Here is a 144,179-nt window from a genome sequence, read left to right on the forward strand (position 1 = left end):
TTTCCACAAATCATTGTGAGCCAGTGACAGAGGCTTTGGTAAGGAGAAAATGCATATGATTATGTAGGATTATTTTGTAAGTTAATGGGTTTATAGATTTACGGAAGTACAAGGATTTCATTTTCCCAGTTTGTTTTTTTTTTGGTGGGGGGAATTCTTACCTATTACAAACTTATAAGAATAGTAGGGCTGGGAAGGTGGCTCAGTGGTAGAGCGCTTGCCTTGCATGCCTGAGGCCCTGGGTTCGATTCCTCAGCACCACATAAGAAAAAAGCCGGAAGTGGCACTGTGGCTCAAGTGGTACAGCGCTAGCCTTGAGCTGAAGAGCTGAGGGACAGCGTCCAGGCCCAGAGTTCAGGCCCCACGACCGGACCAAAAAAAAAAAAACAAAAGAATAGTATTGTCAGTTCTCAAATATCCTGTTGCTAAACTCACCAATTATTGTTGAAGACATTATCTGAATTTGCCAGGTGCTGATGGTCCATACCGGTCATTCTAGCTACTCAAGAGGCAGAGATCTAGGCATCATAATTGGAAAGTATTTGTTTGAACAGACAAATCTGAGAGCACCAGGCCCTGAATTTAAGTCCCAGTACTGGTGCATTGATGTACACAATAGCTTTACTAGGAACACAATTCACTCAGCAAATATGGGGTGGGGGAGAAAGCTATATCTACGGGGTTTCCCTTAGATTCAAGAGGAGCATCAATTATTGGATTTAACACTGTGCTGGAAACTTGGTAGTGTTCATGCTGCTTTCTAGCCTCAGTAAGAACTACAAAGCAGGAGGGAGAGGCAGGCTGCAGTATGGGGTATCACATCAGGTCTAAAGAGGAATGGTTCACATGGATCCTTAATTAAAGCAGCCTACACAAGGATGACTACCAAGGGTCTCTTCCGGGAAGTGGATAACTACTCTATGCAGAAGCTGTGTGCATGTCCAGAAAAAAAGAAGACATGATAATTAAATAATCACAATGGCTTTTAATGGGAGGGTTGTACCCATTACGAAGTGATTTGTGGGCTGGGAAGGTGGCTCAGTGGTAGAGTGCTTGCCTCACATGCCTGAGGCCCTGGATTTGATTCCTCAGCACCACATAAATAGAAAAAGCCAGCCAGGCACTGGTGGCTCACACCTGTAATCTTAGCTACTGAGGAGGCTGAGATAGAGGATCTCGGTTCAAAGCCAGCCCGGCCAGGAAAGTCCGTGAGACTCTTATCTCCAATAAACCACTAGAAAACTGGAAATGCCGCTGTGGCTCAAGCGGTAGAGTGCTCGCCTTGAGCTGAAGAGCTGAGGAACAGTGGCTAGGCCCAGAGTTCAAGACCCACGACTGACAAAGAAAAAAAAGGGGTTTGTCGCTTGCCCAACACTGCCCAGTGTGATCTGAAATTTCCAGTGGACCACAACTGGCTTTCAGCAGCTAGAACAGAATAATCCCTGGGTACCCAGAACATCCACCATGCCAGGAGAGAAATTCAAGCCCTGAAGGTAGCTTTGCCTCTACTCCTTGGACAGCAGCAAGCCCCAAGGAACATGGCCTGAAAAACTTTTCTTTTTTGTAGGATCAGAAGGGCAGCCGAATTTGGAGCCAAGCATCCCAAGCAAGGCGGATTTCCCCTGAGGTCAATGAGCCTTCAAGGCGCAGGAGTGATGGGCTCCCATCCCCCCACCTCCCAGCCCCCTCTCCCATGCCCAGGGCGGGGTCTGAGTTTCTTTAGAGGTCTCCAGCAGCGGTGTGACCTGCAGGGAGCCACTTAGCATCGCTTAAGTTTCATTTCCTGTCCTTCTACTTAGACCGAAGGGGGGAAGGCAAGGAAGCGCAGTATTCTCTTCTCATTGGAATGCTTGTAAGATCTCAGGGAAAAATGTGGGAAACTGTCTCCGCTAAGCCCCTGGCCCACAGAAAGCTCTTGTAAGTAGTGGTTGCCATTCCTAAGTGGTGGTTATTACCATTGTCATTATTGTTTTGGATACATTTTGTAATCACCACCGCTGGGCCCATCACAACCTCTGCCTATCTCCAGCAGGGTCCGACAGCTGCGGGAGGGGAACGCATTTCCCAAATCCCCTTCCAGGCTCCTTTCCTCTTCGGAGTCACTACTTCCAAGAAAGCTAGAAATCCCTTCTGGAAATCCTGTGTGTGTGTGTGTGTGTGTGTGTGTGTGTGTGTGTGTGTGTGTGTGTGTGTGTGTGTGTGTCTGTCTGTCTGTGTCTGTCTAACCCGATCCCCCCACTCCCGAGTCCAAGCTGGCAGCATCAAGGACTGGCGGCCCCAGCGCTCAGCCAAGCTCCCCATCACCTTCCCAGGCGGGCTTGGCGCTTGGGTGCCGTCCCTACCCTCCACTGCCCCCTGGAGGATGCGGTCGGGAGCGCCGGGCCCAGGGTGCCCTGGCGCTGGCGGCGGACCCGCCCTCGGCTGGCTCCCGCCCGCGCGCCGGTGCCACTCCCTCTCTCCTTGGCTGTCCCAGACACATCTTCCACTGGCGTCCACCGCGAGGGACATGGCGAGGCTCAGCTGGGGATACGGCGAGCACAACGGTGAGCGTCTTCCACGGCTCGGAGCGGGTCCCGGGGGTTGGTCGAGGGGACTGGGACCATGCCCAGTGCCCGGCGCCCGCAGACCGCGCGCAGCTGAGCTCACTCGGGCAAGACAACTTTTCGGTTCCTCTTTAAACTGAGCACCGCTCCCAGCGGCCCGGGCAGGAAGCGGCGGGCAGGCTCGGTCTCCTGCAGACCCGGGGAAAAGCCCCTCCGCGCGACGTTGGTAGTGGGAGGATCAATACTAGTTTATTGTTTTGGGGGGTGGGGTGGGAGGTTTCCCAGACCCCTGCACTCTTCCCTGTGTTCGTCCACCTTTACTTGGAAGGCGGAGAGCTTTAACAACAACTACTTATCAGAAGCTTGGAGATTAGAAGTCAGATGACATACTTTTCTAAAATGAGGACAAGTTCACTTTCCGTCCTTCAAGCTCGCTATTCACCAAGGAGACACACAATCTTGGGGGAAAAAAATCTTTGAAAGGAAAATTAAGAAATATGAACACCTGGCATAGTGACATCGATGATTTAATTGTCTCCTTGACAACCAAAACATTGAACACATTTTAATGGGTTACTGTAAGAGTCCCACAGCAGTTTGCCTATGAATGACTACTTTTGGCATCCGTGGTAAGGTTTTCTGTTCTTCCTGAGCAAGGAAAGGCACATTATGGGGTGCTTCTGCACATGTATCCTTGCAGAGATGTGAGGATTCGCAAAGGGATATTGAAAATATAACTGTGTTATAACTGTATTTATTGATGGGAGTGACAATAATAAGGCATGCACTTCTCTTTTGTGTATCTTAAGGTTTGACAAGAAAACACTTTTCTTATTTGTATATTAGGTTGAGCTGGTTGTTTAAAGATTATTCGATATAGTCGCAAAGGTGTATACACAGTTTAACTAAGGTATGGTACTGGGAGGGGTGGATGTCCATGGTATAACCCCATTAGAGCAATTAATAGTTTAACACAATGAATACCAGCTGAAACAGGTGTCCTTTGAGAGTGAGTGACATTTAAGGGGAGGGATCAGTTGAATGGAACAAATACAGTCATATTTAATGCACATATGTGAAATGGAACTATGAAATTTGAACAAATGGATGGGGTTGGGAAAGATGGAGGGTGAATCATGGAAGGGCTGATGCTGATCGAGATTTATTGAATTGAAACACTTTTCTACAATTATTTAAAAATAATTAAAATGAATTTTTTAAAGAACCAAATTTATCACAGAGCAACACCAAGAAAATGTTACAGTGGATGACTATCAAAATGGGGTCATGTTCATTTACTGTATAGAAAGTTAACTTACAGAAGCAGAAATGTTTCATTTCTAGTCATAGCTTGTTTTACGTATTACTGCATTAGTTTATGAATGGCAACAGGTGAAGTTTAGAAGTTTCATAATGAAAGATATAACTTAGGTGAGTTTCTTTTGGACTGAGCCATAGTATCATCTTATTTCTTGGCTAATTTATAGTTTATGTTTTGGAAAAACAAACCTCACAAACAGATTTCATTTCTTGTCCTCTGCCTGATGAAATCATTAGGAATCATTTTCATTATTGGGCTTTAATAATTTTTAGGTGCTAAGAGCATGTGAACTGTAATTAGGAAGAAGGGTATTTCAATCAAGGAAAACGTTTATACTATTTTATGTTAGAAAATATGGGCACCAATGAAGTTCATCTTTAAAAATACTTAAAAAATCATTTTAGAAGCCCGGTGCTAGTTGCTCACGCCTGTATTCCTAGCTACTCAAGAGGCTGAGATATGAGAATAGTGGTTCGAAGCCAACCTGGGCAAGAAAGTCCACAAGATTCTTCTCTCCAATTGAACATCAAAAAGGTGGAAGTGGTGTGTGGATCAAGTGGTATAGCTCTAGTCTTGAGTGCAAAAACTCACAGACAGTGCCTGAGTCCTGAGTTCAAGACGCGCGCACACGCTCACACACACACACACACACACACACACACACACACACATTTTAGAAAAGGCATTATTAAAGAGTCATTATGTGTTTTAGCTAGGAATTAAAGATCGTATCTGTCTTGTAGACTTTATGGTTTTCTGAGGACCACACATTGATGTAAAGTTGGCAAATTTCTGTGAGAAATATGTTGTATCCTGACTAGACAAGTTCCATAGTTTTTTTTTTTTTTTTTTAAATTTAGACTTTGGCAAAACTAGTCACCAGTCAGATTAGGGAAATTTGGGAAACTTAAAATTTCCCTGAATCTGCATGATAAAAGCTTTGATCAAATGGAATATCAACAAAGTCAACCCTGGAAGGGGTCCCAGGCTAACAAGCAATATTCAATTACTTCCACTAACCTTTGAGCACTTTATTGGTTTGGATTAGGCTATATGACATCATAGAAAACTACATATCGAGTTTTTAAAAGTTTTGAGAAACCACCCTATATCCATCTCGGCTTCAGAATGATGTTTCATTCCATGGATTTGAAGCTAGGTGTTCTGGAAACTTTACAACAGAGAGGCCAATATAAGAATCTGGAAAACGAGGCAATTATAGTGAACCAATTTATGTATAGTGAACCAATTACAGTGAATGAGTCAATTAAAAGCATTGGATATCTGATAACAAAGCAGTTTTATTTTTATTTTATTTCTGATTGGCTCTTCTAAAAACAGTTCTGGTTATAAAGAATTGAGAGGAGTAAAGGATAGGAATTAGGAGAGAAAGAAGACTCTTTGCTGACTGTGGCAAAGCCAAGAGCGTGTTGTGACACATGTATTGCATATTTGAAATCTGATTCTTATTAAGTTAACTCATACTTGATGGCAGTGAAACAGAAAGGTTTCTCACATTAAAAGAGGACAAGATTGTCAGGCTCTGGTGGCTTACACCCATAACCCTAAATATTCAGGAGGCTGAGATCTGAGGATCTTTGTGAAGCCTGCCCAAGCATGGAAATCGATGAGACTCTTATCTCCATTTAACCATGAAAAAGCTAGAAGTGGTGCTGTGGCTCAAGTGGAGAGGACTAACCTTGAGCAAAGAAGCTCAGGGACAGCTGCACTCAGGCTGTGAGTTCAAGCCCCAGGTCTGGTGAGAGAAAGGAGAGAGGTGAGAAGGGAGAGGGGAGAGGGGAGAGAGAGAGAAGGGAGAGAGAGAGAAAAGGAAGGAAGGAAGGAAGAAGGAAGGAAGGATGGAAGCAAGGGAGGGAGGGAGGAAACAAGAAGGAAAGGAAACAAGGAAGGAAGAGAAAAGTACTTAGGAAGGGCAAATGAAAGCGTTTAATGACTAAGGAAGTACAATACCTTTACTATAATATTTTCTAAGGACTTTTGGTAGCCAAATTTCTTTGAAGTCTAAACACCTTTAAATTGAGTGCGCAGTTAGGTATTCATGGTGTAACTTTTTGTATAGGGAATATATGTGAAAATAATAACATACATTCTCGCTTCTTCATTCCTCTTCTCTTTTTTCTCCTTTTAGAGATCGAAGTTGCTGATGAATGCAAAATATTGTATTTCCCTAAATCCCTTTCCAAATTTCATGATTTATGAAATATATGCTGTTGTTTAGTGATGTTGTGCAATGATCACCATGCTATGCTGTTTTAATTAGAACTTCATTTCTTTTTTTTAGAGCAAAACTGGTTAGTGAAGTAACTATGTGCCTCACTTACCTGGTGATAACTATGTAAATTGCAGCATAGTAGAGAGGAGAAAATAACAGCTTCTAACCTACAAAGTGACTCACTCTTGTAAAATGAACTGTTGATTTTGAGCCAGAACGTGAATAGAGTGGTCCAGAGAAATGAAAATGATAGACTGTTGGCATACTAGCTTAATTCAATTTACCTAAAAGGCTCTGGTTTGTGAATGTGATGAAGTTTTGACTTATTTTGCATGGAGGATCACAAGAGAAAGGTCTTTGTGTTGGAATTCAATTGGCATGTTGCAAAATAATTCCTGAAAGACCCTCTGAAAAAGTATGAGAGAAATAAATTGCAACCTGATCCTGCTGCAGAAAATTTACAATATTACATTTTTTTCTGACATGGAACAGCTATTTTGCTTGGATAAATCGGTGCAATGCACATAGGCTCTTCATTTTCCAATTGCACATTGTAGGGAATAGAGCTGTGTGACCCAGATGTGTGACACAAATGATACCCGTGAGCCTAAAGAAAAGGAAGGAGGAAGGGAGAACAGAGGGGGAAAACTAGAACGCTTTCTTTGGGCCTAAGATTTCTCAGCCTTTTTGACTCTCCCAACCCTGTAAACTCGTTGACCCCTGGAGCAGCAAAAGCACATTCTTGGATTGGAAACTGAATCTCTTTGTTTTCAATGATGAATTACACTGTTGTGTTTAGTTTGGTGGACTGGTACCTTTGGAAAGTACTTTATAAAATTGATATGCTCTTTTGTCTATGTGGATTATTTTAATTCTGAAAGTGACAACAAATCATAAATTAAAAAACACATAAGTAGTTTTGAAGATGCTAAGGTCCTGAGAATTAGGATGTTATTTTATTAGTTTGTATTTTCACACAGTGAATTACACTTAACTATTTCTTGAATAAAGGAACTCATTAACTTTTTCTCTGGGTCCTTTGCCTTGAAGGTCCTATTCATTGGAATAAATTTTTCCCCATTGCTGATGGTGATCAGCAATCTCCAATTGAGATTAAAACCAAAGAAGTGAAGTATGATTCCTCGCTTCGACCTCTGAGTATCAAGTATGACCCCACCTCAGCTAAAATCATCAGCAATAGTGGTCATTCCTTCAACGTTGACTTTGATGACACGGAGGACAAATCAGGTTGGAATGATTGATTTGTTAAGATTAGAAGTGAGCATTTGGATGTTTAGACTTTATTCTCTTACCTTTCATATGTAGCTGAAATTTGATGAATCAGAACGATATTTTTTCTCCTTGTGAGTTGAAATGGCCTGTCATATATCAAAACATCATATATATCAAGATAATGTTACTTTGAAGAATACAAAGGAGAGTTTGAAAAGGGTGTGTTGAGTGGTTTATTTAAATATCTTAGCTAATTATAACTTCATTTAGCATTTATCACTTGAAATTTTGTAATATTTTATAAGTAGTTCTTTTATGTATTATTTTATCTTTACTATTTATTATTATTATTAGTAGTATCTGTATCAGTGTGTTTTAATTTAACATATCAGTCTGTGAATACAATACATCTTGATTAATGAATAATTCTTAACCATTTTGGGTTTTTATTTATTTGAAAATTTATAATTCTGGTTACTACATGTTTTAAGAGAAAAAGTTTTTTAAATATAGTTTCTTAATTTTACGATTAATATGTATATACATAATAACCAAAACAATACAAAAATGTATAAAAATTTAAATATCTACCCATTTTGACTCCCCATGTACTCAAAGCTGCATTCTTCCATACTATTTAAGTATATAGCCATGCATATAGACATGCATATTATATTGCTTTACATTTTATTAAAATTTTTGAACTAGTGCTATATTTACTCTGAATTATTCCTCATTTGACAATATTTCATGGATATCTTTCTTGGTTAAAATGTATAGTACTAACACTTTTGCTTAAAAAGATGAATTTTTCTGCTTGACTCAGACATATACTAGATATTGTAAATAAGGGAAACCATGGGACCTACGTTTCTTTGGGCCTGGCTTACTTCACTTAATATAATTTTTTCCAAGTCTTTTCTTTTCCTAACAAATGGGGCAATGTCATTCTTTCTGATGGAGGCATAGAATTCCATTGTGTATATATACCACATTTTCTTGATCCATTCATCTACTGAGGGGCATCTGGGTTGGTTCCATATCTTAGCTATGGTAAATAATGCTGCAATAAACATACTTGTGCTGGTAGCTTTAGTATGGTCTTGTTTGTGATCATTTGGGTAAATGCCCAAAAGTGGGATTGCTGAGTCATAGGGGAACTCTATGTGGAGTCTTTTGAGAAACCTCCATACTGCTTTCCAAAGTGGTTGAACAAGTTTACACTCCCACCAACAATGCAGTAAGGTTCCCTTCTGTCCACATCCCCTCCAGCATCTGTTGTTATTAGAGTTCTTGATTATAGCCATTCTAACTGGGGTGAGGTGGTATCTCAATGTTGTTTTGATTTGCATGATGGCTAGGGAGGTTGAGCATTTCTTCATGTGTCTATTGGCCATCCTTCTTTCCTCTTCAGAGAAGTTTCTCTTTAAGTCTTTAGCCCACTTGTTCATTGGGCAGTTGTTTCTTTGAAGATTTGTTTTTGGGGGATTTAATTTTTTGAGTTCCAGGTATATTTTATTTTATTTTATTTTTTTGGGTCCGGTTGTGGGGCCTGAACTCTGGGCCTGGGTGCTGTCCCTTAGCTCTTCAGCTCAAGGCTAGCGCTCTACCACTTGAGTCACAACGCCACTTCCGGGTTTTTTCTTTTTGCTTATGTGGTGCTGAGGAATCGAACCCAGGGCTTCAGGCATGCAAGGCAAGCGCTCTACCATTGAGCCAACTTCCCAGCCCCTCCAGGTATATTTTAGATATGAGACCTTTGTCCGTTGTATGGCTAATGAAGATCTTCTCCCAATCTGTGGGCTTTTTATTGATCTTGCTAGCTATGTTCTTTGCCATGCAGAAGCTCTACAATTTCATGCAATCCCATTTGCCCAACCTTTCTTTGATTTGTTGTGTTTCTGGGGCTCTATTAAGAAAATTTTGGCCTGTGCCAAGGAGACCTAGGGATTCTTGGGCATAATTTATCATTTTGTGTTTTTATTTTTCTTTTTGTCAGTCGTGGGGCCTGAACTCTGGGGCTGGACACTGACCCTCAGCTCTTCAGCTCAAGGCTAGCGCTCTACCACTTGAGCTACAGTACCACTTCCAGCATTTTCTGCTTATGTGGTGCTGAGGAATCGAACCCAGGGCCTCATGCATGCAAGGCAAGCTCTCTACCACTGAGCCACCTTCCCAGCCCCTGGGCTATAATTTATATACTGTCCTTATAACGACTAGGCAACAGAGAGTAGATGTTTTTTTGTTTGTTTATTTTTGGTCAATTATGGGGCTCGAACTTGGGGCCTGGGAGCTGTCTCAGAGCTCTTTTTGCTTAAGACTAGCGCTCTACCACTTTGAGCCACCGCTCCACTTCCAGTTTTCTGGTGGTGAATTGGAGGTAAGAGTCTCATGGACTTTTCTTCCCTGGGCTTCAGACTGCCATCCTCAGAGCTTAGTCTCCTGAGAAGCTAGGATAACAGGCATGAGCCACCAGCACCTGGTGAAGAGTAGATACTTTTTTTTTTTTTTGGATCGGCCGTGGGGCTTGAACTCTGGGCCTGGGTGCTGTCCCTTAGCTCTTCAGCTTAAGGTCTTCCTTCCTTCCTTCCTTCCTTCCTTCCTTCCTTCCTTCCTTCCTTCCTTCCTTCCTTCCTTCCTTCCTTCCTTCCTTCCTTCCTTCCTCCCTCTCTCTCTCTTCCCTCCCTCCTTTCTCATATCCCTCTCTCTTCCCTTCCTCCCTTCTCCTCTTTTTCTCTTTTCTTCAGTAATAAGAATTGAACTCTATCTCCCTTGAAAGCTCTACTATTTTGAGGTACACTCCCAGTCTTTTTGATTTTAGTTTGTATTTCAGGTAGAGTTTGGTTAACTTGCCTCTCCTGGACTCAGACTGGTTCCCTCCACTTCCTGACTAGTTGAGAGTACAAGCCAGTCATTCCTAGCCCTTGTCTTTTCTGTATGTTGGCATTCTCAATAAAAAAAAAAAAAATCTTAGTCTATTTTGATCTGTGATAATTCAGTCACTGTCTCTCTGCTTCTCTCCTTCTTTCCCTTCCTATCTCTTCCTCTCTCCTTCCCTCCTTCCTTCCTTTCCTCTTTCTCTCCCTCCCATACTCCCTCAACCTTGGGGGTAATCAATGAGATAATTTCCTTGTGTTTTTGGATTTGTCATACTTTCATGATCAGTGGTATGAATTCTCTTCCTTACATGGAGACCTCAGTCCTATCTAAAGCATAATGAAAATTTGAGGATTGGTTGAGAACATTCATAAAGTACTTTGTACTCATTTGAGGCAGAAACTATATAAATGTAGATCATGATTCTTATTTTTTTGTAAGGATAAAACAAAAGAGACTGGTTCATGATGATTTACAGATTAAAAAGATTAAACTACAGTAGTTAAAACTAATTGTTACTGATATTTCCTTTTTTGTAAACTAATTTAAAAAAATCCCTGTAGGTTTTCTGTACCAGACCATATTAATTTTAACAGAACATTGACCATTTCATAAAGAAGCCATTTTGGCCATCATTAACTCTGAATCTTACTGGTCAACCAGTAACATGCCTGAATCTTCCCTCATAGTCCTTGGGGGATTGTCAGAGTGGACAGATGTCCATCCATGGCTGACCTCAGAATTCTAATAGTCCTGTAAATGGGACACAGGTGGATATGAAATTCTTGAGGAAGGATTCCTATTGGCTATGGTAACTAGGCATCTGATGAAGGGACCGATAATGGGATGAAGAAAGACAAGGCTGTTCTTGCTCCAGCTACTTGTCTTTCTGGACTCATGATCTCCCTTTTCTGCAAACCTCACTTGACTGGTCCTGCCACCCCTGCTTTGGCTCCTTTGGCATTCTATGCTTGCCCTATCCCAGAAATTTCATATGCTGCAGCAACTGCTAGGTTGGCCTCTGTCTTTCCACTGAGCAATTCCCATGAGCAATCACTATGTATGGATTTTTATGATACTTCATTGGTTTCTCAATTTCTGTAGAAATCTTTTATGAGTGTGTTATTTGGAGTAGATTAAGATATATGTAAGTGAAAGAAATGGACTACATAGGCAAATTGTGGCTTTGGAGAAATGATTGCTTATTTTTAAACATACAATAAGGATAATAGTATATTACTTATCCAGAACATAGAGCAGGGTATTTAGTTTTATATTTGAAAGTACATTATCGGGGACTGGGGTATAACACAGGTTCTAGAGTTCCATCTCCAGCACTGGAAAAATGAAACACACACACACACACACACACACACACACACACACACACACATATCATTTTCATTAAAAATAACTATGATTGCCTGGAGCGGTGGCATACACCTCTATTCTCAGTACTTAAGAAGCTGAGGTAGGAGGATGCCTATTTTAATTCTAGCCAGGCATCATAGCAAAACCCTGTCTCAAAAGATATGGTTACGCCGGGCGCTGGTGGCTCACGCCTGTAATCCTAGCTACTCAGGAGGCTGAGATCTGAGGATCGCGGTTCAAAGCCAGCCCAAGCAGGAAAGACCGTGAGACTCCTATCTCCAATAAACCACCAGAAAACTGGAAGTGGCGCTGTTGCTCAAGAGGTAGAGCGCTCGCCTTGAGCTGAAGAGCTGAGGGACAGCACTCAGGCCCAGAGTTCAAGCCCCACGACCGACAAAAGAAAAAAAAAAAGATGTAGTTACTTTTATTGATTTTTATATCACAGTGTAGCTACTTCCTGTAGATAGTTCCATGGTCAGTGTTAAATAACATCAGGTTTTAGACTCACTCTTTGCTTCCCTGTGGTTCTTTGGGAAAGCACAGTATAGACAGAATTTTCTTCTCTACAATAAGGCATTTACTAACCATAATCCCAGGCTGGAGATTATATTTAAAAATACTCAGATGTGAAGTCAAAAGATGTAACATAAAGAAATTTCTGCAGAGCTGTGCAAATCTGACTTTAAACTTCAGGTTCAGGGCAGCCTTTCCAAAGATCAACCATTATCATTGAGTATTTCTCTAACAGTGTGTATTTTTTTTTTGTATCACTTTCTTTCTCTAGAGCCAGCTTGCTTGAATCTTCTCCCAAGTCAATTCCACAGTGATTACCCAAGCTCTGTAATCCACTTTTTTATCTCTGAAGGAATGACTTTATCTTGTGGCTCAGGTTTTATTATTCAATAGCCAAGAAGAAAGGACAATTGAGCCATTGATTTCTTTTCCTTTGGAATGATCAGTCCTTCATCAATACAGGTTATGCAATTTGTACAGGCTAGGAGTGTCACTTAGGAAATGTTTCTCTCTAAGTTAATTTATTTCAAGTAATGTCGAAACTGTTCCGAGGTAAATCAAATCTTTTTATTATCTATTCAACAAGTATTCATTGTTCATATCCTCTGATAGTACTTGGGCCAGGTGATAGGGAGAGCGGAAACCTAAAGTCTCATGAACCCTGACAGTAAAACTTCCTTTTTTTGTAACAAAACAAAACAACATGATAACAAAAGAGCAAATCCCAAGTTTGCTATAAGTGGCTCTGTTTTATTTTTTTTCGGAATGTTTGGAAAAATTATCACTTTAATATATTGTAAGAACATCTGGATCAAAATGCTCCTTATTACAGGGTGGATCATTTCTGAAAAATATTGAGAAATATAAATATGGTACCTAGATGTACCTAGAAGTTTAGTGATTCTTGTGGTATGTTCACTACTCAATGCTTCCTTTCCTCCTCCATACTTTAAGCATGCCTGGTAATGATTTATTCAAATATTGCTTCAGAATAAATTCTCTCTTTCTTTTCACTCCCTCCCTTCCTCCCTCCCTCCCTTCCATCTTTCTTTTCCCTCCATCCATCTCTCCCTCTCTCCCTTCTCTCCCTCCTTTCTTTCTTCCTTCCTTCCTTCCATCTTTCTTTTCCCTCCATCCCTCTCTCCCTCTCTCCCTTCCCTCGTTCATTCTTTCCTTTCTTTCATTCTTTGCTGGTACTAAAGTTTGAATTTAGAGTCTTACTGTTGCTTGGCTTGCTTGCTCAAATGGTATCCTATCAGTTTTTTGTTGTTTATTTTGAAGATGGTGTCTCACAGACTTTTCAATCTCGGATGGCTTTGAACCATGATCGTCCAGGTCTCAGCTGTCCCAGTTGCTAGGTTACAGGCTTGAACCACCTATACCTGGCTTTGTTGCTTGTATGGACAAGTTTCCACTATAGTCCAGGTTGGCCATGTTCTCAAAATCCTCCTGCTTCAGCTTTCTGAGTGCTGGGACTGCTGGGATTACAGGCTTGACTCACTAAATTCTACTTAGGACTATATTTTTTGTTAAAAAATAACAAAAAGCATTTCTATCTATTTACACTAGGATTCTAATTTCATCCTTTTGGAAAATGATATCTGTTGAGGGGAAAATACTAAATTGTATCTTGCCAAAGTGTCAGAGACATGACAGATTCTTAACAAAGAGTTAATTTTGTCCTAAGTTTTACATTTCCCAAGAATATAGAATTTCAGTATAAAAGATGCCAGTTTTCAGACATAACAATAATAAGATGCAAGTAACACAGGATGTATCAACTGTGCTGCATGCTTTGCATTCAGTTATAATTCTCTTCTCATGAAGAGAATTCTCTTCTCATGAGAGAAGTCCCATCACTGTCTCCTCTGTCTAGAAGTAGAAGCTAATGCTTGAAAGGTAAAGCCTGTCCAAGACCACACAGGTAGTGACAGAAGATGAGCTTCTGTTTTCCATTGCAGAAGACTATGCCAAACCGGAGAGCTGTATTGTTCTACCAAGCTCAAGCGGGACTTCTTTGTATAATAGATTGTTCAGAGACTTAGCTTGCCTTCATTTTAATAGGACAATTATTATTTTATTTTTGGTGGTACTGGTCGATTTGAACTTAAGGCCTTTGCTTGTTAGACAAGCTCTTTACCATATAAACCATGTCTTCGTTTAGATCAGGTCTCATATTCCCCACCCTCCCAGAGTTGGATCACTAGTTTCAGATAGTGATCATCTTTTTCTAAATCTCCCTGATAGCTGGGATTGCAGGCATATACCGTTCCACTCAGCCTTTTTGATTTCAGAAATTCTAATATCTTCCACTTTCTGTGGCTGTTGTGATTTCCCAGGTATTCCATAAATAACTATATTATATACTATCTACATTTAAAAAATGTTTTTTTTTCCTCCCTGTATATCTAAAGTTGTGTCCCTGTCAGCAAACCAAGTGACACATTTACAAAAATCTCCTTGGAGGGCAAGGATATGTTGGGTCATTCTGGGAGAGGTGAATTGTGATAGGATCTACAGATAGTGTTTTTCTCACTAACTATTTAAATGTATTGATATTTAGTTCTGCGTGGGGGTCCTCTCACTGGAAACTATAGGTTACGACAGTTCCATCTTCACTGGGGGTCCAATGATGATCATGGCTCGGAGCATGTGGTGGACGGCATGAGGTATGCTGCAGAGGTAAGTCATCAGATTGACAGTCCTGAAGTAGTGGGATTGAAACAACCCAGAGATGACTATCTGGACCTCTCTAGACCCTGAGCCAGTTAGGTGTGTATGTATATAAGATTGCTGCATTCATTCAGCTTCAAAAGAGGCCCTTCTAGGATTTAAACCAACTTTGAGAGCTAAGTAAGGGTGTGTGTTCTCCTTTTAGAAATGAACAAATTGGAGACTTGGAGAGATTAATTTTTTTATGCAGCTGGGAAATGTTGTGATTTTTTTTTTTTTTTTTTGGTTAGTCATGGGGCCTGAACTCTGGGCCTGGACGCTGTCCCTCATCTCTTCAGCTCAAGGCTAGCACTCTACCATAGCACCACTTCCAGTTTTTTCTGCTTATGTGGAGCTGAGGAATCAAACCCAGGGCCTCATGCATGCAAGGTCAGCACTCTACCACTGAGCCACTTTCCCAGCCCTAAACCAGGTATTCTTAATGGTAAATTAGTAATACCTGCTGTTATCTCTTGAAAGACCAATGCGAAGGGAAGGAAAGAAAACTTTTGTCTTTGGTTCAACTGTTTACATATTTGATCCAGACACAAATATATGCAAATATGTACAGCCTACATCAAGTATGGCAAAGTTCTACTTAGGAAAAAATATAAAGGCATACACTTTCCTAAACTTTATGTTATCTCTACATTTGCAGGTACAAGATAGAACTTTGGTTAATTATTCAGGTCATTGGGAAATGACATCAAATGACATTAAAAAATAAAATGTTCATTTATTTATTTTTCACTGGAAAGTTACTTTTTTATTCTAATTGTATTCATTAATATTACTCTAATTTTTAATCCTCTGGTGAAAAGAGGAAGCATAATATACTCTAACTTTTAATATGATTAAAACATTTAACACCCAGATTTAGCATGAGATGAAAGCGAATATTTGCACGACTCAATCAAAATTACTCCAGGAAAAACTGACTTGGTTTCTGTGTTATATAAGTCACAGCAGAGCTCCTGGACAAATACATTACAAAATCTTCTTCATTTTCTGTTGGCTACTGAGCTGTGGCAGCCTAAATGTTCAGGAAAATCCAGAAAACAGAACTTCCTTCTAGCTTCATTCCTTTAACACTCAATCTGCTATTTGAGCTGTATCCAAATGTTCATTTTGCCAACTAGATTGCTTTTGTGTGAAGCCAAATGCTTCAGGTTATGAGGCCTGCTTTGTCTTCAGGTAGAAGAATAATGTGTACATGTGAAGTGTTTATTCTATGTTGGTAGAAGATACTTAAAAAGCAGAATTATAGTATCTTATGTGGTGTCTCAGTTTAGATCCTCTACTGGGCGATTTACATGTTTGCTTTCTAAAGCTTTGCCTTCCCGATTTAAAAGTTGTTCTAAATCTTAAAAGAATCTCAGAGATTAAAAGCTGGCTGCTTTAGGTCACTCGTTTCTAGGTTTCCATAGAAACCCAGAGCATGTGAGTCCAGGGAGGAGTGGGCTGCAAAAAACAATTAACTCTTGTTCTGAACAAAGCTAAGTTGGAGAAACCTGTTACTCATTCTAGTATCATGCCGAGTACATTGTAGATACAAACCTGGAGTTTAATGAAGAGACCAGGGATAGAGATGGTGGCAAGTGGACATCACTTACATTTGAGTTTCAGGTTTATAAAAAAGAAGTATCTGTACGAACTCTGGAAGTGATTCCAAGATGTTTAGATTTTACTTAAGTTCATGGCTGTTGAGTTATTTCTTCTGATAAAATAGACCAAAAAAAGCTATTTAGAGGTGCATACCGAGTTTTATTTAGGACCTAATACGATGGCTTTTGCTACTGGAGAGAGAGCTAATGAAAATTTATTCCTAAAGTTACATATTCATATAAACTAATAGCTTGCTCTATATCTGGAACTTTATCTGAATATAGTTCATCTTTTCTGGGGACATTAGATTTTGAATGTGCCCAAGGTGGTGGTATTGGGAGTTGGTGGGACCTTTATTACATGGCTCCTTGGGGGAGGTCTTTAGATCACTGATGGTGTCACCTTACAGGGAGAGTGGGGCAATAGCTCTTCCTTTTGCTCTTTATTGTTTCCTGGCATTAAGGTGTGCGGTTTAGCTACACCCAGTAATCCAACCATGGCATTGCCTCACCAATGCCCCCAAACAAGTGACCAATGACCATGGTCCTTCAAAACTGTGCCAAGACAAATATTTTCTCTAACTTGATTCCTTCGGGTCAGATGGAAAGTTGACACACCATATACTGTAAACACATTAAATATGTAGATAATTGGGAAATAATTTCTACATTTATGGCAGGGTGTTTTCAACTTAGTGTCTCTTGGTATTTTACATGTAAGCAACTGAAAAATGCTGACATTGGATAGTGTAATTTTGAAATTGTTTTCCTAGATGGAAAATCATATTTCCATTTCTTTTGCAGTGACTACAACACCTTGTCATTCAGCTCAAATCACTGCTGCTGTTATTGTTAGCCAGGAAACTCAAGATTGCTACTCTGTGTTTTAATTTAAATACAGGTGTTAATAAAAAAGTAGTATCAAGTTCTTTGGGGAAGACAGGGCTATCACTCAAGCAAATTATGTGGGAGATAGGACTGAGTTATTCTTTAAAAACAACAATAACAACAACAAAAACATTAATTCCTTGTTGTTGTTTCCCATCTTATTTCAAGTTGTTTTTCATTTAGCAGAAGGGTGGTTGTGTATAGAAGAAATATACTTCTATTTTCTAACAGTGATGGTTGTGGCCCTTTGATGTGGTTTCTCGCTAAGTGAGTGAGTTGTTTTGATTGGCCTGGAGCCCTTGGACTTGACTGGAGCCCTCTACATCCTCTATCTGCTGTGAGCCACATCAAGTTTGTTTCATCATCCAGTGTTTATAGTTTCCTTCCTCCCCCAACTATCCCACAGCTACAGGGAACAGGATGACAAGACAGGAATCCACCTTTGTATTTTCTGTCTGATTATCTAGCCATCTCCTTGCTTGTGTGTGAATAGTGTACTATCGCACACCTGTATAACTGACTCTTTATGACAGTCGTTATCTCTTCAGAAATCCCTTCAATGTTAGTTGCTTGTAAGATTTGGAGTTATATATGAAAGAGGGAATAAAAATAGGTAAGCAAAAGACACCACATTTCTTTATAATAATCAAGCAGGAAATAGGGACATGAAGGCTACACGAATGTCAGAAGGAGTCCTGAATGTTCCCTTTCTGTAGGCCATGACTTTTATCAGACACCTGGACAGTATGACCTGCTCTTCAGAGTTTATGACCCTAACTAAATCTTTCTGGGTGTGGCATGTTGACCTTTGACTTCTCAGTTTGTGCTTCTCTTAACCAGGACTGAAAAATGTAGTTTTCTACATTTCTACTGTGTAGAAAACTACACAGTCTCTCATATTTTTGTGTATGTTTTGGATACTGCAGTGCTTTACAGAATAGGAAATTCAAGTTTCCTTGGGGCCACTTGCCTGAGAGCAGAGTTGTGAAGTAAATATGTTCTCTGGAGTTCTTTGTCACTTGAAATCCTCTTCTCACCTACCTGCCCACCCTTTTCACCTTCAGTTCCTAGACCCACAGCTTCATTTCCCAGAAAAGAAAATGAAGATATTTATATATGGTTGGTTATAAATGCATAAAAAGTAAGTAAGCCAGGAATTGGTGGCTCACACCTGTAATCCTAGCTACTCAGCAGGCTGAGATCTGAGGATTATTGTTAGAAGCCAGCCTAGGCAGGAAAGTTCATGAGACTTTTGCCTCCAATGAACTACCAAAAGAACAGAACACAAGCTTTGAGCCAAAAGCTCAGGGACAGAGCCTAGGCCCTGAGTTCAGGCCCAGGAGTGGCACGCACACACATAAAAAGCAAGTTGCTGGATATGTCAGTTAGCTTGATATAATTTTTTTACATTCTATAATTACATAAAAACATTACATTATTTGTAATCTAATAACAAGAAGGTGTGTATACTTCTGAAATACTTTCTCATAAGGGAAGTTTTGTCTTTTGAAGCCATTAAGTATGAAAACTGAGCCAAGTATGGTGGCATACACCCATTCCCCATACTTAAGAGGCTGCAGTAGGAGGACCATGAATTTGAGAACAATATGGGTTGCACAGTGAGTCTCAGGCCAGCCTGAGCCAAATAATGAGCTCCTATATCAACAAACAAACATGTAATAAACATCTGACTAGACACTTTCGAGATCATTTCATTGTACTTAACAACAGGATGGTCCCTAAAGACTGATGGTGTAGGAAATTGACATCTCTAGCCTTGCAGCCCAGCTTCCTCCAAGCGCTCAAGTGAGCAGTGGGATCTGATCTAGGACTGCTCTGTTGAAATTTCCTCAAAGGCCCAAAAGTACCCCCAAATCAGTCTTTGAGTAGGACTTGGCTGGGGCTGCAACTGGGAAGAATGAACAAGGTATTGTAGTCTTTTAAATAAAATACTATAGGTCATTGACCATGATCCTTCCGGTTTGACCTTTAGTTTTGAATAAAACAGGATGGAGCCAAAGATTTTCATGAAGAATACATTATACATATGAGTGGACAGCATCAAATATCAGTAGCCATGTTGTATTTGCATTTATGTTTTCTTTTTTTGTGTATGTTTTTTATTGTAAAAATACTGTACAAAGGGGTTTCAGTTACATGAGCAAGGTAATGAGCACATTTCCTACTGAGCATTGTTGCCTCCTCCTTTGTTTTCCCACTACCATCCCTTCCCTCCCACCTCCACAACTACCCCCTGCATTATGTTTTCTAGGAGGTTGAAACAAACATTTGAATGGTATTACGTCCCTCTTTTTCAGCTTCATGTTGTCCACTGGAATTCAGACAAATACCCCAGCTTTGTAGAGGCAGCCCATGCGCCAGATGGACTAGCTGTCCTGGGAGTGTTTTTAAAGGTAAGAATCCACTGAGCTCTTGTTAAATGATCAGCTATATTGAACAAAGAGTTTCAGTCATGTAGTACCTATTGTTTGAGTATTTTTTTAATAATAAACTAGCTCTAGGTTTAGTATTTTCCTTTGAAGTGTTAAAAAGTTACATATTAACTTAGTACATAGTCTGATGATTCTTCTAGGCTCTCCATTGATAATTTTTACGTGAATTTTGACAGCAATATCCATAACCAGTTTAGCAGCAGAAAGAAATCAACTGCCATCCTGAGAAGAAAACAGCCTAGCACTTTTTTTTTTTTTTTGGTCAGTCATTTGGCTTGAACTCTGGGCCTAGGCGCTGTCCTGAGCTCTTAAGCTTAAGGCAAGCATTCTACCACTTGAGCCACAGCACCGCTTCCAGTTTCCTGGTGGTTAATTGGAGACAGGGTATCATGGACTTTCTTGTCCAGGCTGGCTTTGAACCGTGATCCTCAGATCTCAGCTTCCTGGGTAGCTAGAATTACATTTGTGAGCCACTGGTGCCTGGCTCCTATGCACCTTTTGATTCCTGATAAATATTCAGTTATACAGAGCAGCAAAGGGTTTAAGCTCAAGATTATTTTTTAATTTTTTGATTGTTGTTTTGTGCCCATGCTGGGGTTTGAACTCAGGGTCTTAGCAGTGTCCCCTAGCTTTTTTGCTTATGGCTGGCACTACCAGTTGAGCCATAGCTCCACCTCTGGCTTTTTTTTTTTTTTTTGGGTCCGGTCGTGGGGCCTGAACTCTGGACCTGGGCACTGTCCCTCAGCTCTTCAGTTCAAGGCTAGCGCTCTACCACTTGAGCCACAGAGCCACTTCCAGCTTTTTTCTTATGTGGTGCTGAGGAATTGAACCCAGGGCCTCGAGCATGCAAGGTAAGTGCTCTACCACTGAGCCACCTTCCCAGCCCTCCACTTCTGGCTTTTTTGCTACTTAAGTGGAGATAAGACTCTCAAGGACTTTCCTTCCAAGGCTAGTTTTGAACAGTGATCCTCAGATCTCAGCCTTCTAAGTATCTTGGGTTATAGGCATGAGCCACTAGTACCTGGCTCATTACTGTTGAAGCACTTGTTTGAACACAATGGCATGTTGTCTCTTACCATGCTGACCAATTCTTTTAAAACACCATTGGTTCAGATCTCTGGTGTTAAATTCCTTGTGGGTCAAGCAAGCTCTTGAATTCCTGAAATCAACATCAGGAAAATCCAGAGGCAAGAGAAATGGCTGATGTAACTGTCAGGTGCTCCGTAGTGCCACTAACAAGGCCAGTAGTTAGCTGCTCAGAACTGGCCATCTAGGAACTAGCCAGAACAAGAGGTGGGGCTGAGGATTCACAGTGGTGTCCAATGCAGTATCAAAGAGAAGAAATGCCAGGCACTGCTCTTCCAGGTGATGCCATTCATTGAGACATGGCTATAACTTGAGAAATAAAGAGTGTCATATTTCTTTTTGTCTAATGTTCACAAGTGCACAGAGAAGTTGTCATCACTCTGGGGACAGGTTGGGCCTCTCAGCTCCCACTGCTACCACATTCTTGTAGGGTGTGGCATTGTCTTGCTATGCTCCATTCTCTGTGTGTGGTGTTGTAACTCACAGACCTGAGGCTGGGGGAGGGATTTAAGGTGGAGGCTGGGTAGGCCATGGGTAAGTTGGCCACCACCTCTGTGTAGTGGCAGCTTGATCAAGTGACTACAGGTTAGTCCTTATGCGTTTAAAACCAATAGTAGATTCACAACACTCATGATGCTGGTGAGTCCATGGAATATGGACTTTCTGTTTGTGATATTTTCGCTCAATTTGGGATCTTAAATAATTTCAGGCTGCAAGTGGAAGATGTTTTGGTCTAGTATTTACAACCACCATAGTCAGTTGTATCTTGGGTCTGAATGTTGTGTGTAGCTTCATAGTGAAGGAATTCTGTTAGAATGTCCTTAGCAAGGTTTGTCTCAGGTAAAACATTCAGAAGACAAAAACAAATGGGAAGCTGTCATTACCAGTTTCAAAACCAAATTGAAAGTTGAGTACAGGAATCCTGTCCTGTCAACTTGTTCTTATTAACTCTGGCATGATCACTCTCTCAGGTAGAAAAGAAGCTTTGTCCTAGATCAACAAGTGTTTGTTTTGTGCTGGCTTAGATTTTTTTTAAGACAACAATGACAAAATAGTGAGTGAAATGGAATGACACAGACTGGATTTGCTACCATAACCATTTCTTTTGAAATTTCATGTTTTTAGACTGGTGAACACAACCCTCAGCTTCAAAAGGTTACTGACATTTTGGATTCTATTAAAGAAAAGGTAAAATGAGCTCCTATTTGCTGATGACTAATATCTTCCTTTCCTCCTAAAGTCTTTGGTCCTTGTATAAAGACTTACAGTGTGGGTATAGCAAGTACTTCTTGCTTTGATGAATGTAGGCAGCATATTTCAACAAAAGAGAAGTAACTTACCTTTTGAAAATTATGAAGGATCTGATAATATCTTGATAATTACTAATAAATGTATTCATGTAGAATTACTTTCTGCTTTATAGGTTTTTTTTTTTTTTTTTGGTCATGAGGCCTGAACTCTGTGTCTGGACACTGTCCCTCAGCTTTTCAGCTCAAGGCTAGCACTCTACTACTTGAGCCACAGTGCCACTTCCAGCTTTTTCTGCTTCTGTGGTGCTGAGGATTCAAACCCAGGGCCTCATGCATGCAAGGCCAGCACTCTACCACTGAGCCACCCCACAGAGAGTTTGAGATGACAGACACTGTACCCTGAACTGGCCTTGAATGGTGATCCCCCTGTTCTTAGCTTACCAAGTAGTTAGCCACTCACACCCAGCTCAGATAATTGTTTTTAAGATACTAAAGAAAAATATTAAATAGTATCATAGTATCTCATTGGAAGAATTTTTGTCCGTGTAAGATTTTATTGCAATCTGTGGAATTCACTTTGTTTTTCCAGGGTAAGCAAACTCGATTCACAAATTTTGACCCATTATCTCTACTTCCATCCTCCTGGGACTACTGGACATATCCTGGTTCTCTGACAGTTCCACCTCTTCTTGAAAGCGTCACATGGATTGTTTTAAAACAACCAATAAACATCAGCTCTCAACAGGTATGTACCTCTCCCAGTACTTCCATCCCTACTCCCTACTAGTTATTTTGGAAATGAAATCTAGCAAACCTTTTTGCCTGGCTAGTCTTACACTGGGATCCTGCAGGCCTCAGTTTCTTTACTAGTTAGGATTATAGGTGTGAGCCACCAGTCCCCAGATCATTATTCTATTTTCATATATGCTATCTATGAATAAATGACTCTGACCATAGTCATCCTCCTTCATCCTTTCTGTTCACCCTCCCCACTTTTGATAAGACGAATCCCCCACAGAGCCGGCTTTACTTTCCTGTCATTTTTCTTTTCTAGTGTGCATTAAAATGTCTACTCTGAATTGTTCTTTCCCTCTCAAGTGCTTGCCACCTCCATAGTCATCAGGTCCTCCAGAGTTGTCCCCTTACCAGAGTTCTAGTTGGGTATTTGCAGCTTCCTACAGGATATGACAGTTTCTGCAACCAAAGACACAACTGACCTGTGGGAAAAAATAGAATCAAATAAAATTCTGACTCCTTTACTAAAAGATAGATAGATAGATAGATATATAGATAGATAGATAGATAGAAAGATAATTAGCACTATAAGGAATCAGCAGGAGTATTGTCTATTTTTATTTTATTTTATTTCATTTATTTATGTCTATTGTTATTTTTGCTGGTAATAAAGTACTCTTTCTTGACCCAGACTTGTCCAGTTGCCTAGCTGCTAATTGTCTACCCACTCCTCTCACAAAAGTATGGGATCACCTTTCCCTAGATCATTTCAGGCAGCATTTGCCTTTGGGGTGAACAAATCCAATTTCGGTTGGGTGTTTCTTCTCATTGACCTTGTCTTTAGAATTACAGACAAATAATACCTTGATGCATAGTCATTAAAACATTTTCTTTAATGAACTTGACTGATAGTAAGACACATAATTTTTTCCCCATCATATTGTGAGAAAAATGACCGGCTACTTATTCAGTGGCCTTAGTAATGGAGTTTATTTCTGATAAATGTTTATTTTTATACTCTTTCATTAAGTTTCAATAGCTTAATAATGTGTTAATTATATCATCAAAGTGGTAATGGTTAGAAGATCCTGTTTCCTTCAAATTTCAGGGGTGTCTTTATTCATTAAGTCCACTTAGGAAATAAAGTTGAGTTGTTGGTTCTAGTTTTCTTTAATCCACCAGTGATTTGGAGGAAAGTATATAAAAATCTATGACTTAATTAATTTAAAAGAATAAAATTGGCTGGGCACCAGTGGCTTATGCCTATAATCTTAGCTATTCAGGCAGCTGAGATTTGAGGATGCTGGTTTGAAGCCAGCCCAGGCATGAAAGCTTGTGAGGCTCTTACTAGCAATTAACACCTCCCCCCCCAAAAAAAGCCAGAAGTGGAGCTGAAGTGGTAAAGCTTTAGCTTTGAGAACAAAGGGACAGCAGCACCTAAGTTCACCTGAGTTCAAGCCCCATGACCAGCACACACATGCATGAAAATAGAATAAAGTTACTCTTATTAAAATAATTTCCTGCAAGTTAGGGAATTACTACTCTTAGCTGTGGACTCACTATTGTATTTTACTTGAGCTTCATTGAATTAATATTATTAATGTGATTTCTTAAAATGCAAGATGCGTATGTAAAAGAATAACTTCATTTTGGAGCTGAAGTGTACTTGGTAACTCACTTGGAAGCATTAACTTAAATGGACGCATCAGGAACCCTTTTAGACATATTAAGAAGGTTATTTGATAATAAATCAAGTCACTAAATTATTATTACAGTAAATGGCTTTAATAGTTAAATAATGAAACAAAAGCATTCTAAGAAATCCATTCCATGAGGAACATTTTATAACTTGCCTAATCAGAACTCCTCAGGATTAAGATCATCAAAAGCAAGGTAAATCTGAGAAAAATCACAATAAAAATGCTTATAGAAGGGCTAGGTTTAGAAGTACACTCCTGGGATCTCTGCTACTTGGGAGGAAGAGCCAAGAGGACTGTACCAGAGATTAGACCTAGTCTTCATCTGAAAAACAAACTAAAAACATGGCTTAAGAGGTGGAGTCTTGCCTAGCAAGTGTGATTTCAGTTCCCAGTCCTGCCTCTCCCTCCACCAAAGAAAAGGGCCTTTTAAACAGATGTAACTACTAAGTATAATGCTGTTTCCTGTGTGGAGCTCTGTAATTAAAAAACACATTAGGCAAAAACACAGTATATCCAAATAAAGGAAGGACTTCAGGAAATGACAGAATATTAATATTGTTTCTTTAATTATGGAAAATATAGAGTATGAATGTATGATGTGAATAATAGCAGAGACTGAGTTTGGGCCATTTAGAAAGTATTTGAGTATCATTGCAGTAATTCATCAATATGAAAATTGATCCACAATGAAGTCCAGATTGGTAAAATTATTCCATGGTATAGATCTTTCATATAAATTAAAATGAAAATAACTCATATCATTGATTCAAAGACTTACTTTCCCCAAGACATTTTTTCAACCCTGTTTTGGCAGCTCCTTGATTTTCTAAAGTCACTGAGAAATACTGTCTACTCATTTTTCAGTTCTATCATATGATGTTCCCTGAAGTTGAGGCTGGATTTTCATAGGGTTTTCTGTCACTGGTCCTTGACAAGTTACTGTTTGACCTAAAGGGAAAGTCAGATAGTTTTATTTTCTTTCCCTTGATTCACATTCACTCTTTTCTCCCTCAGAATCACTCAGGGAGGGCTCAAAAATCTTATTGCGCACATAAAACTATTTTTCTGATGCATTTAATAATAGATCTAATGATAGATCGGTCAATTTGGAAGGTTGACTTCACTTGCCAGATCTCTTTGGGTCATCTAAACGGATTTACTTAGTAAGCAAAATACTTAGTTTTGACTTCATTATATTAAAAAACATGCCCTTTCTTTATGCATTTGTTATGGTAACATACTATACAACTTTAAGTATGTGGTGGCTAATTGTGTTACTGCCTACAACCCAGCAAAATTACTATAGCCAAAGTATAGAATAGCTCTCCTGGCCACAGTGTTTCCTGTGCACTTTTTCATTTCACTCCTTGCCCTCATAGGCCTGAGAAACCACTGACACACTGCCATTAGAATTTTGTCTTTTATAGTGTTTTAATTAAATGAATCATACAGTTAATAGGTTTTTGCTTTTGACTTCTTTCACGTAGCATTAATGTTTCTAAATGACCCACTTAATTCATTTTCCTACTGACTTAGAGTCTAGGTTGTGGATAAACACGTTAGGAAATCTATTCAACAGTGATGGTTATTTGGGTGGTTTAGAGTTTGGGGCTATTATGAGTAGTAGTGATTCATACTTGGATATTAGGAATAATTCACATACACAGCTGTGTGGACATACTTGTGTCTTAGACTGATATCTAGGACTGGGATTACCAGGTCATACATGTTTAATTTTACAAGGAATTGCCATATTGCTTTCTAAAGTGGCTTACATTTCATTTTTAAGATTTCCAGTGGCTTCATATCCTGTTTAGCCCTTGCTATTGTCACTTTTTCTAGTTTAACAGTGTGCATTTGTCTGATAACTAGAGTTGCTGTACATTTCTTCATAATGCATATTGACTCTGTATGTGTGTATGTATATATATAATTGTTTGCAAAGTATCTGTTCATATATTTACCCATCTTAAAATTGTGTTATTTGTCTTCTCAATGTTGACTTTCAGTACTCTTTTGTAGGCTGGATAATAATTTTCTTAAAAATTCATTCAGTAAAAGTTGCCTTTCATTGTACAGTTTGCTATTATTTTTGTTACTGTGTCTTTTGAAGAAAAAAATTCTTAGGTTTTTAAAAATTAACCCACTAGGATTAAACCCAGGGCTAGTAGAGGTTAGGCAAATAGTGCTCTACCACTTAAGCTATATATACTCTTAATCTTGTACACATTTTGTTGGTCATATTTCTGTCTCTGTGATCAAATTCCTGTTTGTCTTAGAATCTCATCATGATAGAAAGGGTGTTGTGGAACAGAACTAGTTGCCTTGCAGAGGTTGGGATATAGACAGTGTGAAAGAAGGATTTGGGGGCAAAATAGAGACTCAAGTGCCTACCTTCCAGGCCCTATTCTCTTCAACTAGCTCTCACCTCCTCAGCTGTATCACTTCCCCAATAGTTCATCAAATTATGAACCCATCAATCCATTGATTAGGTCAATCCATTGATAAGGCCAGAGCCCCAATGATCTGATCAGTTCCCTAAAGCCCCACCTATGAATATTGTAGCATTGAAGGCCAGGCCTTTAACCTATGAACCTTTGGGATTTAGAGACTATGGATTTTGTTACTTTTGTCTAATAAGTATAGTTCTTTTTGTTTTAGTGGGTGATTTTCCTGAGTGGGCTAGAAGCAAAAATTCTGTCGTGTGTTATAGTTGTGGCCTCATTCGGCTGGTCTTGTTGCTGTCTGTTCTCTGCCTGTGTGATCACTGGGTCCGTCAGAGATGTGGATAGAGTCTGAGGAGCCTCTCTTTAGCTCTTTTCCTGCAGCAGACGGGTGCCCTTGGCAGCCTTGTGTCACGTTGCATACCACGGTACTCACTGCCAGACTAAACTCTGGAGAAGGAAGAAAACACTTGCTTTTTACTTTAATTTTTATTACTATTATAAAGGTGATGTTCAGAAGGGTTACAAGAATTCATTTCTAAAGCTTTCATTTTTCTTTGGTCAAGCAAGCATGAACTTCTCACCTGGGTTCTGATTCTGCTTACTTCCAGTACCTGAAAGAGGTTCTTGTTTCATATAATTGTTGTTGCTTGTTTGTGTAGTTGTTTTCTACAGAGAGACTGTCTGCAGGATCTCAGAACAACATACCTGGGAGCAAACTGAATGCCCTTTTTAATAGTAAAATGTGTGTTGTAATTCACATTAAATGATCTAAGGATATTTTTCTTTGCCTCTGTTGTTAGAATTTACTCCCTTCAATATTAATTTTGATTTTTATAAAAGTCCACATCATTACTTTGAAATTAAAATTCTAAATTGTAGATTATGTATCCTATTGTATATGAGTCTAATAGTAGCATTGTTTACTATGTGTTTACTACTAATAATTTGCAAGTGCAAGAGAAATACCATAAAAATGTAGCCCAATCCAAAGAGTTTGAAGTAAAGGAGATTAAAAAAAAAAAAAGCATGAAAAGTAACACTGTAGACTGTGTTTGGTGCCATAGGAGAAACAGGTAGGGTGGTGGGACTGCAGATGATTAGAGACTAATTTTCAACGGAGAAATCTAGAAAGATTTTATGAAAGATTTGCACTGGAGTTTAAAGGTGAAAAGGATTGGGGATGTAGCTCTGTGGTAGAGTGCTTGCCTAGTGTACATAAGCTATGGCTTCAGTCCGTAGGGAGAGGTAAGTGGTTAAAAGGGAGCAATTGTTTGCATATAGCTAAGTAAAGGTGAGGATTTCAAGAAGAAATAGCATAAATAAGGATGAGAAAGGAAGAACTGAAATGATTTTGGCAGCACTGTACCTGTGAATCTCAAATTTTAGTGTGTCCCAGATCCACTTAAGAGAAATGTATCAAAATGTGGAATGTTGGGCCTCATTAGAAAAACTCATTCAGATGTCTGGAGTGAGATCCAGTAATTTAGATTTTAAGAATCGTCCCAGTTTTTCCATTCAGATGCTCTGAGATTACCTTTCACCAAACAGGCTCACTGTGGGATTTCGTGTGAAAATGACAGGAAGATGTAGGAAGGTGAATAGGAGCAGGGTTGTGTCCATGATGACAAGTTTGTTTAGGTAGCCTATTAAGAGATATATTTTGAAATGCTTACACTGCAATGACATGGTGTTCAGACTGTGTTTCAAAGTAATCTGGTCTGGGCAGGGTAAAAGGTGAGGACAGAATGGGTGGGAGGAACTATGGATAGCAGATCTGGGCGTGTGCTGATATTGGAGCTGGGTGCAGCCTTCATACTGGCTTATTATACAGCTTTTTCAAATTTGGGTGTGTTGGAATGTTTCCATAATAACAAGTGAATAAAAGGAGAATAGAGTAAAATGGAACAAAAGAAAAGTAGGAATGTAATATGCATCTGTAGTTAGTTCATGGTATATTTGTGGAACAACTTATTTATTGAAGCTTCCCAGCTATCCCTCATCTGTAAAGTGGGAAAATAGCATATGACTGGTAGGATTCTTCGGAGAATTAAATAATATAATATATATCATTTAGCACAATGCCTGAGCCCCTGTGTTGTGGAAGAGAGCTTATATTTATCATTCCTCAACTTGGGTAGGCAATGGAGTGCTGCTAAAGATGGCTGAGCACAAGTATGACATAAGACTGTTTGCAGAAACTTTTGAGAAGAATATTTCCTTTTAAATTAAAAAAAAATTTTTTTTGTCAGTCATGGGGCTTGAACTCAGGTCCAGGGTATTGTCCTTGAGCTCTTTCTTTTTTTTTGGGGGGGGGTTCAGTCGTGGGGCCTGAACTCTGGGCCTAGGTACTGTCCCTCAGCTCTTCAGCTCAAGGCTACCGCTCTACCACTTGAGCCACAGCACCACTTCCGGCTTTTTCTTTTTGCTTATGTGGTGCTGAGGAAAGGAACCCAGGGCCTCAGGCATGCAATGCAATTGCTCTACCACTGAGCCACCTTCCCAGTCCCTACTTGAGCTCTTTCATTCAGAGCTAGCACTCTACCACTTTGAGTCACAGCACCACTTCCAGTTTTCTCGTGGTTATTGGAGATCAGAGTCTGTCTCATGGACTTTCCTTCCCAGGCTGGCTTTGAACGGAGATGATCGGATCTCAGCCTCCTGAGTAGCTAAGATTACAGGTGTACATGTGCCATCAGTGCCCTGCTTTACTTTTTTATTGTTATCATAAAGGTAATGTCCACAAGGGTTACAGTTACATGGGTCAGGTAATGAGTACCTTTCTTTTTGGCCCTTCCAGCCCTCCCACAAGTTATATAGTTCATTTTCCATATAATGTCTAGTGAGTACCACTGCTGCATTTGGTTCACCTTTTGTCCCTCCATTTCTGTGCCTCCCCTTATACTCCCAAAGACACATAACTGAACATACAGAAGAAAAAGGAAAGAACACAAAAACAGCAAAAAAGAGAACCTCTTGTTTACATTTCCTGGAGTTCATTTTGACAAATATTATTTTGTATGATCAGGTGCACACAGCATTGTGCCTTTCTGTTCCTCTCCTAAGGAACCTCTCATTTTTAGTGGAGTTGCCACACAAGGAAGTTAGCATTTCAGTATTCAAGCCAAGGAAAGCAGCCCTGCGGGTCACACCTTCCTCCTCCTGGAAGCTCCCAGGAATTTGAAGATGCTGAGTCAGCTATGATGACAGAGGGGTAGTTTTCTGCCAGAAGGAGCCAGTGTCTTCAGGAAGGGTAAGATGGGTCAGAGTCAGCCAATCCAGGACAAGGAACCAAAAGAAAGAAATCTGAACCTTGGTCAAATTTCAGAGCTGGTATAAATAGGGCTTACCTAGCTGAGTCAATTGATGGGGAAGGTCATAGAGAAGGGAAGGTTTGATCGGACAGATTTAGGGAATCTTACCCCAAACAAGCAAGGTGTTCAAAGAAAGAACCCACGTCAGATCCAGTTCTAAACAGATGAGGTAGAGATGGGGAGCCACGCTCAACTTTCAGAAGAACTGACTGGTATGTATTGTGTGTATTGGAAACCAATCTCTGATTTGTAGGATGACCACATCCTAAACGTTGTTCCCTCTGTGTAACTTTGATCTTCAAAGCAAGAAAGCTTTGATACTGAATTTTGGAGCCCTAGAAAGTTGCATACCGAAGGGAATTTAACAGGCATTTAACCCTGTAAGGTGTATAAACCATAACTGAGGAAAGATGACACTGCCCTGTTTTGGTTTCTGGTAGGAGAATGGTTCTACGAGTTTCTACGCAATCCATTAGCATGGAGGTGACTTTCTTTGCTGAAATGAACGCTGCTCTTTTCTTTGACAGCTGGCCAAATTCCGAAGCCTTCAGTGCAGCAGGGAGGGTGAAGCAGCCGCCTTTCTGTTGAGCAATCACCGTCCACCACAGCCCCTGAAGGGCCGCAGAGTGAGAGCCTCTTTCCATTGACTGTGGGTGCCAGCGGGTTGCTGCAGAAATGGCTGTGGAAAGGCAGCAAACAAAACACAACACAAAAAGCCCTATTAACTCTTCTTTCCTAGGTTTGTAATGATGGATGCCACTTTACTCTTTGCATCACAAGGCAAATCAGATGTCTTTTAAGTAAACCAAACTAGTTCATCTGTCCCAGATTTGCCCCCATGGACATGCAGGTGTTCAACAGTATTTGAAGTTTATTAAAACAATACATCTGCCTCAGCCTTCATCAACATGTAGCTGAATTTAGGAGCCCCAGGGTGGACTAAAATCTCTACCTGGACAGACTCACTCCACCTCACCTCTCCACAATGTTTGCTGCAAAGCTTAACTTCATTTCCAGAATGATTTGATATAATTTCCAGATTGGGATAACTTTTGCTAAAGAACTGGTTTCTTTTTCATGTTGTGAGACTTGTTCAAATTTATCAGAAGTAGGCATTTCCTTTTAAAGTGGATTTCTTCTACAATTATACTGCTTATTGTCATGAGATAATTTGGATGCGATTCAGAATAGGAGAGTTATCGCGATGTGGAGTAGAGTTGCTTTGTGTATTAACAACTTGTACCATACATCACATTCACTTGGTAGTGTTGATGATGAGCTGTCTAATAATGTACTGGATAATACCAAATTATTGCATTAACTAACAGACTACACATTACGGACTAAACAAAGCTGCTCATGATTGTGATGAATGATGGCCTTCTTTTGCCCTGTGTTTTGACAACAAATCAGGGAGCAATCCTGTATGGGTCAACTTTTCATCCATTGGTGAAAATAAAAAAAATTACTTGAGTCTCCTATAAATACACTCTTGTACATAAACCCTTTGTCCTAACTGATTGAACGGCTTAGCTGCCTGTCATCTCAGGAGACAGAGATCTGGAGGATCATCGTTGGAGGCAACCCTGGCAAAAAGTTATTAAAAGCCCCCATCCTAAGAAATAAGCGGGGAGTCATGGTTCCAGTCACACAAGAGCCTATAGGTAGGAGCATTTTAGTCTGAGGCAGGCCCTGGGTAAATGCGTAAGACTGTACCTGAAAAATAACAAAAGTGGAAAAAAGAGTTGGGACCATAGCCTGCAAGTGAATGAAAGGACATGCGTTCAAAACCCCACTACTACCTAAATACTCACCCCTTATCACGGCAGATTTCATATTTCTTCAACACATCTTCCGTGATCTCTTAAGAGAGATTTTTTTTTTGGGTCCGGTCTTGGGGCCTGAACTCTGGGCCTGGGCGCTGTCCCTCAGCTCTTCAGCTCAAGGCTAGCGCTCTACCACTTGAGCCACAGCGCTACTTCCGGCTTTTTTCTTTTTGCTTATGTGGTGCTGAGGAATCGAACCCAGGGCCTCATGCATGCAAGGCAAGCGCTCTACCACTGAGCCACCTTCCCAGCTCCAGAATACTTTTTCTTAAAGGAATATGTATGAAACCTAATTTGAATCTAATGATTTGGTGGAAATCTAACAAATAATAAAATATATTATCTCTTTAAATTTTTTTTCGTAAAGGAAAATGTATGAAACATAATTTTTATAACCACATTTCTAATGGTCTGAAAATATTGGTGAATGGAGAGATATTTCTTTAGTGTTAAGACAATGTTTGGAAGCATCATCATCAAGAAAAGACATCTGTGTGGGAGGGATGAGCTCCAATCTCTCCAAAGAACACTTCCAGCTCCTGCTGCAGAGGTTGAGTATACTCTGTGCCTTAGGACTAACAAAGTCTACCTGGACCTGAGTTCCCTAATGATTGTGTATTCAGAGGTGAAGGGTCTTTAGAAAGGATCTTTGTATACTCTTCTATTTTTTTTTAAATTAGAGTTGTAAGTACTAGATGTAGATATGTTTGTTTCCCACAATGTATACTGGGTTTATGTTTGTAACAAACTTTTTATTATTATCTAAATTGTATTCAACCACAATAAGCAAATGAGGAAAGCTTTCAGTTATATTAGGGCTGTTTTTATGCAATCCTGGTATTAGACCATATCTTCACACTTTTTGTGTTGGGAGTATTACTGGAGTTTGAACCCAGAGCCTCATGTTTACTTGGCTTCCTTGCTGGTAATCTTACTACTTGTTTCATAACTTCAGCCATGTTTTTTGCTAGTTGTTTTGGAGACAGAGTCTCATGGACTTTCTGCCCAGGCTGGCCTTGAGTCATGATCCTTCAAATCTCAGCCTCTTGAATAGTTAGAATTATAGGAGTAAGCCCCTGATGCCTAGTTTTTCACTGTTTATTTATTTGACATCAGTTAGTTGTACTAGGATATTTTATTATAACAAATTCATTTTCGTATCTTATGTTTCTTAGTCATTTTCTTTTTGTTCTGCTTTACTCTATCTTAAAAACAAAATATCTGGGTGCTAGTGGCACAAACTTGTAATCCTAGATACTCAAGAGGCTGAGATCTGAGGAATCCTGATTCAAAGTCAGCCTAGGCAGGAAAGTCTGTGAGATTCTTTTTTTTTTTTTGTCGGTCGTGGGGCTTGAACTCTGGGCCTGGGCTCTGTCCCTCAGCTCTTCAGCTCAAGGCGAGTGCTCTACCACTTGAGCTACAGCGCCACTTCCGGTTTTCTGGTGGTATATTGGAGATAGGAGTCTCATGGTCTCTCCTGCCCGGGCTGGCTTTGAACCGCGATCCTCAGATCTCAGCCTCCTGAGTAGCTAGGATTACAGGCGTGAGCCACCAGCGCCTGGCTCTGTGAGATTCTTATCTACAATTAACCACCAAAAATACCAGAAGTGGAGCTGTGCTAGAGTGTTAACACTGAGCAAAAAAGCCTAGGGACAGCACCCAGGCTCTGAGTTCAAGTCCCTAGTCACTAGCACACACAATAATAGTAATAATCTTAAACTCACAGAAACATTGTAAACACAGCACATTCAGTTCCCTTCTGGATTATTGTAAAGCAGGTTGCAATCTTGATTCCTTAACACCACATCCATTCTAGTATCTGCCTGTTTCCTACAGGGAGGACAACACCTTGTCCTTTATGACCATATTAAAACTAAAGTGACCCTGAGGTGAATATTACACTGCTAGTATCCACCGAGCCTTTAAAGAATGATTTGTCCACTTAGTTACCATGTTTCACTGGGAATTGTTCTTCAGGCTTTTCTTAGGTTTTATGCTTCTGATAGCTTCAAAATTCTAGGTGAGTTGTTTCCTAGAATCACCCTCACCTAATCTTGTAATTAGATTTGTTATGCTTTGCTGGCAGGGGTGTGGCCAAATAGTGGCCGGGACCCTTCAAGATATGTCTTTGGGAAGCCAAGTTAGATTTGTTTTATAAATAATTTGTCCCTGTATGTTACTCTGGCTATCCTTGAACTTACTACCTAGCAGGCTGGTCTTGAACTGACGATCCTCCTAGAGCTGAGATTACCAGTGTTTATCACCCAGCTTCTTCATTTTAAAGTGATTTTGATCTTAAGAAATTAGCAAATCTTTGTGTGTAGGTGGGTTCTTTTAAGACTATTTAAATATCTTATTCTTTATGCAATCCAATTTAACATTTATTTTCCAGCATGGATTTAGAAATTTCTAACTTTACCTAATCTTAACTATATAATCTATTGTTAGAATAGTTACTTATTCCGATGCTTATTTCTTTTTCCTGATGTGGCTAACAGAAGTACTTCACACTGGCCTGTATGTTTTTTACACATGTCTTTACTCCTTTCTCACTTATATGATGATTCTAATTTTTTTTCCTTCCCCTTCCCTAGACTTAGCAATATTGTTTTAAGCAACCTAGCTTCTTTCAACAACAAGCCACCAGGCTCTGATCCTTAGTATGATGGTACATGCCTGGAATCCTAGCTATGTAAGAAGCAGAGACAAGAAGACCAAAGTTCCAGGCCAGCCCAGGCAGGGAGCACCAGATTCTATTTGTAAAACAAAAAGCAAAAGACCTGAGACATGGTCATGGTAGAGCATTTGCAAACTCTGTATCATGACTTCAATTCTCACACACATACACACATTTGTCTTCTTGGAGAAGAAATGTAACCATGAGGAACCTACTACCTTGTCATAGGCTTTGAAATTTTTTCTCAATGGAAAATCTAATGTTTCTTTGCTTCCCCATTCCCATAAGAGCACATCACTTAGTAGAATAAAGTGGGTCCAAGAAACCTCCTTGTATCAATGAGTTTGTTTTCAGTAGTGTCCCCTGAATGAAGAGTTAGTCAGTTTATCTTAGCTGTGCTTCTGGATGGAGAGTTGCATAAACTTTGTGAGTCTGTACCTTAGTGAGCTCTTAAAATGAGATCAGATAAAGCCAGCCATTAATTCATTTTGAAATGCATGACCTGTGCAAATAACTACTTTCATGTGGGTAGTTGGAGTCATCTGTTATCAACTGGTATTGGAAGGAGTTGGAGGTAAAGATTGCCTCTCAGGGTCCCAAACAAAAACACTTGTCATAAATGCTCTTGTCATAAAAAAACAATGACACACTATCAGGTACCTCAGGAAGGTAAGAACTACTCAGTATTTTAAACAAAGTAGGTAAATTCTTGGAATTGATTATAAATGTGATGGGAAATGCTGAGAAAATAAGAAGATAGGGAATCAACAAACAAGATTAGTAAGAACATGGAGCTTTCCATCTTCTCTAGGAAGTGTTTCTGGGGCCCGGGAGCCATGGCCACATCACTGAAGTTGAAAACAGGCCTGGAAAGAAAGATCTGGTTGTTAGATACCAACATGAAACCATGTAGGATTATCCCCTTTGTTAAACGGAATTGATTAACAGAAAAGTCCAGGAATGAATCTGAGGGCAAATGGGCTTAAGACCAGCTAAGGCTGAGAACTTCAGTTATGCAGGCAATGAGACTGGCCTGGAAGCTTCTAGATCCAGAAGGTCATTATACTCTTCTACTCTAGAAATTTAACCATTGTATATTGGACATTGTGTATGTTGAACATTGCATTAGGTATGGAAATGGGAAAATGATTGTTATTATTCCTGCCCTTAGATAGCTCCAACCTTCCAAGGGAATTATAAAAATAACAGTATAAAACATGAAAATGTCTTAGTTATCTATAGAATTATAAAAACAAGCTAGAGAAAATAACTTAGGAGAAATTAACAAAGGCAGGAAGATATTCACATGTGACATATTTGGAAATTGGATTCTTTTGTTTCCTATAGGGTTTTGCGTTTGGTGCTAGTAGTAAGAAGATACGTTGGGGATATCTTCTTTGGGAATGATAGAAACTCCATTTGAAAATAGCTAAAGCAAAACAAAAGTATTAATTCAAACAACTGAAAAATTCAGAGATAAAGCTGGTTTTTATCATGCTGAAGTCTGGCTAAGATCAGGCTTAAGTTTTTCTTCTTGACTGCCTGCACCTCCAGTGGAGCGCACTACTTTTTGTGTTGGCAGGATGGATATGCAAAATCACCTTATGTAAGCAATACTAGACCCAAAAGGTGGTCCATCAAGCAAAAAAAGAGTCTGTCTTGAATTATCACTGTCTTACACCAAGTCACTTGCATGTAAATTAGCAATGCTAGCAATCCATTATTCCTCAATGAAATAGCAAGGGCTCATAAATTACCTACAATTTCAAGCAGTTTGTTCTTTAAAGGAATTTTATTTTATTTTATTTTATTTTTTTGGGGTCCGGTTGTGGGGCCTGAACTCTGGGCCTGGGCGCTGTCCTTCAGCTCTTCAGCTCAAAGCTAGCACTCTACCACTTGAGCCACAGCGCCACTTCCGGCTTTTTTCTTTTTTCTTATGTGGTGCTTTTTTCTTTTTTCTTTTTTCTTATCGAACCCAGGGCCTTGAGCATGCAAGGCAAGTGCTCTACCCCTGAGCTACCTTCCCAGCCCCTTTAAAGGAATTTTAGATTAAAATGTCTAAAATCATTCCAAAATAAATGGGAGTGGAGTTTTGAAGATTGGATTGTGACAAAATGAGCACACCCTCTCCCTAGGATGCTATGCAAACAGGTGTCTACCTTCCTAAGGTATGGCATTGGTCAACCAATCTCTCCTCTGGGAAAAACCTTCTACTGCCACCATCTGGACAGCCAGAAAAATGTTCATGGCCTGTGAGAGGGACAGCAGTTCTGAAGGATCATTTGACTTCCTGGGAGCCCTCAGACACTTTGGGGCAGGGGGAATCTCAGTGTGGTTGACACCAGTTTATTTTCCGCTTTTCTTCTTTTGATACTTGCTCTTCTGGGTAAAAGTAATGATGGCTATAACTGCCGGTTTCCTAGCCAACAATCAAGATTGTATCAGGAAACAACACTACATTACTACTACATTTTGTTTACATCACTTCTGGGCAGTCAGTTTCGAGATATCACTTGGTCTTGAGAATCTCCTTATTCTGGGTTTGGGATTTAGCTTGTTCTGAAAAAAAAAAACATGAATTTCATAAAACCTAAGCTTTTTTTTTTAATGTTCAGTGTAACAGAATGGGAACATTTTGCTTCAAGAAGACATTTCCACTATGTATGAAAGCATGATGGTTATTATCTTTAGTGAAAACCCTTATGGAATTGAATGGATATTTAAATTTGGCTAATTGGCAAATATTTTCTTGGACTTGAACACAGTGAGACCGTAACTTCAAGAAATCCAGAACGAAGTGAGATCGTCACTTCAAGAAAACAGCTAACAGTGTGTCATGTTCATAAACAAAACAAGCAATATTTTCTAAATGTCCAGTACACGAAGCTGTAAAATATATACAAACTAATGATTCCAAGTTCAGGATAAATTGATATATTTCAATGAAACAGGTCATACTTTTTTTTCTTATGATTCATTGATATGAAACTCACTTTCATGAAAACTACCATGTGTTAACCAGTTTTTAAGCCGTCTGACAAAATTCCTGAGAAAGCAAGTTAAAAGGAAAGCAGATTTATTTGGCTTATGCCTTCAGAGGTTTTGCTCTATGGTCAGCTGGCTCCACTGCTTTGTGGTCTGTGCAGAAACAGCATGATAGACAAACACGGCAGAACCTGTTCACCTCATGCAGGAACCACAGAGACACAAGAAGGAACTGAGGACCAGTTAGATCCTTCAAAATCACAATCAAGGAACTGAGGACCAGTTAGATCCTTCAAAATCACATTCCCCAGTGGTCTACTTCCTCTAACTAAGCCCCACCTTCTAACAATCCATCTAGATATGAATTCATTGATGCTCAGCCCATTGATGAAATTAGTGCCCTTGTGATCCAGTGTTGACCTCTCTATCCTGCTTTCAGTGCACCAATTTGTTGGGGGGAAGAGTTATCATATCCAAACTGTAACAACTGTCTGTTGCATCTTGATACAGTACTAATGAACACCCAGAATATCTGAGAAGGAAATTCATTTACTCCTCTGTGCTTCTAGCAAAGTATCAGTGTGAGGATGGATTTCTTTCAAACTCTCCTAACAAATTAACCAATTACCACACACCGAATATAGAAGCAGCTACAAGAATACAAGCAGCTTTTGTGTAGCCAGACATTTAGGGAGGGATAAATGAAAACTGTAAATGTCAATTTTCTGTTTTTACATTTTTGGATTGATAAAATAATGCTATTCTCACAAAAATGTATTATTTATGTAAATTTATCATGATTTATTATTACATTTAATTAATAAGCACATTAATTAAAAAGTACCTTGAAATTTCTCTGTTTTAATTCTAAAGCAAGTGGCAATTGATAAAAAGTCATAAACAAAAGCTCTCTGGAACCCTTCCAAGGGTGTATAGAGTCCTCAGAAAAAGAGGTCTATGAGCTACTCCCATAGACCAGTCAGTCCACAACTCAATGTTCTATGTTGTTCTTCTCAGAACTTTACTCCTCTAAAGCTTGTGGTTAGCTCTAACAAACCACCTGGGGTATGCGGTAATAAAACCATTACAGATAGGTATGTTCTCTAGGTGTGGAAAGATAAATTGTATTCATATAGTCTCACACTATTAACACTCTATTCTAGCCACTTCTAGGCTTATTCTTTCTTTAAGGAATTTTTTTTGGTGTTACTAAGGTTTGAACTCAGGACATTAGCTGGGCCTGAGCTTTACCACTTGAGTCATGCCTCAGACACTGCTTTTTGTTTGTTTGTTTGCTTGTTTGTTTTTCAAATTATTTTGGAGATGTAGTCTCACAGATTTTTCTGCCCAGACTGGCTTCTGATGATTATCCTCTGGATTTCAGCTTCCTGGATAGTGAGATTAGAGGTCACGAGTGTCTGGATAGTTCACTCTTTCTTTATGGTCCTTCCTCAGTTTTGCTGTTTCCTGTTTTATTTTCAACTCTATGGACAACCAATTAGCAGTATTTCCTATTGAAGTGATGAAAAGACAATACACTGACCTATGTGTTTAGGTGTCAATTCTCTATGCTGAGATTAATTCCTTGAATTCACATCTAGACTACTTGTTGTATTTATAGTCATTTGAAGTCCTATCCTTGAAATTCACCAAGTTCTGCCAAGAGCAATTTCCCACCTATGTTTGCTCCTCATAATTTTCCCCTCTTGTTCTAACCATTTTATTTTTTTTTAAACCTCTCCCCAGGAAAGAATTTTGGTGACTATAGCTCCCAACATAAGCTCCAAAGTATGAATTGTTCCAAGAGAAGTAAAATACTTGGCTTTGTAGCTCATAATTTCTTAACTCTGGGTCATGTTTGGACAACCTGTATCAGCATGCACTTTTCATTTTCATTTTCTAGCCTGTGATGGATCAGCCTTTTTTCCTAGTGGGCATGTTCTACCTTTGGACATGTTAGCACATCTACTAAAGCTAGGCTTTCCAGTTTTTTTATTTTGTTTTTGTTTTTGTTTTTAAGATACAGGCTAGTGTGAAAAATAGTATGACTAAACTCTTTCACCCCAAATCAATAATCTACATTTTTTGTTACACATATCCATGAGAAACGCAAAGCTATTAACTTTTTAAATAATTAGTTCAACACAGTTAGGAATTAGATGCCCAAGCTTTCTCAAACTTTTTAAAATCAGACCTTTTTTTCCTTCAAAGCCATCCTGTGAAGTTTTAATCTCTCTTAACTAGTAGATGCTGTCTTATGATAGTTTTGCAATTTATCTAGTTAACACATCCTACTTGATTCCTATGGAGTCTTTAGAAAGTAAAATGGTTTATGACAGATTTTGTGATAACTGGTTTCCAAATAAACAATGGGTTTGGAGTTCAAAATAATTTATAAATAAATAGATCTATGTCTATAAAAAAGTTAGAGGTCAGCATACAAGATGATGCTAAGTGAAATGAACCCCAAGATAGAGACACAAGAGGTTTTATCTTTGTTGCTGTTGTTTTAATGTACTATGTGATTTTTTTTTGTTTCTTTTGTATGTTCTTCCCCCATGGTATAACCCCTGCTTTCACTGTATTTGATTTTGGTGCCCTACATCTTGTATATACATTTTCTAATTTGGAGAGGGGAAGGGAAATAACAAAATGCTGAAACAAGGATACAGGTTGACCCATTGTGACAACGAGATGCATAAGACACTATGTTGAAAATGAACTTTACAACTTCGGGGTGAGGGGGGTTGGGAGGAGGGAGGGAGGAGTTGGGGAGGTGGAGAGGGAAGGGATGATAGGGGAAAAACAAAGGAGGGGGTAACAATTCTCAATAGGAAATGCACTCATTACCTTACTTATGTAACTGTAACCCCTTTGTACAGTATCTTTATAATAAAAATATATTTAAAAAGTTATGGGTCAGATTGCTTATAAAACAATATTCTCAATCCTAAATATATAGCCCTCACATTAATTTTTTCACAATGCATCATGGAAGAGAAATTTATTTTCTCAAAATATGTAAAAGTGTTTTCCCATTCATATGAGTTCCCTTTTCTATTTAGGAAAATATAAAGCACTCCAAGTTTTTAGGGACAGTTACATATAAGCTCAGTCAAAATGGGATCAGAGGTACATATAACTCTACAAGATCAGAACAGCCCTAGGGCAAAGGGGAAAGGCTCCATTTTGTGCCTAATGGAGGCATTCAGAATAGTATCAATTATTTAATTATTTGATTGTTTTTATTTGAGGATTGAACTCAAAGCCTCATGCTTGCAACAAAAGTGCTCTACCACTTGAGCCACACCTCCATGCCTTCAGTTTGTCTTTCAGATAGGGTCTGTGCTTTTCCTTGGCTTTCCAATTTGAAGGCAGTGCTGCCATGTAAAGAGAGTTTTTTTTTTAATCTGTTCCTATTGTTATGTATTCATACAGAGTAACTCTTAGAGCTATTTGGCTCACACTTAGAACTTGATTAGCATATATTTGCATATTGCGCATCTTCAGTGTATGACTCATTCCTACTTCCCTTCCTGTCCTCTTACTTTTTTTTTGTCTTTAAATTGTAATGGACTTTATGATGCTAATTTCACACATACATATAATATACTTCAATCCTATTCACCCTCCATTACCATCTCCTTGCCCTCATTTTCCTTCCACTATTTGCCCTCCCAATCTCTCTATTATACTACACACACACACACACACACACACACACACACACACACACACACACATCCTATTACCCCTCCCCCCCCCACTTGTGTAGGTCTAGATTCCACACTGAGCAAAAAATGTAATATTTGTCTTTCTGAATCTGGCTTGTTTTGCTTAACACAATAATCTCCAATTCCAATTATTTCCCTGAAAACAACTGATCTTCCTCTTCCTTTTCTTCTCCTTCATCTTCTTTCTTCTTCTTCTTTTTTCTCTTCCTCCTCCCCCTCCCCTCCTCTTCCTCCTCCTCCTCCTTGTCGGTAGTGGGGCTTGAACTCTGGGCCTGGGTGCTGTTCTTCAGCTCTTCAGCTCAAGGCTAGCGCTCTACCACTTGAGCCACTGCACCCACTTCCGGCCTCATGCATGTGAGGCAAGCACTCTACTACTGAGTGGCCTTCCCAGCCCCTGTTCTTTAAGGCTCTTTATGTGTACATGTACCGTATTTTCTTTAGCTATGTGTTGGTGGGACTGATTCCATTGTGTGGCTATTGTAAACTATACTTCGATCAACACGGCTTTGCAGGTGTCTCTGTTGAAGGATAGATGGAGTTTATACTGTCTTACCTTATTCTCAAACTGTGGTGCCAGATTTTAGTATGGTTCCCAAAGACTCATTTACTTATGGAATGAGTAAAACAGATAATGATTCCGATGCCGTGGCTTACAGCTGTAATCCTAAGTATTCAGATCTGAGGACCTACTGAGATCTGAGTATCACAGTTCAAAGTCAGCCTGAGCAGCCAAGTGTGTGAGAATCGTTCTCCAATTAACCAGCAAAACACCAGAAGTAGATGTGTGGCTCAAGGAGTTGAAACTAGCCTTGAGTGAAAAAGCTGAAGGGCAGATCCCAGGGCATGAGTTCAAATCCTATAACTGGAAACAACCCACCACTCCCCAAACCCAGAAACAAATGAATAAACAAACAAAAAAAAAAAAAGAAAAGAAAAAGAAAACTGGTTGTAATTCAAGCAAACGAGAGAGCACAGGTAAAGGTTTCGGTTTCATATTTCATGTTTTATTTTGATGAGAATTTTCTGTGGGGAAGTGACTTCTGACACAGACATTAGGGACAGTTTCCCCCCACAGAGGAGTCAGACTCATCACATTCTGTGACTAAAAAACATTTTGCAGGTATAAAAACATTTGGAGAAAACAAAAATCTTTGAGAACCATGAAAGTCCTGCTGCCCTGGTCCCAAGAGCTCTCACATTCTCTGTACTTAACAAGTGTCTTTTTCTCCTGACACAGAGACCCTGTTGTAGAGGGTTCCTTCACTTTCCTGTTACTCAGACATCCTCAGTGCCAGCCTTGAAACTAGTTCTAGCCACTGTCCATTTATTTGCTACACAGAGGATAGATATGCTTTCCATTGGAAATTAGAGCTTGGACAAACACAAGATTACTCCGCTTTCTTCCTCAAACAATGAAAGTTCTTCTGTGCTTCGAGGCTATTTAGAAGCATGCTTTCAAGGAAGTTTGCTCATTCATCACAAGAGCTGGAAATCTGAGCCCTTCCTATTCTGTGAGTTGAAGTCTTTTCTACCAATGGTAAAGAAAAGAAGTAGCAGAAGGCTCCATTTGTTTTCTTTATTTGAAGGATACCCTTTATTACTATTTGGACTCAAACTGCTTGTCCTTAATGAGATTATCTTTGTTAAAAACTAGTGAGACTGAGCTGGGCACTGATGGTTTCAAGTGAGATCTGAGGATTGTAGTTCAAAGCCAGCCTGGGCAGGATAATCTGTGAGGCTCTCATCTTCAATTAACTACTTGAAAACTGGTAGTGGTGCAGTGGTTCAAAGTGGTAGAGTGCTAGCCTTGACCACAAGAGCTCAGAGACAGCACTCAGCCCCTGAGTTCAAGCCACATGAGATAAGAAAACAATAACAACAAAAACAAAAAACAAAAAAACAAGGGAGACTGAAAAAAGTTAGGAAAACATATTCCATTTTAGTCTTTTTTTTTTTTTTTTGCTGAAAAAAGACCTCAGAGATACTTGCTTTAATTTGCTGAAGTACAATAACACATTAATTCTTGAATCAGTCTCTAGAGCTGGCTAATGTTTATTGTAAAGGTGCTAATTTATTACCAAGTCATTCACCTCCCTTGGTAAAACTGAACTACTGCATATTCTTGTTCTGTAGTGATGGCACTGGGTAAGCTTACATTTGCAATACTCTGCAGCTGAATCATCAGTCACAGCCCCTAACATGGTTTACTCTTGTTTGCCTTTGCCCTCCTGGCATCCCCTTTAGTGCTTGGCACAGATAAAGCACACAAGTACCCATGAATTTTTAATTGCTTCCTAGGCATGAATGTGTTTGCTTATCTCCTCACTTGTCTTCTAAGCCAATTTTCCTGGTTCCCTTGATTGCTCAGCAGTTATTCCTTTCCAGTCTGTTCTTGGGTGATTGTTTTTCTATGACTGCAAATAACAATTTAATACATTGCTTCTGCCCTCTCTTTTCCTAGAGCTCAGAATTTATTTAGCCACCTACCTATCAGCATCCTGCTTGGTGTCTGATCATGTAGCCTAACAGTTCCCAATGCTACTCACCAAACCCTCTTCTTTTTCTCAGGAAATGACATTTCAGTCATGGCCCCCAGGCAGTTGATTAAATCTTAGCCTCTCTGGCTCCCAAACACAAATTGCACCCATTTCAAGGCTTTTAGATGCTACCCTTAAAAATCTGGCTGGCAACTGGTCTCCTTACTCTACTTCGACAGTCTTCTCCACCCTGCAGCCTGGGTGCTTTTTTACAAAGTAGGGCAGGGCCCTCATTGCACCCAGCTCCACCCTGTAATGAATTCTTACCATAGAAAAACAGCAAAGGCTCTTACAAGGGCTGACAGAGCCCCAGGTGCCTGTGTACCTGCGATTGCTGGTCCCATCTCTAGCACATCACCCCTACATATGTCTTGCTTCTCCTTGAACAGGTGCTTCAAAGCCTTCACAGCCAGTATCCTTTCCCTGGTGCTCTCTGAAGCCACTGTTAGTTTCTTTATACTTCACAAGAGTATTTTACTAGTTCTATTGGGTGGCTTCACTGTGATAATTCTACATATGTGTACATTGCACTTTGAACAAGTTCATTACTCTATTACATTCCTGTGGTCTTCCTACCCTTCCTTTTTCAAGAAGTGTTTGGTGGGTTAATTAAGCTGTCTTTATACGTATACACAACATACTTTGATCCTTCCCTCCCATTACTTTCTGCTTTCTCCTTCTCATTGGTCTTCTCACCTTTTTGTATCCATGTTTCATCATCATCATCATCATCATCATCATCATCATCATCATCATCATCATCATCATCATCATCATCATCATCATTATCAGCAGCAGCAGCAGCTACGTGCATATGATCATATAAAATGATCATTGACATGAACTCCAAGAAATGGAAACAAGGGTTTTTTTGGTTTTGTTTTTGTTTACTCCGTTGTCACTGTTTTTGGTTTCTGTGCCTTTTGTCTTGCATACAAGTTTATTTGTTTTGGGGAGGGTAAAGGGGGGCACAGAAATGGAGGGACAGAGAGTGAACAAATGAGCAGAAATACTACACACTATGTGCACTATGTTGGAAATGAACTATACAACTTGTTGAGAAGGGGTGTTGGGAGAGAAAAGTGGGAGAAAATGAGGGCAGAGATGACATTGTTACAGAAGAAATGTACTCATTATCTGATGTTTAGGTAACTGTAATTCCTCTGCACATCACCCTTACAATAGCAATAAAAATACATACTAAAAAATCAAAACAGAAAATATTTGACTTTTTGAGCTTGGAACTACATCAGTCAACATAATGATTTCTAGTTCCATTGTGCTTCCTTGAAAATAGCATATTTCATTCTTCTTTATAGTTGAATAATATAATACCCTATTAAGTATGTATGTATGTACATTTATTATATATAAATATTATATATAACTACTTATTTTTAAATATTATGTGTCTGTCTTGCCTACTAAATGTAACTTGTAGCCTCTAGTAAGGTTTGGCACATGAGAGATGTCAGTAAACATTAAATAAATGCTTTTTTTTTTTTTTTTTAAGTGTTTGACTCCGCAAATTTCAGAGAATACACAGGTAATCCCATTACCTTAATATTCTCTGAGTGAAGAAAATCAAACTTTAATTTATGATGACCTAAAAAAATAAATGCTTTTTTAATACTCATTTGAAGTAATATATAGATTCACAATATAAGTTTCAGTTTTCAGGATTTTTTTTTTGTCGGTCGTGGGGCCTGAACTATGGGCCTGGGCGCTGTCCCTCAGCTCCTCAGCTCAAGGCTAGTGCCACTTCCAGCTTTTTCTGCTTATGTGATGCTGAGGAATTGAACCCAGGGCCTCATGCATGCAAGGCAAGCACTCTACCACTGAGCCACCTTCCCAGCCCCTCTGAATTCTTTTGGCTATTTTGCAGACTAGGTGTAGAATTAAAGTAATAGCTTTGATACTATATTGAATGCACAACATTGCTTAAGCATAGCTTACACTTATAATACTAGCTACTTGGAAGGCTGAGATCATGAAGATTATGATTCAAGGCCATTAAAACAATTGAGAGCCTCCATTTCAATCACTATAAAGCTTGGCTCAGGAGCACCTGTCTTCGCAGCTACATGCAAATCATAAATAGGATCACAGTCTATACTGGCCTGGGCAAAGGATGAGACTCTATTTTTAAAAAAAAAAAGAAAGAAAAAAGGACTGGAAACTTGACTCAAGTGTTAGAGCACCTGTCTGGCAAGCACAATGATCTGAGTTCAGACCTCAGTACTGCCATGAAATCAAAACAAAACAAAACACATCTTAAATTATATTTTAGTTTTTCCAATGTTAGGGCAACAACATATGAACCTTTGTTTACTATTTTCAATGGTGCTTTACTCCTCAGAGATCCTCTGAAATGTTTATGTAATGTTTAAAATTGCAAATATTATTTTCATGAAAATCCTCTCACTGTATCTGCTAGAGTGGGAAAGAGAACACAGGAGAGGGTGAGAAAAGATTGACTAATATTCTCTTGCAGTATGTATAAAATAGGCAGCAAAGGAAAAAGAGTAGTTTAGCCAGAATTAAGGAAATTTAGGAGAAAACAAAAACTAGAGCATAATTAGCATAGAGGACAAAGGAAACAGTGAGCACAGTGAATTGTTTCTTATTTTTACCACCAGGTGGCGCTGAGGGACTACAAAAGCAATGAGGGTAGCCCGGCCAATGGAGGATGAGTCATTACCAATTACTGGCTGGTACAGTAGGATTTCACCCCCTTCCCTCTCATTATTTCTAAATAGTCCCAGGATTGTCTCATTTGTGCTCATTAGTAACTTGAGTCTGCTCACACTTGGTGATATGTAATGTCTTTCCTTTTCTCTCTCCCTCCTCCTACCCCAGGTGCATCTCCTGGCCACTATTCCCTCAGGGGACATTCCTGCTTCCCTCCCTCCCCCCGCCCGGCCCCTTTCTGGCTCTGGGTACCACTTACTCCTCTGGGTACTATACTGAGCCCACAGGGCCCAGTTTCTGGTGCTACCAGGCAGAGAGGCCTGAGGAACTATTCATTAATAGAAAACATTTGAGAGTCAGCCCCTGGCGTCTACCTCTACAAGGAGGACAAATGGCCTCAGGTGAAAGCAAGTTAGGATTTAGATTTCTGGTGTTATGGTGTCCATCTGCACCTGAATTTCTTTAAATGTGGAACCATTTCCTAAGTATTCTGCAATTGGAGTAGAAACTTATTTGTGAAGGATAGATTATAATAGGGGTCTTTCTTCATGGAGTATTGATGGTCAGTGGATTTCAGAGATCCATTTAGGAAAGGCTTTCTTATCAAAGGTTTACTTGCAAAGCATGTCTGGGTTATTCTTACCACCACAGCCTACTCTTCCGATTGCATTATTCTTGTTGAGATTCACAAGCTCCCTTCCTTCTCTCCTTCCTTCCCTCCCTCCCTCTTCCCTCTCTCTTCCCCCCTCCTTGTACTAGGGATTGAATCCAGAGCCTCACACCACTTACACTACGCTCCTAGCTCCTTAAGTTTCTTTTTAGTTGCAGACACTAGATATCTCTACTGTTTAGCATCTTTAAGACAGCAAAGCAAGTCTAAGATGATAGTAGCAGAGCATCGCCCTCCACAGAAGCTTCCACTCTGTTAAAGCCAGTCAGCTTTAGAAAAATTGCAAGGCTTTAATAAACACAGTTAGAAATCAGCTAAGCCAAAACAGCTTGCTGATTTAACTGACGTGGCTAGAAAAGTAAAGAATGGAATCGTATTTCAGAGGCCACAGCTTTGAATGTAAAGCTGAAAGTAGGGAATCATGCTTAAAAGTTAGAGGCATGAACGAGAGTAGGGGAGCTAGGGAACTAGGAAGGAATTTTTTTTTCTTCCCCCAGGCTGACTTTGAACCTACATCTTCAAGTCTCAGCTTCTTGAGTAGCTAGGATTGTAAGCCTGAGGCATCAGCCCTTGGCTATCTTGTTCTTGCAAAGTGCTGATCATTTGTTTTGTTTTCTGGAAGTTGGATAATGTGGGGGAAAACTTAGGGACCTTGATAACGTGAGTATAACTGTGCTTATGATCCCAAATGCATGTAATTTATCATTCAACTTATAATATGAAAAGCAGACCACTAGGTTATTTCTCTGTGTCAAAGCCATAACCCTCCAACTGTTACTTCTTCCTGCAAGCTCAGCAGAGGACAAGAAGCAATTGATTGTGCCATTTTCTCACTTCCAGGTGACATCACCCAGGGCAGGATGGTGACAAATGTTTGAGGAATGTCCCACACTACTCTGAAGGTGCTAATCTCCCTTCTCATGGAGCAGAGACATTCAGTCTGTGGTGTCACGTAGATGCCAACCTGAAGGTTGGAGCAAGGAGGAGAGATTCAATATGTTCCAGAAGACACTGAGCTTTTAGGTGCCAAAAGTCACATGCTCGCCTTTCTTATATAGAAGAGCTGGCTTCGGCTTGAGCCTTCACGGGCTACAGTAGAAACTGGATTCATTTGGCCATCGGATACTGTGACCTCTTGCATGTATTCATAGAACTCATGGAAATGGATGTGCTGGCTGTGTCAGCAGCAACTGCTTCCGGTGGATGGCAGGTCTACGGAGGGCAGAGACAGTCACATGCTTGGAGCCCCCACGTCCAGCCCAGGACCAGGCACATAGTAGATGCTCCTTTAATATTTTTGAACAAAGGCTTTAGTGTACAAAAAGTTTATAGGAACTCTAAGTTAATAAAAAGTAAAAACTAGCTGTCCCATTGTATTTGCTTATTTATTTGCTCCTCCTTTATTCAGCCCCTGCTATACGTCAGGATGGGCATGGCTATCAAAGATGAATAAGACACTCAGATACACAGCATGGACTCTATTCGTGCATTTATTTTATAACTTAGAACATATTTTAAAATTTGGATTTGTTTTCCTGCATAAAATTAGGGTAGATAATAAGCTGTGTAGTTATAACCACTTTCTATATACATCACCTTGACAATAACATTAAAAAAAGAATGTAAGTAGTAAATATCTATAAAGTCTATCTAGTGCCTTATATAAAACCTATCTTATATATTAATATGTATAATATTATATAGTATATAGAAGGTCTGATGCCTATTCAAAAATGTAGCTAATGGTCATTTCTCTTGACTCTATCAGCAAAGGCACAAATCATAGATGTTTTGTTGGGCATGCTGGAGACTTCAATCCTGCTTTTCCTATGCTAGGAAGGCACCCCACATGGACTACAGAATAGGGAGCAAAGCAATGATGCTAAGAATACTCTGTCAGAACTTCTTTCCTGTCTGCTGGAGTCCCGCTGAGATGCTCCAAGGCCCCAGGGCTCTGAGGCAGCAGGTGTGAAGCAGCGGTGTCTCCATAGACATCCAAGGCTCCTTTCTGGTACAGTGTGAACAAGAAAACCAGAAAGGAATGCTGGAACAGCCCTTGACCTGAATATAAGCCTATCTCCTGGACTTGTAGTTATGTTGGCTAGAGCCTTTCTCGGGTTTCTCCAAGGGAGACAAGGCGTTCCCATTATTCATGAACCATGACATGCAGAGGAACAGTCTGAGATAGTCAGCTGGCATTTTATAAAAGTCAGAGCTTACTGACCTGTGCAGAATCACAACCATTCTACTCTAAAAGGAGAAAGATCCAGGGTCATAAGACTAGAAGAGACATCACGCGAACAGGTGGTTCTGCCCTTGCTTTCAAGGCAAAAGCTCCAAAACAAACAAACAGCAAAACACCCAACAAAACCAAGAGAAAATAGAATGAACCTAGTAAGCCAGACCCTCTTTCAGAAGCTAAATATTTTCCCAATGAATGGCATCAGTGAACACCTGTATTACATCTGAGCTGGTATTATGTAGTGGCATGGGACCTTTAGGACAGTTAAAAGCAATTTCACACCTGTATTAGATGGTTGTTCTTGTTTGCACGTCTTTGCAGTGAGCATATTGAAGATTTTTTTGGAAAGAAATCACAGCCTCGGGTCTGTTGTTTTGGAATGTACCCTTTGAGGCTGGTAACCTTGAGTGCCAATAGAAATAAACATCAGCCCACCATGGGGAATGTGTATTGCAGTGTTCCTTTTCAGACATGGAAGGAAGTGTTGGTTTCAGTTCAGAACTATCATATGATCCTTCCATTTGCTTGTTTCCTGCATATTAAACCACTCCAACATGTTTGCTACATCTTACCAACATACCCCAGGTCACTAGTGTTTTAGTGTTTTCCTTGCTTAGGAAGAGCCAATTATGAAGGAGGAGACTCAGCGACAGAGGAATCTTGTACAATAGGGAAAAGCGTGTGTTATATAAAATAAGGCAAGTAGCCTGGGGCCGGTGGCTCATACCTGTAATCCTAGCCACTCTGGAGGCTGAGATCTGAGGATTGTGGTTCAAAGCCAGCCCAGGCAGAAAAGTCCATGAGACTCTTATCTCCAATTAATCACAGAAAAAGCCAAAATTGGCACTGTGGCTCAAGTGCTAGAGTGCTAGCCTTGAACAAAAGGAGCTTAAGGAGAGAGCCAAGGCCCAGATTCCAAGCCCCAGGACTGGCAAAATAAATATGAACGAATGAATAAACAAACAAATAAGGCAAGACTGAAGAGTAAAAAGTTACATGGCTTAAAAAAAGGGAAGAAAGAAGTGTACAGTTTATAAAGGATTATAAAGGTTATGCAAAGTACAGCAAATGTGAATATTCACGGAAGGCAATAGAGGGACCATGATGACAATGTGCTATCATCGGAAGAGCCGCAAGCGCTCACGTCTCTGTCACAGCCCACTGTCAGCCCCCAGCGGATCAGATGTAAGTACACTGAAGAGAGCTGAAGTTATCAGAAAAAGAAATAAATACATTTATATATGTATATCTATGTAAACTTTTTCATTAGCAGATGGTCTTCATTCAACTGCTGGCTCCATGTTTAGTAGATTGTCCCCTCTGAACACAATACGCTTGCACTGTAGAAGAGGTTCACACAGCCCCTAGGTTTGACTTTCAAGAAAAGTTGTACACCAATAACTTGAAAATGTGCTTACCCCTTTACCTTTTTGTTATGTTTCCCGAAAAAGCCAAATAAAGCCAGTGTGCAAATATTTAAGAACATGTTGTAGACGATGATCACCACAAGAGTTATGCATAAAATACGAGCATCAAAAAGTAAGTGGTTTGCTCAATAAAGTATGGCTCATCCACGTACTAGAAAAAATAATTTATGATTTCAGGGCCTTATGCTAGCTAGACAGGCACTCTACCCATAAGCTACGTCTCCAGTCCTCTTATTTGCAGACAAATTCTTGTCATTTATCTGAGCTGGCTTTGCTCTATGTTTCTCTTGCAACTACCTCTTTAGTAGCTGGGATTACAGGAACACGTCACGATATCTGGCCATTCACAAACTGCTGAAAAGTAAAACAAACAAGTTACTTTTTTCCTGTCTTTTTAGTAGCATCAGTTAGTTGACCAATGGAATTTTATTTGGATATATCCATATATGCATACAGTGAGCCTTGATTAGACTCATCTTCTCTGTCACTTTTTCTTATCCTACCCTCATAAAGAAATCTCAACAAGCTTTATTGTTCAATTTCTACACATGCACATAGGTATTCCGACCATATTCTTCTTCCTTTACTCTCTCCATTTGCCTTCTTCCCTCCTACTAGTATCCAAACTCTAGACAGGATGTTTTATATTACTGTCTTTTTCTTTTTTTTTTGGTTGGTCCTGGGGCTTGAACTCTGGGCTTGGGTGCTGTCCCTAAGCTCTTCAGCTCAAGGCGAGCGCTCTACCACTTGAGCCACAGCACCACTTCCGGTTTTCTAGTGGTTTATTGGAGCTAAGAGTCTTACGGACTTTCCTGCCCGGGCTGGCTTTGAACCTCGATCTTCAGATCTCAGCTTCCTGAGTAGCTAGGATTACAGGTGTGAGCCACCAGCTCCCGGCTTATATTACTGTCTTTTAAAACGATATATTAAGCCAAGTGCTGATGGCTCACACCTGTAATCCTAGCTACTCAGGAGGCTGAGATTTGAGGATCGTGGTTCCCAGCCCAGGCAGGAAGTCCATGAGACCCCTATCTCCACTAAAATATACTAAAAAAAAAAAAAGCCAGAAGTTGTTGCTCAAGTGCTGGAGTGCTAGCTAGCCTTGAGAGAAAGAGTTCAGAGGCAGCACCCAGGCCATGAATTTAAGTCCCAGGTGTCTGGCACACACATACCAAAGTGTGTTTTAATTGTCCCTTCCCCCAGAAAAGACTCATGGAGGCCTGTTGAATAATGAAGTATAGGGCGGAGGGAGAAAAGGGGAGTAAGGGATGAGTGGGGTGATTAACATTCTGTGTAAATGTGTGAAATACCACAGTGAAACCCCATTCTAGCAATTGCTTTCCATCTGCTTCCCAACTAGACTGACGAGTCACACATCATGTCCAGAACAACTTATATATAAATTTAATTGTAATAAGACTTGTTTACAATGGCCCCAAGTTCTTCAGCTGCCACATGTAGCTGCTGTGAATTCATGAGCAGCTCTGCAGCTCTCAATTCCAGCACACAGACAAATACGAAAGTACACATGCAGCACTCTCCTTCGGGAAGAACAGTTTGTTTTGCAAGAAGCTATTTGCAAATTTCAGATTGCACATATGCTGTCTGAGAAGAATGATTACTGTGGCCTTTCTGAAGTCCCACTGCGTCTCAAATCTCCTAACCCTCTTTAGCCACACTGGTCTCCATCCAACATTCACTGTGGCTTTTGCACTATTCACATGCAGTTGCCTTTTCCTTCAATGATACAGGACAAAAGATGTGGAGAGGTATTTTCTTGGGAATCTCGTTGATCCTGATAGCAGATGTTTTAAGTTTGCTGTGACAGCCTGACCACCGGATTCTAAGAGTCAGGGGTATCCATATGTTCTTCAATCTATTTGTTTTGCTTGATTAGGATGCAGGAAGCAATCCAAAGTATAAGATGTGGTCTAGGTCACCTCCTCCCTTAGATCCAAAGCTCTATGCAACCTCTACATGAGGGACCAAGGACTCTATCAGATGATGCAGATATTAGCTTGAGTAATGAAGGAGATAAGACAGCAGGAGTCATGCAACTGAGAGTATGCAAAGACATGGAGGGTTGTGATATTGTGGCATGTTTTAGTAAGCTACACACTTGTCTCCATTGCTGGAACACAACTTGTATGCAGGAGGTGGTAGGAGGTGAAGCTGGAGAGGTAAGTTGGGTCACATGACAAAGATCATAAAAGCCAAAATTAAGGAGTTGCTTTGGAGTTGATTCTAAAGCAAGAAGGAACTCAAGGGTTTTATACAGAGGGGGAATTTGGGTAGATTGAACTTTGAATTTGAAGCATAGTTAGAAGAGCAACAGCAGATGAAGACGCAACCATGAAGGTGGTGGTTTTCTTAGGCATAGCAATGGTGCCTTTCAAAGGGACATAGACATGAACATAGAAAAGGTTAGAGAGGTTGGTAGGGATGTGGGATAATTTGAGTGGGTGAGGCACATTATAGTTCTTTAATAATAGATTGTTGTTCTTACCGTACAATGACCATGTCTTTGTTTAACTGAATTTGGATTTGTTTTTAAACAAGTATTTTGAATTGCAAAGGAGGTACATTTCTTCTACTCAAAGATGATCTCCAAAGAGAACCTGTCCCTAGAAGTTCTTAGGGAAGAAGGTATGATGGTTACAGCATTGTGTTCTTCCCAGTGTTTTTTTGCTTCTCTCTCCTTGTGCTCAAGTTTATCTCAGGTCCAGTAGGTCATAGATAACTGGATTATCCTGTATACTACCTATTGGCAAGTTTTCTGTACATGTAACAAAGCTCTACAATTACCTTTGAGAGTATTCTTTTTGCCTTGTAGAGAATAATTGCATTCTTTTTTGAATTTTTTAAAAATAGACTAACTTTTCAGAATGTTCCCTTTGTTTTTTTTTTTTTTTTAAAGTGCTGAATCGCTGGTTTTAAAATCAAGTTTAAACTGGAACAAGGTTTGTTTTGTTTTGTTTTGCTCTATTTGACTCCATGTACACATTCAAAACCGATTTGGAGCTGATTTATAATTAATGTTGTTGATCTTGACATGGGACTTTGGCAGCTACAAGCAACATGAATTACATTGTTGGTTTTGTATCACTTTATAAAAGGCTTTCTTCCTTATGCTTATTATGTTTGTCTTCTCTTTATAGTTGGGCCAACTGGACCGACCACCTGATGCAAATTCAATTCTTCTAGTCTCTGAAATCTATCCACCTCAATAGCTTGAAACTCACCTGGCCAACCCTGCTACTTCTGCTGATCTTGTGCTATGTCTGGTTGCAATAGCTGCTTCTGAACCTGGACAGAAGCAGCTATTGAGTCAAGTACAGGTCCATGGATGTCCTGAGTTGCCTACGATATAGATGATAATGTACTTTTATTTTTTTTAATCTAGCAAATGAATCCTAATTTCTTAACCTTGCCCCTGGGATTGGGCTCTTGGTTACATGTCTATATGGGTTTTTTTTTGGTGTCTCTTTATAGCACATAACTCTGTGTTTGCTCTCAGTGTGGGCATATTGAATTGTTCATCTCTTGCCTCACTTGACATTTTTTCTTTTATGTCTCAAGATGGCTTTTCTGCAGCTCCCTGGATAGGATCATTTTCTTATCATATGCCTCATTTTTGGAGAACTAGCTGATAATGGATTCCAAACATTTTCATTATGTTCAGAGGTTACTTACTCAGCAGGTTGACTGTGTCCTGGAAAACAGATAAATTTGTAGTTCATAGCTTGGCAGAAGACATCTGTTTGGGTAAATAGCAAGTTGAAGTTAAACTATTCTTCTGTTCTAGAATTTGTGTACTGTGAATCTCAAATCTGGACTGGCAATTTTTTTTCCTTTGTGAGGCAGATCTTAGATGTCACAGATGTTACATAGTTCATCTGAGAGCTCTTATACTCTTGATTACAGAAGAAAGAGCAGTCTTCTAAGGGAGAGTCTGAGCTGAAAAAATTAGACTGGGAGAAAGTAGAGGAAGGTATGACATTATCCAAAAAAAGGGTCATTACCTGACTTAAGAGATGGTAATCCCACTGTACAGTACCTTAATAATAAGATTGTGTGTTTTTTCCCAGTCCTAGAGCTTGATCTCAGGGCATAGGTACTGTCCCTGAGCTTCTTTTGCTCAAGGCTAGTACTATACCACATGAGCCATAATGCCACTCTGGCTTTTTCTTTTTATGTGGTACTAAGGAATTGAACTCAGGGTTTCATGCATGCTACACAAGCACTCTACCACTAAGCCATATCCCAGCCAAGATTATATATGCCTGCAATCCTAGATACTCAGGAAGCTGAGATCTGAGGATGGTGGTTCATAAACAGCTTGGGCAGGCAAGTTTGTGAGACTCTTATTTCTAATTAACCACAAAAAGCCAGAAGTAGAGCAGTGGCTCAAGTGGCAGAGTGCTAATTTTGAACATCAAAGCTCAGAGACAGCACCCAGGCCCTTAGTTCCAGCCCAGGATTGGCCAATAACAACAACAAAAAATTAGAATTCAGAGAAACTTCAAGTTCATGGATAGTAGGAGTTATTCAGTGCTATCTTACTGTTTTTTTTCCTCTGCTAAGCAACCCCTGAGTGATATACAGTCCCTCCAACCTGGCCATCTCTGGGCACCCCAGGGCTGGAGGAAATCTCCTTTGGGAGGACATTCGGATTTATTTTTCCAATGCTCTGTGATGTCCAACTGGAGAGTGAGAGCAAATAGCAATGCATGTGAGCACTCCAAACTTTGTTTTGAAGGGAGAAATAAGTTTAGAGTCTGTAAGGGTAAAGTTCTCCAAAAGGAGAGCCAGGTGATTTAGGCAGAAAAGAGTTTATTGTGGGGAGAGCAAATTGCTGGCCCGCACGGAGTGGAGGCATGCAAAGTGAAAAGAGAAGAGAGGGAAGAAGACGAGAGAAAGGGAGGGAACGTGTGGTTGTGAGGGTTTTTATAGGGAAAGGCGTGGAGGAGGTGTAATGACAGTGGAATGCAGAAGTGACCCCAGAGCCTGGGGAATCTCTCTCAGTCTGAAGAAGGCATGACTGGGTCAGTGTAAGAAGTGACCTCATGCAATTCCATTTGTCCAACCTTTCTTTGATTTGTTGTGTTTCTGGGTCTCTATTAAGAAAATTTCAGCCTGTGCCAAGGAGACCTAGGGTTTCTCCTATTCCATCCTGCAATGTTTTCAGAGCGTCTGCTTTGACTCCGAGGTCTTTGATCCATTTGTAGTTGATTCTGGTGCAGGGTGATATATAAGGAACTAGCTTTAGTTTTCTACAAGTGATTAACCAATTTTGCCAGCAACATTTACTGAAGAGGCTGTCTTTCTTCCACGCTATTTTTTTTTTTAGCTCCCTTATTGAAGATTAGATGGCTATAGGTCTGTAGGTTCATTTCTGGGTTTTCAATTCTATTCCATTGGTCCTGAGGTCTGTTCTTGTGCCAGCACCAAGCTGTTTTGATTACTATGGCTTTGTAGTAGAGTCTCAAATTTGGTATTGATATTCCTCCAGGAATGTTCTTTCTGTTGAGGATCGTTTTTTGCTATTCGGGGTCTTTTATTGTTCCATGTGAATTTTTGGATTGCTTCTTCTATTTCCTTGAAGAGTGAGGTTGGAATATTGATAGGTATCACATTGAATTTGTAGATAGCCTTGGGAAGTATTGCCATTTTCACGATATTGATCCTTCCAGTCCAGGAGCATGGGAGGTTTTTCCACTTTCTAAGTTCTGTTTTGATTTCCTTTTTTAGGTTTTTAAAGTTTTCATCATAGAGGTCCTTCACTTCTTTGGTTAATTCCTAAGTATTTTAGTTTTTGTGGGGCTATTATGAATGGAGTTGATTTCCTGACTTCAGCCAAGCTTTTCTCATTATTAGGTCAGATAAGTTGATGTTAGGTGAAATGAAACCCAAGATAAGTATTCAAGTGTTTTTTTTCTTTCATGTGATTGTTTCTAACATAATAAGATAATTTCTTTGTTGCTTTGTATGTACCTCCCCCATGGTATAACCCCTGCTTTCACTGTATTTGATGTTGGTATAATTTGTGGAGGAGAAGGGCAAAAATAAACCGTTTAAATAGGAATACAGGTGACCTCGGAGTCTGGGGTCCTTTGCTACTCATAGTCAGGTGATTGACAGTCAGGTGATTACTGGTTTCAGGCAAGTGATTTCTGGTAAGGCTTTGTGCTATCTTTCACAATGAGGAAGGAAGGAGCGGGCTGTTATCTGGGCAGGCCTAACAATAAGTCTAACAAATTAATTAAAAAACAAATTAATTTTACATAGCCTTTGAAGCCAGAGTAATAAATAAACTACCTTTATTGGAAAAAAATAAAACTCTACTGCTTAGCTTTTCTTTCCTATGTTGAGACTATAGTTTTTATGGTGATTTTTCTGTAACAAGATTTCTTCTGGAACACAATTTTTGACTCAGTCATAGACAGGCTGTACTAACTCCCTTTCCCCAGCAATCATTGGTACCATTGCATACTATTTGTTAATACCTTTGCTATTTTTATATGACAGAACATTGTTTTTCTTTGCATTTCTCTGATTGTAAGTATTTTCATGCATCAGTCAATTTTATTTCTTTATTGAATTGTGTCTTCTTACCATCTTCTTTTGGGATTTATGCTAATAACGTATGAAAGTTTTGTATCCAGTAAGAATGTTCCTATGGATTTCATTTATAATGAAGATGTTGTCTTAGTCAATTTCCTCTTTGCTATTAAAGTTTAGTTCAAGAAAATATATTGAGCTACCTGAACTCACAGAGGTGCCAGCAGGGCCAGGGCTACACACCACCCAGTATGGCTATTATGAAGAAGAAGATAGCACCTTTTACTCTTGCACCTGTGCTAGGCGCTGTCACTAAGCATTGTCTTCATGCTGCAAGTCCAGAGGTTTGTCACAAAGAAGATTAGCTGCCAACTACCATGGGGGGGAAAATACAGAATCCTTGCAGGGTGTTCAGACCCTCTATGTTAGTCAGTAGAGGAGGGCACAGGGCCAAGTTAAATCAATGAAACCTAAGCATTGACTTCTCAGATTATCCAGGACTACTCCATAACAGCTGTTCCTATCGGCTACTTCAGAGAAGTATGGAAAGCCCCCATGTTACCTCATGGGTACCTCAAACATATTGCATTCTAGCAGAAGCAGGAAGGGAGACATGGTCCCCAGCTGGCATCAAGCTTAGGGATAAAGTTTGATGGCTGTCCTGTATCTCCTGTGCTATTTTTACTCTTCTTGTTTTTTAAGTCCTATTTTATTGAGATTAAGTGATTACATAAATTTCACAATTTTCACAGTATTGTGGGATAGTGATACTTCAAGTCACAAACACATTTTAACCTTCACAAGGCAAATTGTTATTATCATGGTCTATGATGTTTGTGGCTTCTATGAGCTTTGACAATACAACTATTTCTTCCACATTAGGTGATGTGTACATTTCATTCCTTTTGCTTAGTGTAAACTGTTCCCTCTTTCCCTCTCATTCATTTACTCATTATAAAACTTACAAACAGAGGCTGGGAAGGTGGCTCAGTGGTAGAGCGCTTGCCTTGCATGCATGAGGCCCTGGGTTTGATTCCTCAGCACCACATAAGAAAAAGAAAAAAGCCGGAAGTGGCGCTGTGGCTCAAGTGGTAGAGCGCTAGCCTTGAGCTGAAGAGCTGAGGGACAGCGCCCAGGCCCAGAGTTCAGGCCCCACAACCGGACCCAAACAACAACAACAACAAAACTTACAAACATAGATAAACCTGAAATTCATTTTAACCTCTTTAAAGAACATACAGATCACTAAGTATTTTCAAGAGCTTCCTGTAAAATTTATTTCTAAATTTGTTTACTTTCTTTCCAGAAGAAGTTTCCATATATTATTTAAGTTTTGTTCATCTTTTGTAGATATAGTTTGCAAATGAATTCAGATCCCTCTTTCTTTAGCTGGAAGGATGACCTTTGAAAACTCTACAATTAAAATCTAATCTATGACTCCTGCAGATTGAGGGTGGCAGGAAAGGTATAAATGTTCCAAACTTGTTAAATGGTAACAAGTATAAATACTTGGGTTACCTATACCAAGAAATACCTGCTATTGCAAAGTGCTTATGGGAGAAAAGCTAATGTTTTACCTGGGCTCATTACATGCTAATAAAGGGAATTTATATAAATTTTGATCCCCAAATATACTATTTCATAAAAAGTGTGTTTGTCTGGTTACTAGGCTCCAAACAAACACATCCTTTACAGAAGTTTTCCTCAGAACAAGGAAGAGCATGCTGGGTCTTTCCAACTTAGATTATGCAAACAGAGGTTTTGACCAGTTGTGTGACATTAGACAAGAATATTGGAGTCAACTTTGGTCTCTCACATGATTGTTTTGGATGAGACAAAAGGTAAACCACCGAGTAAATGCTGTACAAAGGATTTGTATAACTTTGCATGTAGACATAACTTCAGAATGAACTGGTTTCAAGTGAAGAGCACAGATGACTGAAGGACTGCATGATATTTTCTATGAGTTAATTGGCTGCTTTGCATTGTTATGAACCAGTCACTGTGCTCTTCCTGCAAATTTTAAAGTCCCACTGCTTCTTACAAACTAACCAGTTATAGAATTCAGCAGAAAAGCACATGCCTTCCTAATGTGGAGAGAAAAAGTGGAAGCAATACTGAGAAGAATCATTGTACTCTATAAAAGGTGTCGTTTTTATCACCGAGAACATTAATGTTATCAATGTTGAGTCAACATAATAATACTAAATCCAGATCATATCATCTTACTTATCTTATCATCATATCATCTTATTATCATATCATGTTACTCTTGTCTTCAAGAGTAAGCAAGTGAATTCTTAATATTTAATTGCCCTTTGGTGATTCTATTAGATGCAAATGACTCTTTCATGCAAGGTATGCAAGATTTTTAAACATGTAAATGGAGTAGAAGCCTAACAGGTTTTATAGAATGAATAACACACAAGAATAAAGAGATAAAACTTTTATTAGCTCAATTAAAATGAGAAAAAATAGGTGATACAAATCATTTCATTGCCATCATAAGCAATTCACAAGACGAAGCTGGATTTAAACATAAATGCATTCAATTTTATAGATTATTAGTTGAGTTAAGCATCAAGCACTGAACTCATATATATATACACATACCTATATATATATATATATATATATATTTAAGTTCTACTGATTAAGTTGCAGCTGTGCTGTCTCCCTAGTACTGAATTACATTTGTTTCTTGGCAATGATCATGTTAACGGTGATTGGGTCAGGAGCCAGCCTGTGCTTTTGAGGGAGGAAACACCTCTTGTGCCCATCAGAACGAGGCTGTCACGGTCCTGCCCTTCAGAGGCTGGGGTGGCCGGTTGTTGTGCAGTATGGGGACAGCAGGCTCACCTTCCCCACTGGAAAGAATGCTGCGGAACTGTGCCAGCTAGAAGGATGAAATGTGGAGAGAATCACAAGCTATTCAAGTCACATAAAACACTTTCCTTCCAGGGAATTAACAACCAGTGTATAGAAAACTGAGATGAGAACTGTCCTGGCTTCACCATTGGGTAGGAAGGAAATCCTAAGTCCTTCATCCTCTGAACTCATCAGTCTTGCTTACATTATGGATGACTGGGTTAGAAAGCCAAATTTCTCACTTGTGATCTTGGGTACTCAGTGAATGAAATTTATGAGCGTGGTGCCTCACTTTCCATGCAGTTCTACCTACTTTACAGATTGCTGGCAAAATGAAATACATGCATGCATGGGAAGTACCTCCAATGCTGACTGGCAGTAGGTGCCCAACAAATATCAGCTAGCAAGAGGCCCCAGTGTTGGTCCTGTGCTATTGCCATGAAAAATGGCTGACAGAGTGCGTAAGACACTGCGTAAGAATAGTTTTTTGATTAACAATCCTTATGAACAATAATTATTATGATATTTTGTTGGATATTTAAAAACTGAAGCACAAAAAAGGAAGAAAAAAACAACCGAAGATTTTTGTCAATTATTAAAGTATACTGAGAGCTGCAATTTCTCAGAGTTTGAGTAGAATTTGCAATGACAGTTTTTCTTTTGTGTCGGAGATTCAGAACTATGCTCTACTTATTTGGGCCACACACCTTGCCCTTTTTTTTTTTCCTCTTGAAATTCTTAGAGGGTATCTAACAACATTAGGCTTAAAAAAGAATAGTGGGATTTTGAAATTTCATGTCTCTTATTTTCTTTGTGAAACCAGTATTATCATATGTTTTTGATTCTCCAAAAACATAGTTAATGTAACAATATCCCCTATTGATAGTGTCAACTGAAGTGCGACTTCTATTCACATTCCCAATCCCCAGGCATTCACCTTTGATACACTACCTGCTCTGAGCTGACACTGATGTTCTCCTTACAGATGAACCAGAGTACACTTTCATGAAGAGGGGGATGAGTCAGAGAGCCTTCATAGGTCCAGTAATCCAGGGATGAAGGAAGGAGAGTGGAGGGGTCAAAATTGGGGAATGGGGCTCGTTTGCCCTGTGGGAATATATATATATATGTATATATATTATATATAATGATGTACACACGTCATTATATGAAATATGTCATATTTATGCTATTGTTTTTTAAAATACATTTTAATTGTGAAAATACCGTACAGAGGGGTTACAGTTACATGAGCAAGGTAATGAGTACATTTCTTATCCAACATTGTTGCCTCCTCCTTTGTTTTTCCCCTATCATCCCTTCCCTCCCACCTCCTCAGCTAAACTCCCCTCCCCCTCCCCCCTGCCTAAATTGTAAAGTTCGTTTTTCAACATTATGTTATTATCTTTTATGCCAAGAGATTTTAGCTAATAAAAGTAATATATGACTTCATTAACTCAGGACCCAGGTGCTGTCCCTGAGCTTCTTTTTGCTCAAGGCTAGCACTCTACCACTTGAGTGACAGCGCCACTTCTGGCTTTTTCAGTTTATGTGGTGCTGAGGAATCAAGCTTAGGGCTTTATGCATGCTAGGCGAGCACTCTACCACTGAGCCACCTTCCCAGCCCCTTCTTTTCATATTTTGAAAAGACTCATTCTAAGGAGTTTTTAACTATTCAGTCTCATTTTACAATACACTCAAAATCTAACCTGTTCTAGAATTGCCATAAAACAAGTTTATTTTACACAAGAATGTGGTAGTCATCCAAACATGGACAAATGTTCTAACACTTGCTGTTAGAACAGTAAAGTAATGTTGGTTTTCTATTTCAGAAAATCCATTTGCGTTTTGAATTTAGTTGGGAATCCTTGTTAGTCAATAGCATAGATTAAGGATATATCAGAACACTCTTTATTCTTAAAGTTTTGTACTTCTGAAAAATAGATATCTTTCTGCTTGAAATGAAAAACATTTACAGTTAAGTACATGTTTTCAAGCAAGTCTGAATGACTAACCTATTCTTCAGTGGACCTGCAATCAGTAAACAATATGAAAATTACATATAACAAGTCCCTGGGTCACAGTTTCTCAGACTCTAGCATATCTTAAAAATACCTTACTATCACATTGGTGGCTTTTAAACCAGCCTTCCTGCTACCCATTTCAAATATGTAACTACATGACTTGTATATGTTTGTGGATTACTGTTCTCAGAATTACACATTAGTTTATTTACCTTGGTTTTAATTGCACTTAGGGCATCAAGTATTTTTTGCAGCTTTGGATTGGCCTGACCAACCTGGAGAGTAAAAACAAAGTGTGAAATAAAGATTTTCATCAACAGAATATTGACTATTTAGTTACTTTTTATTATTGTTTTCAAGTAACAAAAATAACTGAAGAGAGGTAGCTTATTTTCTCTCTGCTTTAAAAGAGGAAGTTTCATTTCATGTATGTCTTTTGGGGTCCCTGTATTCTGCAAATTATAAAATATAACCATAGATGAAGTACCAAACAAAATTCTTGGCATACATTTAATTAGGAGCAAGGTATTCCAAGCTACACAAGACAAAAAAAAAAATCAAGAAATTCAGCAAAACCTTACTACAAAAATCAAACCTTTTAGTTTTGGTCTGTAGTTACAGAGCAACAGGAGTTAGAGTTATTACATTTTTTGCATATTCAGAATGGTCAATAAAGATGGACTTAAATGATTATAAGTATAAAAATTACTTACTTGTCCCCAATTTACTCATATAATCATATTCAATTTAATGATAACTTTCTTATGGAACTTACCAGTGACTCTTTAATAGAAAAATTACACACCATCTACTTCATTTAAGAATCAATTGAAATCTACAAAGGGGTATTTTTTTTTCCGTGATGAGATATTAAATTGATAAATTTCTGAGTCTATCAGGAAGGACTCAGAGAAAAAGGAATTTGGAAGAGTCAGAAAAATAGAAATTCCATTTTCCCCGTGACACCTTCCTAGACTTAATTTCTCTGAGGGAAAACAAGAAATACAAGGCCCCAGAGTACGAGGAAACTTTCATGTGTAGCCAATCATAAGTAAAATGGGAACTTCCCCTTTCCCTCCCTAAAAAAACCTTAAACGTTGTTTGTTTTATATGGCTGTATCCTGAGACTTAATTGGGAAGAAAGAGCATTATCAGAGCTAGGTAACTCTCCATAACTCACCTTCATCAAAACACCAAGAATCGCCAGCCCATCGGGCTTCGAGGAAGCTTCAATGCAGCTAGAGTACTTGGCAGAGTTCCAGTGAACTAAGTGAAGCTGCAGATGACCATATGGTTGATTCATTATTTATGCATGGGTAAAAGATACAGAAGGCATTTTACAAAGGTACTTTGAGAGTAAATAGGTTAACAGTTGAGGATGTATTTTGGTTAGGACAAAATGAACCTAAGACTTTATCCAGTGAGTAGGAAGGGCTGGATTCCATTATGGGAAAGGAGGTACAGTCAAATAAGACTGTAACACCCAGAACCAATAAGTAAAACTTTCTTACAGTGTCACTGTTCAATATTGCTCCCTTTGACAAAAATCTCTCTTTCACATGGAAAGATCAGGGAATCTGATTGACTTTAGGACAAAAGCAGAAGCCATTTATTTCCTTTCACATAAAGTAATTCATATTCAGTTCACAAGGAGAGTTCATGGACTGCCTGGGAATCTTGGACTGTCTGTTGTATACATCAGTGTCCTTTTCAAGCCCTTCACAAAATGACATCTGTATCCTAAACTCTTGGCAGAACTTGGGATCTATTTAGACAAGTATGTATCAAAAAGTTGATTCTCTTTTGATATCTCCATGTAGATATCTCAAAGTTAACATGGTCAAAGTATAACTTAATTTCTCATGCCAAACCTGCTTCATTTCCTCTTCTTGGAAAAGGTGCATTATTCATTTAACTATTCAATCAAAAAGTACCACCATTGTCAATTCATTACACCAGTATCTATATTTCATAGATCATACCTGCTTACTTGTTCATATCTTGAGATTTTACTTAGGCACTGATTTTTTTCAGGAATTTTCTTCCACATAATCTTGAATAACAGTACTGTCTTGAATTTAAACAGAACTCAGTGATGCCCCTCAAATAGCACTGTTTTTGTTTTTGATTACTAAATGTATAGCAGCTATCTTAAATCAAATCAGTTTTTTTCCATACCACCATTCATCTAATTCCTCCCTTCCTACCCTCTAACTTTATCTCACTATTTTTCTTCTTCTCTCTCCTTCCTCCCTGTTTCCCTCCCTCCCTCCCTCCCTCCCTCCCTTCTTTCCTTCCTTCCTTCCTTCCTTCCTTCCTTCCTTCCTTCCTTCCTTCCTTCCTTCCTTCCTTCCTTCCTTCCTTCTTTCCTTCCTCTTTCTTTCTCTCTCTCCCTCCTTCTTTTCTCTTCTTCCTTCCTTCCTTCCTTCCTTCCTTCCTTCCTTCCTTCCTTCCTTCCTTCCTTCCTTTCTTTCTTTCTTTCATTCTTTCTCTCTCTCTCTCTCTCTCCCTCCTTCTTTTCTCTTCTTCCTTCCTTCCTTCCTTCCTTCCTTCCTTCCTTTCTTTCTTTCTTTCATTCTTTCTCTCTCTCTCTCTCTCTCTCTCTCTCTCTCTCTCTCCTTGACTGCTTGCTTTCCTTTTTTCTTTCTGTTACTTTACCTCCCTCCTTCCAAAGTTTTTCTTCCTCTTATCAAATAAGTTCTGGAAGAAGTTTCAATATACCATACCATAATTGTTCAATAACTAATTATTTAATGAAAAGAGACTAAATTAAATTTTATTTAGAAATGTTCTTCTAAAGAGAGATTACATTTCTAACTGAAATATTATCACATTGTATTTTCTTCTCCCCATATCAGTCTAGATTTTGTGGCTGCTCTTTTTTTTTTTTTTGTCGGTCGTGGGACTTGAACTCTAAGCCTGGGCGCTGTCCCTCAGCTCTTCAGCTCAAGGCGAGAACTCTACCACTTGAGCCACAGAGCCACTTCTGGTTTTCTGGTGGTTTATTGGAGATAGGAGTCTCACGGTCTTTCCTGCCCGGGGTTGGCTTTGAACCGTGATCCTCAGATCTCAGCCTCCTGAGTAGCTAGGATTACAGGCGTGAGCCACCAGTGCTCGGCTGTGCCTGCTCTAAACTGAGTATTTTACGGCTATTTTCCAATGGTATTTTGTGAATATTTATACTGCAATTTACTATTATATTTATTAAACACAATCCTTGCTTGTGTCTTATCTGAAGAAATGATAGTAATATTACTAAGCACTATGTAAAAGGAGCTGGCTTAAGTGGGCTTTTTATGGGTTTATTCATGGCATTCTTTCAACAATTGTGTAAATTGATATTATTCTTATAATATCTAACAATATAATTAGATGACAGAAGCATAGTGATATACCCAAAGTTGTATCACTTATAAGTAGGCACAACTTTGATTCAAGTCCCAGGAGTTGGCTGAGGAGCTAGTTAGCTGTAGAATCTGATGTGTAATCTCATGTAAATTCATTGAATTAAATAGAATATTAAACTCTGTGTCTAAGTATTGCTTATCACTAATATGGATTGTTTTTATTTTTCTCAATTTATGTCAGGGAATAGCTTATTTATTTTTTTGGTTACTACCAAGTATCATTCAAAAAACAATATTAATATAGACTTCCTGCTCAGCTGATTTTAGTTTACTGGAAATAAACATTGAATAGACCACGATAGCATTGAAAGGCATTACTTAATGTTTGCTATATAACATAAAGCAAGTTATATTTAAATATAGTTCCTTAATCCTGCCTCACAATGTAATACATATATTTTATAACCTAGCAATATCTCTTGTGGACAATTTATACTACATATTTATTACATTGGCACATAATATACAAGTATGATATATTTATTACAGCATTCTAGAGAAATAAAAACTCTATTGAATAAAATCAGAAGACATTATAATTACTGACCAGTAGAGATGAGTTATGCAGTTGAAATTCTATACAGATATTTTCAAAATAAGCAGAATTAAATCTTCTGACTCAATAAAAATGATTATGATAAATTGGTAAGTGGAAAAAAGCAAATTTCAAAACTAGATGTACTATGGAGTTCATTTTACCAAAGAAAAGCTAAAAAGGTAACTTTTTATGGTTACACTTGTAATTTCTATTTAAGCAGATAAAAAAACAAAGACTCTCTCCTTTACATCTTCCAGACTTCCTATGGAGTTTGATGCATGTGTGGTCAGCTTTTCTGTGGAAATGCAGGTGTAACCATTGCTGATTAAATCTGAGCCCTTTGTCTTACTAAGTTTTTTTCCTGGCCACACTTAAGCTTTATGTTTAGATCAAAAGAGAATAGTGGGTGTGTCCATTTGGGTAAATGTGTCCATTTAAGGGAAAGCAGATCCAGCCATTCAAGCTAACTTTATGCTAAGGCAGTAATTTTTGAGGCATTTTCAGGGAAATCTTGAACTAAGGATGTTGCTCTAGCTTTGTCTTTTCCCATGCGAAAAATTTCCCTTGAATGGTTAACATTTTTGTCTCTGTGTTTGAGTTTAATTGAGCCTGGGAATCTTTACAGAAACTGGCATGATCATACCTTTTGGGCCATTCAGATAGTGACTTACATAGTAACTGAGCTGTTTCTTGGAGTATTGGTATATTTGTCACTTAATAATTCACATTACCTCAGCAGCATATTTGACTCCATCCACGGTGTGCTCAGAACCATAGTCATTGGTACTGCCCCAGTGGAAATGGAACTGAATGAGCCTGTAACTTTCAGACAGTGGACCGCCTTTCAGCACTGGAAGACAAGGGAGGTCTTAATTAGCTCATAAATTCTGGCCTATCTTTGCATTTCATATAAACCAACACTACTGTGCCAAATAGCCATGAAAATAAACACCAGAGCCAAAGTTTTTGTCTTGGCCTTCTGATCTTTCATCCATGAAGATGATATTTGTATGTATGATGCATTGTAGCGAAGTCTACGAGGGACACACAACTTTACCTGTGTCTACCATGAAAGCACATTGCCAAGTGAACTAATTATGTGCATACAAGGTTTTCTTTGCATTTCCTTTGGTGTGCACGTTTGTTCAGTTTTTCAACAAAGAACGTGGGTAATGGGCAACAAGATCAATAGTAGCTTATTTTGGGTAACAGAATCCTCATCACATATTTTTGTATGTAATATACAGCAGTATATCTTAACAATCTTGTTGAGAATGCTAAGGACCAAAAGACCACTGCTTATGAGGAAAGGTCTTTTAAAAATGTATACTTGAGTTGTGCGCTGGTGACTCAAGTCTATAATTCAAGAAAACTCAGGAGACTTCAATCTGGAGAGGATCATAGTTGGAGGCCAACCAGGGCAGAAAAATTAACAAGGCTCTGTCTGAAATAACCAGCCAGAGGCAGGACTGGAGGAGAAGCACAAATGAAAGAATGTCAGATTAGCAAGTCCCATGCTCTGAGTTCAAACCCTAGTACCCTTCTGCACACACACACTTTTTTCTGCAATTAACCACCAGAAAGCCAGAAGTGGAGGTGTGGCTCAAGTGGTAGAGTGCTAGACTTGAGCAGAAAAGCTAAGTGAGAGCATGAGGCCTTGTGTTTAAACCCCAGTAAGGTAACATCACTCCATTCCCCCACTCCCAAAGAGCTTACATCGAAATGACCTGTTATTTTGAGTCTGTCCAACCATATATTTACTTACACACACTTAACATGAGCCTTAATCTAGTACTAAAAAAGAAGAAAGAACCCTGAGATGCCTAAAATTTGGCTAAAACAAGTTTGTCAAATAAGTTTGACCTTTTATGTCAGTCAAACTGTAGTCTGGAATTGTTAACAAAATATTCAGTAACTGTTTATGTGAGAATGATTCAGTCACCCCTCTTTCTGCTCCTCACTATGCTCATTCACCCTCATTCTGATAACAATGTTTTTACTTTTTTCTGTTTTCATTTGCTTAACAGAGCTTTGTGAAGAAACACTCCTTACTCCTGAGAGAGAGGAGAAGAGAAGAGATGAGAGAATTAAGTGTGAAGATTGTGAAATGGCCACATGAGAGGGAGGCACTAGGAAGATGAGATGAAGGAAGACACAGGAGTTTTGAAAACCATCTCTACAATTTAGGCAATTCCTTTCTTCCTTCCTTCCTTCCTTCCTTCCTTCCTTCCTTCCTTCCTTCCTTCCTTCCTTCCTTCCTTCCATCCTTCCTTCCTTCCTTCCTTCCTTCCTTCCTTCCTTCCTTCCTTCTTCCTTCCTTCCTTCCCTCCCTCCCTCTTCTTTTTCTCATCTCCCCTCTCCCCTCCCCCACTCTTCCTTGTCGGGAGTTTGAACTCAGGGCCTGGACAATGTCTCCGAGCTTTTTTTGCTCAAGGCTAGCACTCTACCACTTGAGCCACAGCTTCTGGCTTTTTCTGTTTATGTGGTACTGAGGAATTGAATCCAGGGCTTTATGCATGCTAGACAACCACTCTGCCACTAAGCCACATTCCCAGGTCTATTTAGTCTATTTCTTAGAAGCCTAAAATGCCTTCTAGATTACAGCAATGTTTTGCATAGCTACTTAAGCACTTTATTTTAGTTTTCCTGGTAGATTCTAAGAAAAAAATATAAGAGAATAGTTTCTGGGCTTACCTGACTGGGTATTCTCCTCAAAAGTTACATGGAAAGAATGTCCCACATTGATTATATCTTTGGCATTGGCTGGATTGTAGGAGACACTGAGAGGTTTCAGAGAAGTGTCATGCTTGACTTCACTGGTTTTGATATCAATAGGAGATTGTTTATTTCCATTAGCAATGGGATACGTCTTGCTCCATTGCTCGGGACCTACCAGGACAAACATGCATCCAATTAAAATTTTATAGAATGATTTATTTAGATGTGTTAAATTGCATTTTGTTTACCATAATGAAAATTCTCAAGAGAATTTTTTTCAACATAACAATATATTTGTTAACACTAAAAATATAAATATATATGCACAGCCTATTTCACTTTTGAGGAAGATATTTCTAATATGTACATATCAAATACATTTTGCAGATACTTTACCCAAAGATCATCTGCTAAATAAACTTACAAAGATATTGTTGTTATTCAGAACTGGCAAAGCAAACCATTAGCCTCTGCCAATTCAGTTATGTTAAATGCTTAACCTTGGATTTAAAAGAGGAGTAAGTTAAAAACTTTGTTTCATAGGAAATGAAGTAATCTTACCATTTTTGGCATCATATCCCCAGTCTGCCATGCTCTTCTTGTCAGTTTTCTTTTCCTGAAAGCAAAAATAATACCTGGAATAACTCCTACAACTGTGTGTGCAGGATATCTTAAACTATCACTTGGGGTTTTTATAGGAACTTCTCTGTCTTTAATGGGTCACTGTTTCATAATCTCTGCTTATCAGGAAGTATAATATCTAAATAAAAGGTGCTATAAAGTGTCTACAGGGTTAGGTCAACTGCAACTATTTTATTTCACTATATTATGAAAACTAAATACCAAAATCACAGATTTTATTGAACCAAATCCTGTTCCTTTTATGCCAAAAGGCAATATGGATGAATATGATCCTCTCCAACTCTTAGGCTTCCTAAATTGAAAATAGCTCATGCACTTAAGATTTCCAGTTATAATCTTATTAGGTACTTAAGTGATACTAGTGGTTGATAACTTAGTAAGAATGTTAATTTGCATATGTACAGGCTGATCTGAGCAAGTATTATGTTAATTTAGAATCAGGTAATAAAATTAGTAGTTATTCATAATATATTATTCATAAGGAGTATGTTTTATACACATACAAGGTTAAGATTTACACTCTATATGTTTTGACCATAGAGTAACTCATCATTAACTAGAGTCACCTTGCTGTATGATAGATGTCTTCAATTTATTCTTCCTATCTAAATGTAATTATACATGCTTTCAATCAGTCTGTTTCAACTTTAAACATCCATATTAATCAGCAGATTTGGGGAAAGACAACCTCTTGCCATTACATTATTACAGGATGAGTCATCACATGAATGTTTTAATAGTTATATGGGACGGTTATTCATTTAAAGTTTTAGGTACCAAATTACTTTGACTCTGAACTATCATGACTCCTTATTTTATTACGTACCTAGGGTGTAATGGAGTAATCCCACAAGGAGAACATTATATATAGAGAGGATGTAAAATTCAATAAGCACCCTATAATTTAAACCCAACATTACTCCCATTTACCTTTACTCTTCATTTTTTTTTTGCTCACAAATTGCCTCTTTCAGTTTAATATCTGCTCCAAAAACTAAGATAAATGTGCACTCATTTCATCTCCCCTACACACATCTCCCAGTGTACTCCTTTCAGGATGGCATGCTTAACTTACCTTCAGACTACAACCAGATGTTCAATCTGCTCCTGTGCTCCTCTACTCAGATTATATCTTAAGTCACCTAATGCATACATACATAGAAGAAATCTAATTTTTCTTGATAGTTCTAAATCAACCCAATGGCACTTGAAGCTTGATCAGGAGCTACTAAGCTGATGAAAAAATCTATAGTTTTTGAAAAGTGATGCAGAAGTGTTCAAATAATTTTGACACAGAAACATTTAATTGGTGACAGTAAGAAGTGTGCTAAAAATTTTCCACTATTTAAAAGAATTATTTCAACAGTATATTAATACTAGAAGAAGACAGCTAGTAAAGACTATTGTACTATGTGATTTTTTTTGTTTCTTTGGTATGTTCTTCCTCCTATGGTATATCCCTGTTGTCACTGTATTTGATTTTGGTACCTTGCATCTTGTAGATACTTTTATCTAATTTTGGGAGGGGAATGGGAATAATAAAATGCTGAAACAAGGACACAGGATGACCCATTGCAACAATGATACTCACAAGACACCGTTTTGGAAATGAACTTTACAACTTTAGATGGGGGAAGAGTGAGAGAGGTGGGGGAGGGAAAGGATCATAGGAGAAAAACAAAAGAGGAGTAACAATGCTTGACAAGAAATGTACTCATTTCCTTACTCATGTAACTGTAACCCCTCCATACAGCATCTTTACAATAAAATAAAATATTAAAAAATGTATAGCTAAATTTGAGATAACCCAGAAAATATTTAGGAGTTTTTATGCATTTCTTATTTTTTTTCTTGTTCCTTAGGTAAATATTTTCCTTTGATCCATACTTTTAATACTACAAAATTAAACTGCAAATTCTTAAAGGGGTAAATAAATTACAGTAAGTTTAAAATTTAAAATTTAAATTAAAGTAATTGTTTGGTACAGAAAAAAATAAAATATATGAACAGTGCCATGCCTATTTATGGCAGAGACCTGCTAAATGTCGCTGAAAAGTACAACACATACCTTAGGTCCTCATTCAAAATCCATTCACTAGTCTACAGTGCTAACTAATACCACAAGGATAAGCAACTTACCTGGAATTCAGATTGTATTAGCCAGCTGTCTGCCTGTCTTAGACACTGAGATAATTAAAGATTCTAGTCCAAGATCAAGTGGCACCTCTTTCAGGCCTCTGGCAAGAAGCACACAATTGTGGGAGTATGTGATAGAGCAAACCAGAAGGGCCAAGAACCAAGACTGGAGACCATCAGGCTCTTAAATCTCCTACAAGGCTCATGCCTGTAATCCTAGCTACTCAGGAGGCTGAGATTTGAAGATTGTGGTTCAAAGGCAGCTTGGGCAGGAATATCTATGAGACTTTTATCTCCAATTAACCACAAGAAAACCGGAAGTGGCACTGTGGATCAAGTGGTAGAGCGCTTTCCTCGAGCTGAAGAGGTTAGGTACAGTGCCCAGGCCCACAGTACAAGCCCCAAGACCGACCCCCGCCCCTTCAAAAAAAAAATCCCCTTCAAGAATTCTTCCAGTGACCTAAGGACTTCTCAGAGGGTTCTAACTCCTAAAGATTCACAGCACCCCACAATAATGCTAAAGTTTAGTATATAAATCTTTGGGGGACATCAGGTATGCAAATAATGGAACACTTTTCCTATGATGAGGAAATATGCATTGTAATCATTGTATCATTCATATATTTGGCATTAATTCACATTGCTCCTTAAATTCCATGCCCTTCTGGAAATGATGTTATTTTGGCGGGGGAGGGGGGGGGCAAAAGAAGCCTTATAGAAACTGATGACATTGGTGGTCTGATCATTTCCTTACCAAGATAAGTAGGGATTTTACTTAATCGATTTAAATAGCAGGATGATTTACCTAGATTTTACCTCTATCAATTCCTCTGTTTATCTTTCTCTTCACATAACCAAGATGAGCCACCAGCTTCAGTTTTTCCAGTGGGTATCTTGTTCCCATGTTAGGGCCTTTTTTTCTTTTTTTGGGTCCGGTCGTGGGGCCTGAACTCTGGGCTTGGGCACTGTCCCTCAGCTCTTCAGCTCAAAGCTAGCGCTCTCCCACTTGAGCCACAGCACCACTTCCGGCTTTTTTTTTCTTTCTGCTTATGTGGTGCTGAGGAATCGAACCCAGGGCCTCATGCATGCAAGGCAAGCGCTCTACCACTGAGCCACCTTCCCAGCCCAGGGCCTTTTTTCTTAATGTCCTGCCATCTGGATACCCATATTTTTGCAAGGCTCACGAATTGCCTCCTTTGAGATGACTTTCCTGACTTCCAAACCCAACATGCCCTCCTTCTTCACAATCACTCCGTTCTATCGTTCTGTTTTATTTTTTTTCATGACATTGGCTGCATTCTTATTTTCTCTGAGTGCTGAGGTTACAGTCTTTATTTTAAAATTTCAGATTTTGAAATACTTTGGATTATATACTTTCACATTAGTCCTATTCCACTGATAATATCGAAGTAACACAAGTTTTAAAAAGAAATGTAATGCCTCCAAGGCTTCTACTCTCATGTTCTTTGGAGAAGGTATGCACAACCCATGTTTTGTTAGTTTTCTTGTTCAGTGTCTAACTTTCTCTAACATGGTACTCTGTCATGACGGGGCTTTCATCCCTTTCTCACCACTGTTCCTCCTTCATTTTGACTGGTCTGGAAAACAATAGTGCTCAGTAAAATGGCTCTAGTGAGAACTACTAAATGATTACTTTTGTAATCACTTTTTTTTTTAACCTCAAATATTTTGTCTTTATAAAGACTTAGAAGGGCAGAATGCTCAGCAGGAAAGATGTCTAATCAAACTCACTGTGCTAAACTGCAAGGTCTGAGACACTGGTGAGCTTTGCTGGAGGTAAACTCATGAACTTATTTGGATTAAGGAGAAAGAACCTTTCCCCTCACAGTTCTATTAATGGGAGGGTGCAGTAACCAACTGTGTCTGTCACTCATGGCTAGAAGAGTGAGAACCTTGGTCCCTGTAAGTGTCAGAAGTTAACACACTTTATCAATGTCTAAATTGAACTCTTCAAATACGATTCAAAGTTTTGACACAGCTAAGCCTGTAAGTTAAAACTTTTATTAGTGTGTTTTAAGAAAACTTTTAACCTTGTGTCTTCTTTTTGTCTTGGCGCATTTGACTTTTAAGGGCAGTTTTCAAAACTGTTAATGAATGTTCTGTTAATCAAGTCCTCTGTATATAGGAGACAACTAAGCAGATAGATAAAAGTAGAGAACTACTTTAATCAAGGATAGAGGCATTTTAGTGTATTAAAATCTCTCAAAGCTTTATGTTTTAAAGATATTTAATTGACTGCTATGTTTATGGAAATTACCATTTGGGAAAGTGTACTGGATACTCTGAGAATATAGTTTTATGAACTTTTAAGTAAAAGGAATTTAGTTTACTCCATGAGTTGTTCCCTGGAGGTTTACTGTAGTATCCCCCATCTTTAAAACTGATAAGTCTTACTTTTATTTCATCTTCTGTAACTTCTGTAGTTGGAGCATTGATGCCAACAACTCCAACGACAACATTAGTTAACAATGTTTTTCACTTAAGAAGAGAAATAGCAAAAACCACAAAGTAGTACACAAATTTAAGTAATTAAATCTCAAGAAAAGAGTTTGAATTTTAACTTTCAGGCAAATAGATGTTATTCAAAATGAAATCATTCCAGTGAGTGCTTGGGGCCTGAAATTCAAACAATTGCATAACAGGTATCTGTGTGTCACAGGTTAAATAAAATCCTCATGTAACTATGAAAAGAGATAAGTTCTCTAGTGTAAATATTGAGGGAGGAAATACCAAGGGAGGTGAAGATTAGTTATACCAGTGATTTTGCCATAGCATTTTTCACACCCCTTTTTGACTGCCTGTCTAGAATTATCTTAGGATTTAAGAGAAACGTCTGCCAACGCCCCCAATACCTTTGCTATCTCCTAAGCACTTTTACTAAACACTAGGTTTTAAAAGTAAATTTGTAATTGAATATATTCTTTCTCCATCCAGTATTCTTCATTATTTTTAATTACTTTTAAGTAGTTGTATGAAGATGCTGCTACTTAATGAAGTAGTTTATGAATGCAACACATCTTAATCAATGTCACCCCTTTCAACATTCTCCTCTATCTCTCCCAATCCACCCTTTCCCTTGGCTTTCTTGATTTTATAAAATATGACTGTATTTCCCCTCCTTCCTCTCTTCATTGGTCTACTCTCCTCTTCTTGACCCTACTCTTTGGTTTCCAATACCAAATTCCTGATTTTTTTGTTGGACTGTGAGTTAGCCTTTTAAAGGAATTATATCATTTGAGTTCTCCCCTGTATCTATCATATTTCAATTGATAGACTTATGTGCATTTGGATATCACCCCAGAGTATATATTTATAGATTAATTCTAACTTCTACCTATGAGAGAAACCATGCATTCTTAGTCTCTCTGGGCTGGACTTACTTCATTTAACATGATTTTTTCCCCAGGTCCCTTCCATTTCTTTGCAAATGATAAAATATCATTCTCAATGACTATTCTTGATTTCACTAATTTTATGAATACAAAATTATTTTTAAAATTCCTTATGGTAAACCACAAACAACATCAGTACCCATCTCTGAAGGTGCTGGGTCTTGTTAGGATAACATTAAGCACTCCTATGAAATATTAGATTATGTGAACAAATATCATATGGAACTACTATTTATCTATAACACTCACCAACTTAAAATCTCTGTGTGTGAATTCTGGGAATGTACATGTTTTGGCAAATATTCCCAGTGGATACTTTTAAAAAACCTTTTTGATAGTTCAGAGTATCTGCCTGACATACTTTCTACTTTAGGAAATGTATTGATTTAATATTCATGTCAATAGTCACCTCAGAAAATATTGAGTATTTTACAAAATCTCATCAGTTTCTTAAATCCTTAATATTTTCTAACTCCAGATGAAATAATTATTCTTCTTCATTCATTTTTTTGCAATACTCTTTTAGCCAGTGAGTAAGCATACTCAGTTCAGATAATGGTTTGCTCTATACTATTTTTTAAATCAGATGCTCACCTCAGACACATAATTAAGACAAGTATAATGCCCAAGCAACCAGATAGTGAAATACCCACTTGTGCATGCAGGAGGTTGTCATTTTAGTTTACTGTCTCCTGATCCTTCTTCTAGTAAATCTAGCAAGAGAAGTGGCAGAAAAACTACTTGACCCAGTGGCAGTCAGGATGCCTTAGTTATTGAAGGAAAGAATATACAGAAGTACATAGTAGAAATTCACTTTATTAATCTTAAAAGAGTCAGTGAGGCACATGGGGAGGGATGTGGGGGTGAAGTAATGTCTATAATATTATCATTTGATCTCTATGATGTTCTTTTGCTTCACAGCTATTTTCAGGTGTGAGCACTGACCATAGAATTATCTGTCTTTGAGTTTAGTAGCTTCTTCTTTTGTGAATCTAAGTATTTTAACTTAAAGGAGTGTGTGTGTGTGTGTGTGTGTGTGTGTGTGTGTGTTTAAGTGAGTATTAGAGATACAGGCACATAGCAGATGCAAAATAAGAAATAGCCTTCCAACCTAGGTATAATCACCATAACATAAAACTACAGTAGAATGGTTGAGTAGGTTGGGTGTGTTACCAATGAGAGCAGAAGAGAACAGAGCTATGAAAAGAGCCTCCATTACTGATTGTTGAAGCCTGTTGAGCAATCAGCTGCAACACTATGGGCTTTCTCTCTAAGTAGTATGAAAAAAAAATGGAATAATTACTAGTGCTCAAGAAAGAAATAATTTCTTCTATACAGTCCTGGAGAATGGAGGTTTTTTTTTTTTTTTTTACTAATTGAAATTTTACTTACTTGATCTTATTTGTAAATTTTAAGAAGTCTGTGAGTTGGGTCAAACGAATATCAGTATCTATAGTTCAACATGAAGAAGGATGCTTTCAGAACTCAAAAGTTAGGATCCTTGTTCAAAGTTAGAAGTAAGCATCAGGATTAGAACAAACTTTGTGTCAAGAATTTATCAGTCTGTCACAGATTATTGCCGAAGTCCAACTAATAACAGCCTTTATTCCCTTACTTTTTACTTAATACCATAAAAGAATTCATTCATTGGAGGAGATACTATATCAGCAGAGTCTTTATAGGTTACCCAAAATGGACCCAAAAATGTCTACATAGAACTGACTTTTTATTTGCCACAGTACTGGTGGCAAGATAAAGGTCATCTTTTCTCTTACATGAACATGCTGTAGGTTTCACATCTCCTTAGGAACTGGGGCCAGCCTCAAGCATCACTGCTGAGCCTGCCCATCGTCAGTGCCCATCCTTCCTATACCTTTTTGGGTGAAGAAACCAAAGGATGCCTAATTAAAACTTTTTGATCCCGTTTATCTTATGAGTGCATATTTTTACATTTCTGCAAAAATGTACTTTATTTCTTCTAGTCCTAGAATAAATGATCAAACCACAGGACAGAATAGAATAGGTTCTCCGTTCTTCTATTGCTCAGACAGGAAGGAAAACCCCAGCAAATATACATTTGAGTTCCTATAGTAAGATTTCAGATATCTCTCTGTTCTCTTAGCTAAGGGAAAAATAGAAAGTTTACATGAAAACGTCTATTTAACTTATCTTTGTAATGTAAGAGATTACTTGTTAATGTAAAAAATTACTTGTAATAGATTACTTCTTAAAGTAAAAGGGAATTTAGTTACGTGCTGACTTTTCTTTGTTTTCATTTCTTCTTCACTCTCCAAATAATTTCAAGTAAAGAATTATCTAAGTCTATAAGTTAATCTATGAGATATGTTTAGGTATAAGAAAATGAGGAATTGTAATGACATTTAAAGATTTCTTAAATAGTATGACTCTTCTTTCACCAATAATTACCATAGAAAGGGTGCATAGGGTTTTCTCCTATGGTTTCTTAGAGAATCAAAGTTTTGATGAGGCCACATAGGCAATACTTCTCAACTGTTGCTTAAAGACACTGAGTTTCAAAACTCCAGGGTTATAAGTGAAAAAGTATTTTTTAAAAAAGGATAATTGTTGCAACTCATCGCATAGAGTTTATTGGACCTGTGGGGGAGTTCCTTAATATGCAATACTGGGAAATTGCAGTAATCATCCTAATTCCTTTAAGATGGTGCCTTTAACTGGTTGGTAAAGTTCCATATAACCTTTGTGCAGCTGCCTGAGGATTACAAAACCAGGGAATGACATTGGCAGGCACTTCTGTTTTCCATCATCACCCAAGAGGCAGCCGGAACCAGTCTGGTGAGAAAGAACTCCAGGAAAAACACCTCTCAAGTTCATGGCAATAATGCTTTTAAAATGGAAACCCATGGAGTCCAAAGGACTGATAAGGAAGGATTCTCCTGCTAGAATGAAACTTGGAGTGTGAACTTCTTGGAATAAACAAGGCTGATTTTATGTGGTGATTTGATTTGGGCTTGAAGATGGATTTTTGGCCAAGCTCTTGATACCACCTGTTGATTATTCCTAGGGGTGCTAGCTAGTCAAGGTTCATATCTGACATTTTTACAATGTGGTTTTTTATGGCTACTGTGGAAGGCTCCAAGAGTTCTCCTAAGTTCTTCAGTAAAGCTGGACTTTACAGAAGAATTTTACTGTGTGGTTGCTTGCAGCAAACACTGGCTCTTGTCACTCTTTTCTATTTTATTTTATTTTTAAATGTATTTTCCTTCTTTTTTCTCGCTTTCCCCAATTTCTGATTGCTGGTAATCATGATTATTACTCATAGCAATGCTTTCTTCCAAGGAAGCACTGACTATTTTCATAAAGCCACTTCATGATATTGCAATGGTGTCACTTACTCTGCTGAATGGTTAATGATTTTTGTTTTTAATGAATGCCCCCTCTTTCTTTAAAATAAGAAATGACTGATGAAACTTTGCTTAAGGAATCCAATCCTTAAAAGGTGAGGTTGGAGTAGTAAGGAAAAAAGGAATCATCTTTTGGCCCCAGTTTAGATACAATGAAATCTGAAGAAAAGAAAGTGTCTTTTATTAGATCAAATATTGACAGCAATGTGCTGGCATGATCGACATGCCTTCTGTCTGAGATAAGTATGACATCTACTCAGAAAACAGCTCAGTGGAGAGAGAAATGCCAACGATAATAGATGTGACCTTTTAGTGCCTTGGCCATTGGCATTGCACTATGGTAATCCTAGATCACCCATTTTTCCATTTGGAGGTAGCTAAGACTGACAGGACAGGTGTTCTGACTAAAGCCACTGATTTATGATCAGCTTTCAGTCTCCTTCCTTCTTGACTCTTCCAAAGCAAGCTGGAAAATCCAGTTCTTTTCACTGCCTCTGAAAAGAACCTAGTGGCAAGGACCAGATGCATTCTTTGTTACTTGTAAAGTTGCTGTTAAATTAATGCAAACATTAGTAATAAAGTGATATACTTTGTAACATTGCCATAAAAATGCATCTACTTACTAATAAAGAACTTGAACTGCAGTATCTTATGCTGTCCAACTGAAACACAACTTATTCCTTCACTATAAGATGAACAGAAACAAATGGTACCATGAGTGTTGGGTACTGCTTCAGACACCTCAAACTCTAGTTGAAATTAGCTGTGAGTTGATGTTTATAACTTAACAGTGCGCTCAAATAGTGCCATTCATATCACCATTTTGTAGGCATCCTAACTGTGCAGAATAGCTCTAGGAGAGGGACAGACAAAGTTTATTTGGAACGTAATGACCCGGTGGGTTTTGAAGGGACTTAAACTCGAACTAAATATCACTGAAAGTGGGAAGGGAAGGAAGCACATGTTTGTTTGTTTGTTTGTTTGTTTTCCTGTGCACAAGTTACAAGCAGCACTTATAGACTTCCTTCCCTTCCTTCTTACATGTATTCAGCCAGGAATGCTTAAAATGTAGCAGGCATACTCCATGTGCATTTGAGTAGATATTTGTGAGCATGTCTTTTCTGGAAGCTGGATTTCAGTTACCTTGAACATCAAACCAAGGTATTTATGCCCCATCTCTGTTCTATCTTGTGCCATTTGGAACAATTTAGCTTTCTGGACCTCAGCCACAGACTGTGGCTTGTCTCAAATCTCAGGACTGCTCCTCTGCCCATGTCCTGCTAGCCTAGCCCATCGTCCACCCAGGACCCTCTTATCCCACTGTTGAACCATCTGATACTGAGATTAGTTAGGTTCAAGCTTAGGTGACTGTTGGAAGAGAGGCTGAGCTTAGGCTGGTGCAGAATATTGCCCAGGGAACCAGGCCATAGAGGGAAGAAGGCAGTTTGACTTGTGCCAGGGACAAAGGGCACTGTGAGCTCCCCAGTCCTCAAAAATTTTCAGGAAAGACATCTGTACTAAATGGGCAAAAAGTTAATGAAGACCATGAGCCACACTAATTGTGTGCCACACTCATGACTAATACCAGGTATGTCCTCATGCCTTAGCTCACATGGGCAGTGTGCATTTCTCAAGGTTTTCATACAAGATGAAAAATCACCCATGAATATTTTAATTAATAACTTTTAGAGTTTCTAAATAGATACTGTATTCACTTGCATTGCTTTTTTTCAGGAACATTTCTTGGAGGCCTGAGGCTCTATCTGAACAGCTGGTTATTACTGTTAGACAGTTCAGAAGGAGAAACAAATTCTATCCATATTCAAGAAGCCATCTTGCTATGGAGCTATCTTGCTATGGGAGGAGTCCAGCATGCTATAATGGCCCCAGATAGTATCTCTTAAATCTTACAGTAAAAGGATAAAACTGTTAATATCATCCTAATCTTTACAGACGAGGAATATGAATTTTGGATGACAAGCTTCCACAGGGATAGAGCAGTATTTTAAGTAAGGTCTGCCTGATTCCCCTTGCTGGATATTGCTGATATAATATTATAGTATTTGAAGGGTTTGTAGTTAGAGTACTGGTGATCTATGTGAGAGGAGAAGTGAAAAGTGGGTGTTAGACTGAGAAGAAAATGAGTGGAAGCCAAGGATGTTCCAGGAAAACATTTTATTTTCATGTTAACACTCTTTTTTTTTTTTTTTTTGGTAAGTAGTGGGGCTTGAACTCTGGGCCTGGGTGCTGTCCCTCAGCCCTTCAGCTCAAGGCGAGCGCTCTACCGCTTGAGCTACAGTACCACTACTGGTTTTCTTTTCTTTTTTTTTTTTTTGGGTCCGGTTGTGGAGCCTGAACTCTGGGCCTGGGTGCTGTCCCTCAGCACTTCAGCTCAAGGCTAGCGCTCTACCACTTGAGCCACAGCACCACTTCTGGCTTTTTTCTTTTTGCTTATGTGGTGCTGAGGAATCGAACCTCCAGGGCCTCAGGCATGCAAGGCAAGCGCTCTACCACTGAGCCAACTTCCCAGCCCCCACTACTGGTTTTCTAGTAGTTTATTGGAGATAAGAGTCTCACAGACTTTCCTGCCTGGGCTGGCTTTGAACCGTGATCCTCAGATCTCAGCCTCCTGAGTAGCTAGGATTACAGGAGTGAGTCACCGGCACCTGCCTCATGTTAACACTCTTAAACTGTATGCTGTTATGCCAAGGTCGCAGGATCCCCAGCAAGAAGACCACCGAGAGTCAGACTCTACAGCTGTTTTATTTAAACGGGCTGCAGCTCGGGCCTCGTCCTATACTCCGACACAGCGGAACCTAGGAGGAGAACCCAAAGGTAAGGATTTTCAGGTCTTATATAGGCACACAATCAATCAGGTGTTTTGATTACCACCATGTGTTGCTTTGCTAGACAGAAACAAGCAACACGTGGTGGTCACAGCCTCAAACTTTAACCTTTCAATGCCATTGCCGAAAAAGTGACCTCTAGTAACAATTATTACTAAATGTGATCTCAAATGAACACTACCTCCTTATTCTAAGGTTTTCACACTTATTTTCTCCAAATTAATTTGAAAGGAAAAATGTATTAAAGCAATTAGTAGCAGTTAATAGCACAAAGTGGAAATAATACCATCCAATGGGATAAAAATACATGTCTTATAATGGAGTATAAACAGAAACATACCAACTGACATGCATAAATACAAAGAACACAATTAAACAAGAAACTTAAGTTGGAGAACAATACACAGTCTATTCTACCATTACATAAAGCTTATAGTATGCATAGCAATGAATAGATACCTAATGGAACCATACTATACTGCAATGGCATGAACGTTGTACTTGGGGAAAAAACAATTATGGAATTCAGGTGATCAAGATCGATTTGAGAGAGGAAAAGAAAAGGGAAAGAAAACCTAAGTCAGGGAAACCACATCCCCACTTCAATTATTAGCAGCCAAGACTGAGGGAAAATGCCTTTTAAAAATGGATTGGTAGTTAAGAAAAAAGCTATAACAGGAATACCATATGAATGAACATGCACAGTCTTGTTTCTGAGCACATGAGACATCTTGAAGGACTCCCAGAATTCATGAGTGAAGTTCTGTGGTTTGGAGTGTGAGGAGAATCTGTTCTTGCCAACCAGATCTATGAATCAGGGACTTCATTTGGTGCATGAGGCTTAGGGAACTTCAAGAGATACTTAAAAATAGAAGAGGCTGGGCTAGCTTACGTACAAATAAAATTAATATGAGTCAATTAAATGAAAATGATGGTATTGGTGTCTTATTTTAATTGGTGGAAAAGATTGGACAGAAGAAAGAGACTGAGCCACAAACTAAAAAATCAGTTGACTTGGAGCTAGAAGACAGGAAGCAGAAGCTGGAAAAACTGAAGACTGGTTTTGTGGAAGGCAACCTTCTGTTGATCTTCATCAATACAAGAAGCCAGAAGAAGTTGCTCCCAATGGGACTTCACAGATTGCTGATAACTTATTAGGATATTGAGGATTTTAACAGAAACTCACTGAGCAGTTCTGCTCATGACAACATGGCACATACTTAGTCTCTCATACTGGCATAATTAGGCTTACCTTGGGACAAACATGTATGTTGAAAACTGAGCCCTAAGTTTAAAGCAGCTAGCTCAGAATCCATTCACTGGTGTTGTGCATGGCATTCCCATGAGAATGTGTGTGGGGTCCTGCCCACATTATATTTCCTCGCTGTAGCATTTGTTGAAAAGAAGGAAGTGAAAAAGAAAGCAAGAGATAAAGATACAGAAAGAACTATGCCAGTTCCGTTGTGTCCTTTGTCAGCCAGTCTTTGTGAATAAATCTTATATCTCTTCCTTAAGAAATCTTTCCAGAATAAAAACAATTTAATGGGATGTTTTAGTCTTTTATTTTTTTCAACTCTAACATTTGACACAGTCACTGGATCTTTGTCATCTTAATAGAAAAATCAGTTATCTTTGAAAATAAACCCACAGATGTATGTGCTAGAGATGCAATTGGGCAGTTAAATTCACTAGGATGCTCAATATTAAAATTTAAAAAGAAAAATTGGACAAATGAAAAAGCTAGCACTTAGTACACCCTAAGGATAATATACAATTGTCCTCTCCCTTCAACTTCCCCTCCTGGTAGGCAATTTGCCAATGGTTCTAGAATCTTGTTTATTTTCTGAGGAAATAAGGAGTCTGGAAGTCCTAAATATTTCCTTCCACAAAATCCACATATCAAATCACCATCACCAGCAAGTTTAATAGTTTAAATCCAACAACTTTTCCATCACCTTTTACTACTACCATTTGCCTTTTGTACAACCAGTCGGTCAGACTGGTCATCCATGATGTTATTGAATTTCTAGGCAGATAACATATACTATTTTGAGAAAAATAATCTGTCAATAGTGGAGATCTGAGGAGAAATGAGTAAGGAGAACTCAAAACGTTTGTTTTGGCAAAACCCTGCAAAATGCTGTTTCTTCTATACATATATACTATGCATGATAAGGTTTATAAAGTTAATTCCTGAGGCACAGTAGCTTAGCAAATAATAATGAAATTAAGCAATCACAACAATAATAAAAATTATGAAAATGCAGTTTTTCCTCTCAAAGTATCTTAATTACCTTCCTGTACTATACTTAGCCTGTTTTTGTGATGACGTGAGATGATACATGCTATGGTGAAGTGAATGAAGTGGCATAAATCTTGTGATGTAGCATTAGGTTATTGCATTAAGGTTATCTGAGCACAAGCAGTGTGGTAACAAAATTTGAGAATGGGAGAGCCACTAAGTACTAATAGTCAAGTAGTACACACACTATGCACACACTGCACAAAGGGCTGATTCATATCTCAGGCAGGATGGCATAAAGTTTCACCCTACTACTGAAAATGTGCAATTCCAAGCTTGTGAATTATTTATGCAAATTTACTGGTAACATTTTTGGACTGCAGTTGACCCTAGGTAACTGAAACTAGGGAGAATAAAACTGCTAGTAAGAGTATAGTATAGTATTTCCTTATTAAAGACTTTAAGGAGATACTAGCTCTCTGGTACTGGATGAGATCTCTACATTGCCATAGAATTTGTTTCATATCATTCTTATGACACTTTTCACATTCAGATCATAGTTGTGTTTATGAGTACATTTGTCTCTCCACCAGCACATAAGATCCTTGAAATCAGAAGCTAAATCTTATCAGTCTTAGGAATCTTTGTTGTCTCTTGTAGATGCTCTATTACTATTTGTTAAATATACAAGTGAGTTGGTTTCACTCATCATTGCTATGGGAGATTAGTGACAAATCATGTGAACAAAACCTTAGAGCTCACTTAAGAATAAGATCCCAAAGTGGAATTATAGTACTTTCAATCAAGTAAGATTACTTTTTTCTACAGTACACACTGAGCTATGGAGAATTCTAATCTTTGGAAAACTTGCCAGAATCTTAGTACACCAGTTTCAGGGAAGAGATACCATCTCTTCCTAAGAGTTAGTCTAATCTTAGTACCAGAAAACTGAAACCTTCTCACTGGAGAATAAATACGTTTCAATTTTTAATAGATGACAAATTGTGACAGAGCTGCGTGTATCAAATTATCCCAAGCATTAGATATCCCTCTGTGCCGACTGAGGGGCATATGGAGACAGAGGTGCTGGGCGGGGGGCTGGGTGCTTGGCTTCTGGTCATGACACTGGCAGTAACAGCTGCTTTGTGGGTTAGAGGTAGCTCTCTCCCTCCCAAGTATCCAAGAGATGAAGGAGAGAAACTCCAACAACCAAGAGACTTAAGAGGAGATGAGAGTGGGTAGTCAGATAGGGTAGACAAGGCATTGTGTAGTCTGATGGTGATCAGAGAGGTCATCACAAGCTATAAAGGGTCAGGAAATTTAGAATTATGTTATAATATCACATGGACAGAGTATATGGCATCAAGTATGAGAAAAGATCATTTTTCTATGTTCCAGAAACAAAGGATTTCCTGGGGGTATAGGTGCCACATTTCAAAGCATTAAGAAGAAATTACAGGCACATAAATCTGGAAGGAGGGAGCTTCAGCTCCCCCATGATGAATGATGAAAGGTGAGATTAAATGATTCTGAAACTTTGCCTGGTCTGGTAAACTGCTATGACTTAAGAAAGTGAACTCTGCTTGGCTGGACATTGCCTCCCTAATATCATGGTAGAAGGAATTTCTCACATTGCAGCCCAGGGAAGCAGAATATGGTCTTCCTGTGGCAGTGTTCTGCACGTACCCATAACTTAGGGCCTTGCTTTAACACAAGCCTTTGGAAGAATTGGTAAATTGCTTTATATTTTTTGCTTCTTTATTCTAGACTTAGTGTATAGAGGGTTGCTCTCCTTTTAGTATTTCTTAAAAATCAACATTACCAAAGATTTTTCTTATTAACTGACTTTTCATACATTATTTATTTTTGTGCCTATTGTGCTTGAACTCCTTTTTCTTTTTCTTTTGTTTTAATGGCAGTATATTCTTTTTTCTTTTCTTTTCTTTTTCAGTGTGTGGTCTGAACTCTAGGCCTAGGCACTGTCCCTTAGCTCTTCAGCTTAAGGCTAGTGCTCTACCACTTGAGCCACAGCGCCACTTCCGGCTTTTTCTGCTTATGGGTGCTGAGGAATCGAACCCAGGGCCTCATGCATGCAAGGCAAACACTCTACCACTGAGCCCCCTTCCCAGCCCTTTGAACTCCTTTTTCATTCAAAGCTGGCACTGTACCACTTGAGCCGAATGACGCCTCTTTTGGCTTTTTTGCTGGTTAATTGGAGATAAGAGTTTCACAGACTTTTCTACCCACACTGGCTTCAAACCATTATCCTCAGATCTTAGCTTCCGAGTGGCTAGGATTACAGGCCGGAGCCTGTAGTGGTGCCTGGCTTAACTGACTTTATAAACATGAAGAGCATCAGTAATATGTACAGAAGAAGAAAACTCAAAGATATTGGGAAAGGCAACAATCTTCTGTAACGTCTATGACCTTCTCTCCTTGCCAATGCCCTTCTGGGAAGATTCAGTCAGTAGAATAAGCAAGGTCTTCAAGCCTTCAAAATACACAGTTTTATAAGCAGACAGGTGTAGGCTTTTTGTTTATAGGCTCAGATGGAAGACAAGGTTCTTGGCTGTGTAGCTTGACTCTTGATATTTTAGCTGGGGTGAATACCTCAGAACCTTGGCTTCCTGAATGGGGACAACAAATTAAATCCAGTAGATCCCTCTTAGTCTGTGGAGAAAATTTGCCTTTGTCAGTTCCAATGTGGAGCCTGCTTCTTGCAGGTTAATTCTAATAGCCCAGGAAAGGAGCTGCTATTTAGGCAGAACTACTGTCAATCCATATAGTCGAGGAGGGGGAAAACCCACCAATTTCTTTGTTTGTCACCAGAAATGTCACGAGGTCATCTTTTCCCCTTTGCTTTCAAGGAAACATTTTGGTTCTTTGCTTACAAAACCATCAACTATAACAATGTGAGAAAGGATGCTGCATTGGACTGCTGTGTCAGGAAATGCTAACCAAACCAATGTAGGCCATGGGTATGAGGAGCAAAATTAGCAATAGATAGTTTACGAAGTGTAAACTAGCCAACCAGGAGTGAAGGCCCAGAGCTCAAGCCCCAGTGTTGGCATCCACCCATCCCCCAGATAAATTATAAATGAAAAGAGTCAGGTGCGAAACTCTCACTTTTAAGGACCCATATAATGAAAAAATGTAAAAAAAAAGAGTAACTGAAAATATGTGTACAAAGAGGTATCAGTGTTTGTAAAGCATGAATTACAAAGTAATTCAAAGGAAAATAGATGACATAATGATACTCAGAACTATGTGATATTTTAAATGGAAAAGACAAATTTCAGAGAAGTAACATAATAGGATCTTTATTATTTTTTAATTTTTAAAAAATATTTTATTATTTATTACTATTATTATTACATATTATTTTTCATAGCCCAGTCATTCAGTGAATGAGAATAGAAAGATAAACAGTCTGGCAGTGAGTTTCCCTGAATGGGAGGAAACAGGAGAAACTACTAATTTTACTTGATTTGCATCTGAGTCATTTTTAAAATCTTTTTATTATCTTTAGGTAGTTGTACAAAGGAATTAGAATTCAGCATATCAGTTTAGGAGTACAATGCAATCTTGACTCAATGTCACCCTTTTTATCAATAACCCTCATCTCTCCCCTTGATGCATCCTCTCAGTTTTCCTAGTTTCATTTTCACAGTTATAAATTGCATATTATGACTGCATCACCCAAACTGTTGCTCTCCATTCATCTTCCTCCGCTAGACCTCACCCCTTCACCTCAAGTGCTAGCTTTCTACTGTTCATTTTGTTAAATTGTACATAATAATTCCACCATTAGAATTCACCTTTGCATGTACCACATTTTAGTTCTTATATTTGTGAACATGTATATATGACCATGCATATGGTCATATATATTTTTATATTTATTTTATTTTCTTATATTTATTTTTATATATATTTGTATTTATTAGATCTAACTTTCACATATGAGAGAAAACATGCATCCTTTGTCTCTCTGGGACTGGCTTACTTGATTTCACATAGTCTTTTCCAGGTCCATTCATTTCTTTGCAAATGATATATTATTCTTCCTAATAGATGAGTAAAATTCCATTGAACACATATATCACATAACCCAATTAATAAATAGGGAAAGGAGTTGAATAGAGGCTTCTCAGAAGAAGTAAAAAGAGCCAATGGAAGAAATGTTTAACATTTTTGGCTATAAGAAAATGCAAATCAAAACATCACTGAGATTCCATTTCACCTCAATTAAAATGGCCATCATCAAGATAGAAACAACCATATGGATATGGTGGAAAAGGAATCCCAGTACACTGTTGGTAAGAAGGTAAACTGGTGCAACCACTCTAGAAAGCAGTTTAGAGATTCTTCAAAAAAATAAAGCATATTATGACCCTATGATCCTGTGATAGCACTCTTAGGCATTTAGCCAAAAGATTACAACAAAAGATTACAAGTCAGGAAACAGTAAAGCCATCTGAGCAACTAAATTTATTGCTGAACTGTTCACCATAGCCAAGGCATGGAAACAGCCCAGATGCCCTTCAATTGACAAATAGATCAAGAAAAATTATATATATATATATATGACTGATGGTTACAGTGAATATTTATTATTTTATCATAATTATATAATTTAAAAAAACTTTATATTTGAAAACTTACAGGAGAAAAGGAACTATTTTTTTCAGTTTCTATGAGTCTACTGATATAAAATGTCAGCATAGCGACTGGAAAATCTTTGAATACCATTTTATTACTTTAAAAAACTGGAAATCTCCCAACAAGGTAAACAAATAGAGAAATACTCTGATTCTATCAACTTGGTTATTATACTAAATTGAAGCAAAAAATAGACCTTTATTGAAAGAAAAATCAAAGGCACAAAATCTTATTTAACTCCATGGTATTAGACAAGATTCATATTAAATGGTTGGAAAGGGGGAAAGCAAATCCAGGACTAAGATCTGAAGCTCAGGGAAACCTCTGCTTGCTGGTAAAGCCAGTATCTCTCAAACATTGGTGTGAGTCAGTACTACCTGCAGGTCCTGGGCAGGTTGCCTGCCTTCCCTTTAGCATTGTACTGGTTCTATACATTGGGAATGATAACTGGGAAATGTCCATTTCTGGCAAGTTTCCTGGTGATTCTAATGCTCCTAGCTTGAGGACACGTACAGATCACTTTTTGAAAATATTATATATTCTTTGTTAGCAGTGGCTGAGGTTTTCAGAAGCAAGGGTAAGAGCAGAAATCTAGGAAAGGGCAGATAAGTCCTGCCAGACCCAGGGATAAAAATACATTCCAGGAAAAGCAAGATCATGACTAATGTGGCTGTGAGTACTATGTATGCTGTGATGCTATTTTGTGTGTTGTGTAAAACGAAAGCATTTGACAAATAAAACATAATTGAATGTCATATATACACATATATTACTCAACCTCACTTATTTTCATTGCTTGTAGAATATGAGCTGCAAGATTTTTCAGCTTATCTATAATAGACAGTAAGTGAAACAAGAAAAACACTGAAAGCAAAGAGAAGGCCAAAAGTCTGTGAATAATAATGTTTGCCATTTAGTAAAAAAAAAAAAAAGTTCCTGCCTGTCTCTGCTTGTGGGACATGTTGGCTTTAAATGAAATCTTTATTTTTTTTAAAAAATAAAACAGCAGAGTGCCTTTTTGGGTTGTATTCCCTTGTTGACTGAGACAGATGACATGCCTACTATGTTCTTTCCAGTTGCTTTATTATATATTTAAGTTTTTAAGTTTGGCACTTCATCTTTTCAGATTTAACTTTTGATGGGAAAGAGAAATGCTGGGAATGTGGCTTAATGGTAGAGTGCCTGCTTAGCACGCATGAAGTCCTGGGTTCGATTCCTCAGTACCACATAAACAGAAAAATCTAAAAGTGGCACTGTGGCTCAAGTGGCAGAGTGCTAGCCTTGAGCAAAAGAAGCTCAAGGACCAGTGCCCAGGTCCTGAGTTCAAGCCCCAGGAATGGCAATAAAATAAAATAAAATTAAAGGAACAAGTTCTAGAGCTTTATATCTTTGTATTATTGTTCAGAGCAGGTATTCTAATTTTTAAATATTTATTTATATTGGTTGTGGGGCTTGAACTCAGTGGCTGAGCACTCTACCTGGGCCTCTTTCAAGTGGTTAATTGGAGATAAGAGTCTTATGGGGGCTTTTCTGCCTGGGCTGGCTTTGAACCATGATCTTCAGATCTCAGTCTCCTAAGTAGCTAGGATTACAGGGAACTGAGCTTTGGTATTTTATTTTAAGGTGACCCAAAAGTTGATAGTTGAAGCTGAATTCCAGACTTGTCAGAGGTTCTCAAAGTGCCAGAGGTTCTTTCTCTTAGAATCCAAATCTGACTTTTTCTTAGACCATCACACCTGTGGACAGTTTCAAGGGAAGTTTTGGGGCCATGGATTCCCTGGAAGTTTGACTTTGATGGTTGGTACTCAGTTGTAGACCAGGACATTTAGAAACATTTCTAAGCAAGTAGCCACTTCTCACAACCTTGAACTCTGATCTCTGGGCTTCTTCCCTCGGAAGTCTTCCCCAATTCAATTAAATTGTACATCATAATGGCATAGTCATCTCAGATATTACTTTAAAATAACATGGTGACTTTGCAAAAGCTCTTACTTTAGGGAAAGCAGAGGTCACAATTGCAGTTGGTTGACAGATCTGTGAAATGGTTTTCCCCTCCTACCTCCTTGTTCCTATCAGATTTCATCCTGTTTGCTATCTTCTCTTTTCCAAGTTCATAGTTTCCTAATGCCATCTCTTGGCTACCCCACTTTAGAGATCACCCTGGATCACCCAGGCTATGCATTTCCAACTTTCAGCCCCATTTCCAAATTTGCCTAGCCTTGGCTGATGAACCATCTTGGAACAAATTGATATCAAAGTGTTAATAGCAGGAAATGCCCTAATAAGTTAACATCTTCAGTCACATCTGTGTGACCATATTTGGTGGTTTTAAATAAAAGAGACCTTAAGTAAGAAATGTATTTCCCGCAGTGGAATGTCATGGATGAGTACAATAGTTTGACATTGTCCACACCATAATACACCTGATACACTAAAAGAGTTGTACTTAAGGAAACACATGGGCAATATTCCTTTAAAAAATATACTCTGGCCAAGTGCTGTGGCTCATGCCTATAGTCTTAGATACTCAGAAGGCTAAGATCCAAGGATGATGGTTCAAAGCCAGCCCAGGCAAAAAAAAGTCTGTGAGACTCTTATGTCCAATAAACTAGTCAGAAAAAGCCAGAAGTGGCACTGTGGCTCAAATGGTAGAGCACAAGTCTCGAGAAAAAGAATCTCAGAGACAGTGCTCAAGCCCCAGGACTGGCATTATCTATCTGTCTGCCTGTCTGCCTGCCTGCCTGTCTGTCTGCCTGTCTTTCCTAGAGCCAGGTGCCAGTGGTTCAAGCCTGTAATTCTCACTAAAGAGTCTGAGACCTGGAGGAACAGAGTTAGAGGCCACCCTATGCTAGGCAGAAAAGTTTACTAGACTTCATATTCAAAATAGCCAGCAAAAAGTAGGGCTGAAGGTATGAATCAAGGGGCAGAACACCAGTCTAGCAAGTACCAGGTCTTAAATTCAAACCCTTCTTCCTGTAAGCCACGTTACTCTTATGATTTGAAGTTCCATTTACTTGCAGTTAAGGAACTGTTGGAGTTGCAGACCTATATGTAGAGTACAAGATTATAGTTCAACCAATAGCCAACATTTACATGGCTAAGAGAAGATCCCAGGGCTTTGGCTGTATGGGAGGTAAGATGTCTAGCAGATCAATTCTTGTGTAGTAAGAAACAGCAAGCGTCAACCCTTTTGTACTCAGATGTGGAAATGAAAGGAAGGAGTGTTGGATTGGCTGTTGGGGAAGGCCAAAGTTCTTCCTTAGGGCCTATATGATATGTAGAATTGACTGGGCTCTTCTAGAGTGCCGGTAAGGCTGTCCGTGAATCTATATTTACAAGCCTGTCAAGATTTATGCTTCTTGTGTTTCATGTTTATTTATGCTGATTTCCTTTCTCTTGGAAAATGTAAGCCTATCTGGGCTCAGCAGGGTAAATGAGTGGAGCGAAGCTTTGCTCAGACCTGGTTTGATCTTCTGGGGATAAGATGTCAGTATCAATAGTCGCATGGGAAAGCAAGAAGAGAGGAAACTGAGTCAAAGTCCACCAGATTTAGGCTTTCCCTTAACAGAACTGAAGGCTTGAGGGTTATTTAAAAATATTTTTTAGGGATGTGAAGGGTAAACAAAGGAGGAGGCTGCAATGCTTGGTAAGAAATGTACGCATTATCCTGCCCATGTAACTGTAACTCCTCTGTACAGTATGTTCACAAATAAAATTAAATTAAATTAAAAAAATATTTTTTAAACTTTTTGCATGTGTTTTGTTTTATTTTATCTTTTATAAATGAGAGATGGGGTACCCTAGGTTCAACTTGGGTGATTTTATTATAGTCAGGGAGTAAAGCATCCTAGCTCATTTCTGTAAACATGGAACTCAGTACCAAGCTTTCAGGTTGTTCATTTGGCTTGTCTTATTCATGTAGAAGTGCCTTTTATTTATACAGAATAAACAGAAAGTAATCTCAGCCTTCTAAGAATGATAGTGCATGTCTCACTAAACATGCACAGGCCCACCCTTTCATCTTCTCTTGGCCTTTCTTCCTTTTTAGAGTTAATACTTGTATTTTATTGACTTCTTAGAAATGCCTTTCATCAGTTCTCTGTTAGAGATATGCAATTCCAAATTTCTCTTTATCAGATCAAGTTACAAAAATGCATGAGAACATAGTTGACTTATATAAATAAGAGGCCTTGTTATGTCTACATGGGCCTTGTAGGTATTATATTTGCTTCCATACTGTTCTAGGCACTTTTAGAAGCTAATTCTTCCATCTTCCTCGTGTGTGGGTATGTAGGATCACTTAGAAAGGGGATCTCAGAGCATCGCAGGCTTTAATGTCACATGTCCTTCTCCCCAGCAGTCAGCCCCAGTGAGGCAGTAATCAAACACAGGCTGACTGCCTTGCCTCTTGAGGAACCAGAATCTTGTAGCAGAGGTCAGGTAGATTCCACCCAAACCAAATATTTGTTTAAAGCAATACCTAGAGAGGGACTCTGATTTATGACTTTATGAGAAAAATAAAATCATTTGCTGAGCATGAGTGAAGCCACAGTAGGGAGTGAGAACACTAAAGATTTTACAACATTGATAAGGATTTCATTAGTGCCAGTGAAGTGCAGAACCGCCAGGTTTGGATAGTTACTTTCAGTGCCTCTTTACTGAGGAATATTTGAACTCTGGTAATCCTGGTGAGTAAAGGAATGTGAACTGTGGTTGATGGTTTTTTTTAATCCCCACCATCAAGAGGTCATAAGATATTGACTGTGTGTTAGGCCCTCTGCTGGATGTTGGGTTGTGGGATGAAGGGCTCACAGGTGATGTAGGAGAAAGATGTGCAGCTACGTTAAAATGGAAGGTATTGCTACTGACTCAATGCAGGCCCTGTACCAGAGATTGTATCTAGGATTAATCTTTGGATTAAGTAAATTAATCCAAATTAGATTAAATTAATCCAAATCCAATTAAATTAATCTTTGGATTAATCCTACATACATTTTTACTTTTATCATTTAATGAACAAAGAAAAAACTCATAGCAAAGTGAATAAACTGACTCCCTCCTTCCACATACAGTATAATTGAATTTGAGGCCTGAATTCAGGAAATACTAGGACTTGGGAGGCACTTTTAAAAGAAATATACAATACAAAAATTAGATAACTATTATATAAACAAACAAAAACAACCACATAAAGTTCATTTTTCGACATAACGACTTGTATATCTCATTGTTGCAATGGGTCCACCTGTATCCCTATTTAAATGATTTGTTTTTGCCCTTCCCCTCCACAAATTATACCAATATCAAATACAATGAAAGCAGGGGTTATACCGTGGGGGAGGGACATACAAAACAACATAGAAATCATCTTATAAATATGTTAGAAACAATCGCAAGAAAGAAAAAGGATGAGAAGGGGAAACAAAGAGGAGGCAACAATGCTTGATAAGAAATGTACTCATTACCTTGCCCATGTAATTGTAACCCCTCTTATGGTATTTTCACACACACACACACACACACACACACACACACACACAAAAGACATATTAAAAAAAACCTCCAACCATATGTAAGCTCTCTAAGCTCGATTCCAGTAGCTCACACCTGTAATCCTAGCTACTCAGGTGGCTGAAATTGGAAGCAGGGAAAAGCTGTAAGACTCTTATCTCCAATTAACCACCAAAAAACTGGAAGTAGTGCTGTGGCTCAAAGTGGTAGAGCGCTTGCCTTGAGTGGAAAAAGCTCAAGAATAGTGCCAGGCCCTGAATTAGAGACCTACAACCACCATCACCACACCACCACCAAAACCAACATTAACAAACAAACAAGAAAAAAATCTTTCTAAAAGCCAGATATAGAGATGCAACTCTAATCCCATCACTTGGGAAGCTGAGACAGGAAGTTTATAAGTTTGAAGCCAGGCTGGGCTACATAGCAAGACCTTGTCTAGAATAACAATAACATAAAACTTTAGACAACAACAAATGTTGCCAATGATGTGGTAGAACTGGCATATTTATGTATTACTGCTAGAATATAAAATGGTACTGCCACTATGGAAGGCAACCATCATGAAATTACCTCCTGCTCTAGCAATTTTACTTGTGAATTTATACCTAAATGAAGAGAAAGTGAGGACTGTAACAGATATTGGTATGCTCATGTTCACAGCAGTGTATACACAAGGGTTAAAAGGCTAAGAGAAACCTAATGTCTGTTGACAGATAAATGGATAAGAAAAATATGGTATATAAGTAAGGTCCTCTCCTGGATGGTGAGCAGAATCCACCCTCCTCGCAGCAAAGTCTCCGCCCAGTACCTACATTACCTAGGCAACTGGCACACCTGGAAGAGGTCACATCTGCATCCCCTGAGGTCTCATCCGGATTCGATGTGGCCACACCTTTCCCCGCCCCTACCCTATATAAGGCCTAGCCAGAAGCTCTCTTTCCCAGGTCTCTCCCAGCCTCGTAGAGTGCCAACATGGCCTGGTGCCAGCCGGATATGATGAATAAACCTACCCATTACCTGAAAACCACGTGTGTGGTATGGTTCTTACTCAGCTGCCTCTCTTTAAAAACCTAACAGTATATACTCAACGCAATCTTATTTGACTTTCAAGAGGAATGCTATCTGCCTTAGCATGGATGAATCATAAAAACAAAAAAGTGAAATAAGTCAAGCATAAGGACAAATATTATATGATACTACTTATATGCAGTTTTAGAATAGTGAAATTTACAGACAGAAAGGAAGATAGTAGTGTAGGGTCTGGGAAGGAGGAGGAGCTGTTGGGAGGTATTATTTAATAAGTACAGTTTCCATTTTGGATGATACAGTTGAATAATAGTAATTTTTTTCAAATAATGTATGTATCTATTACCACAGAATTGTTTCTAAAAGTGTTTAAAATGATGTTAAAATTTTGTCATAAAAGAATATAAAACTAATAGTAAAACTAATAATAAAAACTAGTGCCCAAAGTTACTATCTACTTAGGACAAAAATTAAAGACCAGGCCAGGCACCAGTGGCTCATGCCTGTAATCCTAGCTACTCAGGAGGCTGAGATTTGAGTCTTGGTTCAAAGCCAGCCTGGGCAGGAAAGTCCATGAGACTTTTATCTCTAATTACCCACCAGAAAACTGGAAGTGGCACTGTGGATCAAATGGCAGAGCATTAATCTTGAGCTGAAGAGCTGAGAGACAGTGTCCAGCTCCATGACTGACCAAAAAAAAAAAAAATAAACACCAAAATAATTTAAAAATTAAAGACCAAAAAATTAAATGTCTAGACTATTATATACTCAAACAGAAGGAAAATGCATATCTAATAATAACACTCTACTTGATACCTTCAGTGACTCTTATCTATATTAAATTCCATAATTCCCAGTAATTTCTTCACATGATGAAATTTCTTCATATGATGACAATTTCATGTAATTTTCATGGAGAAAATGGTTTAGTTCTAGCTTGGTTTAATTTTCTTTGTTATTGGTTTGGATGTAAAACATTTCATGCCCACATTGGAAGTTCTGCTATGGTTTTATGCCTTCAAACACAAGAGTCTTTGACTTTATGCTCTTTCCACAAAAATTTTAAAGGATAATGTGGTTTGTATTGTACATAAGATATTATTAGATATATCGAGAGACCATTTTTTTGTTTTTACATTTTAGCAAGATTTTTTTTTTAATAACAGCGTTAAAGTAGAGAGAAATAGAAAAGAGAAGTTTCTTGCTCCCCATACAGAAAATGGTAGTTAGAGACTCAAAATGGCAGTTGTTATCTGCTACTTTTGTTCTTTCTGAGTTGGAAGTGTACACATAGTCATGTCTGTCTACTGAGTCCCAACTATAAGACAATGGTTTGGGGTGGTAAGTTGAGTTAGAGAGTATTTTGATTTGTCAATTTAGGCAATTAAAAGTTGTTGAAGAGGTAACTTAGAAACCCATGTAAAGGTTCAGAGCTATCTCAGCTTGCGTGGACTTGTGAACTTAGAAAGTTCTATTGCAGGGGCTGGGAAGTTGGCTCAGTGGTAGAGTGCTTGTCTTGCATGCACAAGGCCCTGGGTTCGATTCCTCAGCACCACATAAGCAAAAAGATAAAAAGCCGAAGTGGCACTGTGGCTCAAGTGGTAGAGTGCTAGCCTTGAGCTGAAGAGCTGAGGGACAGCACTCAGGCCCAGAGTTCAGGCGCCACGACCGGACCCCCAAAAAAAGAAAGTTCTACTGCATGCTGATTGATGGCTCAGGTTGATGGCCTTAGTTGTAAGCAGTACCTAACTGCAAATCATTTTTATTGACACCTCAACTTTGACTCTGTTTCCCTCCCAATGAGATCATCTCTCTGTCTCTCCCCGTTTTGTAATATTGGGAGAGAAGAGAAATTACTATAGGAATATTAAACCTGTAGAATTAAAACATTGATGTTTCTGACTTTAATTTTGTAACCACTGGAAGAATCTATGAAAGATAGCTTCTTTAGACAATGTCCTTTTTTTTTTTTTTTTTTTTTGTCAGTATTGGAACTTGTACTCTGGGCCTGGGTGCTGTCCCTGAGCTCTTCAGCTCTAGGCGAGTGCTCTGCCACTTGAGCCACAGTGCCACTTCCAGTTTTCTGGTGGTTAATTGGAGATAACAGTCTAAAGGACTTTCCTGCTCAGGCTTTAAACCGTGATCTTCAGATCTTAGCCTCCTGAGTAGCTAGGATTACAAGCCTAAGCCACCAGCATCAGGCAAACAATATTTTCTTTTTGTAACTTTATTCATTTTTTTTGTGTATGTGCTACCAAAGGTTCGAATCCAGGGCTTCGTGCATGGTAGGCATGCACTCTACCACTAAGCCACATTCCCAGCCTAAAGACAGTTTCTTAAGACACTTAAGACATGTAATAGAGTCTAATATATTAGAAAATTAAAGTATATCATTTTTAATAAAAAATGAGCTGCTAATTAAAAATCCTTTTACTGCATGTTTAAGGCTAATTATTAATGCACACATTTAATCCATTTCTCTACTGAAATTGCTTTAATGATTAGAATCCCTTTCCCCCTTTAAAGCCTTCAGAAGAGTCACACATCAGGCATAGGGGATATTTTATAAATTCAGCTAGTATAGATTTGCTGTTAATAGAATTTGCATTTTTTTTTTTGTCGGTTGTGGGGCCTGAACTCTGGGCCTGGGTGCTGTTCCTCAGCTCTTCAGCTCAAGGCTAGGACTCTAGCCTTGAGCACAACTTCTGGCTTTTTCTGCTTATGTGGTGCTGAGGAATCGAACCCAGGGCCTCATGTATGCACTCTACCACTGAGCCACCTTCCCAGTCCCATAGAACTTACAATTTTAAAAGAACTTATCTATCAAGTCTATCAGATTACTTTGTTCAAGAGAATTTATGTTGAATTGAATACTAGCCAAAGAATAAGGCTGGGAGTTGGTGGCTTGTGCTACCAAGCTATTCAAGAGGCTGAGATCTGAAGATTGTGGTTCAAAGCCATCCTGAGAAGGAAAGTCCATGAGATTTTTATCTCCGATTACCACCAAAAAGCCAGAAGTAGAGCGATGGTTCAAGTGGTAGAGCATCAGCCTTGAGCAAAAATGCACAGGGACAGAACCCAGGCCCTAAATTGAAGCCCAGGATAGGCACAAAAGAAAATAAAAAGATAAGTATACATTAAACTCATATTTCTCTCCCAAATTTCAAGATTTGTATAGACTTGTTAGACATAACCACTTCAGAAAAACTAGGTTTTAAGCTTTGTAACTTTATGTTTTGTACAATCTAAAGATCCTTTCACACACACACATGAACTCTTGGTCAGAAATAAAACAAACGAAACTCAGAACTCTGTGTTACTTACAGCTTCAATCTGATGAGGCTGCTGGACAGGACCAAAGAGGGGCTTCACCCAAGGATAGTATACTAGCAAATAGGAGCAGTGAGGAGCAGTTTATATATGCAAGCAGGGTAGGGCTGGCTAATTTGAATAATCTTGGTGGAGGGCTCCTGAGCCTAGGGGATGTCCTTAACTGTCAGTTGTCTGTTCCCAGTGTGATTAGAAAATCTACACAGTGACCTTGGAGCAAGAGACTTAGATAAGAGAAGTAGTTGGGACTGAGACTTAACAGTTCAAGAAAGGGAGTTTGCTTAACCACTAGCGAGGCCTTCAAAACTAGACCACGACAGGACAGGAAACGAAAAACATGAGAATAACCCACAGATAAAAACATACATAATAATTAAGTCCTGGATACCTTGACATCATTTTGAAGTCAATTATTTGGGATATTTGAGTGACTTGAATAACAGGGCCTTGTAGAGAATAGGACTGTATCTGACCAGTGGATGATAGCAACTCTTCTAATGGTTGTATAAGTGAGCATAGCAAAAACTTTGTTATGGCAGTGAAAAATGAAAGAGCTATAAATAGAATCATTAAGAGTTCCTGAGGGTAAGCCAGGCCCTGGTGGTTCACGCCTGCAATCCTAGCTACTCAGGAGGCTGAGATCTGAGGATTGAGGTTCAAAGCCAGCCCGAAGAGGAAAGTCCATGAGACTCTTATCTCCAATAAACCACTAGAAAACCAGAAGTGGTGCTGTGGCTCAACTAGTAGAGTGCTTGCCTTGAGAGCACAGGGACAGCGCCCAAGCCCGGAGTTCAAGACCCAGGACAGACAAAAAAAAAAAAAAGTTCCTGAGGGTATAGCAGGCTCCCCATTTTTATTTTTATTTTTTAGCAAGGCGAGAAAGTCCTAGTATGGCTTCAGTACATTTGGTGTGAACCATAGAGCATGAGAAAGGTACAACTAACATCTTTTAAGATGATAAATTTGTGATTTAGGCTTTTCTTACATATAGTAAGACATATTTATATCACGAATATATAACTAGCTAATGTGTAATGCATACAAATTTATTGTCAAATTTCTATTTTCTAGGGTTCTCTGGCCTTAATTAAGTAGCAGACCTATTGTTTTCTGTTCTTTGGAAGTATGAGCTACTGGAATTTAGGACAATTGTAGGCTGGCCCCAGGGAATGGATGTTTCCCTCCTGGGTTAGAGCAATGATCTCTGTGGCTGTCCCAGCGAGGCCTGGAGTATTGCTGGATCATAATATTACAGGTATAGGGTATGGCACCTCTGTGAGTCTTACATATATTGGTCTTAGTATGAACAGAGACATGGGTGATGCAGATTATAGGATGAATGATCACCACCTCTTGCCAAATGTCCATAGATCTCTACTTTGCATAAGGAAATTGCCCTTTTGCCCAATAGAATAATGATAATGATCTAACCAAAGGAAAGACAATTGTCCATCACTGTGGAATGTAACAGAAGTTCCTAGCTTTAGATTTTAATTGGAGTGATAGTTCAATTACTGCTTTGAAGTTGGGCTAGTATGGTGTCCATTTCTGCTTGGATGGTCTATAGTGCCTCACACTTTAAGAGATTATTATCTATATAATTCCAGCAGAAGAGACTATAACCAAAGGAGAACATGTCCAGGTCTTGATCACAAAGGTCATAGGTCATAACAAAGCTGTTTAAATATCCATTGGCAAACCAGTAAGAGTATAGCTGGTGCTTTGAAGAAGCCAAATTGAGACTGGAAAGCCCCAATAATATCAACCAGATAAAATTTACAGGTGAGTTTGTGACAGAAAAATAGTTCATGAGTAATAATACCTGTGTCTGCCATCCTTTTGAGTATAGGTGTACTTGGAAGGGAAGCATGTAGGCTATAAAAATCAGAAAGTAACCTCCTTTTATTCTTTTTGGCTTTAAGGAAAAAATACCTTGCACTAGGAAAATTATCTGTATGGCACATAACATTTTCTTTCAATAAAGCAGGCATGACAAGATATAGGGGTGATACTGGGAATTGAACTCGGGGCCCCAGGCTTACTAGGCAAGTAATTTACCATTTGATCATGCCCTAGCCCTTTTTGACTTCATCTTACAGTTAGGGTTTGCAATTTTGCCTGAAATTTCCTGAACTATGATCTTCCTACTTCTACTTTCTGTATATCTAGGATGACAGGTGGCTGCCATCACATACAGCTTATTACTGAGATGGGGTCTTGCTAACTTTTTGCTTGGGTTGTACTCAATCCATGATCCTCCTGATCTCTGCCTGCCAAGTAGCTAGGATGACAAGCATGAGCCACCACACTTGACCCTGGTCCTTGTGTTAATGGACACTACAAAATTTCAACTATTATTATTATTAGTATTAGTAGTAGTAGTAGTAGTAGCAGTAGCAGTAGTAGTAGTCAGTACTCGGGTTTGAGTTCAGGACCCCACACTGGCTTGTCTGGAACTCAAGCACTTGAGCCATGCCTCCAGCCCTCCTTATTCTTGTTATGTTTGGACCTGGAATCTAGTAGACTTTTTGACCTGAGTTGGCCTTGAATCTCAATCCTGTGGGTCTTATCCTCCTGAGTAGCAAGGCTTAGAGGCATAAATCCCCTGTTCCTGTCTGGGTTTCAAGTGTTTTAACTAGCATATGTAAATGGAGGTCAATCAGACATGGACAACAAATAATCCTATATATTTTTATTTATTCAAATCAATGGATGGCCTCACGGTGATATCCATTGCAATTATGGAACATTTGAATTTACTGTCTAAGGTATTCTATAAAGGTTTATTTTTCATGCTTTTTCTCCCCTTTGGTAGTACTTGAGTTTGAAGTCAGGCCAGCCCTGTGCATGCTCATCAAGCGCTCTATTTCTTATCTGCATCGCCAGCTCAGCAATGTCAGTTTAAGCTGAGCAATAACCACCAAGTTTCCAGAGGGAGTTCCTCCAAATGTGATATCAAATTTAATTAATCAGTTGTAGGACATGAGAAACAGTGAGCATCTCTAAAGCTGAAAGGAGAGCCCTGTGTTTAGGGACCCTTGAGCAGTACTGTTACTTAGGTCCCTGTCTCTTGGAAAGGTAGAAAATGATGGAAAGACCACTAAGGTAATACATCAGATACTAGTAAATTTACATGTCCTGAGAATTCCCATGGTAGGGGCTTAGGTGCTGACACCAGTGCAGATCAGGTAAAGGACTCAAGCCAGTGCTAATGAGACCACAGTTCTGGAGGTTCTGGGGCTGTGGTTGATATATATGATTGGACACCAATAAGTATTCCATATTATGGGTTTGGGAATGGGTTCAAAAGCCATATCTTAGACAGGTTGCTGGTGCTTGGGTAGAATGCTGTTATTGGAAGAATCTCCTGGACCAATACTAGTAATCAAATGAAATGGTAAAGGGGAGAAAAGGCAATCCCAGACAGAGAACACAGAATGAAGGCGAGCACAGTTCAGAGGACGATAATGATTTGGGAAAATGGAAAATAATCTGAGAAGTTGGGTACTAGTGGTTCATGCTTATAATCCTAGCTAAATAGACTGAGATCAGGAGAATCACAGTTAAAAACAAGCCGTGCACAAAATTCTATGAGAATCTATGAATCTCCAATTAATCAGGCTGACCTGGAAGTGTGATCAAGTAGTGAATCACCAGCCATAAACAAGAAAGCCGCATAAGTGCAAGGCCTTGAGTTCAAGCTCTGCTACTGGTAAAACATACCAAAACAATCACCACCAGAATAAAAACCCTGAGCTGTGTGTTCATTTAATTATTGATTAAATACCTACTCTCTATATAAATCCATGTGCAAATTGAGGTTTAGGGATTTACATTTAGCTGGATATCACAGGTTTCTAATGTGGAGGAAGGGCATAACACCAGGCCGTCAAACTTCACAAACATTGAATTCTTTCTCCTGCATTCTTCCTTCCATGAATGCTGGTGGAGATCTTGAGTTAGGTCATCTGGCCCAGATGACTTGCAGGCTTTGAGATTGTGTTCCATGAATAGCAATGCTAAAGTGCTTGGACTTTGCATACAATGCTTTGATGATTTTTGATGGTTCAGAACTCTTGGATGGTTCATCCATGACAACTGTCTACAGATCACTTTAAAGATGGAACAGTTGTAAAAAATTTCTGAAATAACTGAGCAGTGAGGATCAACTTCAGACACGTAGAGGGAATGTTTTAATATCCTGTTCTTAGGTAAATGCCAAGCACAGGCTGATGAAGGGCACCCGAGAGGACATGAGCTATGCTGAGAGGATTTGGTCTGGCTAATATTTGATAGAGATACCTGAATTTGTTGGGGGTGACGGCAATTGCTTTTGAAGGGAGGCAGCAGACATAGAAACTGCACTTCTAAGGCTGAGATTGTAGAGCTAGCCAGGAGGAGAAAAGAAAACTCCTAATTTACTCAGGAAATTTCACTGTTGCAATTTTCTGTGTGAAGCACTAGATTACTGATCAGTTTGTCATCAGATATATAGAGAGGCCTTACTCATTTTAATACATTCATTCATATTTTAATCATTGACATGTTGATTTTTATTTGGAGGGAAAGTGTATGTCCACTAAAATCCATCTTGTATAAATTTATTTACATTCCAGAACATAAATTTAGATGTAAATTAGAGAAGAGAAACTGCTAAAAATTTTCCCTTAGGTTTCTAGGAACAGGGAATACATATTTTAAATCAACCTATAAATAACTGGAATGTAACTATGTTAATGTAAAGTTCTCTTCTGTTTTAAGAGGTCTGTGTGCAAATCTATTTCCTCCTTTTCTCTGATACTTTTAATGACCAGCTAAATGCTACATAGAAACATTGGGAGAACAAATCGAGAATAGTTCATTTGTAACTTTTTTGTTTGTAATTGTTTAACAATATTCCAAAGATGATTATCCTATAGTTTTTGAAATAATTTTAAGAAAATACCTGAATCTTTCATGTGATTTTTCTGATCTCACTCTGAAATATAAAGTGAAGCATCAATCCATCATTAAGTAACAAAGTCTTCAAAGAAAAATTCTCTCCATAAATCTCCAAGGAAAGGAAAGGGTGAATGTTGATTACTCCAAATCGTCACTGCAAGGCTGTCAGTTCTGCAAATGTGCGAATCAATCTTGCTTTTGGGACTCAGTGCCTTGACTCTAGAATTCAGATGAAGCTCTGATCTCAGATTTTACCCACTATTTGTAATCCTCATCCTGGTTCCAAGACTCAAGTTCCTGTGTGAAAACCCATATCAGCAATGATGTTGGTTCTCTCTTCCAGACAAGTGACTCCACCTGAAATTTAAGTCTGGCTTAAGTCTACTTAATATCCAGTATCATATCATCATTACTGGCTTTCTCTGACTACCTTGCCTTCTGGCAAATGTGATCTTATTTTTATGTAACATTGAGGTTGCTTCTGATAAAAGGCAAACAGGTGGGAGAAAAATCAACCAAGTTGCTTGGAAGATCAATGATCAAATAAAACAATCTAAGTTAAACAATGTGGTAAAATGATCCCTTTTCATTTCATGAAATGTCATGCACAATAAGATGCCTTGCTTGTTGAGGGCATGTGGTCTGCTCAAATGACAGACTCCATCATGAGCCTGCTGTGGCTATGGATGGGGGAGAGAGATCCCACAATTTTTGTCTCAGATTTAATGTATGGTCTGGTATTGAGGCTAACAGGGTAATGTTATAAGGGATCAACAGTGTCTAGGGCCTAAAAAGTCTGAATGAACTATAGTTACTATTATTTTCTTAAAAGTCTGTATGTATCAGTTTTATGCTGAAGTAGTTTGTCTATTTAAAATGTTTATGTAAAAATAGCATTTCTGCCAGGTGCCTATGGCTTTAAAGCTGTAATCCTAGCTACTATGGAGGCTGAGAGGGGGAATTGAAGTTTGAAGCAAACCTGGGCAGACATACATACCCAAGAGATTCTTTTTGTGTGTGTGTGAAAACCCCTGTACAGAGGGGTTATAATTACATGGGCAAGATAATGAGTACATTTCTTATCAAGCATTGCAGCCTCCTCGTTTGTTTACCCTTCCCATCCCTTCCTCCCTCCCACCCCCCACCCCCACCAAAGTTGTAAAGTTCATTTTGGACATAACGACTTGTATATCTCATTGTTGCAATGGGACCCAAGAGATTCTTATCTCCAATAAACTACTTTTTTAAAAGCCAGAAAGAAGTTAGCTTTGAACAAAAGAAGATCAGGGACAGCATCCAGGTCCTGAGTTCAAGCCCTAGGACCAGCCCTAGGACTGGCACATGCGTGCACGCGTGTACACACACACACACACACACACACACACACACACACACACACACACACACACACATACAGAGTGTTTTGGGACCATAGAGTATTTAAAGATGAAAGATTGGGCACCAATTTCCACTTGTAAGAAAACCTTCTGAAATCCAGTGTTCTGGCTGTTAATAAGATGTATAATTTTAGCTTAAGTAAACCTTTAAGAAAATCTTGTGAAATCCATTATACTGTGTGCTAATAAGATGTATAATTCTAGCTTAAGTAATTAATAAGACTTGCAATTTTAACTAGAATCACAAAATAGGCATGCAGTATTGTATGTTATTCATAATAAATTCTTTAATGCTTCTTTCTTTTTTGTGATTGTATGTTTTATTTTCTTTTAATTGACAAGTAATTGATTATGGGGTAAAAATCTGATGCCGTAATTGATGTACATAGTTTAGAAGTATTCAGTCAAACTAACACACCTATCATTTCAACATGTAATCCTTTTGTAATGGGAAAGTTAAAAAAAAGTCTACTCATAGAACATCTGAAATCTATGATGTATTGTAAACATTTGAAATCCATGATGTATTATGATTCATAATAATATTGTGTCCATGCTGTACTCTAGATGGTTAAAACTTACTTCATTCTAACAGAAACCTGGTACCCTTGTGTCGATGTTTTTTGTTCACTGCCCCTCACTCTCCATTATGTTCTGCTAATCATTTTTCTACTCTATGGTTCTAGAAGAGCACATAAGAGTTGCCTGGTTAGGGGCTGGGAAGGTGGCTCAGTGGTAGAGCGCTTGCCTTGCAAGCCTGAGGCCCTGAGTTCGATTCCTCAGCACCATATAAGCAAAAAGAAAAAACCGGAAGTGGCGCTGTGGCTCAAGTGGTAGAGCACTAGCCTTGAGCTGAAGAGCTGAGGGACAGCGCCCAGGCCCAGAGTTCAGGCCCCACAACTGGACCCAAAAAAAAAAAAAAAAAAAAAAAGAGTTGCCTGGTTAATCAACATTAGGATAATGTTTTACACTTCCATCTTATTGTTGTGAATGACAGAACTTAACTGCTGTGAACAAACTGAAATGGATGTATCATTACAGTAATTTTTTTTCAAAATATTGACTTTAATTCCTTTACATATATACTCAGAAAAGGAATTGCTAGTTTATAAATAATTTTTCTCCTTTTTAGAGTTTGGAGGAAGCTCCATATTATTCTCCAAAATGGCTGTACTTTCATTCTTGCCAACACTTCAAATTTCCTTACTCTCCTCACCAACACCTGTCTTCCATTATTTTGTCTTCATTTTTATTTTTTTAAAACATTTTATTAATATGCAAAATGATAGGATTCATTGTGATATTTTGTATATGTATCTGATATATTTTGATCATCATATTTACCCATTATCTCTCTTTCCCTCCAGCTATTTCTCATTTTCTTCTTTGATTTTAAATATCTTTAAGGGGTTACACAAAGAGGTTTCAATTCAACATGTCCATTTATGAGTGTAATGCATCTAGATTAATGTTTCCCTTCCAAACATACTGCCCCCTATCTATCCCAACCCCACCTATCCCTTCAAGTTCTTTTGAGTGTATATCTCTGAAGGGCATGAGGTGATATCTCCTCCTCCCTTCCCTTTCTCTCTGTCTCCTCGTTACTCTCTTCTTTCTTATCCTCCTCTTCCTTTTCTTCCTTTTCAAAGATCTAGAGTCTACAAAATGCAAAGTATTCATTTATTTAAATCTGGTTTAGTTTGCTTAACATGAGTGCTAATTCCATTTATTTTTCTGTAAATGGCACAATCTCATTCTTTATGACAAAATAATGTTCTGCAGTGTATGTATACCATATATATGTGTGCTTGTGTGTGTGTGTTTTGGTTGAACTCTGGGCCTGGACAGCTGGTCCCTCAGCTCTTCAGCTCAAGGCTAGCACTCTACCACTTGAGCCACAGTGCCACTTCAGATTTTCTGAATGGTTTTTATTGGAGATAAGAGTCTCATGGACTTTTCCTGCTCGGGTTGCCTTTGAACTGTGATCCTCAGATCTCAGCCTCCTGAGTAACTAGGATTACAGATGTGAGCCACCAGTGCCCGGCCTGTGTGTTTATTTTTTGCCTGTACTGGGGCTTGAACTAAGGCCTAATCCCTGAGGGGTTTTTGTTTTTTGCTCAAGGCTAGCACTCTACCACTTTGAGCCACTGCTCCATTTCTGGTTAACTGGAGGTAAGAGATTCATGAACTTTCTTGCTTGAGAAGTTTTGCATCAATGTTCATCAAAGAAATGGGTCTATGAGGGTTATGATGGCTTCATGGAAAGAGTTCGGTAGTGAACTTTCTCTTTCAATTTCATTGAAGAGTTGAAGGAGTATTGGTGTGAGTTCTGCTTTGAAGGCCTTGTAGAATTCTGCTGTAAATCCATCTGGTCATGGGCTTTTCTTAGATGGGAGGTCTCTTATTGCTGTTTCTATTTTGATGCTTGATGTGGGTCTGTTAAGTTGGTTTAGCTCATCTTGGTTTAGTTTCAGCATGTCGATATTTGCTAGGAAAAGGTCCATTTCTGCCAAGTTCTCAAACTTATTAGCATAAAGGTTTGAGAAGTATTCCCTTATAATGTTCTGAATCTTAGTTGTTTCTGTGGTGATGTTTCCATTCTCATCTCTGAGTTTATTTATTTGGGTGTGTTCTCTTCTTTTTCTGATAAGATTTGCTAAGGGTCTACCAATTTTGTTAAGTTTTTTGAAGAACCAACTCTGTTTTGTTGATTCTTTCTATGGTTTTATTGGATTATAATTCATTTAATTTTAATGATTTCTTTCCATCGACTGGAATGGGGTTTATCTTGCTGCTCTTTTTCAAGGTGGTTCAGATGTCTCATTAAATTGTTGGTTTCAGATCTCTCCAATTTGTTGATGTTAGGAACTCAAAGCTATAAACTTGCCTCTGAGTACTGCCTTTGCTGTGTCCCAGAGGAGCTGGTGATTTGTGTGTTCATTATTGTTGAATATCATGAACATTTGAATTTCCTTTCTAATCTCTTCCATGACCCACTGGTGATTCAACAGTGTGTTGTTCAGCCTCCATGTGTTACAGCACTTTCTTTGGCGGCTTTTGGTGTTGAATTCTAATTTTATTTCCTTGTGGTCTGAGAGAATGCAAGGTATAACTTCAATGTTTCTGAATTTGGACAAGCTTGCTTTGTGACCTAAAATGTGTTCCATTTTGGAAAATTTTCTATGTGCTGCTGAGAAAAACGTGTATTCTGATGCTGCTGGGTGAAATATTTGGTAGATGTCTGTTAAATCTAGTTGATCTATGCAGTAGTTTAGATCTGTGGTTTCTCTGTTGAGTTTTTGCTGAGTTGATCGACATAGTGGGGATAATGGTATGTTAAGGTCCCTAACAATTAATGTCTTTGGATCTATGTGAGATTTGAGGGAAAGTAGTGTTTCTTGGATAAATTTGGGTGCTCCGTTTTTTGGTGAATAGATATTTAGAATTGTAATATCTTCATGGAAGAGAGATCCATTAATTAGTATGTAGCGACCTTCTTTATCTCTTCTCACTAATTTTAATTTGAAATCTATTTTATCTGATATTAGGATTGCAACTCTTGACTGTTTATGGGGGCTGTTTGCTTGGTAGATTTTATTCTAGCCTTTCACCTTCAGAATATGTTTGTTTTTATGGGCAAGGTGTGACTGGTGAAAGCAGGAGATAGAAGGATCTTGCTTTATTAATCCAAATAGACAAAATATGTCACTTAATTGGCAAGTCTATTAATGATAAGAGTTAGGACTGAAAGGTAGTTACTGAAAGATAGTTACTGCCATGTTATCCATCTTCTTGGGGGCTGTGACAACTGGGTTCTTCCTATGGTTCTTAGATTCTCAGTTTGTAGTTTCTTGGCCTATATTGTGGTCTTTTTGGTTTTCTATGTGTAGGACATCTTTAAGTATCTTTTGTAGGGCTGGTTTGGTGGAGATATATTGTTTCAGTTTTTCTTTGCTATGGAAGGTTTTTATTTGACCTTCGGTTATGATGGAGAGTTTAGCTGGGTACAATATTCTTGGTTGATAGTTGTTTGTCTTATGGCGTGGCATACATCATTCCAGGCTCTTCTTCCTTTAATTATCTCTGTTGATAAATCTGAGGTGATTCTAATTGGTTTCCCTTTATAGGTGATTGATCTTTTCTCCTTGACAGCTTTAAGGATCTTTTCCTTGGTCTGAATTGATCCTGTGCGGATTATATTATGATGGTGGGATGTCCGGTTTTGGTCTGTCTATTAGGGTTCTAAAAGCTTCTTGTATCTCAATAGGCCTATCTTTTTGCATGTTTGGGAAGTTCTCTGCTAGGATCTTGTTAAATAAATTTCCTAGACCATTAACTTCTGTCTCTAGGTGCTCTTCTACAAGCATTATCCTCAGATTAGGCCTTTTGATGGTGTCTTCCAAATGTTGAATAGATTTATCATGTTTCTTGGATTTGTCTTGGATAGTTGTATGTTCTTTTTCTATAATATCTAGGCTGTCTTCGATCCCTGAGATTCGATCTTCTGCATGGTCTAACCTACTGTCAAGACTTTCTACTTTGTTTTTTATTTCCTTTCCTTCTAATTGGTCGGCTTTGATGGCTTCAAATTCTTCATTGGAGCTTTGTTTTAGATCTTGTATGAACTTCTTTACTTCCTTAATTTTGTGTTCAGTGTTTATTCTCAAATCACTTAGTTGATTGGTTATGGTTTCCTTAGACTCCCTTTTCTGCTGTTGGGCTCCATTCAGCATTCCCTTTGTAGTCTCTGTGAATTCCTTCAGTTGTCTGTTTATGGATTCCATGAATGCCTCTATTGATCTTTGGCTATTCTCATCCCACTCACGTAATTCCTGTATTACTCTTTGATTAGCTTCTTCACACTCATGTAATTCCTGTATTTCTCTTTGTTCTCAGCCTGCTCACACAATTCCTGAATTAATATTTGATTAGCTTCCTCATGCTCACGAGATTCATGCATTAATTTTTTGGTTAGCCTAATCATGCTATTTAAAGGCAAGCATCAACCAGAGTCCTGTAGTTGCCCAGTCAAAATAGCTGAAGAAACAATCTAGTTCAACAGATACAATATATTGAACATCAAACAACTATAGATTAATGGGTTAAGAACAATAAAAAGGGATTCAGCAGACCAGAAATTAATAGGTTTAGGGAGAATTGTGGGGAAAATAGGATTAGAAGTATGTGGAGAGGTAAAAGGAAAGAGTGAATTTAGCCAAGTCTTAATCTCAGAGAAGAAATGGATAAGACAGAATGAAATGAGAGAGATAAAAAACAAGAAAAAATGAAAAAACAAAAATTTCAATTTAAAAAATGAAACACTTAAAAATTATGTAAGTATAAAGAAATGATAGCGAGAGAAGAAAAGGATAGGATGAGAGGAGGAGAAAGATAAAAAGGGAAAATTAAACAATTAAAAATTAAAAAGTGGAATACTTAAAAATTCTATAGGTATAAAGGAATAATTCTACTACTAAAGGAGTTAAGCCTAGGAATTGGTTCAGAATGGAGTAATAAATATCTGTATTATGTTCACAATTCGGGATAAGGTCTAATAATCGACGATGGGTATGTATCTGGGGATGAGCAGAAGAGAAATTAAGTCATGCAAAAAAGAAAAAAAAAGTACCAAAAGGATAAAAGAGATTTAAACACACACACACACACACACACACACACACACACACACACACACACCCCTAAAATAAAAATTATGAAAGAAAAAAAAGAAAACAATTTTTAAAATTTTTTAAAAAATATTAGGTAGAAAAAAGAGTTCTTTGATTTTTTTTTTGAGGGGGGTGGAGATCTTGTTTCTCCCCTATGTCCATAACCAGTCTCTTGGTGGAGTCTCTGATCTGCTTGTGATATTTGGTTTTCCTGTGGCTTGATTGGTTTCTTAAATTAGTTTGTTTGAGCAGGCAGAAAGAAGCTTTGCTTTACCCAGGACTTTGTGATCCTCATCCCAGGCTAGTTTAGTGGGAAGGAGATCTGCGTTGAGTATTACAAAAAGGGAGATGACTGTTTCCTCTAGCTTGGAGTTACTGTGATGAGGCTAGGTTCTGGGAAGGGTTGAGGCCTATTAGCAATCAGTAGCTTTTCCTAAGGGCTATCTCCTTAGACACTCACAGAGCCCAGCCTGGAGCTATTCTCAGGATTTATGTTTGCTGAGTTTCAATTGTTTGTCTTTTACCTCTCCTGCTGTCTAGGCTGCAGTTGGGAGGGGCAGCCTCTGGTTCCATTTACTCAGTGAAGAAAGTCATTCCTCTGGGGGTGGAGGTTCCTCTGCCTGGGCCAGGTGACTTTCCCCAGGGTGGAGATGAGCCTGGCAGATCAGGTCAGGTTCCTGTGACCTACTGAATGGCTCCTATTATTTTCTTCCAAGGCATGAGTTGGAGCTAGCTGCTCTGGCTGGGCCTTCATCAGTATCAAAGATGGAGATCTCCGGTGGTGAGGGAGGGGCTACCTTCCCACTGCTGCTCTGTGAGGAGAGAGGAGGTTTTGGGTCTAGTCATGCCATACTCTTGGTTCCTGGGCCGTCCCTGGTCTGTGATCAGCAGGATGAAGATTTATGCTTCTTGTCAGTTCTTGTTGGTGGTGAGGTGCCTTTGTCCTGGACTCTTTCTGTTGATATGGCAGCTGAGGCATACTGCATCTGCCATGGCTACCAGCAAGTGCTCAGATACGTCTCCCTGACCAGCTGCCTAGATTTTCCTCTCTGGCCAAACTCTCTGTACTGTGATGGCACACTTGGTGTGATTCTCTATCTTAGGACTGTTCACTGGAACATTAAAACTGCTTTCTATGCAATAACTTATTTAGCCTCCAGCTTCTCCTCCGCCATCTTCCTCTGGACTCTATGTCTTCTAATGTTATCTCAGTGGTTATGAATTACTTTATTTTGTGACTATCTTGGTAAACCCATCAATTTTAAGGATAACTTTGCTGATATAGTAATTTTTGTTGGTAGGTATAAAAATAGCTTTCAGGGCTTGAAAAGAATCATCCTACCCTTTGCTGGCTTTTATGGTTTCTGCTGAAAGCTTTTAAGATCTGACATAATTCTAATATGTGTGCCTTTATGAATGATTTGTCAGTTTTCTTTTGCATCTTTCAAATCTCCTTACTGTGTAATATTGACATTGGGACTGTAATGTGATGTGGACAGTTTCTTTTCTTGTCATATATATTTTGGGTTTTATGTGCCTCCTGTATTTGGATAATCATGTAATTCTATGCCATGATCTTTCGATCATGTCCTAGAATTCTTGAAGGTTATGGCACATCCCTTTCTTGTGTTCTTGCTTTCTGTCTGAATGTAGTATTCCCTTGATTTTTGTCCCTACTTGCTCATATTACTTCTTCCAGTTGGTGTAGTCTATTAGTGTTAACATCTACTGCGCTTTTAATGTGATTTATGTTTTTATTTCTAGCCTTTCTGTTAGTGTATTAAATAATTTTTATATCATTTATTTATAGTATGAGGTTGCTTCATTGTGATGTATCCATACATGTTTGCAATATATATCCTGATCAAATTTATTCCATCACTCCCTCTCATCTCATCTCTTTCCTCCTTCATCAAAGTTCAACAAGTTTCATTATTGTATTTTCATACATTCATGTATGGTACTTAGCCATATTTACTGTTATTCACTCTTTCCATTTGTCCTTCCTTCTCTTATTGGTGCCTATTTCCCAATAGGACCTGTATTACATTAATTTTTTTTAGTGTGTATTAATTGCACTAAGGTGTTTTATCCTGTTTTTTCACACCCGTATATGTAATACTCCATTACTCTTCTTTCCACATCTTCTTTATGTTATTTCCATTTTTCTTTATGGTGTATTTATATATAAACAATGTATATTTTGATATTACTTACCCTCCATTATTATTTTATATCTCTCTCGTCCCCATACAATCCTATATCTATAGTCATGTTTCACACACACACACACACACACACACACACACACACACACACTTATGAAAGCTTGGTGTTATTAAAAGTGATAAATTAGTAGAGAATCTTTATAGACTTTTAAATTAATTGCTGGGAAGTAGAAAGCTGTGTGAGTAAAGATATAAGCATATCATTATTTTACCCCTGACAGTTGAGAAAGATCAACTGTACTAATGATTAGGAAAGGAAGGGAGGGAAAGAAGGAAGGAATTGAAGGGAGGAAGAAAGGAAAGAAGGAAAGGAAGGTAAGGAAAGAACCCATACAAACCCTGAAAGATACATTAATTTTTTATACCTAAATTTTGGAAAGGAGTTTCAAAATAAGATTTTAAATCCATGACAATAGCAAGAAACGTTTGCCAAATTTGGCTACATATAGTGTTCTCAAGTCTAAAACATCACAAGTGGAGGCAAACTGATGTCACTGAAACAATGGTTTTTATTTGCTTTTTACACTCATACCCTCTGTAGATTCTAGAACATAGAATATATGAAAAGTTATTGTTTTAAACATGCTTAGATCATAAATTAATACAACAGATTACAGCTTCTATTCATGGAATTACAGCTGTGTAGGTTTCATAACCATGCTTTCATAACCTCTCCTTTCCTCTCCCTTCCTTTCCTTTCTTCTTCCCCCTTCCTCTCCCCCCATCCTCTTTGCTACCCCACCTCTCCCCTCCCCTCCCCTCCCCATTTCGTCCTCTCCGCTCCCCTCCCCTCCCCATTTTGTCCTCTCCCCTCCTCTCCCCTTGTTTTGTACAGGCACTGGGGATTAAACTCAGGGTTTTTAGTGCTCTCATTTGACTTTTTTTTTTTTTTTTTTGCTTAAAACTGGCACTCTACCACACTTCCACTTGGTCCTTTAGTTCCCTCCTTACAGATTTTGTTCTATATTTATTAGATACAATAAATAAAATAAGTTGCTTATGAAAGACTAATTTGTAAACATAAGAATCCACCTCTGTGTGGTTAAATGTCAATTCATCAAAGTATAACATTGGTAGAAATTTCAAATATTAGCCACAAAATTATAAAATGTGTGCTCAAAGACAAGGCAATTTTTTTTAATTCTCTAGTTGTTAGTACTCGAGTTTCTCTGTGACTGCCAGACTTCTGAGATGTTTCTCAAAGGTCAGTAAGCTTATAGATTTTATTACTGGAAGATGTGAGGAATGAAGTCCACCTTACTCTGTCCAGACTGTATAGATCTGCCTGTTTTTCTTACAGGAACTAGAAACTGTAAGAGCCTTTACCCTTTACTTTAGTAAGAAGAGGGCAGTGAATCCATTCAGGTGTACTTAGAGTCAAATAGAAAAAAAGGACAAAGTTCTGGGCCACAGTAAATATTTGCCAATTGTTTGGTCAGTGAAAGCCTTCCAGACACACCTCCTCTAGTGTTCTATCCTTTTGATGTTTTAAAAAAGCAATTTTGTAGCCCATTGGTTTGGGAATATCAGTGCTCATTGGTGTGTGCAATGTCCTACACAGCTCGCAGAACAGGCTCAAACTTACTGACATAGGGAACAGCTTTGTTCTAAAAAGCCTCCTGCACTATGTCATGGTTTGGAGAAACTAGAAGTATAAAGGGAAAAGGAATCTGCCAGTTCTGGAAAAGTTTCAGAACTACCTACAGTTGGTCACCAATATCTGTATATGGCATTGAAAAATAGCAATGTGGGGCTGGGAAGGTGGCTCAGTGGTAGAGTGCTTGCCTTGCAAGCATGAGGCCCTGGGTTCAATTCCTCAGAACCACATAAGTGGAAGTGGCTCAAGTGGTGGAGAGCTAGCTTTGAGCTAAAGAGCTGAGAGACAGTGCCCAGGCCCAGAGTTCAAGCCATATGACTGACAAAATAAAAAAAAAGAAATTTATTCCCAAAGGAAAGAAAAAAAACACACATATAGTCATATGGATATGTATTGCAGGGTCTGCTGAAAAGAAAACATGACTCTTTGCAATAGAGGTACCTACATCTGTCTAGGAAGAGGAGGCTCCACCTGAAAGATGAGTAAATGAAGAAATAAAAATAAGGAATCTCATGGGGAGAAATAAAATTTGCAATGACATGTGATACCAGCAAGTTAGATATAGGAAGCAGATTTTTTTTTTTTTACAAGTGATAAAACTAATGCTGGTTCAATGCATTTATAAGATAATTTCTTTGTTGTTTTGTATGTCCCTCCCCCACAGTATAACCCCTGCTTTCACTGTATTTGATGTTGGTATAATTTGTGGAGGAGATGGGGAAAAACAAGTTGTTTAAATAAGGATACAGGTGGACCCATTGCAACAATGAGAAGTACAAGTTGTCATGTCAAAAACGAACTTTACAACTTTGGTGGAGGAGGGGGGAGGATTGGGTGGGGGGGCAGGGGGAGGATGGGAAGGGATGGGAAGGGGAAACAAAGGAGGAGGCTACAATGCTTGATAAGAAATGTACTCATTATCTTGCCCATCTAATTGTAATCTCTCTGTGCAGTATTTTCACAATAAAAAATAAATAAAAATTAAAAAAAGAAATGTACTCATTATCTTGCCCATGTAATTGTAACCCCTCTGTACAGTATTTTCACAAAAAAAAAACACTAATGCTGGTTCAAAAGTCAAAAAAGCCAAAACAAGTCAGAAAAGCAATGTCCTAAGTGTGTTGTATAGTTCCTAGATTCTTAAGGAAGGCCAAACAACTAAGCTCAAAATGGAGGAAAATAGCTGACCTACTATTTTCAGTGCTATAGCTGGTCACTATTTTTCTCTTTTGAGATCACATTCTCCTATCTGGATTCTGCCTCTGCCACTCACAACTGAAACCAATTCTGTGCTATCATTTCTACTTTGCTTCACACAATCCATGAATAAAGTACCAGGGAAGACATTCTTCTGACTAAATAATCTATGTTTAGCTTAGCTACAGGGAGTTCAGAAAGGAAACAACACTCCCAGCCTCTCAATTCCTCTATCGTTCAGAGTGAGAAGTAGGGACTCCACTTCCCATACGTTTTGGTATCTCCTCAAAGAGAAATGTCATCTGAATGACAAACCATTTCTCCCCCGACCCTCTGTTAACTGCAGCTGGGGCTAACGCTACAAACTGATTTTTCGGCATTTCCCATTGGATTTTTCTCAGATTCTGCTAAGGAGGGCACTAAAGGGAGACCAAAAGGCTAAGCAAAGGAGAACACACCACTCTGACTTTGTTTCTTTCTGTATTCTAAGAGCGTTGTGCTCGTGGTTTCTCGGTCCCAATTCTTTGGAGTCTTCTCAAGTTTTCTGGTTCTTAACCCCATTCTGACATTTTAGAATCTTGGAATCTGTTCAACTGATTCGAGACATTAGATTTTTCCTGTTAATAAGATGTGATTCTTGTTTTTGTTTGTTGTTGAGTATTAAATAATATCATATCAAAATCCCAAATGTCTTCTGGAATACACACATATAAATAGGTTAATGTTCCTAAAGCAGAAAGTATGAGATGAACATGAGAAGAAAGTGAAGCTAGATTATCAGTGCATGGCCAGAAGAAGGGGGCTGCCTTGGCCCTAAGCAGTTTATTCTTATTCCACAGGTATCAGAGGATTCTCAAAGGTTTCTGAATAAATAGATGACAATCTAATTTGTTTGTCAGCATATATCCCTGGCAGTGCTTTATGGAATAAATTGGGGGAGGATTAAATTGAGACTATTTCAATGGTGCTAACACTATTGTAACAATCAAGATGTAGTTCCAATAACCAGAATTCCATCCATCAAGGAAAAGATTATTGAAGGAAGTAGATGCAGACAGACAAACTAAGGTACAAGACAAATTTTGGACAAAATTTTTTGAGGTGTTAGTGGGATATCCTTATGGATATTTCTGAGAGAGAGAGAGAGCCTGAAATATATATTTGTGTGCCTGTAATAAGTAAATGGGATTTACTTATTATAGTAAGAGTCTGAGCTGTTGTTCTACCCATTAATACAGATGGGATGCATCAACCATACCAGTCTAAACTGCGTGTTGAAAGCTAGACCAGGCAGCTTCCTGAAGTGTTAAGAAGAAAGTACAAGATGAGAAGAGTTTATCACAGAGACATGTATGAGCCAATGGAGCTAGAACTGTCAAGTCAGTGGAGGAGACCAAAGGGTAAGGGAGGGTCAGAAACTGGAAAATAAGTCAAAACTGGGCACTGGAAGCAACTGGAATGGAGCCAGAGCAAGATGAAAAGTTCTCACTAGGTTATGAAAGTAGTGGATTATTGCTGGTGTTAGGGAAAACAGATTCAGGAGGGGTGAATGTCACTGGGTAGAAGATTGAATATGAAGGTAACAAGCTAAGTTGGTTTAACAGACCCACCATTTCTGGAAGAGAAGTTAACAGATGTGAGGACGTAAAGGAAAACTAGAAAAATATGCACATAGGATTAAGGTGCAGAACTCAGATGAAAAGATATTTGATTAGAAGAGTGAGATCTCCCCCTTTCCACCTCTCTCTCACACTCACTCTGTGAAACAATAAAAAGAAATAATTAATTTTGCAGCTAGGGGCCAAATAATTGCGTGCTTAAAGCCTATAGCCTAACTTTGACTGAAATCACAACATTGGTGATAGAAGGGCAGTGGGAAAGGCATGGAAATTAGAAAATTGTTGTGAAGGCCAAGAGAAAGAGGAAGAAAGGCAATGAAAGAGGATTCTCTCAGACAGACCAGAGGACAGACAAGTCATTTTATGTGACAACCATTCCATCCTTTGGAGGAAAAGCATTTAATATTTGGGCTCTGAAAGTTTTGTTGCTAACCAATTGCAATACAGGCACTTTCTTACAGAACTAAAAATATGATCTAGATACTGTTCCTTAATATAACCCACGAGCTTGAAATCTTAGGGCCACACAAAAATCTGCACTAAAATATTTAATAGTTTTATGATAATTCCCAGAATTCGAAGTAGTCGCTTTTCCTATTTCTATAGGGACTTTGATGTGATTTTAGTATTGCTCTATAGGTAGGACTATTTTTATATTTGCTACCAACCTATTTTTGTATTTGCTAAGCAGATATTACTGCCAGGTTTCCTAAGATGACTGGAATGGTAAATATTCTTTTTGAACATCCTGCCTAGATGGTTCTAGTCTGGTGGCTGATCTAAGCTGAGTTCACTGATACATTTGTGATCATCGGGCCAGCTGGCTAGTCTAAGATGTCCTGGGCTAAACAGACTTATATCTGCTCTAAGTGAGCTCTCACTCTTCACCAAGTTAGACTGAGCTCTTTTATTTTTTTAAATGGCACAGGAAGGTACTGAGAGTAAGACAGGCAAAGCACATAGAAGTACCTAAGCAGCAGCTGTGGAACCAGCAGGTCACTTTCTATAAGGCAAAGAGAGTCACTGAGCCATGCTACATTCACAAGGCAGGAAAATAATTAGCACTGCAGTTACATTTCACAGTGCAGAGGGGTGGGGTATACAAGTCTTTTTTTTTTTTTTTTTTTTTTTGGTATAGATTCGTGACACTACATGGGAATGGAATGTGACTGCCTGGAGAGGCAAGTCTGTAAAGGTTTATAGGACCCAGGCTTTGTGAACAAAAGCAAGGTGATTTAATGCAAAGGCAGGGATAGGATCAGTTTTTCACTTTTGGAAAGGAACTCTGGTGGCAAAAACATGGGTGGACTGGAAAGATCCAGCCTCTTCTTCGTAAACAAATACTTGAGATGGAGTTCTGCATAGTTATCTATTTATTTATAACCAACCTCATTCCAAAAAAGATACGATACTGCCTGTCTTCCGCAGTTGCTACCAAATACATGTATGTATCCATGTCCTGTCTGCTACTAAAAGGAATTTGAAGCAGGCTGGTTTGAATTTGGCCCAAAAGCCATCTTGGAAGTTTGTTGTCATCTGAATTACTGAGCTATCTGTAGATGAAGCTCCAGAGCGTCTAGCCAAAACATATTCCTACAGGCGAAATGAACAGAGATGATTTTGGCTATTTAAAAACACATGTAAGGTCTTTATTTAGAAGGCTGATTCCATGGTGGCTGAGGAGAAAGAAAGGGATGGTAGGGAGTCAGGGGAAGTTCAAAAAGAATATTTACCATTCCAGTCATCTTAGAAAATGCTGTGATTAGATCTGCTTAGCAGACACAAAGCAGGACAGCAAAGCTGGGTGCTGCTGCCTAGAGCAAAGCTGGGATCCCCAGAAAGGCCCCGAGGAAATCGGACAAGGAACCAGCAAAGTTATGGCTGTGTTTCTGCCTGTTGTGAAAGTCAAAACAAACTTGAACAGGTCTCCTTTGCTTTCACTGCTACATCTCAGATTTTCACAGAATGTTGTTCCTTAATCTGATGATATGTCTCAATCAGTTGTGTCTTTTTTTTTAATCATGAGAGACAGTAAGTCAATGTTAGTCAATATAGTAAATCTATAGTTTAGATTAATAATATGTCTTACCATTTTTGTTCATCTGACCTTTACTGAAGTTGTATTGTACAGTTCTGTGCTCAGTGAGGCTGCAGACATGACTAAGAAGTGATCTTGGTGAGTTGCATTCAGACAAACATAGATGGCTACAGATCTTATATGCTGGTATGTCATCCTGGAAAAAAATGTGCAAAATCATTGGTAACACTAAAAGCCTTAGCTTCGCTGAATTACTGTTCCTTTGTCTCAGAGTTTACCTTCTTAAGACAAAGGGCAAAAACGGTGCAGTGTTCTTGTGTATAAATATTCACTGAGGTTCATTTACTCATAAACTTCTGTTATCTTAGCAATAGATTGTGATTAAGGTGATACTAACACATAGATCTCTTTCATCCAAATTGATCCCAGAGTTTGTAACACTCAAGATGTAGGTATGTTGTCTACATGATACTAATAGCACAAGTGCAACCTAAGTTGGTACAGCCAATGAATATCTGTGATAGCCTAAGTATTTGTTAGTAACATTCCTTCAAAAAAGTTCTAGTTTAGATGATAAACTATACATTGTACTCGTACTAATGACAGATATGAAGAAAAATATGAGCCACAAACAGATGTTTTTTCCAGTCATTTTTTCTTTCAGGCAAGCTATCCACAGTACCTTATGTAAACTCTGGTGTCTTTTGATCAGGGATATGAACTTCCATGTCTGGCCTAAGTTAAAAGTGTTGTTTGTGGTTGTGCAACAGTTCTTCCCAGAGCAGAGCTGACAACTCTGTGCAGAGATCACGACCCTGAGGAGCCATCAGTGCCTGGCACTACCAAGAGGAAAGCTGGCTCTAGTAACAGCTTGATAATTGCAATTTTGGCAAAGGGGAGGAGACATGCCTCAGTACACTTTGCACTGGAGTTGAAATCCACAGAGCAATCTTGAATTTTCCACCACTGTGTTAATTTCAGTATTTGATGTATTTGTCATGCTTTCTAAAATATGTTGCCAATACTTATCATGCTTCCTAAAATATGCTGAAAATAAATCTTTTAAAGATAATTTCATAAAGTTACAGAACAAAATGTTTTCTGCCTCCTTGGAAAAGGAGAAGATAATAGAAACTGTTTTCTTCTCATAAATTATGTGTATAATTTTTATGTTGATTGGGATTTTTGTTAAACCAAATTGTATGTGGCCCAACATTCTTTGGGAAGTAAGATTTTATAGCTTGGATTTCTAGAATATACTGCTTGGCATGGGCCTACTTTGTGTCCAGTTATGACAAGAACTTCTGGAAGGAAACACAAGGGGTCTTTAGGACCAAATAACCCACGATTGAGTCCCAGCTTTGCCAAGCTGTAGCTGTGTGATCAGGAGTAAGTTAGTCACTTTGTCAAGTTATTTACATCATTTGCCAATGGTAATGTTAGAATCTAGCTCAATAAATAACTTATTTTTGCATCTCACTAAAAAGGATCCTTCTCCTAACCTTTGAAATGCTCCCACTGTAATTATAGGAATGCTAGCTTACCTGAATGAAACTGTCTATGATAAAAAAAATTCTTTGCAAATAACCATAGATAACACAAATATCCTTAGAGAATGACACCAGGGATTCTCTAGCCTACTTTTATTAATTCAAACAAAGATATCTGTCTTAAGACCTTTAAAAAAATCTGGTAGATGGTCTTCCATTTGTACATATCAAGTACTACATTCGAAATTGTTAACTGAATTTCATATATTTTTAACAGCTAGCTGGAGCTATTTTTTTAAAAACATTTAAAAGACTAATAGTGCATCACTACCCACATTGTAATAATAGAACCTGGCGCCTTGCTCTGGAATATGTTACAGCATGTGAGGGGGGATTTAGAAGGGTGAACTTGGACACTCCATCCAAAAGGGAAAATTCTTCAGAGGACATATATCTATTATAAGATGCTCAGGATATAAGTCAAATGCTTTTATAAATGTCCTTTAGAGAAACAAACATCTCTCCTTCCAGGGAAACACATCTTCCACAGTAAGCCCATGGAAAGACATTTGATGAGGGCTGGATAGGAGACAAGAATGCATGGAGGTGTTGGAGGTGGAAGAACAGCACACCAGAAACAGGGTAGAAAGGAAGGTGCTGTGTATCAAAGGAGACTTTGAAGGAACAATGTGGGATGATGCAGTTCAAACCCTGGATGTATATCATGAAAATATCCTCTAGTTATTTGTGCAAGTGTGATTCTTGCAGGAAAGCAAATGACAACGCACTGTGAAGTTGTGCTCTTCCATGTCTGCATTCTCTATCACTTTCTTTTTTCTCCTAACACATGTTCATATACAATATACTTTATGTATCTAGTTTATTATCTATCATTACTCACTAAACTATAAACCCCACAGGGCATGATTATCTGTTCACATTTTCATCCATTTACTTTGTATTCTTGGCATATTGTAATGACAACTTCTGGAATTAATGAATTCACAAATGAGTCAATTATCTAAGGATGGAAAAGGTGTTTGTTTTTCTAGGAATAAGGGAAAATGGTGTTTATTCTGTTAAAATAAGTTATTTGTGTATATAATTCATTAAAAATGAAGTAGATATTCAGATGCATACATATTGGGAGAATACAAAGAAAGTGGAGGTCTCCAAAAAACTATGAAAAAATAAATCTAATATATAGGTTTTTTTAAAAAGCATTCTTACCATTACTATTTGAAGTTTTTGAGGGGCATTATGCTGTTGGTACTGTAGTTGTTGTTTGCTTTTTCCTGCAATGTAAACATGACTGGTGCAGTATAGCTATCTCCACTTGATACATACAAAAATGACAGCAAGCATGTTCCAGATCTTCTTTTTTGACATTTTTTGTTTGTTTGTTTCTGAGATGAGGCCTTACTCGGCAGGCTTTGAACTGTGATCCTCCTGCCTCTGACTCCTGAGTGCTGGGATTATAGCATGATCCAGATATTAAAGGTCCAAATCATATAGTTATGTGATTTTAACCTCCTAGAGGGAAAAAATCACAAATTCTGGAGACAATGGGGATGATGGAGAGAAAGAGAGACATGGAAAGAGCTGAATGTGCTCATGTAATCACCACAGGAATTTCAGATCTTTACCGCCATCCCCTTCTCTCTGTAAAAGGACAGAATAGTCAAAGAGGTCTCTGGTCAAGGGCACAGAAAACCTTTATACATGTTATTATTTCATAAATATTACAAAACCATTGTTCCACTTCACAAATTACTTCTAGCCAAAGAAGGAAGCTAAGTTGCTTGACTAAGAGCAAAATGGAATAGAGCAAAGATACATAGAATATGATTTACATAGGAATAGAGGTATTGGGATTGAGCAAAGAAACATTGCTAGTTACTTTGTCTGACTCACATCCAATGCAGTCATAGTAGGCCATGCCTCATCATTGTGATTTTTACTAATCTAAAAGACTCTATTTCTCGGTGTAGCTGTTAAAAATTTAAAGGGAGCTGGGTGCTGGTGGCTCACACCTGTAATCCTAGCTACATAGGAGGCTGAGATCAGAGGATTGTGGTTCAAAGCCAGCCCAGGCAAGAAAGTCTGTGGGACTCTTATCTCCAATTAACCACCAGAAAACCAGAAGTGGCACTTTGGGTCCAGTGGTAGAGCATTTGCCTTGAGCTGGAGAGCTCAGGGATAGTGCCCAAGCCCAGAGTTCAAGCCCCATTCCCACCCCTCCCTCCAAAAAAAATATTAAGTGGATAATGCAAAACAATCAGCTTCTACTTTCTAGCAAGGAGAGTAATCTTTACAAAAGGTAAACAAAAGATAAGGATTGTAAGATAATACAATAATAATTTTATGCCAACAAATTAAACAACTTAGTTAAAATGGGCATTTTCTCCCCACTAATAAAACTAACTCAAAAGAAAATAGAAAATATAAAAAGATCTATAACAAAGAGATTTGATAATTAATTATTAAATTTTCTACAAAGAAAACTCTAGAATCTGACTTAGCAGAAATGTAGAATGAATCAAAGCAAACACTTGCACACCAAACAATGTTTATTGAGGCATTATTCATATGGCCCTAAATTGGTTGTAACTCAAATACTTTTGAACTGAAACTATGATAAAATTTCAAATAACCATACAAAGGAATATTGTTATTTTGCCTCAACTTTCAATCTCTGCCTCTTGAGTAGCAAAGATTACGAGTGTAAACCACTGGAACCTGGAATTTGCCAATAAATAAATAAATTTACTTCTAAATAAATAGGCTAGGGAAATTGCATAGATACAGAGTATTTATCATCTGATGCAAACTTACTAATAAATTTCCTGAATTGAGCTGCTGTTGGAGGTTTGGAGATCAGAATGACACAGTTCTGCAGGAATGCTTTTGGGATAGGATAGGAAATGAGTGACCATGTAATTAGAGGGATTCACAGAGAATATAGAGAATGGAGAAAGTTCACTCACTCATGGATCTCAATCCTGAAGATATCCCCAGAATTGTCGCAGAGCTCTGTCCCTGTCTAGATTCTATTCCATAGTCTTACTAATGATACAAATAAAGACATAATAAGCACATTTGTGTTGACACAAATCTGGAAGTGATAGTTAATATGCTCAAAGGAAAGGATTGGGATTCCAAAAGATCTCATCAGACTGGAACTGTGGGCTGAAATTAATACAGGATTTAGGGAGAACTGGATTAACAGGAATTCACATGAAAAAGACTTGGATATTTTAATTGAGAGCAAGCTCACTGTGAGCTAAAGGTGTGAGCCAGGAAAGCTAAGGCAATCTTATCCTGCTTGAATAAAAGAAATATATTGTCCAGGAAAAGAAATGTAATTATATATTTGTTACTGCTCATGTCAGAGGATGCTACAGTATTTTGTCCCCTTTGGAGAAGTCTTTTTTCCTTCTTTTTTCTTTTTGTCGGTCATGGGGACTGAACTTTGGGCCTGGGCACTGTCCCTCAGTTCTTCAGCTCAAGGCTAGTGCTCTACCACTTGAGCCACAGTGCCACTTTGGGCTTTTTCTGCTTATGTGGTGTTGGGGAATGGAACCCAGGGCCTCATGCATGTAAGGCAAGCATTTTATCACTGAGCCACCTTCCCCACCCTGGAGAAGTCATTTTTAAGACTGTAAACAAATAAGCATATTAAGAGGAGAGAGACCTTAAGATTGGAACTATGTCACATGAAAAATGGAAGCTGCTTAGTTTGGAATTGAAAGACTTGGACTTCATAAAGAGGTGGGAGAAAGGAAGTAAGAAAGCCATTTCCAGAGATTTGAAAATGTTGCATAGGGTTAAAGGTCAATTGTTCCCTTGTGCTTTAATAGAAGTAAGACCTATGAGAAAAGGAGCCAGATGTCTGCTCACAGATAATTTTCAAATATTTGGAGTGACAGAAAATGAAAGTAATTGCTATGGAAATTACAGATAATGAAAGTAATTGCTATGAAAATTAGTCAAGAACTGGTGTGGCTACTTGAAGATAATTTAAAAAAGATTCCTGGACATCCATTGAAGCTTGACTCAATAACTTGTAATATACATTTGAACTCAAAAAGCCAATTATAATTAAGATAATAATTTTTGTTATTGGTACCAATTGACATGAAATAAAAAGCTACAAAAGCTACATCACTATTAAATTTAGCCTGATGACGAGAAATTATAAGATATTTTCTACTTCCATTTTATGAATGAGAAACCCAAAGTCTTAAGCTGAAGACATTTTCACGGCTTAAACTCAGTGTGCTCTGATTTCAGGGTTTAGAGATTAAATTCTCTACTAAAACTCTTGGTCTCTATGATGTTTACTGTATTAGAATAGGTTGACTTTAGTGAAACAATCTAATTGAAATTCTATTGGGTAGAGTGAGTATATATGGGGAGTATTATACTGATAGAAATTTCCATAATTCAAGGTCAACAATAACTCCTATCTTCATAGAGAATGAATGCCTGCCCAGTGGAATTTCAAGATTAACATGTTCAGTGTTTAAAAAAGCAGATAGCCCAGCTCATATTTTCATTCTTGGATTATTTTTTTAAGAGACACTGCCAGAGTACACAAAAGCAGATAGCTTGGTTTCATATTTTCATTCCTGGATTGGGATTTTAATATGCATGCCATGGTAGCAGATGCCTAACAAAGAATGGAATGAACAAGGGATGGAAATTACCGTATTTACTCTTGTTTTAGGCAGGCAGCTTTTCTGAAATGGACGTGGCAATTTTACGTTCCTATATAGAGTGATCGAGTAACTGTTCATGTTGCCTGTTAACATATTTGGAAAATAATCTGCTTAACTTCAGTTTTTAGTATGAACATTTGAAGGAATGAAAAAGGAGCCATAGCATATTGCTTCAAAAAATTCTTGTGTTGCACAGAACAACTTTAGGATAATGAAATTTATTCATTCATCCATGTATCCATCCATCCATTCAAGGAAGCAGATAAGTGAAATAGGTATAGATTTTTATTAAATGGAAGAACATACATACAAAACTTTCTTAAAAGCTGGGCACCAGTGGCTCACACCTGTAATCTTAGCTACTCAGGAGGCTGAGATCTGAGGATCATGATTCAAAGCCAGCCAGGGCAGGAAAGTCTGTGAGACTCTTATCTCCAAGAAAAACCACCAGAAAACTGGAAATGGCGCTGTAGCTCAAGTGGTAGAGCGATTGCCTTGAGCTGAAGAGCTGAGGGACAGCGCTCAGGCCCAGAGTTCAAGCCCTACGTACGACAAAGAAAAACAAAAAAACCAAACAAACAAAAAAGTTCTTAAAAACTAAGAGCACTTTACCATGCAATTCAGCCATCCCTCTTCAGAATATATATATTCAAAGGAAACAATATCAAATATCAATATATCAGAGACACCTGCACACCACTTATGTTTGTTTACAGAATATTCACAAACACTAAGATGTAGAATCAATCTAGATGCCCACTGCTGATGAATTGATAGGGAAAGTATGGTATATATACTCAATGGAATATTATTTCACCATAAAACCGAATGACAGCCTATCATTTTCCCCTAAATTGATGGAAGGTGAAAACACAAACTGTATATGATCGCTTTTACATGTATATATTTACAAAGGTAAATTGGAATATATGATAATGACTACTAGAAATTGAAAAGGAGAAGGGTAGGATAAAATGATGGGATGTTGGTTGACCAGCAACCCAATGCAGTTCAATGGGAAATAAAATATATCATCTATAGTGTAATTAATACAATCGGATGATTACAGTTAACAACAACCTATTGGTCATCTTATGATTGATTAGAAGAAAGGAGCCCAAAGACTTTAATCACCAAGTAGTAACAAGGACAAGGGAAAGCTAATTTTCTCGATCTGATCAGTCCCTAATAAAGACATGAGTTGAAATACCACACTGTAGCCCATAAATATGTACAAGTGTTACATGTTGGTCAAAAGTTTTAAAAATGTTTATGAAGATGGAAACGTTAATGACCTCAGTCTGCTCACCACACACCGTAGGCATGTATTGAATGACCATCACCCAGCTTTCTGCAAATCTGTGCAACTAAAATGATAATTTAAAATAATATGCAGTAAACAGTTAAAAATAAGAGGAGAGGGCTGGGAAGGTGGCTCAGTGGTAGAGCGCTTGCCTTGCATGCCTGAGGCCCTGGGTTCTATTCCTCAGCACCACATAAGCAAAAAAGAAAAAAGCCGGAAGTGGCGCTGTGGCTCAAGTGGTAGAGCGCTAGCCTTGAGCTGAAGAGCTGAGAGACAGCGCCCAGGCCCAGAGTTCAGGCCCCACGACCCGACCCAAAAAAAAAGAAAAAAAAATAAAAGGAGAAATTTATCTAGATGGGATAGTTAGCTATAGCTGATTCGATTTGCTTACTTTTAAGCTGATTAAGATTGTCCTAGAGTAAGGCATAGTTTGGGGGTATCCCTCAGACACTGAAATAGACTTTATAGTTGTGATAGTCTAGGTGCATTCCACAGGCATGCAAATAATTCCACACACTCTATTCTTGTTCTACACAGTCTGAACAATTCCTGTTTCTTAACAAGAGACAAGATAATCCTTCAGGTAATTCACTTTCTGATTATAAGAACATCCCTCTCCTTTCTCCCTCCCTTCTTTCCTTCCTGCATTTCTTTCTTCTTGCATGCCTTCTTCCAGGAGTATTTGTTACTTACCTACTTGGCATCTGCTCTGGATGAGGTATTCAGCATAAAGTTAACAAGAGTTCTGCTTTCACTTATTTAAGACCTGATCAACCCAGAAAGTTTTATTTACTTCATGACTGTATTTTGTTAGCTATGCCAACTGAATGCTTATTAATGCCAGTTATTTTACGTGTATTATTAAATACAAAGCATGATAGATGCATTTTGTTTTTGTGTGTGTCCTGGTACTGGTATTTGAACTCAGGGCCTCTCACTCTCATTTGGCTTTTTCACTGGCCCTCTACCACTTGAGCCACACTCCAATTCCTATATTATCTTTTAGATGCCTTTCATTTTTATTTTGCAGCAGGATTTTTCATGTTGCTACATAAGTTATTCATAAATATTGCATTTAATTGGTTTCATTTCTCCAATTTACATTATTCTAAACCATTTTCTATTTGTGAACATTTAAGTAATTTTAAACTTGCTTATAAAGGCACTTGCAAATTCAGTCTACATAGCCCTATGGTTTAAACATATCCAGAAAGCAAAAGGAATGGACCGTGCCCAGAATTCAAAAGGCAAATGTCTTTTTTTTTTTAGTAAGTCTTTTTTTCATTGTGTACAGAGGGGTTACAATCACATGAGCAAGGTAATGAGTACATTTCTTATCAAGCCCTGTTGCCTCCTCCTTTGGGCAAATGTCTTTAGATGTGAAGTGATGTGCATTCTACCTGACTAACTCACTTTGAGGAGAGGAATTGCAACATAATCTTCCCAATTCTGAATTTTTTTCTTTCATAGAAGATTCTTTTTGTCTTTTACCTTCTCTGCTTTGTGGTAAGTTAACTTGTTCCACACATAATATTCCATATATTTAAGGTATACAACTTGATGTTTTGCTATATATACATACATACACACATATACACACATTGTGAAAAAGACTGCCACCTTCTAGCCTATTAGCATGTCACTTCTACTTAGTTACTATCTTTATATGATTTGACCAGCATTGCCCCATCCTCCTCAACACCTCTGTTTTTATTGGTGTGAATCTTTTAGATTCTTAGTATAAGTGAAATCATGCGTATTTCTATTTCTGTGTCTTGCTTGTTTCTCTTGGCATAATTTCCTCTAGCTCTATCCATGTGCCCACAGATGATAGGGTTCTCTTAACTTGGGAACTGAACCCTGAGCCCAGCACTTGCTGAGCAAGCACTCTACCACTTGAGCCATCCTCCCAACCTGTATGTGTGTGTGTGTATGTGTGTGTGTGTGTGTGTGTGTGTGTGTGTGTGTGTGTGTGTGAGAGAGAGAGAGAGAGAGAGAGAGAGAGAGAGTAATGAAATTCTTCACAAGTTTGAGGGTAATGAATAATGCATTCAAATTTGTTACTGCCAGAGAGGTTTCCTTAATTTTCTTCAATAATGTGATTTTTTAAAAAATAAAGGATATATACTTTAGTATCCTCACATTTCAGAAAATGTGCAAATGTGAGGAAATGGCTGTTCCTGAATGGACTTATTCTTTAGCTTCAAGCTCATAGTCATGCATGTCTTATCTTTGCCAAGGGGAAAGCATGTGCCATCTTAGACACTGTTTGCCATTTATTTCTCTCATCACCCATCCCGGAGTGGGCAGTGGTGCTGGTTGCAATCCCAGTCCTGAACTGTGCTCAACAATGCTGGTAGCTCCTCCCTTCTGTCACAGTTCAAGGTGGGAAGTTTGTGCCTTAGGCCAAAGATGAAAAGATCTGTGCAGCTGTTCTTCTCAGGCTCACTTGTGATCCCTGTGTGGAAAAAAAAGAGAGACCTTAGAAAAGTAATTGGAAGTCTGAATCCAACAATTGCCAAGAAAGAATCTAGCCCTGTTTATTTTGGAATTGCTCTGTGCATCAATCTGGCTGTGAGCGTGGTATTTGTTTATGTGCTTCTGTTTAGCCAGGAGGCCAGATTCATTATCATTTGAGTGGAAATTTCTCGATGGGATTTTTGTGTGTGTGTGTTTTCTACCCTGGCACCCTAAAAAGAATAATGTCTATAATGATCTTAACAAATGATTGCATGCATGTTTGATATGTGAACGTTACAAAAGCAAAAACGAAAAGCCAGTTTGGTCAGAGGAGCCACTCAAGAGGATTCAAGCTCTGACAGTCTGAGGGATAAACTGTCCTTAGGGTAATTGTCATCAGCACCTAGGCGTTTAATGAGAGATTAATGGGGAAGACAGCAGAACAGAGCTTCTTCAGGCTGGCACTGGGCAGTCCTGGCCTCTACATCTCCTTATTCCCTGTCAGCCCTTCTGTTTTTTCTCTGGCTCTTTTCTGCTCAGATGAATAAGTCTAAACTGAAACTTTATTGGCTCTGACATGTGGATATAGTTTCTGAATTTTTCCACTTGTTTATATTTGTAAATACCAATACTAATACTTGTAACTATTAACTGACTAGATACTCTGACATTTACTGAGACAATCTGGGCTTTGTTACACAGGTGAGCCTAGCTATTCAGGAGGCTGAAATCCAAGGATCTCCATTCAAAGCCAGTCCAGGCAAGATGCTTATCTCCAATTAACTAGCAAAAATCCAGAAGTGGAAGTATGGACTAAATAGAGTGCAAAAACACAAAGCCCTTGAGAATTCAAGCTCCAGTACAGTATAGGCACAGGAAAAAAGAAAAGGACTGAGCTCAGTGTAGTGGCTTAATTACTTAATTGCTCTGATGATGGTCTCTGGCTTTTCTAAGAATTGCAATTCACTTTCATCACAAGAATTGCAATTCACTTTCACCACAAGAATTGCAATTCACTTTCACCACAAGAATTGCAATTCACTTTCACTGCAAGAATTGCAATTCACTTTCACGTGCCAGGCAAAGACTTTTCCTTCAATTCTGCTCCTGTTTTAATATGATATTCTGAAAAGTTAAAAGTACAAATACTAGCTCTGGTTTCAATTAAGACTGTTCAAATTTAAATTATATTGGATATGTCAAAAGAATTTATTTCATGTCAAATCAAAGTTCCCCAAAGTATTCACTTTACCTGATGCCATTCAGAAAAAAGCACATTTCAATACAGCTATCTCAGATATGGAAGTCTGATTCCAAAGATATCAAATTGTAGTTACTCATTGAATTGATTCCAAGAAAATATTTATTTGAGGATGTAACTAAACTTACTGGTTTTAGACATCAATATTTATGATTTCTTTCAACAATTTTAATTCTGAAGGATTTAATACCTTTAACTATTTATTTTGTATTGTGCTTTTTAAAGTTTTAGGGACTCCATTAATAAGGGTGCTAAAGAGACTTCTCTTGAGAGGAAATAAGAATGGCCAACAGACACATGAAAAATGTTCAACATTGTTGGCATAAAAGAAATGCAAATCAAAACCACATTGAGATTCCACCTTGCCCCAGTTAGAATGGCCATTATCAAGAAAATAAATAATAACAGATGCTGGTGGGGATATGGCCAAAAGGGAATGGTACTGCACTGTTGGTGGGAATGTAAGCTGGTTCAACCACTCTGGAAAGCAGTATGGATGTTCCTCAAAATACTAAACAGAACTCCCCTATGATCCAGAAACCCCACTCCTGGGCATTTATCCACATGATCATAAACAAGGCCACACTAAAGCTACCAGCACAACTATGTTCAGTGCAGCAATATTTACCATAGCTAAGATATGGAACCAACCCACATGCCCCTCAACAGATGAATGGATCAAGAAAATGTGGTATATATACACAATGGAATTTTATGTTTCTATCAGAAAGAATGGCATTCCCTTTAGCAAGGAAATGAAAAGACTTGGAAAAAATCATATTAAGTGAAGTAAGCAGACCCAAAGAAACATAGGTTTCATGGTTTCCCTTATTTGTAATAATTAATATATATCTAGGATAGTCCTGACACAGAATCATAGTAGCTCAATAGCTATGTACATATGACCATAAAAATGTTGCTAATTGAAAGGAACTCCAAGACATGGAAACAACATATCATTTTTTGGTTGTCGCCAATATACTGTATCTAGTTATTTCTTTTTATTTTATTTAATTTTTCTTCTTCCATTGGTTTATCCACAGCAATTACTGTCTTTGATTCTGGCATCCTGCATCTTGTATATACATTTATCTGATTTGGGGAAGAGAAGGGGATTAACAAATTGCTGAAACAAGGACAAAAGATGATAATTCTCAGACGATACTATGTCAGAAATGAACTTTACAACTTTGGGGGTGGGGGGAAGAGTGTGAGAGGGAAGGGATAGTGAGAGAAAAACAAAGGAGTGGATAACAATGTTAGACAAGAAATATATTCATTACTTCACTCATTTAACTGTAACCCCTCTGTACATTTTTCAATAAAATAAACAATAATTTAAAATTGTTTTAATATCACTCCCCCCCAAAAAAAATCACTCCCCAAAAAGTTATGGGGAAAACTGCCTCAGTTTTCTAAGGAGAAAATGTCAAATTGATATGTCAGAAAAGATAGATTAAAATTTTTGTTTTAAATATTCTTTTGTTAAAACAACATATATGGTTATGTGCTATAGCACACAGAAAGTGAACTCTAATAGTTATTCACTCTCAGATGGGAATTTTCTTTCTTAATTATATATTACATACAATTGAGCATATGTTATAATTACCTCTATGACTAGGAAACCTACCATAATCTATACCACAATTTTGTTCTGCCTTTTTTTTTCCTACTGATACTTGCTAGCAAACGAATCTCTGGTTTGAGAAAATTTCACTTAGGGACTTCACTTAGGGATATTTAAGTATCAAATCAAACCATATAACAATACAAAATTGTAATAATGCAGTTGACCATAACATAAGAATATATAAGAGTAGTTAATTTTTTAAATATTATAAACTTGGGAGAATGAAATTGACTAAAATAAAGACAAACTTAGAAGCCTAGATGCAGGTTATTTTTTTGTTTTATTTTGTCTTTATAATGACAAAATGTTAGTCATATACAGACAAAATCAGAAATGCCTAAATAACTTTTTTAAAGACAACAACTGAAAAACTTAGTCTTATATAAGTATTATGTATCTATGACCCTATTGATAGGAGTTTTCAAAAGAATCATGTTATGGTTTGATAGTATTTCTTTCTTAGTGGCATGAAAAATAGAAGTTTATGTTGGATCAAAGGAGCAAATAGAGATATTATGCTACATTTTCTATGGAATAAATTTTATTCCTAAAGTACTGAGTTACTCAGTGGGGCACCAGTGGCTCACACCTGTAATCCTAGCTACTCAGGAGGCCGAGTTCTGAGGATTGTGATTTGAAGCCAGCCCTAGCAGAAAAGTTCATGAGACCCCTATCTCCAAAAAACTGCTCAGAAAAAGTTGGAAGTAGTACCTTGGCTCAAGGGTAGAGCACTAACCTTGAGCAAAACCAGCTTAGGGACAGAGCCCAACCCGAAGACAGGGGAAAAAATTGAATCATTCATATTATTCTATAAATATCTTCAACTTTTTAAGACTATATTGTTCATGTTTCACTATTTACTTGGAATAAAAAGGATAAAAATAGCTGTGTGGTAAGTTATTTTAATGGAAAGATTCCTACCAATTCTGGTCACTTTTGGAAAATAAAAAAAATACTACTTGGGGTCTATAAAAATTCAAACAATGTAGATTCTTCTTCTTCTTTTTTTTTTTTTTTTTTTAGAATGCAGATTCTTTTGTGGTCATTTGTTTTAGGAATGTAATGAAAGACGGTTTTTTAATGTCTCCCAATGTCTTTAAAGTACTGCTGTGGTTTGGGCATGATTTGTATCCTAAATATTCCTGTGTTGAAAGTTAATGCTCAGTATGGTTTTACGTCATAGTGGAACTTTTAAGAGCTGTGGCCTCCCAGAAGGCACTGGGGTTTCTTCCTTCCTTGATAGATAAATGCTGTCTGGTAGGAATGGGCTAGGTCTTGTGGAGCTGGGTTTCTTAGAACTGAGTTGTCTTCTCTTCTCTGTCCTTCTTCTGCATACCCTGGTCACCAGTCTCCAGTGTCTCCCATCATTGTGATGTCCTCCTCCAAGAAGTCATCACTAGATTCAAGCTTAGGCCAGTATCCTGCTCTAAAACCCCAACATCTATGACTTTCTTTGCCCTACAATGTTTTTTTTTAAGGTTTTATGTTATCACAACACAGAATGGGCCAAGATAGATGCCATCATTTTAGGCTTACCAGGTTGTAACCTGCAGCATGGTATTTACAATTAAAAAAATAATCTTTTGACTGGGTCAGGATAAATAGTATAAATCTGTAGGAATTCACACGAAGTGAGACCAAAGAAGGATTCTCTTATGGGAGGAACATATAGGCCCAATGCTTATGTGCCTCTGATCACATAAAGTTTATTTTATTTATCAAAATGAACTCCAGGAAATGGAAACAAAATTTTTTCTTTGTTGTTGTTTTTGTTTTCTGGTGTTTTTTTTTGTCTCATTTATCTGTCTTTGGGAAGGTAAGGAGAGAAATGGGGATGGAGGGACAAAGGGTGAACAAATGCAGCAGTGGTTCTATGAGCTATACAACTTGTAGATGGGGATGGGAGGGAAAATGTGGAAGAGAGCGAGAAAGGGGTGACATTGTCCAAAAAGAAATGCACTCATTGCCTGACCTACGTAGCTATAACCCCTCTGTCATCACATTTACAATAACAAAATAAATAATAAACCATTCATTGTATTTCTTTCTTCAATATTTATCCAATTAAACTCATGAAATGAGAGTAATGACAAATGCAAAATGTTAGTTTTCACAAGGTTGTACATGTGAAAATGTGAAAAATCATGTGACATGTCCAAGGCAGTTACAATTACGCCGAGAAGTTAGCTAATTGGCTACAATGCTTTCTAGCAGAGCCAGAAGTAGATTTCCTTAGCTCCTAAAAGAAGTGCGGTTAGTGTACATTTTTTTCCCAGTGAGCAAAATAATTTACATCCCAGTGGAAACATTCCCTTTCTCCGAGTAGGAGACAAAACATCTCCCACAGTGGCATGACCTTTAATTAGGATGGCAGCAGGGAAAAGAAAGTATAGTTAATGGAGAACTGATCTTAAAGATGATAACTTCTCAGTGTGAGATATTATATCACCAGTCACCATTGCTGACATAACTGATTTAAGTTTATTAAATTTGCCAGCTAACAGAAGAAAGAAAGACATCTGAAACAAAGGGAAAACTGACAAATCACAGAGGGGAGAAGAATAAAATGGCGAGCACATGGTGAGGATGCTCTTAGCTAAAACAAAGGGTGAATGAACCCGGGATAAGGTTGAAAAGTAAGGCTGGATTCTGCAACCCCTGAAGGCCATTCAACAGACTTTTCAATTTCACCTGGAAAAACTTGTTGATCAAATAACATGCCTAGGAAGTTTTAAGTCTTTGTAGGAATTATATGAATTTTAGGTCTTATCCAAGTGCCATGTCAGTTACCATGTGAGATTTGTTTAGTTTGTGCATAACTGGTCACATACAATTTAGAAGGTTTCCTTTAACTCCACAGTGAGAAAGGCGAGTAGGTGATTAAGTGAAGCAGCTAAGAACAGTTGAAAGAAAAGTGAATGCTGCGGATATTCATGTTTACTTCATACAAGCAGGGTGTGTTCTGTATCTAAGTGGTGTCTGCAGGTTAGCGCTCATACTTTGCAACAAGCATGGAAGGCACTGTTTATAGCCAACAAGGAACAAGGATTACTTAGGGTAAGTGACTGCCCAAAGAGAAATTAAATGCAATAAGCAAGGCCAGAGAACGCACTGACTTTGCTGAGTGCTAGTCCACTGGCCTAAGCTGTGTTAATTGTCTTGTGCATTATCTCATTAACCCTCACAAGAACCCTGTAAGGCAGGCACTAGTCACTCCATTTCTCCCAGGAGATGCTTAGGCCAAGGAAAATTTAGGCAAATAGCCTCATAAATACTTCTGAAATTTAAAACAAAGCCCTAATTGTTAATTCTATAAACAATACCATCATTATGCTATTGAAAACTAGGCTTGGTCATTCATGTAGCTATCATAAAGTTTAGTGGAGTGGATTTTTCCTGCGATGACTCTACTTTTAAAGAGTAATTTGTATTCAGAATAAAATACTTTGAGATTTTTTTTCCTTTGCTTGTAAGGAGGAATCTTTTAAATTTGAAGCAATTCCATTGCACAATTCTTGTCTTTATTGTCTGAATAATTGGGGTTCTGTTCAGAAAGCATTATCTATGCCTCTATCTCATGGTATTATTTTTTCCTCTAGCAGTTTCAAAGTTTCTGATTTTAAATGCATGTATATGAGCCATTGGGGATTTGCTTTTGGACCAGGTGAGAAATAGGGGTCTAGTTTCACTCTTTTAATCATGTGAGTTTATTTCTGGAGCTTCTATTCTAATCCCATCGACTTACATCCCTGGCTTCATGCCAGTACTATAACCATGCTGCTTTTGTTGCTCTGATGTTTTTGCGATGTCTCCTACATCACTCTATTTCCTCATGATTGCTTTGGCTACTAAAAGTCTTTTGTGCTGCCAAATGAACTTTAGGACCCATTTTTCTGCTTCTGTGAGAAATATTAGAATTTTGATGGGGATTGTTTTGAATCTGGAGATTGCTTTGGGTAGATGGTAATTTTCACAATACTAATTCTGCTAATCCAAGAGCACAAATGATCTTTTCATCATCTAATACCTTCGTCTATTTCTTTCTTTTAATATCTTTCCCCTGGGCATTCAATTTTTTTTGCAGCTATTGTGATTAGGCTTATTTTCCTCATTTCTTTATTAACCTGTTCATAATTGGTGCACAGGAAATTTACTGAATTTTAATGTTGATTTTTGTATCCTACTTTGTCAAAAGTGTTTTGCAGATCTAAGAATTTTACAGCGGGTTTTTTGGGTCCTTTTGGGGGGGGGTCCAGTGGTGGGGCCTGAACTCTGGGCCTGGGCGCTGTCCCTCAGCTCTTCACCTCAAAGCTAGCGCTCTACCACTTGAGCCACAGAGCCACTTCCATCTTTTTTCCTCCTTACTTATGTGGTGCTGAGGAATCTAACCCAGGACCTCATGCATTCAAGGCAAGTGCTCTACCACTGAGCCACATTCCCAGCCCCTTTTGGGTCCTTTTAAGTATAAGATCATATCCTCTACAAATAAGAGAAATTTTGACTTCTTTTTTTCTATTCATATCCCATCTATTTCTTTTCCTTGTCTTATTGCTCTTGCTAAGAATTCTAGTCCCATATTGTTTAGAAATGGGGAGAGCATGCATCCTTGTCTTGCAAAGGGAAAGAATTACAGAATAAAATGGAAACTAACAGAACAGGAGAAAACCTTGCCCAAATAAAGGATTAATATCCAGATAAAGGATTAATATAAAATAAAAGATTAACATCCAGAATATATAAAAATCTCCAGAAGAATAATTTATCCAACTAAAAACTGGGGAAATAAATTAAGCACACAATTACCAGGAGAAGAAGTACAAATGGCTAATAAGTATATGAAAAAAATATTCAACATCTCTAGTTATAAGAGATATGAAAATTAAAAAAAGAGAAATGAAAATAAAAACATCCTTCAGATTCCATCTTACTCCTAGCAGAATGACTATTATCAAGAGGAAACATTTTTTAAAATGCTGGAAAGAATGTAGAAGGTAGGGATGCAGTAGTTCAGCCATGATAGAAATCAGTATGGGGGTTCATAAAACACCAGATAGGATATGTTGGAAATGATCTGTACAACTTGGAGAGGGGATTATGGGAAGGGAAAGAGGGAGAAAAATGAGGGAGGGGTAACAAGTTAGACAAGAAATGTACTCACTACCTTACTTATGTAACTGCAACCCCTCTGTACATTGCCTTGACAATAAAATAAAAAAACTAGATAGAGACATTGTCCAAAAAGAAGTGTATTCATTGCCTGCTCATGAAATGATATTCCATCTGTACAATGCTGTAATAATAACAATAAAATTATATTTTAAAAAACTAGATAGAAACAAGTCTAGCATATTGTTTAATACAATGCATCATCTATTCAGCCTTTTTATGTTTAATAATTAACAAACCTAAGACAGGGCTGTACTTTTACTGTACTCTTTTTATTTTTTCCATATATTTTCAAGTCCCTTTGAAACCATCCTAAAAACCACTTTCAGGTTGAGTCAGGCATTCTCCGTTTCCTATGATTTTAATCCCAATATTTGTTCACATAAATTTCTAATTGTTATTTTAAACTATCTTGTTGTTATTTTGGTAATTAACACCATAATTATTTTGATAATAACACCATAGATCTACCTAATCTTTGCATAAAATCTAATGCATTGTATTAAACAATATGCTAGACTTGTTTCACACCACTTAGCTCAAACAGTTGGTGGGATAGTCATCAATTTTCATGTAACCCATTAATGCTTTGCTTTTTTAAAAAATTGATTATGTGCTTAAATAAACAAAGAATCTATGTCACAATCACACACTGTATAAAAATGTTAATTTGGGGCTGGGAAGGTGTCTCAGTGGTAGAGCGCTTGCCTTGCATGCCTGAGGCCCTGGGTTTGATTCCTCAGCACCACATAAGCAAAAAGAAAAAAGCTGGAAGTGGCGCTGTGGCTCAAGTGGTAGAGCACTAGCCTTGAGCAGAAGAGCTGAGGGACAGCACCCAGACCCAGAGTTTAGGCCCCACGACCCGACCCAAAAAAAAAAAAAAGTTAATTCTCCTCAATAAAGAGACACTCAGATGCAAAAAACAAAAACAAAAACAAAAAACAAACAAACAAAAAAAACTAGATAGAACCATCATTTGATCCTTCTGTACCACTCCTGGGCATATTTCTGAAGGAATGTAAGTTGGCATACAGCCAAGATGCCTGTACAACCATGTTTGTAGAAGCACTGCTCACAACAGCCAAAATATAGAATCAGCCCATGTGCACGTGTGTGCGCGCACGCGCGTGCGCACACACACACACACACACACACACACAAGTGAAGTATTGTCTGGCCAGAAATAAAAAAATAAAAATATATTGTTTGCTAAAAAACTGGTAGAACTAGAGATAAATTAATCAAAATAAATCAGACTGAAAACGTTGCACCTTACATATTCTTCGCATATCTGGAATATTGTCCTTAAATGAATGACAGAAATATAAAACAGGTTCCATTTGAGGGTGAAGGACAAAGGGCAGGGTGAAGGAAGATGAATATATTTGAAGTGCCTTATAGATATATATGAAAATGGAACAATTGAACATGTTGAAATTATTTTAAGAAGGGAAGAAATCGGGGCTGGGAAGGTGGCTCAGTGGTAGAGCGCTTGCCTTGCATGCCTGAGGCCCTGGGTTCGATTCCTCAAGCACCACATAAGCAAAAAGAAAAAAAGCCGGAAGTGGCGCTGTGGCTCAAGCGCTAAAGCGCTAGCCTTGAGCTGAAGAGCTGAGGGACAGCGCCCAGGCCCAGAGTTCAGGCCCCACGACCGGACCCAAAAAAAAAAAAAAAAAAAGAAGGGGGAAATGAAGGTAAATGGTAGAGAAGGTAAATTTGATTGAGGGTACATTGTAGACATTAGTTGTGCTCATTTGTGCAGCTGATATATGCTAATAAAAGGCAAGAAAGAAAATAGTATTTTGTATTTATGGGCCCTGAAGATCAAGTCTTACTGCGTAGATAAGGAGGACTTCACGCATCATGATTAGCTCAGTCCCACACATTCAGGTTGAAACAAAAACTCTGGCTGTCTTCCTGAAACTTTATTATGAGCAGGGCCAAAATTTAAGATCTGATTCAAATGACCCAGCTGTCACTGGTGACTAATTCAGGGCCTATCATTTTCCTTTAAAGTATGGTTAGTTGAGCTTTAAGGAAAACTGTAGAGAGGAAGGGCAACACTATTGACATGTACGACAGTTAAATAGATATATTAAAAGTTTTAATTTTTAATTAAAATAGAAATAAAAATAGAAAGTTATGCAACCATAGTACATAATTATGCAGTTACTTTACATCCGAAGTTATGTGTTGGTCTCAGTAGTGAAAGAGAAGAACGTTTCTATTGATGCAACAGAAACACCAAATGTGATAAATTTAGAGAAGATTTGAGTTAGTAATACTACAAGGTATCTTTGTAGAATAAAATGCTAAATCACTGATAAAATGTATCTAAATGTTATTATTGAATATTTTTTAAATTTAACGTTTTAACATTAACCTACTTGAAACTTGCATATGCACACATTCAGTTCTTGCAACCAACTTTTGTATTGGAATTGGATATAGCTTACTCATACCACTTAGTTGCACAGGTAATAGAAGTAGAAAACATTTCGCTCTAGACAGTGTAGCACACTGCATCCCAGTACATTCTATGGGCAGAAACACCTAAACACTGCAGACTTTCTGATCACACAGTTGGCAAGTTTGAACTAAGGACCTTAAGGGCACTAGCTTTACTGTGTTCGCTTGCATTTTCCCCGACTGCCTTGGTTCCTGATTCCACGTTGCTATTGTGTGGGTCAAATAATCCCTGGTCACAAAAATACCCCAGGGAATGACGGGAGTGGCTCTCCTGGCGTCCAGGTTATGAGTGTGGTCAGTCATTGCACATGCCTGAGGGATGAGCTATCTTTGCCGTGGTAGGTTTTATAATAGCCAAACGCAAAATAAATTTAAAGGTTACACACAAAGGTAGACATAAGTAAGAAAGTGTCATCTATAGAAGGCATATTCAAGACAACACTGAGATTCGTTTTATCTTTCTTGTCTCTAAAAAACCTATTCTGGACTAACCACAAATTTTCGAATTGCTCTCGGAGTTGTGAATATCTCCTCCCTTGTTGTCTTAGCAGTTAGTTTAAACTGTACTTTTGTCGTGCACATGCTAGATTTGCACATGTTGGATTTGTGTTATGAAACCATTGGGGAGGGGAGAAAACTTTCTAAAATGAGTTTGTAAACGTATTCCTCTTTCATCTTTCCCAGTCTCTCCTTCTAGTTCACTCGTTTGGAGAGTGAAGCCTTACGTTTGGGGCATTGTCACTTATCTTGTGGCCTTCCACTGCCCCCGGGTACCTGGAGCAAGACTAAGCTAGCCCAGCGAGCTGCTCCGTGTGCAACGGGGTGCAGAAATCGTCCAGATTTCGAGCCAGCCCCAGGCATCTCGCAGGACGAGGTCCCCGCCTGGCTGGCGACGCCTGCACGGGCGGATGCCCAGCGAGGCCGCTCTGTGGAGGATCGCGGAGCTGGACAGCCTGCCTTCCCAGACGTTTTCTTCCCATCCTTTGCCCCTAGGATTTTCTAAGGGCTTTTTTCCCCCCAAAGAGGACAGAGCAGGGGTCATCCCGATGTGTTCTCTCCAGCCCGAGGAACCGGATCGCTGCGGAGAAATAAACTCATCAGAGCGCGCACAGACCAGCGGTGGTAAAATCAATTTCTAAACGAAGCTGTCAGGATTGCGAGCTGCACATTTCAGTGGGTGGCTACACCCAGCTACAGCATTGCATCCCCGCTCAGTCTCCCCGGGGACCCCCCAGAATGTGGATGCAGGGAAAGCACAGAGAGAGGGAGGAAGGCAGGGAGAGAAGTAGCCAGCAGCTCGCGCCAGCCAGCACCTCGCACTGCTGGAAAGCCCTCTGGCGTTAGCAGGGAGGGAGGGAGAGATGCAGGGTTGGAGCCAGGGTTCCGGGGGAGAAGTTGGGGGGGGGGGTGGCCCTCTGCCACGCCACCCCTCACCTCGACAGCTGTCCAGCTCTTGTAATTCATTGGCTTTCCCCACTCTGCCCCCCCCCCCATCCCGTGCAGTTTAGGCCCCCTGCCCCACCCTCTCTAACCTAATAAGGCCATGCCGTGCGCTGGAGACTCGTATAAAAAGCGAAGTCTTCGCAGGGACTCTGCAGGACGCCGGAGAGAGGAGACCGGAGCCGTCCAGCGCCCGCAGAGAAAAACAGCATGGCCAAAGAGTGGGGGTACGCCAGCCACAATGGTGAGTGCGGCAGGCACGGAGGCCTGGGTCCCGGACACTGCTGGAGGGGCCCTGAGATTGCTCAGAAAGGGGGATACTCCAGGGAGTACCCGGCGGCGTCGGAGTGGGTCAGAATTAATATCCACTGAGCTTTTCAGGTGCTGACACTTGGTCCCCACTCCTAGATTCTTAGTATTTTCCTTGCAGGAAGCTCAGGGAAGCTCAGGAACTGGCTTTAGAAACCTCGCCTCACCTGAGATGGAAGACAGTTAGGTGGCTGATTGCACCTCAGTTTGTGAGGTAGACAACTGCATCACCTCTCCCCTACCTGGCCTGTGGCTTCTACCAAACTCATGGTAAAGGGAATACAGGTTGCCCTGAAAATGATAGCCACAAAGTAATGCAAAAACATCTGTGGCCAATAAAGTCCATTTCCCAAATGAGCCTTTTAGGCCACATTTCTGAGCCAGCAGGAAGAATACATGGAGTTAAATATAATCTCTGGGTGCACTGTGAAAAAAAAAAAGATGCATTGGTCTTAAATGCTGCCTTGTATTGCCCAATCTGAACCCTAAACCCTTTCATAATCACTGTCTGACCTCTGTGTATTTTGCTGGTTTAATCAATTAGAAAAGGGTCGTGAGTTGTACTGCTAAGTATATCCCCTTAACTCTCTTTCTAGGTCCTGACCACTGGCATGAACTTTACCCCATTGCCAAGGGAGACAACCAGTCACCCATCGAGCTGCATACTAAAGACATCAAGCATGACCCTTCTCTGCAGCCGTGGTCAGCATCTTATGATCCTGGCTCTGCCAAGACCATCCTGAACAATGGGAAGACATGCAGAGTGGTGTTTGATGATACCTACGATAGGTCAAGTAAGTACAGTACTTAGGTAGAGGTACACGGACACTTCCAAGGTTTGTATTGGCAAAACAGTTTATGACAAAGGCATAAAATCAGTGGGCAGAGGGAGTGCTTCATCCTTGAAAATGGAGATGACACTCAAATGGGCTTTTAGTTAAGGAACTATATGCATTGAAGAGGAATGTTTTGCATGCTAACTTTCATCACTTGGTTGCTGCAAATGGCCCCAGGCCCAAACTACACATTGGTAACGCACTCCTGAAATGGACAGTGGTGGCAATGATCATCTACATTAGCATTCTTTAGACACTCCTGGCTTGTAGCTGAGAGTTGTGGTGCTTCTTGACCATGGTCTGGAAAGAAAGGCTCTACTGGAAAGTCCCTCAGATTCCATTCTACAAAGCAAGAAATCAAATAGGCCCTCTCCCCCCTCTCCTCCTGCATCCCAGTACCTGGGAGGAAGCCAATCCAGGGGAGAGAATAGGCCGTTGTTTGGGTCATGATGACTTGGTTCAGTGTTTTCATGGGCTTCATCTGAATAATCTCTTCTGATGAGAGTTTCTAAAGCCTCTACTTCTTGGTAGTACTTGTGGATAGGAAACTGGAAAAGTCACATGATTTAAAAAGTTCAACATATGCTAAGAAATCAGTGAAATCAATAAAGGTGATTAACAATGCTTTATTCCACTGTGAGTTTATAATCTTCCTTTAATAATTTGATGTAACTGCACAATAACTGTTTCTGAAAACCATATTTTTAACAAAGTTGAAATTACTCCTGTTGACATAGTATATAAAGGAAAGTTTTAGTGGTACTCTAACCAAGAATGATAAAGTCATATTTCCTTCCTATTAGAGGGCTCCAAGCAAAGAATAAGAAGATTGCATCTTCTTAGTAATTTCATGTTGCTGTCTTTCCCCTACCCCCTTTACCACTGAAATCAAGCTCCATTTTGAAGAGAAAACAACATTAGGAAGCAGTTATTAGGTTGCATCACATGAAAACACCATTTTTGTAAGCAAAAAAGTCAAATATTAGTGTTTCATGGTTTATTCCAATAAATTGGACTCCAATATTCAGATGAGAACTATTCAAATGATTAGATTAGAAAAGTACAAATCAAACCACTTTCTCCCTTATGACCAAGCTCCTACAGGTCTAGCATTATTACTTTAGAACTGATCATGGTCCCCTGCTACCCTTTGATTGTCATTTTGGCCTAGTTTTTATTGCTAAATTTTGATATTAGGGCTCCTACACAGTCTTCAATATTTCTTTTTTTTTCTTGGTTGGTCATGGGGCTTGAACTCTGGGCTTGGGCGCTGTCCCTGCACTCTTCAGTTCAAGGCAAGTGCTCTACCGCTTGAGCCACAGTGCCACTTCTGGTTTTCTAGTAGTTTATTGGAGATAAGAGTCTCATGGACTTTCCTGCCCGGGCTGGCTTTGAACCACAATCCTCAGATCTCAGCCTCCTAAGTAGCTAGGATTATAGGTGTGAGCCACCGGTTCCCACCTCTTCAATATTTCTAGAAGTTATCTGCGGCTTCAAATGACTCCCTTAGGCTAGATGAATTGAGACCAAATTAAGTGACAGTTTGAAATGTCTATGCAGGGAGCCAGGTTCATGTTACCAAGAATTATCAAGTTTACCAGCAGTCTACATTGGTTAATTTCCAGGAAATTTTCTGAGTTTTTCCATTTCTAATTATTTGAGAGACACCATGTAAGTTAGATGTGGATGAAAGTTCTTTTCTGTCATCTTAAGAAAAGTGTAATCACAGCAAGACAGGCAAAGGAATTTCCTTTTGCACAGTGTTTACTATGCCGGCTTGGTAAACTTGCTAAGGTATGTAATCTTAGTTAATCTTCACAGCAGCTCTGAAAGTGTGGAATTATTATCACCTTCTTAGAGATGCAAAAATGGGTTCAGAAAAGTTTAGCAACTTGCTTGAGATCACACAACTATCAAAGATGGAGCCACGAATGGAGTCTCAATCAATCTAGTCTGGCTCAACTGCCCAGATCTGCCCACCACATACCATTACTGACCTGGTCTTTGGCCATATGCACCCTGCTTATCT

General features: G+C 38.6%; 3 protein-coding genes and 1 non-coding gene across 5 annotated transcripts in view; 2 read left to right on the top strand and 2 right to left on the bottom strand.

The window, feature by feature from the left end:
• The first annotated feature begins 2,427 nt into the window (after positions 1 to 2,427).
• Positions 2,428 to 31,165, top strand: LOC122096731 (carbonic anhydrase 13). Of its 2 annotated transcripts, XM_042667301.1 has the most exons (7): positions 2,428 to 2,543; positions 7,148 to 7,345; positions 14,655 to 14,773; positions 19,614 to 19,709; positions 21,960 to 22,022; positions 22,674 to 22,829; positions 30,805 to 31,165. In XM_042667301.1, exons 1-7 carry the CDS (start codon positions 2,507 to 2,509, stop codon positions 30,922 to 30,924), a joined length of 789 nt encoding a protein of 262 aa, XP_042523235.1. In that variant the 5' UTR covers positions 2,428 to 2,506; the 3' UTR covers positions 30,925 to 31,165. The 2 variants fall into 2 exon arrangements, with proteins under 2 accessions (XP_042523235.1, XP_042523236.1); XM_042667302.1 differs by lacking the exons at positions 2,428 to 2,543; positions 14,655 to 14,773 and having other exon boundaries at positions 7,178 to 7,345.
• Positions 31,166 to 45,546: 14,381 nt separating this feature from the next.
• On the bottom strand, positions 45,547 to 45,675 carry LOC122096741. Its single transcript, XR_006145380.1, has one exon. It is a non-coding gene; the product is annotated as a small nucleolar RNA SNORA79 (small nucleolar RNA).
• Positions 45,676 to 60,268: 14,593 nt separating this feature from the next.
• Positions 60,269 to 98,420, bottom strand: Ca1 (carbonic anhydrase 1). The gene is made up of 8 exons (XM_042667305.1): positions 98,371 to 98,420; positions 69,744 to 69,798; positions 69,159 to 69,353; positions 67,196 to 67,314; positions 63,700 to 63,795; positions 62,732 to 62,794; positions 61,447 to 61,602; positions 60,269 to 60,523 (listed from the first exon to the last, which is right to left on the bottom strand). The coding sequence occupies exons 2-8, from the start codon at positions 69,772 to 69,774 to the stop codon at positions 60,407 to 60,409; spliced, it is 777 nt and encodes a 258-aa protein (XP_042523239.1). The 5' UTR covers positions 69,775 to 69,798; positions 98,371 to 98,420; the 3' UTR covers positions 60,269 to 60,406.
• Positions 98,421 to 141,073: 42,653 nt separating this feature from the next.
• Positions 141,074 to 144,179, top strand: part of Ca3 (carbonic anhydrase 3) — a 9,768-nt gene continuing 6,662 nt past the window's right edge. The window contains exons 1-2 of the mRNA XM_042667296.1: positions 141,074 to 141,249; positions 141,911 to 142,108. Of these exons, the coding sequence (XP_042523230.1) occupies positions 141,216 to 141,249; positions 141,911 to 142,108 (232 nt within the window). The 5' untranslated portion in view covers positions 141,074 to 141,215. The remainder of the gene's footprint in view (positions 141,250 to 141,910; positions 142,109 to 144,179) is intronic.

The sequence above is a fragment of the Dipodomys spectabilis genome, unplaced genomic scaffold, assembly GCF_019054845.1.
Source record: "Dipodomys spectabilis isolate Male_0828 unplaced genomic scaffold, ASM1905484v1 ptg000387l, whole genome shotgun sequence".
In the NCBI taxonomy this organism is placed as follows: Eukaryota; Metazoa; Chordata; class Mammalia; order Rodentia; family Heteromyidae; genus Dipodomys; species Dipodomys spectabilis.

Coding starts and splice junctions, on each gene's coding strand:
- LOC122096731 (XM_042667301.1), top strand. CDS start 2,507: ATGGCGAGGCTCAGCTGGGGATACGGCGAGCACAACG. Junction 19,710..21,959: donor TCCTGGGAGTGTTTTTAAAG/GTAAGAATCCAC, acceptor TCATGTTTTTAG/ACTGGTGAACACAACCCTCA. Junction 22,830..30,804: donor TAAACATCAGCTCTCAACAG/GTATGTACCTCT, acceptor TTTCTTTGACAG/CTGGCCAAATTCCGAAGCCT.
- Ca1 (XM_042667305.1), bottom strand. CDS start 69,774: ATGGCAGACTGGGGATATGATGCCAAAAATG. Junction 67,315..69,158: donor TGAGGAGAATACCCAGTCAG/GTAAGCCCAGAA, acceptor CTTGTCTTCCAG/TGCTGAAAGGCGGTCCACTG. Junction 63,796..67,195: donor GAGTCAAATATGCTGCTGAG/GTAATGTGAATT, acceptor GGTCATCTGCAG/CTTCACTTAGTTCACTGGAA.